Genomic DNA, 144179 nt, shown 5'->3' with positions numbered 1-144179 from the left:
ACGAAGCCGACTAGAAACCATGAGGTTGCGGGTTCGATCCCTGGCCTTGCTGTAGGTCCAATTAGACCCCTAGCCTGGGAACTTCCATATGCTGCTGGTGTGGCCCTAGAAAAGACAGAAAGACAAAAAAAAAAAAAAAGAATCTATCAGGTGACTTTTATAAAAACCAGTTATCAGTGATTGATGTCATTTCAAAATAATATAACTTCTCCAAGTCTATATGTTATTCATAATAAAGTTATTGGAATAAAGTTATTCATAAAATAAGGAAAACTTATAAAATAAGCACATCGAGCAATACCCTGCAATGTATGCTTGGCCAAATACAGTGCCCTCATAAACTTAACATCTTAAACCAAAACATTACAGTTAAAATTTATATTCATATCCATTAACCAGTCAACAAAGAAACAGTACTTTCATGGTTGGTTTTTTGAATGTTGTATGTTTCATGGAAAGATGAGGGGGGTGTTGGCTCATTTTTTTAACCCAACCAGAGAATCTTTTTTTTAATAATGTTTTTAAAAGTTATGATTCTAAAAATTATTTTTAAAATTTAGTATAGAATATTTGGAAAATAAAATTTATAATAAGCAAACTAAAACTAGCACTCCTAAAATGTCTCCACTCTAATCCCCAGAAACTGAATATGTGACTTATCATGGGAAAAGGCACTTTCACATGTGATGAAGGCTAAGGGCCTTGAGATATGCATAGGCTCCTGAATTATTCAGGTGGGCCCAAATGAGTCTTTTAAAAGCAGAGAATCTGGAGTTCCCGTCGTGGCGCAGTGGTTAACGAATCCCACTAGGAACCATGAGGTTGCGGGTTCCATCCCTGCCCTTGCTCAGTGGGTTAAGGACCTGGCATTGCCGTGAGCTGTGGTGTAGGTTGCAGACGTGGCTCGGATCCCGCGTTGCTGTGGCTCTGGCGTAGGCCGGTGGCTACAGCTCCGATTCGACCCCTAGCCTGGGAACCTCCATATGCCGCGGGAGGGGCCCAAAGAAATAGCAAAAAGACAAAAAAAAAAAAAAGCAGAGAATCTGCTGTAAACACAAACTAAATACTTGTGTCCCCCCCACCAAATGTATATGCTGAAATCCTGACTCCCAAGTTGATGGTATAAGGAGGTGCAGCCTTTAGATGGTGATTGGCTCATGAGCATGGCGCCCTCATGAATGGGATTAGTGTCCTTATAAAAGAAACCCCAGAGGGCTTTCTTGCTCCTTCTTCTGTGTGAGGACACAGCAAAAAGACAAACAACCTTTGAACCAGGAAGCTGACCCTCCCTAGACACCAAGTTTGCTGACACTTGATCTTGGACTTACCAGCCTCCAGAGTTGTGAAAAGTAAATGCCTGTCAGCATTACTATTAGCCACCCTGTCAGTGATGTTTTATTAGAGGAGCCTGAAGGGACTGAGTTTACCGAAACTGTCCTGTGATCAGAGAGACATGAGAAGGCAAAGAACAACCACAGACAAGTGATGTAAAAAGGATGACCACCCCTCCTTTGCTCTGAAGATGAGTAGAGGGGCTGTATTAGATACCTGGAGCTGCTTCACAACCTGGATGGCTTAAAATAATAGAAAGTTATTGTCTCACAGTTCTAGAATCTAGAAGTCTGAAAGCAAAATGTTACTAGAGCCAGGCTTCCTCTGAAGCCTGGAGGGAAAGATCCCTCCTTGCTCCATCCTAGCATCTGGGGGTTTGCCAGACATAGGTGACATCCCTTACCTTGCAGCTGCAGCACTCAGTCTCTGCCTCCATCATCATATGGCATTCTCCCCTCCTGTATCTGTCTCAGTGTCTCTTATCTAAGAGGGAGGGCTAATTAATTTGAAGACTTCAACATATCTTTTAGGGGCAACATATCTTCAACACACAGCACAGCCATAAGCCAAGGAATGTGAGTGGCTTCTAAAATCTGGAAAAGGCAAGGACATGACAGGGTCACTACGCTGTACAGCAGAAACTGACATAGTGCTGTCAATCAACTATAATTTAAACAATAAGAAGAAGGGGAGTTCCCGTCGTGGCGCAGTGGTTAACGAATCCGACTGGGAACCATGAGGTTTCAGGTTCGATCCCTGCCCTTGCTCAGTGGGTTAAGGACCCGGCGTTGCCATGAGCTGTGGTGTAGGTTGCAGACGCGGCTCGGATCCTGCGTTGCTGTGGCTCTGGCTGGCATAGGCCGGCAGCTACAGCTCCGATTAGACCCCTAGCCTGGGAACCTCCATATGCCGTGGGAGTAGCCCTAGAAAAGACAAAAAAATAAATAAATAAAAATTTTAAAAAGTAAAAATAAGAAGCATTAAGATAATAAATCTGTTGCTTAAGCCACTAATTCTATAATAATTTATTATAGCAGCAATAGCAATGCTAAGTGAAACACCCAAACCCCAAACTCTGCTCAGAAGTAAACACTCTCCACACAGACTTTAAGCACAGACCCAGCATTATGTATGCCAGCTGCACTTAAACTTGAGCAGCCAAGTTAATAACCCAAACAATCCCCCATTAAAAGCGTACTGAGGAGAATAGTGGTGAAAATGTATGGAAAAACCACAGCAGGAGCCCTCAAATCAGAAAGACATGAGTCTAAAAATAAAACCACACCTATCAAAATGAAGGATGAGACACAGATAAGAAAGTAACAAGAAACAGATGACGACGATATTTTCCATTGTAGTGTTGCTCTTTTTTCCCCACAAGTTTTCAGTTTTTGTGTCCTGAAAAGATTTTTACATAAGGGCTCCGAACATTTCTCTGTACATTCCACCTGTGCAAAAGAGAGGAGAAATCGCTTTTCAAACTCTGAGAGAAACGTTTGGCTGATGTGTTATGGAACACTCAGCAATCTGACTATACTCCAAGCTCACCCATGAAGGATTCCCCCAAAGGCATGGGAAGGCATTTGGGGGGATGGCCTAGGGGAGGTCCTTCTGTCAGGGCTTGAATAGAGGTCAGCTTTGGAAATTATAATCTTTAAGTAAGATTGTGGAACACCTGCCACAAGACTCCTGAATGGTTTTATCGTTTTCTTTCTTCCCTCAGAGTCAACCATTAAAATATGATGCCCAAAGAGATTAACTTCTTAGCAGCTCTAAGGAGACATCACTGTAAAACTGAAATAAAATATAGCTCCCCTTTAGCCTGTCACGAGATCTAAAAGACTGTTCTCTCCTGATTGGCAGAGGGTTGTAAAATTTATTTTATGTGCCTATCTTAGTCTGTTGGGGAGGCTCTAACAAAAATACCGTAACTGAGTGGTTTATTAACAGCAGAAACTTATTTCTCATAGTTCTGAAGAGCAAGGCACCAGCAGAGGGCCCATATTTTCCAGCCTATAGATGGCTGTCTTGCTGTATCCTCACATGGTGGCAGAAGCAAGGGAGCTCTCTGGGGTCTTTAGAAGGGCATTTATCACCTCCCAAAGGCTCCACTTCCAAATGTCATCACATGCAGGGATTAGTTGGACACAAATATTCAGTCTATAATAGAGCCTCCGGGGAGAGGTAAAATTTCATCATTTCAAGTGTAAAAACTGCTTTTGAAATTGTTTATTTTTAAATGTTTATTTAAATTGGGAGAGTGATTTGGATTTGTCATTTTCATGTGGGTAAATTTGGGGCATGCCAGGGAAAAAGTGAGTTCTACTAAATGTTTTCCATCCTTGAGTGAAGAAGTTGCTATCATCTGGACATGAAAAGACATCTCGTGTCATTTCTGGGCTAACTCCAGGCAGTGTAAGAAAGAACAAAGACAGGGAGTTCCCCCTGTAGCTCAGCGGGTTGTAGACCTGACTAGTATCCATGAGGATGCAGGTTCAGTCCCTAGCCTCACTCAGCTTACTCTGGCATTGCTGTGAGCTGCGGTGTAGGCCAGCAGCTGCAGTTCTGCTTCGACTCCTAGCCTGGGAACTTCCATATGCAGCAGGTGTGGCTGTAAACAAAACAAAACAAAAAAGAAAGAAAGGAAGGGAGGGAGGAAGAGAAAAAAAGAAAGAAAGAAAGAAAGAAAGGGAAAGAAAGAAAGAGAAAGAAAGAAAGAAAGGGAAAGAAAGAAAGAGAAAGAAAGAAAGAAAGAAAGAAAGAAAGAAAGAAAGAAAGAAAGAAAGAAAGAAAGAAAGAAAGAAAAAAGAAAAAAAGAAAGAAAGAAAGAAAGAAAGGAGAAGAAAGACAGTAGGCTGCAGAAATAGATGATGGGTTGAGGTCCTGCCCCGATGTGTGCTGTCTCCATGACCCTGGCAAATTACTTCAGCATCTAAGTAGGGATTACCATTGACCTAGTCCAAATTGCTGTGGGTTAAATGAAGTAGAGCATTGAGAACCCTGAGCAGAGTCAGGCACAGAGAAGGTGCCCAGCATCTGCCCACCTCCATCCCCTGCTCAACACTGGTTTTCCTGCAGGTGACACTCTTCCATGTTTAGGTTACGACACTCAAATGAATGATTGTCCCTCTTACTTCTCTCCCTATGGAGAACGTCTAGTTAGAAGAAGTGGAACAAATTATTTTGATGTGACCTTCAACTATCTTTAGTGTTATGTGTCAAAATTAATTTATCCAATGATTGGGCTGCTTTTTTTCTACACCTCAGTCATTAGATAGCTGCCAAACAGCACTTAATCCCTTCCAACCCAGAAATATCAACTCTTTTTTCTGGTCATACTAGTCCCCCCCTTCCTAAACCTTCTAGAAAAAAGTTAAGTTCTTGGGAATACACCCAGAGTGTACTTTGATCAAAGGAAAGCAAAGTGTAAGTCTTCAGAGCCTGTAGACTTTAACTCTCATCCAGGATGGGTTTGGGCTTTCTTCTCCAAAAGTTCATCTTGGGTAACTCTTCATAATTATTATTTTTCTTCCTGTCATTCTTAATACATGGAGGGAGAAGCTACATGCAATAAAAAGCCCAAATACAATACCTGAGTAGCATAATTGCCTTAGAAAGTGAGGTGTCAGTGAGTGAAGCCAGTCATCTTAACATATGAGCTGGAGTCAGAAAACACTCTTGGTTTAAAAAAAAAAATGAGTAGGGAGAAACCTTGCCTAAGCTAGATTAACTTTTAAAAACAATTTTTGTAAAGACTCTGTGCCTAACTCATTAATATTGAGGACCATAATGATGGTTTTTAAGGGGAGTAGAGGAAGTACATGCTATGGAACTCCAGCAATTAATGGTGGGACAATGTGAGGTTTAAAATTAGGATTTCCTAGCATTTCTGGCATTATCTGACAGTGCCCACAAGTTGGCCCTGCCCATGAGATGCTTGTGTCCCCAGCTGTATATCACATTCTTTGCGGTATGTGGGATGCTGCCCTCTGTGCAAACCAGGGAGACCACCAGGCAAGACTCAGAACACACATTTTTGGTAGCATTAGTAACCCTCCAGCTTTTACCAGACTGTGTTTGGAAGTAAGTGCGCCCAGAGGAAGCCAAGGAAATTCAAGAAATTTTAAGGACTACTCTTTGTTCCTGGGAAAGTTTAATTTGTTGATTAGTGGGATTGGAACAACGCCACCTACAACAGATGCTTTAGTGAAGAGGGACAGTAAAACAAATGATTGCTCTAATGTGTAGCATCTGCAGAGAATCTGGGTAAGAGTTACTGGTGTTTAATGACCTAATCCCAGCAAGGTCAGCCAATAGCCGAGTTGAGAAAGAATCAAATCTCAATTCCTTGGAGCAAAGGAAGCACAATTAAGATGCAGTGTGGTGAGGTCCTGAACATGTTCGTTGTACCTGGGTTGGCATTAATATCTCTAATATTAATGTCCATAGGAGGTGTTTTTAAAATATCTTTTTAAACAGTATAGGTGATTGGTGTTTAGGAAGCTAATTTCACAGCTTTCTTTACGGTGTCTGTCCATGGAGGACAAAAGACCAAATATGCTGCCATCTGAGGCCAGTTGCTGCAACGAGTTTGCCAGGGCCAGAGCAGGTCGGGTGGATAACAAGGCCTCAGAAAGATACAGTCCTAATCAGAGCAGGAATTTGCATTGCTGCCCACCCTCCAGACCATGTAACACCGTCCTTCTTCTCCTTGGCAATGGGCCACATGCCCCTAGGCCACTGCCTACACACATTTAGGCCTGCCCCTTTTAGCACAATTCCCCTCCCAGGAAGACAGTGTCCTCCCTGCTTCCAGGAACTCGGGCCCTGAATGGCTAAGGCATCAGCAATTCTACCCTTTGAAAATCTTTTCCTTCCCCACCCCACTCTTATGTTCCAAATCTCTTTCTTTCCCAGCCTCACCTACCACCAAGTCGAAGTAGGACACTAGAAAGTCTCTTTGTCTCCTTTGTTTTCTTCTGAGGGCATTTGGTAACTGAGGGTTGCACTGTATCCAGCTGGTTGCAGGAGAGAGGGAAGCAGACTTCTTTTTTTTCAATTGCTAGCACACTCATCTATTTCTCTGTGACCCTCCTACCACTTCCCCTGATTCTGCCCAGCTGTATATATAGCACTGTTTTCTTTCAGCTAAAAATTTAGCAAGTTTCTCTATTTTGGGCGGGGACTGTGTGTGGGGCCAAATTACACTGTTTGAAGGAATGGCACTAAAGAATCTAAGTAATTGTTTTGGTACAACTTATAGAAGAGTAAAGTTAACCCCAACATGCACGCTCTGCTTGGTGACCAAGGAAATCACACCCACACCCCCAGCCCACGCTGGCTATGGAAGCCAGCCTAGGACTCAGCTCTGCTTATCACTGTCTCCCAGGGGTGTCTGTCACCAAGACACTGCCATGCCAGATTCAGGGGCCACCATCTTGCACAAGATGGTTACTAGTTCACCCAATTCCTGGATGGATTTCACCGCCCCATTCAAGTCATGAGTCTTGCTGAAGTCACCCAGACGGGGGGAGTGTTGAATTTCCAGAGGGATGCCATCAACAGAATTTATACTCTTTTGCACTGATCCCTTTAAAGCTGTTAGGAATCTCAGTTTTTTGGGGAAATGTGTCAAAGCCGTGCATCATAGAGCAATTATTGGCCTGGAACCAGAGGGAAAGACAGGCTAGTGATGGATGGTGACTAACTCACAGGCCTATGGCTGCCTCTGCTAATGGCTTCCTTTACTCACCTTGCCAGGAACCCCCAAGACTCAAGTGTGTCCAGGACACATTATCTGGAAAGGCCATGGAGATGCCAAATTGAGTGATGACTTAAAAAGTTCACTGCCCAAATCTTCCCTTCCCCCTCCTGCCACCCTCCATACACAATACCCTCTTTCTCCACTGCAGCCAAACTCCTGAGCTGCTCCCTGCGTGATGTGGGTCATCAGCATCCCCATCATGTCTTCATCTGGCCCCCTCTCTGCTCTCATCCCCTCTCCCTTCCAGTCTGAGCATTTTGAGAGCATGTTCCCTACATTTCTCAGCGCTGTGCTCCCGAGCCTTGCAGAGTGCCTGTCCTATAACGGGCTTCTGGGGTGTAGCGGAGCACTGGAAGTCAGAGAAAAGGAAAGTAGAATTCTGCTGTTTCCTTTCAAATCACCCTAAGATGTTTCAGTGTAGAACAGAAAGAGACAGAGACTTACATCTAGCAAACACCAAGGTTTCTAGGACCATTTTAAAGGGATTGGTTCATGTCTGTGTGGCATTTTAATATTTTTATGGAAAGGATAAGCCAGATGTGAGCCTTGCCTTTTTTGGGCTGTAAAGTCTGATTGGAAGAGGCCATGTGTGTGTTCTCTCCATTTCTTCACACAGGGTGGGCTCTAAATATATATTAAATGACAGTGAACTGCCAGAGGGCTAGGCTGGTTTGTTAATCTTGGCACTGGGGTTAACCATGGTCATGTTAATAATGAAATTCCCGTTTTTGAACCCAGCCCCTTTTCATCCACAATATGACATAATGTAGCTTTGAAGTCTCATTTTATGAAGAGGAGAACGAAAAAGAATGCTGGTGTTATAAAGTTCCAATAGTGTTTTTCCCTGAATGCATCTTTCAGCTGCACTTTCACAAAAATGCTTGCTTTTAGAGCAGATAGGGACCTCTCCTGCTCTTCCAAGAAGGAAACAGTGGAGGGGGAAATTGCCAAGTCACTTGTAGCATGTGGAATTGTATAGCAGATTCAGCCTGCATGGGAAGGTTGGACTCTGAATCAAGTTCATGCCACCAGAAGGGAATGGATGAGTCTCAGAGGGAGGGCAGTATCATGGAGAAGAGTACCAGCATCAGGTCTACGATTAGTTGAGTGCATTCTTTCATAAAATGAGAACATATGGATTGAGTTTCAGATTTTTTTTTTTTGTCTTTTGTTGTTGTTATTGTTGTTGCTATTTCTTGGGCCGCTCCCGCGGCATATGGAGGTTCCCAGGCTAGGGGTCGAATCGGAGCTGTAGCCACCGGCCTATGCCAGAGCCACAGCAACGCGGGATCCGAGCCGCGTCTGCAACCTACACCACAGCTCACGGCAACGCCGGATCGCTAACCCGCTGAGCAAGGGCAGGGATCGAACCCACAACCTCATGGTTCCTAGTCGGATTCGTTAACCACTGCGCCACGACGGGAACTCCCTGAGTTTCAGATTTTTTTAATATGGCCCTTCAATTGTACCAATACCATTTGTTGAAACGTATTATTTAATGTGAATGATGGTATCAATAATTAATGTTTCGATTTTACTGGATATATTTAAAGAGTAATGAGTAAGGAAATGCTTTTCTTTTCACATGTCACCATTCATAATACGCTAGGCTAGATTCTTAGCAAATATTTGCAATTATGACAGACACTTTAGAGGGAAGCTTGATAATATGTGGGGGCAGCATAGTTTTCCAAAATTATTTTAGAAAATATTCCAGCAAAAAAAAAAAAAAAAAGATCCGAAGACCACCCTTAAGTATCAGGATAAGAAATAAACAGAAAACATTTTACTGACAAGTATTTCACCTCTGAAGGCTAATTGTTTGGCATTAGCAGAGAGAAGAGTTAGGAAGAAAGAAGAAGAAAATGACAACCTGGTTTCTAACTTTGCGGGATGTTGTTTGCCACCAACCAAGTCCAGAAATACAAGAGGAAAGGCAGACAAGGGTGGGAGAGAGGATAAGAGCGCAGTGTGGATAAATTCTTTGGATAAAAGCATGGAAAGAAGCTGTTATTATTTTATGGGGTTTGAGTTTGTTTTGGTTTGGTTTAGATTGGGTGGATGGAGATTTTTCTTTCTATTTTCCTTTGTGTGTGTGTGCGCTGAAGTGTACACTCATGTACATGCACACAGGTGCACTGAAAAGTTAACTCTATGTTGGACTCTTTCTTCATATACAAATTGACGTTTGATTCAGGCTAGTAGTAGAAAAGTTTGTGTGTGGTGTGATGGAAAAGCAAAGTCGGGATACATGCAGGCATGAAGTGTGAATCCCACCTCTGCTACCACTCGCTGAGTGGCCTTGGACAAGGTACCTTACGTCTCTGAACGTTGCTTTCTTCGTGTGTAAAATAGTAGTAATAAGGACTACCTGAAACAAGATATTAAATGGGATGTTTTTCTCTTGGAATTTTAACCAAGGACAAAGGGCAACACATACCCACACACACAAATTCTAATAAGAGGGGCTAGATAGATCCACCTTAGTTTGCTTGCTTGTTTATGCCAAGTGAGCTATTAGGTATGGCAGAGGGACTCTAGGATGCTGTAATTTTCAAAAAGTTCTAAAGTGAAATGCAAGATTACACACATATAAATATAAGATCACCCACACAAACTCATCCCCCAAACCCTGGCACTGAGGAAGAGAAGACCTAGGCAGTGTCCCCAAGGCCATGGCATGTAGAAAGGAAAAGAGTCCACCTGACTGACTGTCTCATTGATACCTACAGTCCTCCTGTCACTGCCCTTGGCAGCCACCAGCCCTCTACAGGGCCCCATGGGCTTCTGACGACATGACCAGGGACCCCTGGTCTCCATCTGTCAGGTCCATGCAAGTTACTCTGCACCTGCCTTGCGTGACAGCCATGGCCCCCAGGGGGTGTAGGCTCTCTTTCTGTTCTTTTCCATCCCCCCAGTCAGAGAGCCACTGAGACTTTTGGATGCTTTCTCACAGAACTTTGAGGGATGGGGCCGGCCCTGCTGGAGGCTCCATGAAATTCCCCTAGGTCAGCTGACCTCACAGTGGCCATGGTTCTTCCCAAGGCTGAACTCTGGGAATCAAGTCACAAGGTCACTCTGCTCTGGGACCGCCACCAAGCCCTCTAGGGATGTTGTTATTTCCTCCCAGGGTCTGGCCGAGGAAACACGAGGACAGGCTCAGATTCAGAATCCCCCCTCCCTTCAACCACCGCCACACGCCCAGTCAGTTCAAACTTTTGTTTCCTTTCTCTCGTCAACCACCTTTTCCCCCTAGGGTACCGCTATCTAGTGGGGGTGGGAAATGAGGTGCTATTAGTTGTGGCTGATTGTCTCAAGCTCCTGAAGTACCTGAACCCAAGGCTGTTGAAATTAAGAGCTGAGACTTTCCTGTCTTTGTTCTCCAGCTCCCTCCTGACACCCAGCCTGAAGGACAATGTTAGGCTCTGGTCTCAGGCCAGCTGTTGGCAAGCACACTGTGGTGGAAGGAGGTGGGGAACCCGTTAATACTTCATGTCCTCCCACCACATTCATTTGCTGTGACCTACACCTTAGGTGTGATCTGCAATGTTCCAGTTGTCATTAAGACCTGACGGGCCTAGGGTCTGATTGCAGCTGGCCCTGAGTCATCTTCCAGCTGTGGGTCTGCGGTCAAGCTCATCTGAGCACATTAAGGCTAGCATGGGAGACCACAGGCACAGGCCACAAACCCCTGGCCTGGGGCAAGGTGCCTGGCTCCCACTGAGAATCTCAGAAACCCAGGCCTTACTGCACAGCAGGGGATAAGGAGGGGAGAGCGAGACCAAGGGGAGGCTGGTCTCCCATGCCCTGTCTACATGAGGGCAGAAACCTTGCCAGGATCAACAGCCTGGCTCCGGGCAAAGCTCCTGCCAGGCCCCCTCAACACTGTGGTCACCAAAGGCCTGTGTTTTTTCTGACATGTGGATTTCGAAAATGACCTCCTGAGGCCTGGCAAACAACCGAGTCCTTAAGGGAAAGAGAGCAGGGAGGTGATGCCTCACTCCAAGGAGGTTATGAAAGCGGAGTGGGCTGTTACGGTGTGGAAGTGGTGCTACAACAACACAGTGAACATTCAGTGTTCACCTCCATAAAGACGACACTGAAACCCAGGATGTGAAATCAAGTCGTAGAAACATATGCGCCCCCACCCCAATGAGACCACTGGAGATCACTGAATTCAAACTCTGTATTTCACAGAGCAAAAAACCAAAGTAGAGCAGTGTTAAGCATCCAGCCACTGCAATGCCTCCCTTTCTATTCCGCTGTTTCCTGTGTGTTTTGTCTTTTGCTGAGCTTTAAAAGACATCATGGGCCCAAAACAACCAAACCAAACCAAAACAAAACAAAAAAAACCCAAAAAACAAAACAAAACAAATGGACATTCCCGTGTGGCATAGTGGGATAAGGATCCAGCCTTGCCTCAGCTATGGCACAGGTTGCATCTGCGGCGCAGGTTTAATCCCTGGCTGGGGAACTTCTACATGCCTCGAGTGTGGAGAAAAAAAAAAAGACATCATAGGCAAGGTTTGCCTTATTTTAGAAAATCAATAAACCACTGACTTTCCAAACGTACTGACCTCAGATCTGGATCATTCTAGGTTGCCTCACATAGCCAAGCTTGGAAACGGATCTGGGCCCATGAATTAGGTCAGGAGTGAGTCGAAGGCCTATCTCAGCCACAGGTCAAATGTGACTGGCCAGAGTGGATTTGAAATGCTCAGTACCTCGGCTAATAGTCACTACCTGGATCAGGATGCGGCAGGGGCCTGGCAATGTTTTGTGTTCCAATAGCAGGTTTCACAAGGATGAGGACAGTTCAGTCAGAGTCTCTGTTAGAAAGGTTTGCATATGGACCACAGTAAAGAGTATTCATAGAAAGTGATGGAAGAGAGGCTGAGCCCTAAGATTGGAGGTGTTTGTGGAATGGGCACCTGATTAGGAGTAGAACGGGACCAGAAGTGCCTTGGGTCCTGTGATTCAGTTCAGGCCTGAATCACAACCGCATAGCTTCCCGGTGAGGCCTCACTGGGCTTGCTCCAAACGTTCTTCCCCCCATATGTGACAGAGGGACCATAAGCATCTCTGCCCCTCCCAGTTTGAAATAGCGGCATAATTGTAATCCATGTTTCCAGTAACCAAAATGCTAACCCCTGTGAAACTGGGGGTTTTTTCTTTAATGAAAGTCCTTCTAAAAGGTGCACTTACTTTTTAATTTCTAAAATACTGCGCCCACAGTTCTGGGGTCAGTACTCTTCCTCAAACTACTTGGCTCAGCTCTGATCTCCTCTGCTTGAGCCACGCACTATCATTATGTTACCCCACCTTCTGCCTCTGCTGAGAGGCATTCTCTTCACTCTCCTTCCTGCCTTTTTCCCCTGCTCTTGGTCTTCTGTCTCCTCTCATGACCTTCTTTTCTACAGAGAAAGCTAATGTTTACACATACTTCTGACTAATTATGGAGCATCTTACACTCAGTGCATTTAGGACCATGCAAGAGGGCCCCCGCCAGGCCCTGTTCTTTGCGAGCCCTGCCCTGGCTTTCCTCGGCTGTGCTCCGCTCCACGGGGCGAATGGCCTTCAGGGTCCTCAAGCCACACACACAACTCAAACATGGTCCACAAATTTCCCACCTCAGTGGCCCCAGTCAGCTTCTAGAACCCACAGTAGCTTCTTCTCTAGGTCCTTCCTCCAAAGGTCATAATGCCTCAGGGGCAGAAAGCAAGGAGAAGCTATTTATGAGAAAGCCGAACAGAACATGGACATGCAGACTGGGATGTCCATGCAATACACATAAGGTCTCCTAAGCAGCCAGAAGTAGGTTCTCCCTGTCTGTGCTCTAGGGCAGGACCCTGAGGGCTAAGAAAATCCAGACGCCTCCCGGGCCTTAGCAAGGTATACTTGTCATCTTGAATGATAGAACGTATTTTATTCAACAGCTTTTATCTTGATTTATAACATTAAAATAGATCATATCGGAGTTCCCGTCGTGGCGCAGTGGTTAACGAATCCGACTAGGAACCATGAGGTTGCGGGTTCAGTCCCTGCCCTTGCTCAGTAGGTTAACGATCCGGTGTTGCCGTGAGCTGTGGTGTAGGTTGCAGACACGGCTCGGATCCCGCGTTGCTGTGGCTCTGGCATAGGCTGGTGGCTACAGCTCCAATTGGACCCCTAGCCTGGGAACCTCCATATGCCGCGGGAGCGGCCCAAGAAATAGCAACAACAACAACAACAAAGACAAAAGACAAAAAAAAATAGATCATATGGTGCAGGCTTCCATTTGTACTCTTGCCCCCAAACTTACAAACTTGAAGGGTGGGCTTGGACTCTTCTATCAGGTGTGGGGGTCTGTATTCACCCAGATTTGTCTACTTTCCTGTAAAGACTGGTAAACCATCCTCAGGAAAATGAAAGGAAATGTGGAGTGGTTTGATTGGCCTTGACTGTGCTTAAAAAGCATGAGCAAACCCCTACTGGGAACTAGGTTGGTACATTTTTTTCCTGCCTCTCCAATTCTTCCAACCTAAGCCCTCAAAGTCAAGATATTCCAAAGGCCACTTTTAAAGGGCTTTTATTATACTTTGCTCATTGTGCATATCTGAAGTGTAACTAACTTCACAAGTGCATGCTCAAGAAATTCTTTACTATCATGTTGACATTTCAGAAGGATCTGATCGCTTCAAACAAGTTCCTTGACTTCACAGAGGAGGTTCATATATTCTGTACTGTGGAGGCCCTGAATGAGCTTCCTTGTACTGATTGTGGGCTTATCTGTTGTTACCCTTAAGGTGGAAGGGATGCATGCTAAATCCTAATACTAGGTATCATTATGGATTCACGATAAATAGTATTTTGACAACAAGACAAAGTTATTGCCTAGTGTGACTGTTGGAAAAGTGCTTCCTTGACATGAACTTCTTATGTAAGAGTAGAATGGTTGAGAAATATTTTTACTGATTTATGAGATATCAGGTTGTGAGAACTTACTTTTGCACTACATAACTCTTTCGAATTGGCAGTATCATCATTAAAAAATAAGCAAATTTCTCAGTCCAAAAGCCATATACATATACTTACTCATACCTACACCCACACACAAACTTGATCTGATTATTTAGGGTAGGATAGGTTAAGTTCTAACAAGAAAAAAGTATTTTTTCCAACCTCACAGGCCTCTTTATTACCCATTCCTAAAATTTATATATTTACATATCTCATAGGCAGCTTTTTTATATAATGATTTTTATTTTTTTCCATTATAGCTCATTTATGGTGTTCTGTCAATATATAACATTATAAAGTTCATTCTGAAAATAGAAATCTTGCCTTTATCTTGGCTGGCTTTAAAAGTGTGAGATAAATTCTTTTTAAAGTTCAAGGGAGCTAGTAAAAAGTCAGACAAGCTTAAAATTGAATTCTGACCAATCCAGTGACTGTCTGTAAAACCTTGGGAAAAATCCTTTAACTTTCTGAAAGCCTCATCTGTAAAGTGGGAGTAATGATACCTTCCTTACAGATTTTTCTGAGAATTACATAATAGCAGACATGTAAAATTCTTAACAGACTGCCTGACTCATAGCAAACACTCCAAAAATGGTGGATATATTTGTGAATAATATGATAGCCATTGCTTTTTTAAAATAGTTCCCAAAATTTGCTGTTGGAGAGTGTATCAACTCTACAATTTGTCTACTATTCCTTCCAAACAAATATCTGGAGTACTTTTTTCAAAACTGGTGATTTGATAGATTTTTGTCAGCTGCTGACTGCTTGCTTTGATGAGTCTATTAAGAGGTCAGAGCAAATGGCCTGGGGTTAGTGTAAATTCCTTTCCTACCTACTACTATAGCCATACTTGGAATATAAAAGCACAAGTTCAATAGAGCTATAAAAAGCTCATTAAAAAGTTGAGAGAAACTCTCTAGCTTCTAATGGGTACAAAGGGTGCTTTTCTAACACAACAGAAACATTTTAACCTCAGATTTTAAATGTATTTGTCTTAGTTCGTCAGCCCCTACCAAGCAGCTATTTCCCCCCAAAATAAGGGCAACATCGCCATCTACTGTTTCTATTTCCCAGTCACCAAAGAGAAGTTGCTCTTAACAATATAAAGCTGGGAAAACTTTTCTACCTTATAAAAGCTATAATGCAGTTTCTTTTTCAGCTTCCAGAATAAACTCTGTTTTACAGAGTTTCACTGTTAAAAATCTCTTGTCAGGGCCTGAAAGTGTCTCTATATTGAGAATGAATCTTGGCGAAATTTAAATTTCTTCTTCTGCCCCAATCTATACTGTTTTTATCTGTCTTCCAGCCTTCATCCTCAACTTTGTTAAACTTAAAACCGACTAATGAGTGGCAAATTGTGTGTGGTTTGGTATCTCTGCCTTGAAAATTGGACAGAAAGGTGGGAGGAGCCTGAGAAATACTGAGAAGCCAATCTTGTGGTTATTGCTCAAAAAGTAGTTATCCTGGCTTGACAGAGCCTCCTCAGACCCCAGAAGACTGGAGTCAGCTATTGCCATCAGCTCTGCGGTGCCTCAGCACCAGATCTTCAACTTGCTTCATCCCACAGACACTTGACAGCCGTATCGTCTCCAGGATGTAATTTTTTCCTCTGCTTCCACCATGATTTATTACAGCATATGAACAAATGGCTAATACAGAGCTTTTTATTAACTGTAAAATGGTTTTGGACACAGTTGGTATGAAAGGCACTTTGCAAAATCAAGCCTGAGTACTGCATGAAGCTGGAGAAGAGGTGCCCTTTCTACATTTATGTACATACTTGTCTGGCGTTTTATTTTTCCATCACTTCACTTGGCCCCAGGAAACATCTTTCATCTTGGAATGGCTCTCTTCCACACTTTGGTGTTAGTTCAGTCGCTGGTGAACTGTTTCTGCCCCTGGGTGTGTTCCTCAGACACCAAGGCTATAAGATTCTTGTGTAATAATCTGGGAGGTGACAGTTCATTTTCCACAGACAACAAAATAATATAAAGTGCTTTTACCTTCTACTAGAATATACTGCACACCCCTCACAGAGAACAAGGACCCTTGTTCACATCCTGGGCAGGAAGCAAAATGATTTAGATCAAGTGGGTTTTTTCACGTCTTTGGAAGTGTGTCTGTCTCCACTGGACTGGATGCCAGCCCTTAGATTCCAGCTCTTTTGGGGGGTTTTTTCCTTCCTGGAACCAGGATCAAAGTGGACAGAGCCTATGGCCTGGCCAGGGTACACTCCTGAGGGAGGCAGCTTGGTTTACTTTAAAGCAGACAAGGGGCTTTCCAAAACTAAAGTTATTTCGAAAAGCAGGAGGGAGAACATTTGGAAAAAATGCTGTTAACACCTGATCCACACTTCTCCCCCGCCTCCCCTCTGGGCCCCTTCTGCTCATAATCACTCACAGACTCTCCATGTTTAGGAACAGATTAGGTAACCTCAACGTCTGTAGTCCCGCAAGACGCAAAGCCACAGAAACCTCACCTCGGCTCCTTTGTTTCTGGTTCAACTGTTACCGTAAATATTAATTAGGTGTTTGGGCTTTTTTCCTACCTTTTGACTCCCTTCATCCATTTCTCCCACCCCACACCCCTCCTCTCACTTTGACCAACCACTAATAATCTGTAGATATGAGCTTGGTTTTTTTGTTCTGTTTGAGTTTTTTGTTTGTTTGTTTTTTGGGTTTTTTTTTTTTTTTAGATTCTACATATTACATTCCTGGGATAATTATAAATTAGGCTCATAAATCGTACTTTTATTTTTTTCACAGCCACACCTGCAGCATATGGAAGTTCCTGGGCTAGGGGTCAAATCAGAGCTGCAGCTGCAGGCTTACACCACAGCCATGGCAACACCAGATCCGAGCCACCTCTGTGACCTACACAGCAGCTTGCAGCAACGCTGGATCCTTAACCCACTGAGCAAGACCTGGGACTGAACCCACATCCTTGCAGAGACATAATGGGAACTCCTAGATAGAGTTTTTTGGACATATTGCAATTTGGGTTGCGAATCCTGGTTATAGGCTGTTTGTTTTCTGTCAGTCTACTGAAGCACTTGTCCTCATAGGCCCATTGAGTCAGGAGTTGGGACAGATCACCTTCCATATCACCTTTACTTGACAGTGTGAACCTCTCCAAGGTTCCCTGCATTTTCTAAGGATCTTCTCCTAGACCCCTACCTGGAGTGTGCCATAAACTTGTCTGCTGTCCCATGTGCCTCTTGAGGTCCTAGAACTGAAACTCATGTTGAGCAGATATGGAAAAATGCCTTCTGGGGGCACTGTGGTTTCGAACTTTTTTGGTCCCCACCTTTACTTAGATATGGGTCCAATAATTCCTTTTTATTCAGCATTTTGCTGCTTTTTCTTTTAAAAATTACTTTTTAATATTTTAGCATATATTTTTCACTTTTTTTTCCATTGGGAAAGTGGATGCAAATACCTAGCCCACCTTATTATTTGAAATAGGCACCATTTCAGTTTGAATCAATAGTTGTCATAGTAAACATGAATTTTATAGTGTAACTTTATTTGCTTAACAATATATGTAAACATTTCATTTGTTTTTACTAGCAGGAAAAATAAATTTTTTTTTGTCTTTTTGCCTTTTATTTTTTAGGGCCACTCACACGGCATGTGGAGGTTCCCAGGCTAGGGGTCTAATTGGAGCTGTAGTCGCCAGCCTATGCCAGAGCCACAGCAACAAGGGATCCGAGCCGAGTCTGCAACCTACACCACAGCTCACGGCAACACTGGATCCTTAACCCACTGAGCAAGGGCAGGGATCAAACCCGCAACCTCATGGTTCCTAGTCGGATTCGTTAACCACTTTGCCACGATGGGAACTCCGGAAAAATAAATTATTAATGTGATGTATTCATTGCCACTCCCCTTCCTCTACTAGTTAAGAATTCCTTCTTTGCCAGTTCAGTTCCAGGATCTTTAATAAGCAGAATTGAGATAATGAATGAGGAGGAAGAATGAAAGGCTTTGGAACATGCTTGTGCAGATTATATTGGAAGGGGCTCAGAGTTACTGGCAACAGGAAAAAAAAATTAGGGAGTTCTCTTGTGACTCAGTGGATTAAGGATCTGGCAGTGTCCCTGCAGTGGCTCGGGTCATTGCTGTGGTGTGGGTTCAATCCCTGGCCCGGGAACTTCCACATATTGCAGGTGGAGCCTATATATATATATATTCAGAATCTGAGAAAGCAGGGGTGTAAAGAGAATCTGTGGGTCTGGTCTTGGAGTCATGTTTACCATGTGGAGGATGTGGAAGAGAGGCTTCCCAGGTGGTTAAGCAGCCTCTGAGACAGTAAGAAGAAGATTTACAGAAAGACAACTTGAAGAGCTTTTACTGTGCTTTACTAGATTGATTCTCTTAGATTTCAGAGTGGCATTTCTTTGAATGACTCACTCCATGGAGGCTTTGTTTACAAAACTGCTCAGCTTTATTCTGATTACACTGTATGCCTTACAAATGTTCATTTCTTTCATTTATTGCTTTTTTTTTTTTTGCTTTTTAGAGCTGCACCCGTGCATATGGAGGTTCCCAGGCTAGGCGTCAAATCGTGCTGACCTACACCACAGCAACTCAGGATCCAAGCCACTTCTGCGACCTGCACACAGCTCACAGCAACATCAGATCCTCAACCCACTGAGCGAGGCCAGGGATGGAATCCTAGTCAGATTTGTTTCTGGTGTGCCACGATGGGAACTCCACAAATGTTCATTTCTAATGACCAAATAATATTGTATAAAATTTAAATGGCATGATTTAGCTAATAATTCTAAAATTTATTGAGTATTTAGAATGTTTCTAATTGTCATTAAATACTAGAGCAAATATCTTTTTATCGTATTTCTAGCATGCATGTTCTTTTGTCAAATCTTAACAGTTTTTTGACATACTTTTGCAGATCTGTTTTAAGAAAAAGAAAATTTAAACATATGGAAGGAAGAGTTTCCATTGTGGCTCAGTGCAAAGGAATCCTACTAGTATCCATGAGGATGCAGGCTTGATCCCTGGCCTTGCTCTGTGGGTCGGGATCAGGTGTTGCCGTGAGCTGTGGTGTAGGTGGCAGACATGGCTGGATCTGGCGTTGCTGTGGCTGTGGTGTAGGCCAGCAGCTGTAGCTCCGATTGGACCCCTAGCCTGGGAACCTCCATATGCTGCAGGTGTGGCCCTAAAAAAAAAGCAAAACAAAAAAAAAACATATAGTAGGAGGCCCATTCTTGATAAAATACTCACAGATCCTCCAAGAGGAATCAATAATGTAAATTTGGTATTATTCCTGGACTGAATTTATACTTTTAAAAATAGATATATGAATCAAAAATCAATATGCAATATTACTTAGCATTTCATTTTTTTCCTAAATGTCATCTTACTAAATGTCATATAAAACTTTTTTGTTATCATATTTTTGAAATTTAGTCATGTTGATACATGTAACTAATTTATTTTACTTACATGTATTATATTTTACCTATTCAAGATGTTTATAGTGGGAGGATTTTCAGGTCAGGTAACCAAATCTCTAATACTACCAGCACTAGAAATTCTTAATATCTTTACATACAATTTTTAATTTCTTTCCCATTATGCTTTCAGGAAAAAAAAACAGGAGCAAAGATTACAACATACACATTTTTGTATTCAGGGCCACCATGTCCATTGTGGAATTGTGCTAAGATCCTATTGGTAGACAATGGTTATTGTCCTACTGCTTCCCAAGACAGCTGTAAAAACAAATCTGATTCGCTACAAACACCTTAGCATATTTGATCTTCATGTTCAGGTATTTCCTAATTTAGTAGTTGTAAATGATACCTTAAATTCGCTTTAATTTGTCTTTCTTTGAATTTGCACTAGAGAGAATATTTTTCTCAGATAAATATTTGCATTTACTTTTTTATATAAACTGGCATTGAAAATTTTTTCAGAGATCTTTATTTTGGCTCAGCTTTTGTGAACTTTCAAGAAAACAGCCACTACTGCTTGAGCTGAACATTTCTCGGTGGCCAAACACTTAATTCACACTCAAGATCTCAGTTAGAGCAGGCAAGAAATAACTTCTTCCTGATCATCAAAAGCAAAAACAGAGAGGTAGACACTCATTGGAAAAAAACTACCACAAAACCAACTTACATCATCACTACTGTTGGGGTAATGTAAACAGAGCCACAAGCACAGTAAAATGGGTTGCAGACTCAGTTCATTTTAACAAAATCCATCGAGAATGAATTCTGTGCAGGAATGGTCTGCCCTAAGACAAGGGGGGGGATAAGAAGCTTAAACTCTTCGTTTTATGGCATGAGAAAGAGGAGAATGACCTAAGTAAAATAAAGACAGATGCTTCTTTCTTTCCAGCCCTGTAAAATAGAAAGATGACAGAAAAGGAAAGGGAGAAGACCACCTATTGCTCTGGGAAGATTGGCTGCCTCCCCTCGGACTGCTGAAAGAGGGAATTCCTGATCGGTGGCAGGTAGCTGGGCCTCAGGACGGACACTCAGAAGTAGGGCCGTCCTCCTCCTAACTCTCTGATGACAGCAAGCTGCAAAAGTACTCCAGTGTGGAGGACTTCTTGGAAGCTTTTTTCACCTGATCAGTTGGCTGTCACTCTGACATAGGATAGTGATGGTAAGGATTATGTACTATATTTGCCGTCTGTGGACTGAGCATGGGCTATCTTTTTTCCTTCAACTTTCTGCTGTGAACTTGACCTCTCACTTAGTAGGTGGTCCCTCTGAATGCCAGCGGGGCCTTCAACTTGGGTTTAACATTTTTATCTCTCCCTTCTCTGCCATCATCATAAATGGTTTATAGATGAATATATATGTGCACATATTTCTAAGTAATACAAAAAAAATTTCTTCTTCATAATCTTCATATGCAATAATGATTATAACACAAAATAATTATGTTTATAATCATAAATGGGATCTTTAGTTCTCATATGGACATGAGTCATTAGAAAATGTTTTTGGTTGTAATAGGGAAGGATTCTAAGGAATGAGGAATTTCCTAACCCCTCCCTCCCACAAATTATTATAAAATAGATTACAGCCCTCCACCTCCATCACTACCTCTCCTCCTTTGGATAAGCCACAAGGAGACTGGCCTTCCAGTTGGAACCATGCTCTTAACAGGAGATTTTTAAGACCAAAACAGAGCACTATTAGCACTGCCTACTCACTCTCCATCACAATCCACCATGAGCATATAAATAAGAATGAGAAGAAAATGCTTAATCTTTTTTAAGTGGAGCTATTGGAGTTGGCTCAAGAGTAAGATGGAGAATTTTGTAGCCATTCTTCCTTTTATTCTGACATTATTAGTGCGTACAATTATATTTGTCATAGCCCGCCTGAAGTGTGAAAACGTGTTTGAAACAGTTTTTAAAGACAAAAATAATGACCTACAGTGGAGAGCAATTACAAAGAACGTTTTCAACATTCAAGCCAAGTAAGGGACCTTCCTCACTGGTCCTAACTCAGTGTTTAGATACAAGCCAAGCACAGCACACACACTACTTAATTTCCTTTGCCTCAACTTTCATTATAATTATGTTTATTTTAAAAATGCAATGCCAAATCGGCCTCCTTCACTGTTGGCCTTGCAGTTGAAAAAGTTCATATAGTTCCTAAGACAGTGTAAATTATCTACCACAGATAATCCAAACCATTTGGGGGGGGGTGAGGTTTTATTTTCCATACTCTTCAGAATTATGACTTTTAAAAAAAAAAGTTTCTGTGGTTGACAAGTAATCATTTTTCCTTAGGGTGGGCACTAGATTTTAATCTCTTGAGTTTTTAATTCAGTTATGACTCATTCTCTGAGACCCTGCTTCTATGTCATTCTTTAGGGCAGTGTTTCCCTGCCCTGCATATGCTTCCTGCTAGCACATCAAGATAGCACATCTGTCAAGCCTGGTAGACTTCTCAGGATGACATTACATGAAGGGTTTTTGGACTAGGAATCAGAAGATCTAGGTTCTGGTCCCAGATATGCCCTTTAATAAGTTGAGGCCTGGGTTGGTCTCTCAACCCTCAGTTTCCTCTTCCTTAAAATGCAAAATTATTATTATTTAACCACAGAAAGAAATGATACATGCCACAATATGAATTAACCTTGAAAACTTTATGCAAAGTGAGAAGACAGAAAATACCATATATTATATGATTCCCTTTATTTGAAATAACCAGGATAGGCAATTCTGTATAGAGATAGAAAGAGGAGTCATGGTTGCTTAGACCTGGTGGGGAAGGGAGAAGGGGGAGATATAACTAAAGGTGATGGGGTTTCTTTCTGAGGTAATGAAAATACTCTAAAATCGACTCTGGTGATGGTTGCCCACATCTGTCAGTGGACTACAATCCATTGAATTAGACACTTTAAGTAGATGAATTGTATGGTATCTGAATTATGTCTCAACGTAGCTGTTTAAACAAAGATAGTGGCTCACATACTGAACACTCTAGGGTGCAGACCAATCTCTTATTCACAGCTCTTCCTTTCTCTGTTGGCTTTCTCTCTTGGTGGCAGAGGTGATGACCAGTGGCTTCTTCCAGCTGGTCTTTTACCAATCTCTTACCCACTTTAGGCTGCCATAGCAAAACGCCATAGGTTGGGTGGCTTAAACAAAAGAAATTTAGGTCTCATGGTTATGTCGCTTGGGAAGTCAAAGAGATAAACTTCAGCAGGGTCCAGTTATAGGAAAGGACTCTCTCCCTGGCTCGCAGATGGTCACTCTCTCTCCGTGTCTTCCCACGGTCTTTTCTTGGTGTGTGCATGTGTTGGGAGGTGTGGGGAAGAACACATTCTGATGTCGTTTCCTCTTCTCATAAGGACCCTAATCCTATAGAATTTGGGGTCCACCTTTAACTTTAGTAACTTCCCTAAAGGCCCTATCTTCAAATGCACTGGGAGTCTGAGCTTCACCGTATGAATTTTGGGGGAGGCACAAACTTTCTCTCCATAACCACCCCCTTTGCAAACCCAGGTGGAAAACACTTTTCTCCCAAAGGGGCAAGCAAAATCTACAGCTGTCTGCTCTTGGCCCAGTTTGACCATGAGCTGTTTTGTAAGTCACCCTGACTAGACAAACCAGAGTCATGTGTTCACCTCCAAAGCCAGGGGTGGGTTAGTAGCAAGAAAAGAAGAGAAGGAAATTATAAGCTCTCATCAAAGAAAAAGGGCAGGATGAAGCCAAATGCTAATACCTATCCCACAGTGCAAGGCTGCAAGTAAGGAAGTCTGGATGCCAGGCTTGGCAGGATCAGAGACTTCCTGTGTGACCAAGGGCAAGTGAAAAAACATATCTGTGGCCTGGTCCTCCCCAGACAGAGCATTGAAGACAGTGGGGGAGACAAGATATGAAAGCCCTTAAGAATCAGAACTTACAGAACTGGAAGGGAACCTTAGGGACTTTCATTTGACAATTTTTAAAAAAACTTATAAAAGCAGATGTAAGACAGCCTTGTATGAGAATGAAAAAGCTTCCAGGGAGTTCCCGTCGTGGCGCAGTGGTTAACGAATCCGACTAGGAACCATGAGGTTGCAGGTTCGATCCCTGCCCTTGCTCAGTGGGTTAACGATCCGGCCTTGCCATGAGCTGTTGTGTAGGTCGCAGATGCGGCTCGGATCCCGCGTTGCTGTGGCTCTGGCGTAGGCTGGCAGCTACAGCTTCGATTCGATCCCTAGCCAGGGAACCTCCCATATGCCGCAGGAGCAGCCCAAGAAATGGCAAAAAGACAAAAAAAAAAAAAAAAAAGCTTCCACATGACTAGACTTGAGAAAGAAATCCATTTGCTAACTGTAATAACCAGAAGCATGTCATTTCATCTCCCTTGACCTCACTCTATGAATTAATTCTCATAATAATAATGAATCCCTTAATGCTTATCAAATCATCATGATGTACACTGGAGATATCTTGCAATTTTAGTTGTCAATTATACATTAGAAAAACTGGAAAATTTTTTAAATCACATAAGAAATTTCTCTAGAATATGTGACACCTCTAGAGAGAGGAAATCCAGCAAGAAACACTGCCTTCTTGTATCATTAGTGAAAAGCTCTAGACTGAGGTCACAATTTGAACCTCTACTACATCATTTTGAGACTTCAGGCCTCTTAGAACCTCAGTTTCCTCTTCTGCAAAATGGGGGTGATAGTGTTCACTTTGGCAGCAGATATACTAAAATGAGACAGAGGTACAGAGAAGATTAGCATGGCCCCTGCTCAAAAATGACACGAAAACTCTACATTTTTAAAGTATAAAATAGTTAAGCAACAAGGATAAATTGTGTAGCAACAGGGAATATTAGCCATTCCTTTGTAACAACTTTTAATGGAGTATAATCTCTAAAAATACCAAATTATAAGACTGGACACCTGAAATTAATATTATAAATCAACAATATTTCAATTTTTAAAAATAGGAATGACAATCCCTACTTACATTGAGGTATTCTGAGATTAAATAATGACTTAAAACACTTGGCACCTAGCGGGTAATTAATTGCGGTCTTAATCGCTACTTTCCCTTATCTGCGGGACCAGAGCAGCCTTTGGGGTACCTGCCATAATTCCACCCCAAATTGGTTCCTAGGCAGGAGCGTCACTGAATTCCTCCACCAGCGTCCGTTTTAGTCTGGGAAAAGCTAGAAACTTTTTCTACTCCGAAGAAAAAATGTGCTTAAAACCAAAACCAAAAAAATAAATAAAGAGCAAGTCCTCCGTCTGCTCCTACAGGCAAAACGCTGGCCTTTTTTCATTCTCAAGAGAGAATCCAAGACACAGACTTCACTGCCCGCAAGAACCACACGGGGGAGCCCTTGTCAGGGTAAACCCGGATCCTGCAGCCCGACGCTTGTCACGTCTGGGCGAGATCTCCACGTGCGGACAAAGCCCGCGCAGCCCTGTGGGGCGGGGTCTCCACGCCCGGGCGAAGCGCGCGCAGCCCCGGGGGGCGGGGCCTCCACGCCCGGGCGAAGCGCGCGCAGCCCCGGGGGGCGGGGCCTCCACGCCCGGGCGAAGCGCGCCCGACTCTGTGGGGCGAGAGCGACGTTGCCTGCCAGCTAAAAGCCAGAGAGCTGACAGGGTCCCGGGCATCTAGTCCTCCCTCCGCTTGTTGGAGTTTAATAAAACTGAAGTCAACATGAAGAAGACTTTTAAAACCAGAAAATATGTTTAAGTCGTGTCTTTTCAAGGCACTCCTCCTCCAAAGACGTAAATAAAGAGTGAAACTTGAGGCAACGTCAAACAGAAGACAAAAGAGAAGTGACAATAACAGCTGAACTAACTGCTCGGGAGGAGACACGAGGAAGGAGGGCCGGAGGGTGGGTGGGTGGGTGGAATCCTTAAAGTTTCCTGGGTGGGGCTTCACCTGAGTTGGGCGGGACCTGGTGAAAACCCGGAGATACGCCGCTGCGTGTAGGACCCGAGATTGCGGCAACCCTCAGTCCCTCAGAAAAGGACGTCTCAAAAGACCAGAGGTTTAACAACAAATGAGGATTTGCCTCCATTTGTTTTTCCGACACAGTTTTCTCAAAACAGTGAGTACCTGTGAGACCGACCTGTTCAATAGTCTTCAAAGAAAAGCCGCCGAAAAGCGTTTAAAGGGCAGTTAAGATAACAGGCGGCGCCTGGACTCAGCCAAGCGGGTGACCAAACCTCTCAAGCAGATGCCTTGACGCCTCACTAAACACTCGCTCCTTTTTCTCCTCCGCTTGAACGTTTCGCCGCCAGCGCTACTGCGCTCGGTGAGGGTGGGTTGGAGCCTCAGGGCTGCTGCTGCTGCTGCTGCGCAGCCCCCTGCCCCCGAATTCCTTTCGCAGGCCCGTGTGCGGGTCACGTCACCCCAGAGAAGCTGGAAGATGCTTCAAAGGAGGGTGCCCTCTCCCAGCTCCTCAGTTCTTCCTCACTTCCTCCCCTCACAGAAGTCTACTCATTTACTTCCTCATTATTTACTGAGGACCTGCTTTGTGCCAGGCACTGTGTTAAGTAATAGGGATACAGCCACCAATAAGTGATCACTGAATCAATAACCGCTTATTAAAAGATATCTTTAAATAATGGTATGTTAGTGATTAGCATAAAGGAAACAATAAATTCATGAAATAGTTATTGCAGCGGAAGTCTCAGGAATTCAAGCACAGAGGAAATATATTTTAACATGCTTCTCATTGGTGTGTAATTCTTGCCATTAGAGCACTAAACCAAATCACCCATTTCAGAAAGCTCCGGTCCTAATAAGCCTCTGTGCCTATATTCATTCCATTCATCCATTCCCCTCTCATCATCAGCTTTCCCCTTTGTGTAATTAATTTTTTCATTAATTCATTCATTCGAAAATCCTGTATTGAAAGCACCTAGCTGCTCGCCACTAAAATAAGCCAGTGGAGATATGAAAATGATTACATCAGTTAATCTAACTGGGAAATCAAATATATAACAATGTAACAGGCATGAAAAAGGGTGGGAAGGCTGCAGAAGGAGTTTGGCAACAGGATGTCAGAAGTTTCATAGAGAAGGTGACTTTTGAGGTATGTTTTAAAGAGAGAGCAGGGTTTTTGTCTGTTGGAAAAAGTCATGAATAATATTTATAGAACATTTTGCCATAAATAAAGTATGTATAAGAGTGTAGTTGGGGGGGCACTTGGTCCTCAATAATCAAGACAAGGCAATGATGGCAGATGTTTTTCACAATGATGGAATAAATTCGTTTATCTTTTAAATTCTTCAACGCTTGGTCAATTTAAAAAAATTCACGACCTATAAGAGTTAAGTTTTATCTGGGGCAAGATGAGGATTTAAGCCTGGGAGTAAGTAACCCGAGAAAACTTCTCTGAGGAGATGGCAGGTGGTGGAGGGAGGTCAGTATTTACAGGAGTTTTTTGAAACAAAGGGCTGGTAGTAGGAACAAAAGATTACAGAAAACCAGATATTTGAAGTTAAAGAACCTAGCGCTTTTCTATGGGAAGATGCAAAGGTCTGGGCTCCCTGAAATCATTTGTTTGATATGCAGCTCAGCTGTCTGGGGCTAGTATCCTTTGTTTTCACAGCCTGAGTTTCCTCAGGGCTTGCTATAAGGAGTGGCTGAAGTCTGATGACTGCTGGATGGCAGGTATTCTTTGTTTTCTTCCGGAGTTCTCTCAGAGCTCACCAACTCTACCCTTAGAGGTGGGTGCACTTGCTGATGACTGACATCTTTTTGTTTTTGTTTTTGTTTTTTTTTTTTAAAAAAAATAGCCTGGGCAGCAGTATTTCAGATAACTAGGAAATACAGCCCCAAAGAGACAGGGGGAAATAATATCAGTGTATATGTGATAAAGGTGAAGGAGGAGGTGCATGCAGCCATGAGCACATTTCACAGAAGTTTGCTGCTAGTCTCATGAAGGTTATTACTAGTCACAGGGAGTAGACATCAGATGAAATACCATGAAGGATTTCAGTGTTTTTCTGGATACAAGGAGATGCAAGAAGTGGGTTCATAAAATCTTTTCCTAAAACTATCTGAAGACCTGTTCTGCCAGTTTTCCCAGAGCACAGAGTGCCTCACTCTAGATTTCTGCCTTGAGCTCTGCTCAGGGGGTGTTTCGGGTTGACAGCTGAAGTGACTCAGGATTCAGTCGGTGTAGAGGTAGATGGCAAGTGATGGCAAGTGCCAAGCTCCACTTCACAACTCTCATTTAGTTCCCAAAATGTACTGATGCTATGATATCAGTGAAGAAGTCAGAGTGAAGTGGGAAAGAGAAAGCCAGGGATTGCCCTAATGCTTTGAATGTCTGCCGTATATTCCTAATAGTTCTTCACTTATTAGTCAAGGTTAAATGGGAAACACAATAAACTAGTGACTATAGTATTCATAAGATTTAAAAAAAAATGCATTGAATGAATGTTCGCTCATTCACTTCATTTATTTACACATTCAGCAACATTAAGTGCCCACTATGTTGTAAGCCCTGCCTGAGGTCCCTGCCCCTAGGGTGCTCCCAGATGGGGTAAAACATAGAACAGAGCAAGTAACTCCAATGTGCGTGGTGAAGCCATGGCAGGGACAAATGGGTGAGCACAGAGGGGCACAGTAGAGAGGGACTCCTAATGCAGCCTGGTGGCATCAGAGAAAACTTCCCATAGCAGTTAATTCAGAGCTTCCTCTTGAGGAGGGTAGTTCAAGGATAGACCAGCCAGCAAAACTGAGGTGTTCAATTGCTTGGAAGCAACAGCCTGTGCAGATTGTCTGGCTGGAATAGAGAGCTGAAGACAAGGGACAGTGGGAGCTAGAAATGAACCTCTCTCTAGGTTCATTTTCAGAATGATGTGATACGGGAGGAAAAGAGACAAATGAGAAACTTTTTTGTAATGATGTAAACTATGCAATCATTCTGGCCAATCTGCAAAGTCCAGGTCTGAGAGGACTAGAGAGAATAAAGATTTGGACTAAGTTTGAGTGGTCTCTGCTTGGGTTTGCTGAAGGACTAGCAAGGAAACAGTGCAAAGGATAAAAACTGGTGGATGTAGCTCTAAAGTGGGCCCCCTAGTTCCTCAGGAATGCACCCACCATACCATGTTCAGGAGACATGGAGGGAGAGAGCTTTCAGGAGAGAGGAGCCCAAAAGCTTGGTGCACATCAGTACCCAAGTAAGGGTCTACCTCCACCAGGTACAAGGAATCACTCCTTTGCCTTAACTTTATAATCACAGACTCTTTCTTATCATCATATTAGGACAAGAGCAGGCCAAGCCTGTCATGATCAGTCTCACAGTGTTGGAAATCAGAACTGATGTCATAGCTAAACTAATGTTTGGAGAGAGGTAGAGATTTGAGTTGTTTAGGAGGAAAATATCAATAAGATCAGGTGGTGGATTGTCCTGGGGTGGAGTAGTGAGCAAGATGATGGAGTCATGGTGCTCGGAATGGTTGAGTATCATCTTCTAATTCAGGAGAGATGAGGGAGAAAGTGTTGGCATCAGTTGAACACTTTCCATATGCCACCTGTTTAAATATTCTAACTTACTTAAATCTCACAGCCCCTCTCTGAAGTGGATAGTATTATCTGTCCTTTTAGTAGAGTTGAGCAAGGCTTAGAGGGGCTGTTATCACAGCATAGTCAGCTTCTCTGGAAGGCCATGTCTACGTTTCTGTTTCCTCACACAAGAGGACCTGCCAGTATACTCAGCTTCTCTGAAAAAACGTGGTCTCCTGTAATGAGCAGAAAATACTCCTTTCACTGTACTGTACTGGTGACTTTCTTCATCATTTTTTTTTTTTAAGTTTAAGAGATAGCTCTTATTTATCAGCTATTCCAGTACAATAAGTTCATCCAGCAGAGCATGTCAGCTCTCTGTGCATCCTGAGCTCATGTGTAGCTTTCTGCCAAGGAGCTAATTTTATGCCATGGTCTTAGAAATAGAAGAGTATCTTTGATGTTTTGAAATAGTTAAGCCTGTTAGAGATAGGAGCATGACTTTTCCTTTATTTACATTTGCAAAATAGTGATACCTTTTGGAAACTAATGAATATTTCTATAGATATATATCTTATAGTGTGTTTTTCTGGGATTAACTGGAAGAAAAAAACATTCCATATGATTTAGGAAGGAAAGAATTAAAATGTAGAGCATGCTTCTTTTTCTTTCTTCAGCCATGATACCTAAGAAAATTAATGGAAGTGATAAGTAAATTCAAACGTGTTTATTCTAAGGATCAGAAATAAATCCAATACAGAAATAAGAGAAAAAATGTAAAAAAGGAAATGAATATATCAAGTTTATAAATTTTGAAATTATAAAAGCATGTTGTAACTGCTAAAAAAGTTTAAGGCATAGGAATTCACATTTAATGAAAGATTATTAAAATTGACACAGCAAGAAGCAGAAAACCTAAGTAAACAGTAACCATGAAACAAAATCAACATAATTTAAGCATTGCTTCCAAAGAAGGCTCCAGTCACAATTTTATCCATAAATTATTTCAGTAGCTCAATACCTACTTGTCATTTTGGGTTCCAGACCCTGTGCCTTTTTTTTTTTTTTTTTAGAACTCATGGAGAAAGCTTTTTATTTTTTATTTTTTATTTTTATTTTTATTTTCCCACTGTACAGCAAGGGGGTCAGGTTATCCTTACATGTATACATTACAATTACATTTTTCCCCCAGCCTTTCTTCTGTTGCAACATGAGTATCTAGACAAAGTTCTCAATGCTATTCAGCAGGATCTCCTTGTAAATCTATTCTAAGTTGTGTCTGATAAGCCCAAGCTCCTGATCCCTCCCACTCCCTCCCCCTCCCATCAGGCAGCAACAAGTCTCTTCTTTAAGTCCATGATTTTCTTTTCTGTGGAGATGTTCATTTGTGCTGGATATTAGATTCCAGTTATGAGTGATATCATATGGTATTTGTCTTTGTCTTTCTGGCTCATTTCACTCAGTATGAGATTCTCTAGCTCCATCCATGTTGCTGCAAATGGCATTATGTCATTCTCTTTTATGGCTGAGTAGTATTCCATTGTGTATATAGACCACCTCTTCCGAATCCAATCCTCTGTCGATGGACATTTGGGTTGTTTCCATGTCCTGGCTATTGTGAATAGTGCTGCAATGAACATGCGGGTGCATGTGTCTCTTTTAAGTAGAGTTTTGTCTGGATAGATGCCCAAGAGTGGGATTGCGGGGTCATATGGAAGTTCTATGTACAGATTTCTAAGGTATCTCCAAACTGTTCTCCATAGTGGCTGTACCAGTTGACATTCCCACCAACAGTGCAGGAGGGTTCCCTTTTCTCCACAGCCCCTCCAGCACTTGTTCTTTGTGGATTTATTAATGATGGCCATTCTGACTGGTGTGAGGTGATATCTCATGGTAGTTTTGATTTGCATTTCTCTTATAACCAGTGAGGTTGAGCATTTTTTCATGTGTTTGTTGGCCATCTGTATATCTTCTTTGGAGAAATGTCTATTCAGGTCTTTTGCCCATTTTTCCATTGATTGATTGGCTTTTTTGCTGTTGGGTTGTATAAGTTGCTTATATATTCTAGAGATTAAGCCCTTGTCGGTTGCATCATTTGAAACTGTTTTCTCCCATTCTGTAAGTTGTCTTTTTGTTTTCTTTTGGGTTTCCTTTGCTGTGCAAAAGCTTTTCAGTTTGATGAGGTCCCATGGGTTTATTTTTGCTCTTATTTCGATTGCTTTGGGAGACTGACCTGAGAAAATACTCATGATGTTGATGTCAGAGAGTGTTTTGCCAATGTTTTCTTCTAGGAGTTTGATGGTGTCCTGTCGTATATCTAAGTCTTTCAGCCATTTGGAGTTTATTTTTGTGCATGGTGTGAGGGTGTGTTCTAGTTTCATTGCTTTGCATGCAGCTGTCCAGGTTTCCCAGCAATGCTTGCTGAATAGACTTTCTTTTTCCCATTTGATGTTCTTGCCTCCCTTGTCAAAGATTAATTGACCATAGGTGTCCGGGTTTATTTCCGGATTCTCTCTTCTGTTCCATTGGTCTGTCTGTCTGTTTTGATCCCAGTCCCACACTGTTTTGATGACTGTGGCTTTGTAGTATTTCTTGAAGTCTGGGAGAGTTATGCCTCCTGCTTGGTTTTTGTTTCTCAGGATTGCTTTGGCGATTCTGGGTCTTTTGTGGTCCCATATAAATGTTTGGATTGTTTGTTCTAGTTCTGTGAAAAATGTCATGGGTCATTTGATAGGGATTGCATTGAATCTGTAGATTGCTTTGGGAGACCCTGTGCCTTTAACTCATGTTCTAAATAGCTCCTTTGTCATCCTCCTCCCCCTCCCTACATCTTTCCCCAAACCTGCTTGGCTTTTTGTTATCAGTTTCAGCATCCACTCGTGGTCAAGGCAGAAACCTTGACCTCTTCCTCATCTCATTCCCTAGTCTCTCCTCCTATTCACACTATATCCTATTGCCTTTAAAATTCTTTCTCAGTATGTTTTCTGAATTTAAACTTCCCTTTCCATTTTTTTCTGCTACTCACTTGGTTCTTTCCCTCCATTCTTCTGACATCTCTCTCCTGAACACTTGTAAGGAGCTTCTATGAAGTGTTCCTGCCACCGGTGCCCCGTGGCTCCCCCTACTGTAGTCTGGGGGTAGTGAATGTCTTCCCATAGCGAAGTTAATCCTGTACTATATACTGTTTAAAGCTTTTGCGGGGGTTACCATTCATTGCCTGGACATGGTTCAAGGGTAACACGGTGAGCTGTTGAGACTATATGCTGCCTATTTATTGCCATTCTAAATGCATTTCTAAATGGCTATTGCATGTCTAGGTACTGTAGAGAAAGCCTACTCTTCTGTGACCTAGAGCCTACTAACTGAAATTTTCTTCATTTTTCCCATGGGCCATGAAGACCCACTGTCAGGGAAAGGGAAAGGGGGAAAAAAGGTTGATTCTTGTTCTTTGGGGATGGAGGGTAAGCTGCCCCCTGGAGTGGGTGGGAAGTGGTGTGGGAAGGAGCTCAGGAGAGATACTAAGGAGAAAGGACAAGGGGAAGGAGGTGGACAAATGGAGTTGCTGCAGACTAGGGAGTCAGGAATCCTCTGCCAAATGCCGTGAACAGGGTTGACTGTGGGACTTTCGGCTTGGGTGGAAAATGGGAAGGGGAGTGGATATTAAGCATACTGTTGCAGAGCTTGGAACCTAGTAAAAGGTGTTGGTGGCTTGGGTTTGTCCTGCAGAGCTACTCACTTTTGAATCAACCTCTGGAACCTGGGAGCCCAGCCCTTGGAAAAGCAGCCAGCCATTGGCGGACCAAAGAGCTAAAGATCTTCCCCAATTTCCTGGACTACATAGACCCCAGACTCCAGGGCAAACCCAAGGAGAGGGCATGGCTCCTGGAAAATAATGTTATGCTGTCAGCATACCACCTTTTTATTACAGTTGTTCTTGTTCAACTACTGGGATTGAGTTGGTTTTTTCAGAAGCCATCAAGCACACTGTGGCAACTGTCTTTTTCTGTTAACCTGCTTTGGGTTCTAGTCCTGCCACTTAAGATCTAATATAAAAAGGAAAACACTGAGGAATGTGGAAAGGAGGTCATCATCCACCTTCACAGCTGAGGGAAGATGGAAATATGTGTACCTTGTAGAAGAAACTCAATGGATAGGGCATGGATAAAGGACAAAGGCAACCATAAGAGAGGGGGATACTAAGAAGCAGAGTTTGTCAGGGGAGTAATTTCACTTAGAACAAATTTTTGGCAGGAGCAAAGTATGGTTTAACAAGCTCTCCAGGTGATTCTGACGCACACTGAAGTTTGAAAACCGCTGTTCTAGTCTGTGTTTCAAAACATAATACACCTGTGCTTCCCCACCGTCAATTTAAAGGAAAAAATTAAGTATAAAACTTATGTCAACAGTGTTAAGCTCACAGGTGCATACAGGAAACAAAAGGATTATCTTCATTGATGGATGAGCCATAAGGAGACTACCGGAAAGATGTAGATCATACCTCTGAATTTAGTAGTACCATGTATCTAATAGGAGATGCTGATTAAAAATTTTTAAAAATCCGTACTAATTTCCATTCTTCACAATTCACTGATTCCCAGAAGGAAGAATGACTGAAAAAACCTTTATCCATAAAGAGGCAAATCTTTCGGTCAGTCCATGAACCTTCTTTCTTGGAGTCTAACTCTCCATCCTAATACCCTCCCACCCCAGTTCCCAATTGGTCCTTGTCATCTTTTAAATGTCTTACCTAATAACACTTTTAAGACACTCTAATTAGTTTTCATGGCTTAAATTGAAAATGTTGTGGGCTTAAAATAAAAGTAACCTATGTCTTATTGGTCATTCAGAGAAATCCCTAAAGCTTGCTCCTTTTCAAATTGTGACAACCTCCTTTAAAAATAGCTTACTTGGGAGTTCCCGTCGTGGCGCAGTGGTTAGCGAATCCGACTAGGAACCATGAGGTTGCGGGTTCGATCCCTGCCCTTGCTCAGCATTGCTGTGAGCTGTGGTGTAGGTTGCAGACGCGGCTCAGATCCTGCGTTGCTGTGGCTCTGGCGTAGGCCGGCGGCTACAGCTCCCATTAGACCCCTAGCCTGGGAACCTCCATATGCTGTGGGAGCGGCCCAAGAAATGGCAAAAAGACCAAAAATAAATAAATAAAATTAAAAAAAAATAGCTTACTTGGGGCTTAATATTTATTGAGAATGTAAAGAAGCAAATTCAATCATACCTTACAGTAGTAGTTGTTACATGCCTTATGTGTAGCTATGTAAATCAAAAACACACTCCTGGAGTTCCCGTTGTGGCGCAGTGGTTAACGAATCCAACTAGGAACCATGAGGTTGCGGGTTCCATCCCTGACCTTGCCCAGTGGGTTAACGATCCGGCGTTGCCATGAGCTGTGGTGTAGGTTACAGACACGGCTCGGATCCTGAGTTGCTGTGGCTCTGGCGTAGGCCGGTGGCTACAGCTCCGATTCGACCCCTAGCCTGGGAACCTCCATATGCCGTGGGAGCGGCCCAATAAATAGCAAAAAGACAAAAAACAAAAAAAAAAAAACACCACACTCCTTACTTTTGAAACTTTGTTGTTAGAGATATGAACTGGATCTGAAATTATCCTGTAAACTGCTTTCCTTCTTTAACACTTCCAGGATAAAATCTCCACCCCCAAAGTTATTTAGCAGTATTCTAAGGAAATTCCGACAAGTACTGAGTCTGGGGCATCTGGTTTTGATTCAGTTATCCATGAACGCATCCCTGATCCTATTCTGTGGATCAAAAAAGTAAATTTCATTTGGAGCTGTGGGCAGAATATCTTGCTAATTTCCATTTATACCCTAAAAGAGTGGGACAAAAGTGCTGTGTCGACAGGACATTATCATCTTTGGGAATGAGTGATCCATGAGGACAGCAGCCACAAGTAAAGTTGCACAATAGGAGGGGAAAAATTCAGGTCTTTACGTTTTCCTCTAAACAGTAGTTTCTAACTCTTGTCTAACACAAAACTCAGTGGTAGATCCAAGGGGAAAAAATGAGCTGAAGTTCTTAATGTTACCATTTAATACCCTATCTGAAACTCCTATCCTACATGTTTAGACATTGCCTCAAGATTCAATAAAAAACAAAACTGAATCTTCAGGAATTTTAGTGGTCTACAAAAGAAAAAAAGAAAGATGTCAAATTGGTTTATCCACCAACACCTTTTGCGTATCTACTATCTGAACTAGCTCAAGAGTACTTTTTGATGAGTATATCCTAGAACTTTAATAGTTAAACATTAGACTACTATCTATTTCCCATGATCATACAAATATCCTGTTAATACAAAGGTAGAAGTGCATCAAAAGCATTTATCTTTTATTACCAGTGAATAAACCGAAAAACCTTTCTGACTCAAAGATTAATTACATTTCCTGTTTTGAAAAGTGTTTGTTAGTAACTCCGGTATTTGTAAATACCATATGCATAGCTGCCTAACTGCCTTTGAATCCCCCAAAATGTGAGTAAAGTGGCCTGAATAGCAGCCACTAGGAGAATAAACAAAAAGCAAATGTCATACAATGGATACTTAGATACTTAAATTTGTTTCAGATCTATTAGGGCACCTGTAACTAATCTATACTTGTAGCTATAATTTGCAATACCTGAGCACACACTTGCTGGGCAGATAAGTATGAGTAGTTTGGAAATGACTGATCCTGGCCATTAAGTTATGGAGTAGGCAGCCTTGAGTGCATCATGGTGGTATCCCTGAAGGTGAAAAATCAGTGATCAAGGCCAACATCCTTTGCTGATTTATCACATGACCTTGAGAAACTCACTACAATGCACCAAGCTACGTTATCAATAGTAGAAGAGAAATAGCTGTTCTCCACATACAATGCAAGGTTCAAATAAAGTGAAAATGCTTTGTAAAATTATAAATTAGCTTTGCCAAAAATCTTAGGAAGAAAAGAATCAGATTATACTCAGGGATGATGAATCGATTTTAATCTTCAAGTTTCCTCTTTCATAAACACATGATTTAAGCCAAAGATAAATAAAGCAGAATAAGAAAAGCTAAGTCATTTACAAAATATCAAAATGAGCTGCATCTGACATGGCTCAATCACACTGTCAATATAAATAGTGATTATACGAAAGCCTTAAGAATAGTGAACAATTTCCAACAACTTTTCCAGGCCTGAATATTATGCTAAAAGCCATTTAAAAAACCCAGACAACCATGAAATAAATGTATAAATAAGACTAAATCACAAAGTTGACAGATTTATGAAACAGATAAAACATAAGAGTAGACTTTAAATAGGTTTAATGAATCCACTTCCTTTATTGCAGTAACCTCTGTACAAAGCAGCAACTGCAATACTCAACGTTAAAACATTAGAAAAGCATTTGTGTGACAGTTTTAGTACAATATTATCAAAATATTACATTTTCAAACTTAGTAGATAAACATCCACCAGACCTCAAATCTTTAAATTATTTTTCCATACTCTTTAAAAATATGTAATGTCAGAAAGCATAAAAAAAGAATGTAAAAGGAAATTTGAAATACAAACAAAATAATGTAACAAATAAATATTTGATTTGTTAATAATCAGCTAATAACACCATTCTCTAAACCCAGTGAATTTTTACCTAGAGATAATGAACTGTCAGCTGTCATTGCATAATTATTTATTTCCAAGTTATCACCAGTGATTATAACTAAAAAAAATTTTTGGCATTAAAATAATCAAATTCAGCATAAATAGAGTAGAACAGCTTCAACACTAGCTAGCATGTCTAAGAATCAACTGTTGGAATTTATTAGAGTACTACAACAACCTTGAAAATTTTGACCTGGTGTCTAATGTTAAGTGAAAGTAATGCATTTTTTCTTTAAAGTGAAAAGCTTCTTACATTATTTCACAGACAATATTACCCTCCCCCCATTATGCATATTTAGATATATTTTATGTACTTTATACACATATGTATGATGCATGACATTTGGTTCCTGTAGTATAGATCACAACAATGTTTTCCTGAATGGGAAAAACTTAAAAAAAAATTAAGTGTACCTGTGCACATTTCAAGATAGCAGCACTCAGTTATGCCCTATTATCCATTAAAAAAGTTCAAACATGATATTGTCTATTGAATAATATGACATTTCTACTGTCTTCCCCCCCAAACACTACAAAACCGCCAATAAATGGTACAATGCTGTGAGTTATAGGAAAAAGTTTTTAGAAAAACAATTACCTCATTCCCTTAGTTATTCTGAATTGTAAATTATCAGATGTTTTCATATTAACTTAGTTCATACTCAGCAGCAAAAATACTGCACTACTGAACAGTTTTTTTAAATAGATTTCTATCAAGATTCATGAAAACCTGCAAAAATCCTTCACCAGTGAAACTTATACCAATGAACACATTGAAATAAATGTACCCCATTTTCAAACTGAATGTTAACTGTGTGAAGTTACATGCCCTTCAAATAATCACCTTTGGAAAGGTGAAATGAAACCTGTATCTTTCAATCCGTGAACTTATGTTTACTGAAACAAAAAAAAATTAATCTGATGAATCTTGATCACTTTAAAATGCGAAAGACCAGCAACACATTATAAATACATACATGCATCTGTGTATGCATATATATACACACACACACATACAGATATGTAGACATATTATCCCTTGAAATGTTTCTAGGAAATCCTTCCTTGAATAAAAAATGAAAACTTCACATTAATAATTGCATATAAAGCTTTTAGTAACAGTACATATGTACTGTCAAAATTGTACTAGTAGACTATGATGTCAAAACAGACATTCCAAAAGCACAAACTGGCAGTTTTTCTTAACACAAAAGTTTTAAAGTATTAATGGATTAAATTTAAATGTTCAGAATAATCTGTTCAAACCTGAGTATATTAATTAAGACTAAGTGTACTTGACAACTGAATTAAGCCTAAAAACATTTCACTAAGAAACCAGTGGTCCATTTAACCATTTGATGAAACATTAAGTATTTTAATGATTTTTTTAAAAAGGATAGTACAGTGAAATACCACGTAGTGTTTACTGAAATATTCCATTAAATGACAATGCTTTGTCTAATTTTCCTCCAGTAAAATCTTGTAGCATTTTGTAGAAGTCCCTCAGATTTGAGGAAAACTAAATCAGGACAGATCTTTCTTATAATAAATACAAATGATCTTGAAGCTTTTTGTCTAAAGAATGACAATATGTGATTTTTCAGCATGGTATATAGAAGTACTGGATAAATCTTCAACCTTCCCTAAGGTTTCAAGAAATAATAGTCAAGTAAGATATAAATAACAGCCAATTAGAGGTTTTAAAAAAACAACAACAGAAAGTTTATTGGGCCTTTTTTCCCCTAGATCTACATTTATACATACTCATGCAAACCTAACCTTGGAGTCACTTTTTGGTTCCCATTTTTTTTTCTTGCATTTTCATTAACTTGCCCTAATTCTCACCTTTAATATCTAAACAGACACTTTTACAAAAGAAATAGAAAACATATATATAGTACTTAACACTAATTGGTCAATGGAAAAAGAAAAGCGGTGTCAATTTTAAGGTGAAAGACCCTAGAAATAAAAACAGTTGAAGGCAAAGTCTGACATTGTACAAATTTATAAAAGAGGATATATGGATGGAATTTGGTTAATTTCAGAAGGCACCTCAAGGCTAAAGGCTTTTTGTACTCCTTTCATCAATCAAAAAATAACATACTTTTATTGCTATTCAAGTAGCAAAGAAAAACTAACTCTCATGAGCTTCAGTCCAAAAACATCATTAAGACTGAGATATAGAATTGACTAAAACTGAAGTCTCCATACACATATCAATGGAGCAACTTCCCTGTGTGCTTTCAAATTAATGAAATAGTGAAAAAAGTCCCAGTTCGCCGTTGTGATGTTAATGTGTCATTGAAGATTTCAGTGTTATCAGTTACTTCACTAGGCACTGAAGTACCATCTGGAGGACTGTCCACTGTGCAGATAGAACATTTAAGAATAGAAAGTAAGGACGCTCTGATGATTTCCACGGACTAGGAGAATTGGTGGTAGGTCCTTGGACAGAGCTTCTAACCATGCCATGTAGAGAGCACTAGACACAGCACCTTTTCTTGCAACTGGGAGACTCCTAGTATTGAAAAAAGAAAGGAAATTAAGCAATGCACTTAAATTGAGAAGAATAAAATGTAATAAAAGTTATAAATTGAATCATAGTAACTAATACTTACTACAGTTACCGATTATTTTTGAATGTAAGGAAATTCTGCATATAGTGTAGCCACTACTATGCTTACATATCACTATATCTTTTTTTCTAAGTTTGAACAAAAGATTTCTTAAATATTTCATAAAAAGAGCAAATAAATATTTCTATAGACCATAACACAGTTGTTACCATTAAATCTAAAATTTTCCCTTAGAATTCTTCTAGGAGAAAGGGATGTTTCTATCTGAATTTAAATAGTGGTAACTATACATGGACAAATGAAATTCAAACATAGTTAATTCCACATATTAATGTTCAATTTCTCTTATCTCTCTGGGCTCTCATTTCCATTTGAGACAGTGGTAGTATATTCCAGCTGCTCCCAGAGTGTTTCCTCTCTAGATTTCTATGTTTTAGTGTCTTTCATTAGATATTATCATCAGCAAAATCTGAAATTTTCTGGTGTATTAACTGTTTGTTGTTAATCAAAATAACAGTCCATTGGTATTACTTTATTTCATCATTTCGCATGTTTGCAGAGGTCTAAGCCTTTCTTGCCTATTTAAGGACACAGGCTCTAGGACTGAGAAAATATGGGTTCAAGAAAGACCTAGCTAATTTTGTTCAGTGGAAGAAAAGCCAGGGTGAGCATAAACATCTATATTCAATGCAAGGACAATGTATCTATATGTAAACTTTGTGTGTGGGCACTTGGACGTGGAAATTCAGACAGGAACCACTTTTTAAATTTAATCCTCCACGTAACCTGATGGAGTTGTTTCTTCGAGGAAGCTGCTTAGGGTCCAGAATACACTATTACGATAAATCTAATTGCTTAGATTCAATATAAGCTTTTTGTTTTTCTTTCCTATCCTGAATGATTCCTTCATGTGCTTTAAGCAAAGTGTATTAAAAAATTCTTGAGAAAAGATTTATGGTCGCCAAGGGGGAGAATGGAGGGAGTGTGGGGTCAATAGATGCAAACTATTACATTTAGAATAAGTAAGCAATGAGGTCCTACTGTGTAGCTCAGGGAACTATATCCAATCTCTTAGAATAGACCATGATGGAAGATAACATAAGGAAAGGAATGTATGTATACATATGACTGGGCTACTTTGCTGTACAGCAGAAACTGGCACAATGTAAATCAACTGTACTTTAATAAAAAAATGAAAACAATTATTTTCTTCATAACCACTAAGTATACAGATATGTTCTTGGTAAGGGAAATGAACCTTAATTCCATTACCATAAAATGGATACCCAAGAACATCTTAGTATCAGTATTACTTACATGACAATGATATTAGCTGTGTTTGAATGTTCCTTTAATAATTCATTTAACCTGATCTGCCGGTATGTCTGAAATGAAACAGAACAAAGTCATCCTTAGACCTTGTGAAAACTGGAATTTACCCTGCTTCATACAACTACAAGTAGATGAAAAGAAACCAAAACCAATTTTGGTATAATAAAAATATCTGTTCCCTAATTTAAGAAAAAGTTAATGATTTGCACTATCCATATATAATTATGACTTAAAGTAGATGTAGTTTACACAGTTGGTACCTTTCTTAACCAGTTACTGTTCTTGATACTTGTATCTTAGATACTTTTTGAAAATCACATGCAAGATAAATGAAAAGGAAGCAGGAGAGAAAGAATACCTTGGTCTTATAAAGTTCAAGCTCATTATCTGTTATTCGCCATGGTTCATCTTCTTTCATTTTATCTGCAATATCTTGTTCTTTATCATCTTCATGAAGTCTATACGGCTCAATCATTTCATCAAAAGCTACAATACTTAAAAAAATAGAGAATAAAGATAATTAACTTTATTTTGAATTACTTAACAGTAAGATCTTAAACATTAAAGTTAACTTGAAAAGTTAGTGTAATTATAACTTCAGAAGTTAGTGTTTTCCAGTACTATGCTCCCTTCCATACCCTACCTGTAACCATAACTCTGGCAGTTTATTTTGAAAATAACAATCACTAGTTTCTCTTAACTGAATAGAAACTAGAACCATATTCATAATAAAGGAATTGCCATATCAACTGCTAATGCAGATCTCCCTGTAACTGCCCCTGCTCCTAGCCCATGCTCCTCAACCTAAATAAATTTTATCACATAGCTAAAATAGCCTTTTGAGTAGGAGGTAAAATTGTTACTCCTTTACTTGAAACACTCAATAACTTTCCTGGTTTAAGTACCAATGAATAGAAGTACTGTTAAGAAAAGGTACTAAGAACATTTCGTATGGAGGAAAGTACAGATCTTAAACATTTGAGAAGATGCAAAATTAAGCTCTAGATCCAAAGGTACCCAAGTAAGACAAAAGATAGAAAAAGCTTTATTAATAGCATTCTAATCCCCTATAAACATGGAAAACGTATTTTTCAGTATCAAGTCTCATAGAAAGCTCCTGGTGTATATATATTGTTCTATTAAAAACAAATGTCTCCGGAGTTCCCATGGTGATGCAGTGGTTAACGAATCCGACTAGGAACCATGAGGTTGCGGGTTCGATCCCTGCCCTTGCTCAGTGGGTTAAGGATCCGGTGTTGCTGTGAGCGGTGGTGTAGGTTGCAGATGCAGCTAGGATCCCGCATTGCTGTGGCTCTGGCGTAGGCCGGTGGCTACAGCTCCCATTAGACCCCTAGCCTGGGAACCTCCATATGCCGTGGGAGCGGCCCAAGAAATGGCAAAAAAGACAAAAAAATAAAAAAATAAAAATAAATAAATAAAAACAAATGTCTCCCTAATTACAACCTCAAAGGTATAGCTGTTTTCTACTTAAAGTGAATTCTTTATACCAGCTTCATCATATAGCTAACATATATCTGGAAGTAATTAAAATTATGTATAATAATATAAATATGTACAGTTGTAACAACTTCCATATACCATTTTAAGGTAGAATAGTCCACAAGTCTACTTTTTTTTGACTCTCTGAGATTTCTGAATGTGATTACTATAGGCAAATTCTTAGATTTTTCCCCCTTATTTTGGTAATAAAATATTGAAAAGTAATACATATGCGGAATAGGGATTAAGTGGTCATAATGAACAATGGGGTGAAAAATGGAAATTTAAAAACCATGTGGAATTTCTGTGGCACTAATGAGTTTCAGAAATTACTTGCAAAGTAGTAATAAAATTCATCTCTAAATATTGAAAACTCTTTGGGCTTACTTCAGTACCTGCAATAGGAATGCCATCTGCTATATATTAAAAACAGGTTGACTTCACATGTAACAGTAATTAAGTGATCTGTTAGAGTCTCTGAGTAGGTCAATTAGAAATTTGTATAAAGTAATTTATCCAATAACTTACTTTTCTTTCTTTGGTTTAGTATTAATATCTCCTAAGACCATGATATCAGAGAAGTCTATCCGGAACTTGCTAAGCAAAGTAGCCATCCTAGAACAAAAGTGAACAGTATTGTGATACGTGAAGGCTATATATAGTAGTATTTTTATTCTACTTAGGGCTGAATCCACACATCTGAAAAGCATGATTTATAGGAAAAGTCCATCAGGTGCTAAACAAAGTCGTCCTGAATTACTTCAAGTGATACATTCATAAAGCAGACACCTACATTCTCTGAGTAGAAACTTGTTTTGAATTCTGTTGATATCTCTGAATCTCTCCTTAGTATTGAAAAAAAAAAATGAATGGAAGAACGAGACATTAATAATGAAATCTGAATGGCAGCTAGTTTTTTAAAAGTTAAATTTTATTCAAATTATATTGGTAAGTATAGGGAATTAAGTCTGAAATCCTCTATATGTTTAGGGCAGGTGCAGAAATGTAAACTGAGGTATAATAAGGCTTACTTGGGGAAACAGGAAATAAAGACAGAAAGGAAACAGGTGGACAGATCTTAAGGGAAGGGCCTGACTGTCACACAGACTTTCTATGGTATGTAACAGAGAAGTTAAAAATATTCGGGGCAGAGGCATGACATGGTGAAAGCTCCACTTTCCAGATGTGAAACTGGGAGCAGTGTGCACAGTATATTATTAAATGGTCAGAGACAAGACACAGAGGACTTCAAGAAGTGAAACCAGCACTAGCAGTGTGATAGGAGAGATAGAAATAAGAGAATGGACAATGCTATTCCGTATTTCTGTTGTCTAGAAGTCTACAAAATATAACATATGAACGCCACTTTTGTGCACTTTCTATTTTTAAAAAATGTGCTTAATACTTCAAAGCCACAAGTATTTAAAGTTCTTCTAAAATGTCATTGTATTAAAAATATTACATATAAGTAAAATGAAGTATCTATAACAAACATGAAAACAAGAGAGAATGAGGTTTTATTCATTTGACTAGAATTTTCAGCTTCACCATAGAACAGAGCAAATGACATTTTCTGGATTGTCTAATTTTATACTATCAAATCTATATTGAAATAACGAAGTGCTACTAGATAAATGTTCATCAATTTAAAACAGACTTACGCTCTCCGATCATGGTCTATTCTGTTTATTTTTCCACCAATGAATACTCTGATCTTACAATCCTTCCACTTTTTCTTGGTAGTCAGAAGATATGGTATCAATAAGGTCAAACCTGAATCATAAAAACATAACAGATCATTACCTAAACACTAATTTCTCTATCAAGAACTTTTAATTCAAGTTAGTTGCTATTTTCTCCAACTCAACATGAAACAAAATCTTTCTGTCTTTCCTAAATAATTCAGACAAAAAGCCACTTGGCTTTGCCTGGAAAAGCAAGGATGCCCAGTGGAGCCAGAGCCATGCAAGAAAGGCAGAGAAGTGGACTAATGGCCTGGCAAGGTCAGGAGACTAGTTACATCAGGACTGAAGAAATGAGAATATTCATTGAAGCTAATGTGAGCCATGTTTCTCACTGAAATGAGAAACATAAAAAAAAGCTGGCATGAACTCTGCAGTGTTGGACTGGAAGTGGTTTCATCTATACCTGTATATATACAAGAAAACATACATATGTGTATTTCCTTGATCTGTCCACTGACAGAGCCTGGGAACAGTGACACCCTAGGAGCAATAGACATACCTAAATCCCTGACCTTTGTTTGTAAATACCACTCTCTACTAAAAGGAATCAGGCTCTTTGGATAAAGGGTGATTCAAGGGCCGGTGTAGATAAAGTACAAAACTGAGCCTGGAACATCTTGCAGAAAATAAATGACATGACAAATGGACACAGGAGTCAGCCTAGAAAGGATACTGCTGGCCAAATCTGGGTTATCATCAAAACAAATAATAAGCATGAAAAATCTTACCCAATAAACAAAATAGGAATCTGTAAGTACACATAGATAGAAATAAAGAGGAAACTCTTCTTTATAGTAAAACACCAGGCAATAAATGAGGAAGAAATGACAGGATTGGAAAAATCATTTGGCAACCACAGACACATCACAATGATAATAACAGGGAGAATAAATTCAGGTAGAAATATCAATGGATGCTAAACGTGGTGGCAGCAGTCACAGTAACAATGGTATATTTATATAGTCTCAAAGTAACTCCCCATCCCGCAAATACCTGTAAGTATAAAAAGGGTTAACAATAACTTTTCAGTATATGAAAACCACCTTCCTCAATGGTCAAAGCTACTTTCATCAGTTATGAACAAATCAACATGGTATGTCACCTGGTGAGAAACGGGCAGAAGAGCACAGCATCACTTCCGTGATATTTCTACCCAAAATACGTAACTTGAAACTGATTATGATGAATCATCAAACAGCACTCCAAACTGAGTGACATTCTACAAAATGGTCCATAATATTTTTTTTAAATGTTGAAGTCATGAAGCTCAAGGAAAGACTGAGCAACTTTCAAACTGAAGGACAATGAAGACATATGACAACTAAGTGTGAAGCCTGATTCTGGAAGTAATCCTGTTGCTTTTAGGAATATTGGCCTAATGGGAACTGGGTCTATGGGTGAAGAGTACATGCCATTGCCTAGTACTAGCCCCACAACTTCAGAAAATTTAAACTTGTTAAAAAATGTTAGCAACCTTACCTCCATCATCAAAAAGCCACCAGACATCAATTGTATTCTTTCCCTGTTTTTTCTGAAACTGTGTACTAGCTTCAAGAAGCTTTTGGTCAGCTACATTTAAAGGAGCAGCAGGGCCTTTGGATTCTAAAGAATTAAGCAGAAAAATAAAGATATAAGGGAGGTAAATATTAAAGTATCTTTAGCTAAATTCCTATAGTTCCCTAACTTTTGTATATTCAAATGTTTATAACATACATAGTTGTATACATGGCATCCATCATAAAGTTTCAGTTGTCTACAATTTAAACATACTTTCAGAATGGTTATGATAAATCTATCTCTTTAATACCTAAATTCATCCAAATTACCTTGCCTAGTTTCTAATATTTTGTCTTTTTTTTGGGGGGGGGGTCTTTTCTAGGGCCGAATCTGTGACAAGTGGAGGTTCCCAGGCTAGGGGTCCAATCAGAGCTGTGGCCGCCGCTCCAGAGCCACAGCAATGCCAGATCCGAGCCATGTCTGTGTCTGAGACCTACACCACAGCTCACAGCAACGCCAGATCCTTAACCCACTGAGCGAGGCCAGGGATCGAACCTGCAACCTCATGGTTCCTAGTCGGATTCGTTAACCACTGAGCCAGGACAGGAACTCCGAGTTTCTAATATTTTGAAACATTCTGAATGAAAGAGAATCATAAAAATCAGTCAAGAAAATTATAACTTGCTGTTATATTTTTATTTCTGAAAAGCTGTTTTAGGCTTATTGGGCAAATTTAAGTTTATGCCTGTTCCCTAAACATATTTCTTTTATAATCTGGTTTCACAATAATTTAAAGCTCAAAAAATTTTAAGTACAATATTCTCATCTGTAATATAAAAGGCAGAAGGGAGTGGAGACATTTCAGTACAATCTTGTAGTCATCACAGTGAAACCTCTCAGTCTAAGGAAGAACTCCCTCATCTTTACCTAACTTTCGTCTCCTCAATAGGTGAGGCCCAATTCTAAACCTGTATAACCACATCTTTCTCTGAACCACAGAAAGATGGTGGGAAATTCCCAGGAAGAGCACCCATCTGCTATAGGTCTAAAAAACAGTTTCTCAAGGGAGTTCCCATTTACATCCCCAGAAAAGAAAAAAAGAGTTGGAACTGGCTCTGTGAGCAAGCAAATGACTATAATGAAATCCCTACATAAAATTTTAAAAGCATAAATCCACAGAATCACTTTTGTAGAATGTCTTTCATTCACTTTTCATGCTGCCATGATGTACGCAAACATGACGAATGATTGTGCATGATGAAATAATATGGCTACCAAACCACACTGCTCCATAACTCTCACCTCTATCTCCTTCTCATAAAATTCATGTACGTTGACATGACTGTGTATCTCCCAAACGCAGCAGGACTGTGAGAAATATTGTAATTTTTGAAATGAGAAATATATTAGTATCAAAATTAAGGACTTGGCTGGGTACAACTGATGGTAAAGAATGCAAGTGACACTGTCAATAAACCTATTTCAGTGTCTCTACTTATCATCTAAACCATGCAGTTTAAATTAAAAAATTAATACTGACTTTCAGGATTTGAATATTTCAGAAATGCCATGATGATTTAAAAGAATTGTCTTTGATATATCACCTTTTCCTGGGATGATTAAATGCTTTACTTGGGCTAACTATAACTTTTCTAATCTGCATTTAATAAATAACTGTAACATCACCTCACCATGGAAATAAAAACTAAGGTAAAGAAGAAAATAATAAGACTGGAGTTAAAGAATTAACAGTATGAGAAAAAGGATTAAAATAAAATGATGAAAAATGCCTGCCTTTTTTCAACAGTGGTTGAGTTGGAGTCTTGCCATCCTCTTCCTCATCTAGATTATGTTTAAAAAACACAAAATATAAGTTAATTGTCTTTATATTAATAAAATAATGAAAATGTAAATAGAACACATTTATAAACAAAACATAGTATGAAGAAACTGTGAGAAATAATTAAGATTGAAGATACTCTCTGCACTGAGTGAGTGTTCACGATTTTAGAAAGCCAGCCTGTATCAGGGCTACTGAGTAACAACCATCCCTATTTCACTCCTATAAAAGTGACAAAAACCTTTGAATTTTTTGAAATTTAAACCATACTTGAAATCAGTTGAAAAGTTGTTGAACAATGGCTTGTAGAGTAAAAATATATTGAGAAACTGGTGTTGTGGGTAATACATACATTTCAGACATGCCACTGCATCACTGTGCAAGTGACTAACAAGTAATTTTAGAAACACGTAATAGATATTTGGTACTTTAAAAAATTAATTACCACTTGAAATATTAAGGAATTTGATCAGAGACAAGAGTCTTTTGACTTATATAAAATGCCAGGTTACATAAGAGTGATTTCTCAAATACCTAAATTTATGTGTGTGTGTGATGTATATACATATATGTGTGCATATTTGGTCTATTTCTATTTATGTATCTATAAATATTTTCTGGGTTTAGTAGGTTTTCTAATCTTAATTTCTTTTCTTATTATAAGCTGTATAATTTGTTTAAGTTCATAGACTCCCAACTTGGACAGGAAAGAGTATATCGCAGTCCGCTCTTGAGTCAGACTCCCAGCATTCCAGGATTAACCCTTTTTCTCGCTGTGTAACTTTGAGGTAGTTACTCAACTCCTCACTTCCCTCGTTTGTTAAAAGGGTGAACAATACCTGCCTCTTAAGACTGTTATACTACAAGCATTAATTCACTTTGCTCAGTGCCTAACACAAAACACATACTCAAAGGGTACTCTTTTTGTTCCTTTGAATGCTGTATGCCTCAAGACAGACATACCAAATATAACTATACCAGAATACTTATAATTCTAAAGACTTAAAATTGTATAAACTTTTCTTTATTTTCTCTAACTTTGACAATTATTGGCTAAATAGAAAATAAACACAAAATAAAATGCTATTTTTGAGTGGTAATCTTTTATGCCTGTTATAGAACAAGAAACACTTCAATTATTACAGATATTGTACTGTAGTAAATACTGTTCTTATAAGAAGATACTTTTTATTATCTTTAATGATAAAAACACTTACAAATGTAACTTTGGACATTCTACACTCACTTCACTGCTCAGAAATGTCAAGGAAATCTTGACACTTAAAAATCATTTAAATTGGGTTAAAGGCATTTACATTTTTGTAATAAAAAGATGAGTAGAAATGTACTGACTCAGTTACCTACTCTATAATAAGTAATGACTTCATATACTGTACACATTAATGAGCTACTCTATGAATAACATCTACTACAATGGGAGAGGAATAGTTCTTTTGATAAATATTACTTCTTTACCTCCCATCATAGCTTTATCTATTAATTCCCATCAGAGTCCATAAAGGATCTGTTTTAGACAAGAGAAAAGGACGACAACAACAAAAAAGAGAAAATAAAATAATATATACCATAAACTGAAAGTAAATACAGGAACATAAGAAGAGTTATCAGAACCAGTTTATAGAATTTTGAGGTGAAACAAAAAAATTATAATCAAGCCAGCAAAGAACTGAAATGGAAAATGGGTCTCAGTTAAACTCTCAACTACCACTACTCTAAGCAAACGGTAAATAAAGAGGAAAGAAAAAGCAACATTAATGCTTCTATATCATCTGGGAGAGATTTCAGAGATAGGATTTGTCCAAGGTTATCAATTTTAGAATAAGAATAGTAGTTAGTTTACAAGAATCAAAAAGCATGATTATATACAGTTTGATAATTTATAGTACATATTTTTTTCTTACTGCAGTGTCAACTGGGAGCAGGACAGATGGAGATATTCAACTGAACAGAGGTAGGAGAGTGAGGGTGGGACAGTAAGATTTGGAAGTCATCCCTCTTTTTTCCTCATAAACATGACAGAGATTTGTGGATGAAACTATTTCAAATTCTTAGGAGATTGGAAATCTTTTTGAGACTTAAACCACATCAGCCGCTAGGGTTATTTATGTCTATAATTATGGCCTAAAAGTTCAGCAACCAAATATAAATAGCTCATTTTTTTCATAGGACCATAATTGTGGAATAAAATTACACTTAATTTTTATTACACTATTTTACCTGAACAATACCAGGTACAGTAGATGAAAAAATATTCTGAGTAACTCAGCACATAAACAAAACTCCTGGTATTGAAATATCTTCATTTACCAAAAAACTGTGTAAGTTAATTTTATAAACCTCATTCTTTTTGGGGTTATCATATGCTATACACAAATTACTCCCAAACTACCGTGCTTCTTTCCAAGCTCAGATTTAACCTATGCTTCAAATTAAAATTAACTGTAAATAAAAACATACAAAAGTATAGATAAAAAGCATATTAGCATATAATTAATTGGCATGGTTTCTATTCCATGACCTACTCTAATGCCTTAAAAATTATCAATCATTTGTAGCCATTTTTTGAAAGGCATAAAATTTGAGCAACTAGAGATGAACAGTACAAGTTTCAGAACTGTACTTTGTTACTTTGTAAGACACAGCATATAATAAAAACTATTTCTTTCAAAGTTACCATTTATTAAATTTAGTCAAATTTAGTCAACCATTTAGTCAAATTACCAATTTATTACCAATAAAATTTCTTGTTTGAATAAAAATTACCTTTATGTGTAATGGATTTTTCACTAGATGGTTTAGAAGTATCTAAATCTGATTTTTTACTATACTCCATACTTAGTACCACATCCTTGACACCAGGCGATTTCTCTTGTGATGACAGTAATTCTTCTGTAGACAGAAAAGTATTCCAAATGTTATCTACATCATATTTTAACCAAAGAGGGCATCATGGTATAATATCAATTAAATGACAGCTCTAAGAAAAAATTTATTATGAATAATGGTAAAAATTTATTATGAGTAATAGTAAGTTTACAATAAAGGATTTATTATATAAACAAATATGAATTGACTATTCACTTAATTATCTTCAGCCATAACTAAAGTCAGACCTCTGAATTAGGTGTTGGATTTATAGAACATAAGAATCTGGTAGACAAAAGAATGATATATCAAATGTTAACCTATTCTCAAAATCTTCCACACATACAAAAAATGTAGAATGTGACAAATTTTCATATACATGTAAGATGACAAACAGTGAAAAATGATATCCATGACAATAGAGCCAAATCTAGGTGACAGAGTCCTGTCCTAATAAGTTCATGGTGCACGTGCTATCTATTTTTAAAGCACTTTCCTCATTTTCTGGGGTTTTTTTTTGGGGGGGGAGTTAGTAAACATTTAGTGTCCACCATAGAAACATCTGTCATAAAGACAAACTTTTTTTTTTTGTCTTTTGTCTTTTTAGGGCTGCAAACAGATAAGAAACTGGCCATCTATCCATAATCCTCATCACCGATACATGTGTACTAAGTAACAACAGAAACTATGTGAGCCTAGGACCCAGCACTATACCAAGAGCTGTATATCCTATTTTATCTTCACAGTAACCCTATGAAGTAAAGATGAGGAAACTAAGCCTTGTAAGTCAACAGATATGCCCAGGCTACAAAAAATACTATGAAGAGAAAAACCTGGAATTTTTAAAGCATATCTGACTCCACAGTCTAAGCCCTTAAGCCTTGTGCTAAACTAAATTCCTTTTCCAAACCTTAATGATGAATAATGAGGCTTTTGAAACAATTTTTATAATGATTATAAACACATGAAAATATATTCTTCAAGTTTCAATCACATTCAAATCCCAGCAAATTTTAGAACTCTATAATTTATTAACTGCTATTTTTGAGTGAAAGGGAACACTAGTAATAATTACGCAGAGTTAACAGGTATCCTAACCCTAAATTAACTGTTAGAGCAAGAGAGAATGGAAAGAGTATTTTGCAAGGCCTACTCCAGAGTAAGAAAATGCATTTTCAGCAGGCCATACTTTTGTGTAACATGGATAAAGACCTCTAAGCATTCCTTTCAGAACTGCACAATACCTTTAAAATGCAGGGGGGAGTAGGAGGATTAAAACAGTTTAAATACATAAACAGATGACAAAGGTTCATTATAAGCCTCAGCTATTGAGGGTTAGCTAATTTTGATGACCAGGTTAATTAATTGATGAGAGTAAAATATTAGGTATGCAAATTTTCTTAAGCTTATAGTATTTTTTAAACTACCAGAAAATCATGAGCCGGTATGGAATTTTGCATAGTTTTTATAAAGGTGGCAAAAGCAATAAGCATACCTTAATAGGTTTTAAACTTAATTTAAAAAATGTTTTTAAGTGCCTAAAAAATTACACAGTTGAAGAGAAGATTAGTGGGAAGTGGGTTAGAGAAGAGGGGAAGAGTATGATGGAGGCTATAAACAAGTAGCACAAGGGAGATCTTTGTGGCGATGGAATAGTTCTGTATCTTGATTGCGGTGCTGGTTACATGAATCAACATATGTGACAAGTGGCACAGAGCTACACACGTGCACGCATGTACACACAACTATACATAAAACTGATGACATCTGGGTAAGGTAAACAGTCCCGATGAAAATTTCCTGGTTTGATACAGAACTACAGATGTGCAAGATGTTACCAGTGGAGGAAAGTGGATGAAGGGTACACAGGACTCTTCTATACTATTTTTTGCAACTTTCTGTAAATCAACAGTTATTTCAAAGTGAGAAAATTAAAAAAGAATAATTTATAGGGTCTTTTCTGAAGAAAGAGTAAATGATATAACCAAGTTTATTTTTTCATTATTAATACCTCCATGTAAAAGCATGACTTTCATAGACATGAAAATGTCTAAAAATGTTTTCCTCTGGTAATTTTACCTATCCTCTATTTTTACAAATTTGACCAAACTACAATCATAGCTGTTTGTTTCTCTTAAACTTATGATTTCAATTGAATTTTATTTTATTAATAATTACTAGCCATCATCCAGGTTGGTACAAAGAGAAAATACAAAACTTTGGTAAAGCCAAACAAATCCAATCTTAAAATACCATACAGTAAGTACAGTCACAGAATGGATGGTAAATAATAAAATTATCAAAAAATTTGTAGAACTACATATAATTTTCTAACAAAGTACTTTGTATTTTTAAAAGAAAAAATGTAGCAAACAATATTTACCTTGTCCTTGAAGATGAGATATATCCAGACCCTCTTGTAGGCGGATAACAACTACTCCGTATTGTATATCAAAGGCATCACTATAACAGACAAAAAAAACAAAACAAAACATTATTTTAATCACAAAAATTTCTCCGTCTCCTCTCTAAAATGAAGGCAATAGTAGATGATTTCTAACAAGACTCTCTGCTTTAAATGTCTTATTTTTAAAATACGCTTTGAAAGTTATTGTGATATCTGTATAATGTTACTTTCAAATGCTATACCATTTCCTTTCCCCTCTTCTATAATATCTCTAAAACTACTTAAGTATAGACCTTACATGTTCAGGTCAAAATATGTCAGTAAAAGGTCTTTTGTTGTTGTTGTTTTAAATCACAAAGAGAGAGTTTTGGCCTCATTCCTCTGCTGAATTAACTAAAGTCAAAAGATATTTACTGGGGAAAAAAAAAAAAAAACCAGACACGCTAACCTTCCTCAGCTGTATTGTGAAAGACCTAATTAATTATTAGAGAAGAATAACTACAAGTATTTTTTAAAATAGTTAATAAATCAATTGAATCAAAATCAATTTCCTTAAGGAAAAGCCAAGAAATGTAAGAGCTCTTAGTTTACTGAAGATTAAAACGGCTAAATGTTTTTGCTATAAGCTATAGAAATACTTAGAGTAATACTTGACTTTCAGAGCAAGTATTTATTTCTGTTCCTACAAGGTCAGAGTCAGAAAGATTCCTTTCTTTCAGTGCTCCCATTATGACAAATACAACTAATAATGAATGATCTGCAAATCATTCTTTTTCTCTATCCTAGGATAATTACTCCATCTCACTGGTCTTGCATCCTGAGAGAGAAAAAGCACAGGCCCACATGATACAGTCTTGCTTCACAATGTCCTTTCTCTAATCCCCATATATACAGAGTACAGACGACAGAATTAGAAAGGTAAAGTGAAATGTTGCTGACAAAAAAAGTAATAAATCCAAAGAGCACTCACAACCTATGACAAACCAGCAGAGCTTGAATTTTACTAAAGCCATTTAACAATTACTTGGGAAATCTCAGTTATCATGTATTTTACTAGTCAATACAAGAGATTCTTTAAAAAGTAAAGGTCTGGTTACTTCCACAAAGACATTTTAAGGTAGCTAAGAAAATAAAACTATTATATGGGATACGGGCAAATAATTACACGGTTCTATCTGAACTACAACAGGAGTTCTGGGAAGGGAAATAACTCCAGTGAGTTAAGGGTGAACAGGTAAATTTACAAAGATATGGAATTTGAATCTAATCTTAAGAGTTATTTTGCCAAATACAATTTTCTAAAAAAACGATAATTGTACATAAAGAAATACTTTATAAAGAGTGAACAGTTCTATTTCATCAGCAGGTATGACAAGAAAGACTACTCTTCAATCAAGTACGATGCAGTGATACTTCTATCTTCTATAAAACAGTGTGAATGAGGTAAAGAGAATCTTGAAAAGCACTTTCTTTTCATAGTATTCCTAGTATTCAAAAAATTTAGCAGAAATAACGTTTTATTTTTTTATTAAATGTTTCAAAAAGCATTTGTAATAAACAGATATATATGTAAAAATTAATAACATGGGTAGAGTAAAATTAGAAAGATAAAAGAAAAACAAAGAGTCCACTCGAGAACCTATATGAGGGAAGTTGATGTAAATCAACACTAAGTTCTCTGATTAACGTCACTGGAAACACAACCAAAAAGTGAATAGTAAACTCAGAACTTAATACTTCAAAGTGGTGGAAAAGCAAACCTTTAAGTGCACTTTTTAATTTTTATTATTATTTATTTTTTTGCTTTTGGGGCCACACCCACAGCATATGGAGGTTCCCAGGCTAAGGGGTCTAATCGGAGCTGTAGCTGCTGGCCTACACCACAAGCCACCGCAACGCCGGACTGTCAACCCACTGAGCGAGGCCAGGCATCAAACCCGCAACCTCATGGTTCCTCATCAGACTGATTTCTGCTTCTGGTTTTAAGTGCACTTAAAAAAAAAAAAAAGTAAATAACTTAATAGATGAAATTTCAAATGATTAATTGCAAATTTAGTTCAAGAAGAAGGGAAATCTAAACCTCTGAGGTTGGTATCAGATTCATATCTGATAATGACATTACTTAGAAGGTGACGGGTCTGACATTTGGCAAATATGCTTAGCAACAGCTGTAGGGATATGCAAAAGCTTATTAACTTAAATGAGAAGCAGCAAGTGGGGGGTGGAGGAGGTGGGGAGGGAGGGAAGGAAGGGGAGGAGGGAGAGAAGGAAGGGAGAATATTCCTGCATATAAAGAAACTTAGATTTTTTTTTTGTTATTAGGTCATCAATTTAAAACCCAAATAATTCTGTGTGATTATTTTCATTCTTATGCTTCTACTTGAAGAGATTATATTAGAAACAGACTTCAAAAGTTCAGAATATTTTCTTAATTAAGTTATTGAATTAAAATGATACTTACTGAAATAAGTTTATATACAAATCCACATCCCTCATATCTGCTTGCAACCAATCTTTCTTAAATCCAAGGACAAGAGTGTTTGGCTTCATACGTCCAAGACCAGCAGCCTAAAAAAGAAATTCACAACTTTAACGATAACGCTGTTCACAAAATGTTTTCTAAATGATGAAATCCTCCAAATGGTTAGCTTCTAAACATTATATGTACCTTTATCAGCAAAAATTCTTGCACATCCAATACATGGGTATTTATTAATTACATATACTATATTAATCATATTATTTATAATTAAACATATACAAAAATAGAAGATAAAATCAAACACTTAAGAATGGAAAGTCTCGGGATAGCCACACTTTCAAAGTTCCCAGGCATGCCAGGTTGCTGTTCCAAGTGACTGTTCAATATACAGTTCAGATTTCCAAACGCTCTGCACTCCTTCTAAAACTTGGTATTGGCAGACCCCATCCTGGTCACTCTGACAAATACAGAACAAAGCTGTACTGTGGTTTTAATCCTTATTTCTGTCATTAAGGTTTCTTCTCCTTTTCATGTCTTTTGCTCTTTGTTTTCTCTTACTGATTTACAGTATTTCTTTATGTATTACGGACCATATTCTTTTGCTGGTAACATGTGATCTTCTTTTGGTCTGCAGCTTCAATTTTTGCTTTCATGCTTTCTTTAGAAGTATAGTTTTGATATGTTAACTAAAAAATAATTTATCTTTTCTTCATAGTTCAACTTTTTGTGCCTCATTCCCTAGTCCAAGGACCTAATAGTCTCTATTTTCTTCTAAGAACTTTTAAAAAAATTGCCTTTCATATTTAGATCTTTAATCCATCTGTAAATGGTTTTTCTGTCTTTGTAAACATCTGTTATGTTTTTTCACATAAATCAATTATCCCAGCTCTTCCTTTCAGTGTCACCTCTGTCCTGTGTTAAATTTCCTATATGAGTGGCTCTATTTCTTCTGTTTCTTGCTATTAATTGAACTGTCTGTCCCTACTTCAATACTACAGTGTCTTAATCACTACTGTTTTAATGATAAGCCTTTTATCTGCCAAAGCAAGCCCACTCCAATCCTTTATTATTTCTGAGGATTGCCTAGGCTATTCTTAACCATGTGCTTGTCAAGTTTTAAAAAACAAAACAGAAAGGGTCCAGTGAGTGACAGTACTCTGAGCCTCCCACCTCAGAGCAGCTCCACAATTACTACTAGTGAATGGGCTTTTGTTTAAGGTTTTTTCTTTTTCTTCAAACATTTTTTAAAAGTTTTATTTAAATATAGCTGATTTACCATGTTGTAATAATTTCTGCTGTACAACAATGTGATTCATTTACACAGGTACACACATCCATTCTTTTTGAGATTCTTTTCCCACATGGACTATCACAGAATATTGGGTATAGTTCCTTGTGCTATACAGCCAATCATTCCATACCATTTAAGCTCTCTTTTGAAGAAAGAGGTGCCTATAAGATTAAGTCGGCAAAACACTGTCTTCCTATATAACCTTTAAGGGTTGAAGAGACTGAGTTTCAGAGAAGTGAAGTAACTTGCTTGGTCCCAAATCCATAATAAGCAAGTGGCAGTGCTAGCATTTAAACTTAGTACTGATGCCAAATTCCACATTCTGGTTATTTTGCCACACACAAAACTGAAAGAAAGTCTAAGATTAGTACTAATAAAAAATAGAAATATATAAGGAGCTGGAATTTTTCCTTTTGCCTTTTTAGGGCTGTACCTATGGCATATGGAAGTTCCCAGGCTAGGAACTTGGAGCCGTAGCTGGCAGCCTACACTACAAACACAGCCACAGCAACGCTGGTTCCAAGCCACATCTGTGACCCATGCCTCAGCTCACTTACAGCAATGTCTGATCCTTAACCCACTGAGCCAGGACTGGGATCAAACCCACATCCTCACAGATACTATGTCAGGTTCTTAACCTGCTGAGCCACTATAAGATCTCCCTAGAATTAAAAAAAAAAAAAAAATTAAATACAGACTGCTATCACTTAACACTCATCAAAAAACCCAGTGAGGTACAGCAGGGAGTGAATGAGAAATATCTCAGAAAAGGACAGGAATAGGCTAGGATAATTCACAAATAGGTTCCTTGGTGTTAGCCAACAGCACAGTGTTTCCATAATCCTTCTAACTCTCAAATTACGCAAATTTTAGTAGTCTAATAGATATTTTAAAAGACTTCTCATTTTTATTAAAATGAAGACTGAAACCTGGAATAAACACGTTTTCGAAAGCTCACGCAAAACTAAAATATTGTCATTGGAAAGGCATAACAAATTTACCTGCATCAAATACTGTGCGCCCTCTCTCAGATCATCTGCATGTACTGGAGCATAAAAAGCCTTCATTTTGTTCTTAATGAGCCATCGCTGATACTTGGCTTGATCAATGGACATCTCCTTCATAGCTTGTCTTCGAGGGCCCTTTAAGGTAACAATATTAACACTGTCTTTAATTGAAAGGTAATCTATTCCACCTTTATAAAAATATTCCTGTCATCCTGGCTTAAACAAGGTTACCTAAATATGGTTGGAGGGGAGAGAAGTATAATGACAGCATTCCATTTTAACATCAGTGAATTCCTTCTCATACTTAAAATTGCAACAAGATAGAGCTGATGCAATAGTTAAGACCCACAGGGTGCCAGAAAAAGGGAGAAGAGAAGAAGAAACACAGACTTTGAAAAATAATTATGATACTAAATAAATCACAGAAGTTAGAAATTATTGAAAATAGAGAGATTACACAGAAAAAAATAAAAGCCTTCTGTTTCTGTATAGAAAGTTTCCCATCTTGCTGTGTTTGTCCCACATGTGAGTTACTACTTCTGGGAAACCTAGAAATATTCAAATCAACATGAGCTATACAAATACAGTTTTTTTCATATTCCTGTTAAATGGTGCAATAAATAAGCTTTTTTTTCAATTTTTTCATTATTTTTTTAAAAATAGTTATTTCCCCAATATAATTTTTCTTCTACTGTACAGCATGGTGACCCAGTTACACATACATGTACACATTCTATTTTCACACATTATCATGCTCCATCATAAGTGACTAGATATAGTTCCCAGTGTAACACAGCGGGATCTCATTGCTAATCCATTCCAAAGGCAATAGTTTTTAAACCTGAACTTCTATTTCGATCCTTGGAAGCAACATATAAATTGTATTGTATGTTTAACCTACAATTTAATTTTGAAAAATCTAAAAATAAGATTAAAAGCATACCCTAATTATACATTAATAAGGCAATGAAAAAATATAATTTATCTTGCCCTATTTATTTGTAAAATATTATGCTCAAAACCCAACATGGAGACAAACTATCAAACTCAAAACTATCAAAACCCACAGGTCCTAAGGGGTATCAGTATCTCAACATATTCTTCCATTACTGCGAACAGACACACGGCTCCAACTTTGCTGCTATACAAGAAGCTAACTCTGGCAGGGTCAGGGACACACATTTCTGGTACCAAAACAAGATGAACAATTGAGCCTGAGGGATAAATTAACCTGGCAAATAAATACTCCAATTTCTTATGCAGAAAAGGTGATCCATCAACTAGTGACTGTTTCCATAGCCAAGATGCCAAGAAAACTACTTTTGGATGAAAGTTTAGTCCTATTTTTAATAATTTCCTTGCTCATGAATACAAGGGAGTGAGCAATTAACATATTTGCAGCATTCACTCCGCTCTTCTTGACTACCAGTTACTAGATAATTACCCTGATTTATCCACCTCCTCTAGTCCCTTTTATTCCTGGTAAGTAAATGTTCTCAGTATTCTCAAGATCTTAAGGGAAACATCAGTAAGAAAAAAAACTCATATTCCGTTTAGACTATTTCTCTTAGCCAAAGCAATAGTTTGCTAAAACCTACTCAACTTATTTCAGATCTGGAAAGCTATACGAATTACAAATAATATACACAGAATGAAAAATGTGTTAATAAAAAAGTAAAACTCATACTTACCATATGTACATGGCCACAGATCATCAAACCAACATTTTTTGTGAAATCATGAACAAGATGAAGTAAAGCTGGGCGTGAGTTTGGAGCACCTGTCATAACAAGACACTGTGGCCTAATATAAGATTGAAAAGAAAACCAAAATTGGAGAAGTTTAGGGTTTTGGTAACATGGACATAATTTTAAGTTGCTCCCTAAGAATATACTGTTACACTACACTCTTCTTACACAACTGTCCTCAAGACATACTCCACAAGATTCTCACAGATGATGACTTAACCGGGGCTCCTTGGTACCTGAGAAACAAAACCTGCTTTGAACACACACCATGGCAAATGTCCTAAATTAACAAATAAAACTATATACTAAGATTATGGTAGGTACTACAGAAAGAAATGACTATGCTAGATAAAAATATGTACCAACTCTTCATCTTCTAAAAGTAATAAATATTTCAGTTCTTTCACAAGAGCTCACAAAACTCTCTGAGAGCATGGCCTGGCCTTCGTGTAAAAAACAGGTCACCTTCCTTCTTAAGCTTGATCACATCATAATTACTTCTACTTCGTAATATCAGCTCTCCCTAATCTAGTTTAATCTTAATGACTGTTGTCACATGAGTGAAACCACCTGTGGTGAAGAAAAGGTTTCTATTTAAACTAAAAGTTTTAATTCTAATTAATCATGATGAAAGCCAAAGCTGCAGTCACTTGCCATTGCAAACACAAGACAGTGGCAAGACTTCCATGTATTTTTAACTCTTGATTTTCATTGACTAGAAATAAAAAATCAGTCTTGAGGAAAAAATATTCAGATATGTATCCCTTTTAGAAATTCAAACCGATTCACAAAAATTATTCAAAACAACAGCATATATATACATATATATATATATATATAGTTAAACTTTAACAAAAAGCTAACAGAATAAAAATTCTGACTTAACAACTAAATTAATTGTTAGGATAGTTCCTAACTCTAGTCATAAAATAAACATGAAAACCCAAGTGGAGACTTGAAAAAATACTATCATGCAGAATTTTAGCAAGCTATCTGAAAAACCAATTCTGTCTAGGGGAACTGCTTTGGGGCAAACACAAAATCATTATCTAAGACCCAGATTGCTACTTAGTCCAGTCTCTCCATTTGGGCTGTAGCAGGTTCCATGGCTCCCCAGATAAACATTACATTTCCTAGCCATCCTAATGGCTACAAGTGGCCCTAGGACCGATTTACAGCCTGCACAATGTTCCTATTTCCATGCTCTTTAAAAAGGAAGCTGACCATCATGCACACTTTCTATTGCTTTCCTGTGAGCTATACTATGGAGGTGGTGATGTCTCTGACCACATGGATATAAAAACTTGCCCTAGCGAATGACAGACTGACAAGTTAAAGGAATGGGGGCTGCACGGTCAAGCACAGCCACTTTGCACACCAGCCATCAGCCTCTGGACAATCACGTAACACTGATACCTACCTCGTTTGGCCACTGTATTTTTTCACCTTTTCGTTGTGGTATTTTAACCTACACTCTAATATAACCTATTTCTGTGGGAAATAAACTTGTAAGTTCTTAGTTTTACTAAACAGTAAACAAATATTACAAAGGCAATATTTGGTATAATTTTTAACATGTCAAAAAAGGGATAGTACAAATTATATTGGGGATGACTTCTAGTAACAAGGACAGAGCATAAATATCCACCCTCATTTTTACTCCTTCCCTTAAAAATCTCCACGATATAACGGGATCCTTTAAGGTACCAAAAATACAGAGAACAGGATAGAAACCAAGAGCAATGAAATATTAAAAGCCAGAAAGTATATGAAAGAACAATAAAGGATTTGGCAAATCAGGAAAAGACTAAATTCTAAATGAGGATAAGAGAAAACTGAAGCCACCTGATCTGACACCTAAGAATCATCAAAACACCTAGGACTCTAGGCATCTACTTCTGGAGGTGGTGGATGCCTCTAGAAGTGGCAGGAGCGATGGGTTAAAAAAAACAAAAACTAAAATGAGGAGTGGTTTAAAGTTTGTATTAAGAATTAGCACCTACATGAACACTAATCATTTCTATCACTACGATGGGCAACTGTCCCTGTCCCTCTCCGATCCTACGAGGCTGAGGCTTATTCACCAGAGAGGGCCTCTGGTCTGGGAGTAAAAGCCGAGGGCAGAGCAACTACTTTAAGAGGGAATTAGGAGAACATTTACTGGATGCTGAATCCTGAGATCTCAGAGCTGCCTCCCATCTGGCTCTCAGAATTTGGGTAGCCAGATCTTTATCAATAAGCAGAAGATTAAAAGACCCTTTTCTGGGAAACCTAATCAGATAAAAAAAAGAAAGCCTTTAAGATGACTTAAGTTTCTCAAAGCAGCAGCAAAGCCACATTAATCTACATTAAGGGCTTCACTGACAACCCCACCCACCAATGCAGAACTTCTCTGGCCTCTGTTCACAGATACTTCAGACAAGGTGAAATCTAAGAACCCAAATTAAAGAAACAGGAAATGGTGAGAAAGACACTCCAAGGAAACAGCAACTACAAAGTGAAGAAAACAAACTCTTTCAGCAAGTTTGGTGAAGGCTGAGATAGTGATAAGTAGAAATTTAAACAAAAGAGAAAGAAAAAATAATTGGCAACATAGAAAACAAAAAGGCTGTACAGGGCAAAAAAAAGCAATCATGAGCTCCCATCGTGGCACAGTGGAAACAAATCCAACTAGGAACCATGAGGTGCGGGTTCCATCCCTGGCCTCCCTCAGTGGGTTAAGGCATTGCTGTGAGCTGTGGTGTAGGTCACAGATGCGGCTCGGATCTGGTGTTTCTCTGGCTGTGCTGTAGGCTAGCAGTTGTAGCTCTGATTCGACCCCTAGCCTGGGAACCTCTGCAGGCCGTGGTGCGGCCCTAAAAAACAAAACAAAACAAAACAAAAACAAAACAACAACAACAAAAAAACCCAAAAAAACGCAATCATAATTTATTACATATTTGAAGTCGGAAACATGTTTAAGAGTCATAAAATGTACACATCAAGTATAATATAATCAAAATAATGAAAAAAATACACTGGGAGGATGGGGTAAAGTGAAGAATGCATGTGTGTGGTGGGCATACATGGATAAAAGACATCCATAGATAATGTCTAAAATAGGTGTATCAAATGACATACCAAAACAAACGTGCTGTTTTTGTTTGGGAATATAAAGTAAACACTACATGATTCAACTAAGAGTTGAAAATAGAAAAGAAGTAAGGATATGAAAAGTGGGGCAACTACTAGTTTTCATGACAAACCTTTAAGTTTTTCCTCTTTAAACTATGTTTAGGAATAACTCTGATAAAAATCTAAAAGCTCCTATTAGAATAAAAAATTTTAAAAATCTTCTCATGACTATAATAAGCCAAAGCCACAGTGTCTGATTAATGGCACGTTAACTCTGACTCCTGATCATACTCTCAGTTCTGAGACACAACCTTTTGGCATTAACTATTCAAAATGCTCAAAATGTGCTAAAATTAAAGTTTTCCTCCCAGGGCTCTCATTTTCTTTTTCTTTTTCCAATTTTTCTCTACTACAAAGCTGAAGATCTGTGGTCTCTAGGAACCTTTCAGGCTAGAGAAAAGTAGTGGGGGACAGGTGGGGGGGAAATCCAAAAACAAAAAGAATATACAAATATATTTCTTACTGGAGAAATTTATTAGAGCACTTCTTTTCTGGTGCTTATCCACCCTTCAAAGGTTTTTTTTAAAAAAGATTCTGACATTTGGTTTACTAACAAATAAGAAACTATTTCTGTGACTACTGTGCAGAAGCCAATGAGAAGTGATCACTCATGACTATGGAAAGTCACCTGTTCACAGCCAGGCTTACCTGAACAGTATGAGAATGACAGCCTAATGAGCTATTTTTTCTAAAATGACAAGCCAAGTTTTAGCTCAGTATAAATAATAATCTGTAATTTGTAAGAATCTATATAATTAAATAGTATTTCTGGATTTATAGTAGTGGTTTGGTAACTGAATCTCAATTACTAGAACTGTGTTAAATTAAGGAATGTTTTTAAATTGATGACTGATGAAATAAACTACTATAAGATAAAATATAAAATAATTTATTGAAGAAAGTAGTAAGAAATGCCCTTTACTCTAAGGCCTTGATCCTTTAATACTAAAACTGGTGGTCAGTTCAATGTTGAATAATAAGAAACTAACATGAAAACATTTACTGTGTTAGTAAAATTATAAGCGAGGATGTAAAAACTGTTTATAAATTTCAAACTCAGTAGTTACACAGTAGTTATATAACTGGAATGACCACGGAGAGGGAAAAAATGTTCACTTTATGATACTTATTATTTAAAAGTCTTAAAATGAGAGACCTCCAAAATGTCCATAACATTTTTGTAAGGTAGATGATAATGTAGCTCTCAGTAAAATTTTGATAACTAAGAAACCTCAGCCTTGCTTATCAACTGCTCAAATCAAACCAAAACAAACAAAAACAATATTCTAGGCTTTTAGAGACCATTTCATGAAGTATCAGCATATAAAAATATTACTACACAATAAATGAAGAACTGATTGCTACCTAAGACAAAATGCTTCTGAGTTACCTTATTGCTTACCTGAAGTTTTTCACATGGTCCTCCACTCCAGAAAGGCGGATCGAATGCTGCAGTGCATTCAAGTAAGTCAGGGCTTGTGTGGAGGATCCCCAGTTCACATCTGTGGGAGGTCAGTGTTCATGCAGTGTTAAGACCAGTAGGAACAACCCATCAATAACCATGCGAGACACACAGAGAAGTCAACGATGCTTTCACATTTAAAAGGCCAACTGCTAAAATGAACTACTATACTGGGGGACTTTCAACAGTTTGGGTCCAGGGCATGATGTTAAGGTGATGCTAATCCGAAATAACTACATTTAAAGAAAAAGTACAATTTAGAAAAGACAGAGATGATGGGACCGCAGACATGCTGCACATATGATTCAAAAGCGTCTTTTACAATTAAAGAAAACATTTAAAAATTATTGCTTATAGAGCCAAAGGTCTACAAGGAAAGAGGCCATTCTCTGATTGTTATAAAGTACTGTTTATAGTATTTAACCGTTGGCGTTATTTGAACAGGCAAATTTTAGTCCTTGTTGAATAAACAGCCTAGATGCAAATAATGATTTTAGACATTTGTTACTTTGGAGACTTAACAGGCATATTAGAGAAATAATTGCTTCTAAGATGGTTTAAAACAACATCTTCTTTGTCCACCTCATTTATAAAGCCACCACTCTAACCCAACACCTCACTGTCTCATACTTGTATTACAAAATGTTTCCTGGGTGTTTAAAACAACTACACTGCAACTACTCTTGTAGTCACTTCCTAATGTATTCTACTGGGCCAAAACTTCTCAAACTTTTCTCATTGGATTTTCTTGTTATAGGTTACTGTATGAAATACTGGACTAATCCTAGTATATATCCTGGCATCATCTTCTTATGTGGAGATATACCTATGTAGCCATTGTTAGCATTCCACATTATAGGTGACCTTTATTTCCCAGTTAAAGTATTTTTGTCCAGTTTTCCCTGCTACACAGTACACTAGTAGGAAGACGCTATGCCTTCTAGTATTGTGTGAACTGCATGACACAAATTACAGTAGGTACTAAGACCAGAGTAGGTAATATGTATGCTTACTAGATGAATAGCTACCACAGCACTGCATATATAATCCCTTCAAAGTTTAATTTTAAGATACAGTGAATGCAACAGAGTAATTACATGAATTTTTTATTTTTCTATAAATAAGACTGGTTAAATTTAACTTGCAGGTAAGAATGGAATTCTATAGAATAGGAAGCCTTAGAGTAGTTATTTCATTGAGGCTACATATATTTGGAAATAAAGAGTTTTAGGTTTTATATAGCATGCCTTTCAAATACACAAAAGATGATGCTTAGATAGGAAAAGTTATAAATAACTTCTAGACATTTTCTAGCTTGAAATACTAAACAGAAAAGGTTACTAACCTGGTTTTTTGTAGGTAACATAAATGTAAAGTCCAAGAACTATCACATATGTTAGCAGTGCAGCCCACCAGTTAATGACAAACATCACTATGCAGCAAAGAATTGCGCCAAGAAGTGATATCCACATGTTGTAGTATTTGAATGCAGGACGCCATCCTAACAATAACAAATAAAATAGGTAAATAAAAATCACTCAGATACCTTAGATGCTTTCGACAATGATACAGATGTAGGCACAAAATAAATTTCTTTGTAGCTGCTACAGTGAGAGGGCTTTAATTATTAAATATATGGCTAACAAATAATAGTAATAAAGTCATAGCCATTTATAGATCAGTAATTTCAGGATTTTTGATGGTCATGAAGCGGTCACATTACATAGATTCACATTATTTTATCGTACTAGTTCTGTATTCAGAAAAGAAAAGTATAAAACAACCTACCCCAGTGAATGCTAAAATCTAGAGAAGATTAAAAAATTAGGTTTCAAATCAAGTCCTTAATAGTGTGGCTTGATTTTCTGGTTTTTAGACCAAGGCACATCTATATTCTAATGAATATGTAAAACAATTTTAACAATTTGTCTTTAGAATTGTTAAAAATTCATCCACTTGCTGGAAAAACTAGTAAGAATTGACTATAGAAACATATCTTCCCATTTGGTGAAATATTTATGCATTCAGCTCACTCTAAAAAATAGTGAAATCCATTTTAAAATGTTCATTCATTGGTAGTTCCAGAGCCAAAAATACTATCTTTATTATTTTGTTTTTTAAAAATTAAAACCTTTAATTTTGAGGTAATTGTAGATTCACACAAAGTTGTAAAAAATAATACTGAGAGATTCCAGGGACTCTTTACCTAGTTTTTCCCACTGATAACATCTTTCAAAATGATACCACAATATCACAATTAAAATACGGATATAACAGAGTCAAGATAAAGAAGAATCCAACATAAGGATCCCTTGTAGAATTCCCTGGAGGCCCAGCAGTTAAGGATCTGGCATCATCACTGCTGTGGCGTGGGTTCGATCCTTGGCCTGGGAACTTCCGCATGCTGCGGGCACGGCCAAAACAACAGCAACAACACCAACAGGGATCCCTTGTGTTGTCCTTTTTAACCACGTCTGTAATTTATATTCTTAAAGTAAAAATTGAAGCTGTTTGTGTGTTAAGTTCCCACACCTTATCTATCCTGTTCTGAGAGATGTTTAGACATTTATAAGGAACAGTGCTTTTGTTCCTTCATTTTCTTCTCTGATGTCCAACCCTTGTCACAGTTTCTAACAAAATGCCCATGAAGAAAGTTCATGGGGTACTTTTTCAATTGATAAAGACCCCTCATATTAGAACTACACAGACCTTACTGTATTAAGAATATTTCCAGGAGTTCCCGTCGTGGCTCAGTGGTTACCAAATCTGACTAGGAACCATGAGGTTGCGGGTTCGGTCCCTGCCCTTGCTCAGCGGGTTAACAATCTGGCGTTGCTGTGAGCTGTAGTATAGGTTGCAGACGCGGCTTGGATCCCGCGTTGCTGTGTCTCTGGCGTAGGCTTGGCAGGTAGAGCTCCTATTAGACCCCTAGCCTTGGAACCTCCGTATGCCACAGGGGCGGCCCAAGAAATGGCAAAAAGACAAAAACAATTTAAAAAATAAAAAATAAATAAATAAAAAATAAAAATATTTCCAGACAGGTTAACTATATCATAATAATGTTCTTAGAACTGAAATAGCAATCAGCTAAATAGACAACAAGGGAAAAAAGAAAAGTAATTTTTTTTACTGTATTAATCAGAATTTGAGATTAATACTATTTTAAACTTTTGAAGACAGGATACAAAATATCAGTAAATTTCATAATGAAGAGATCTTTGAACTCACTTTGACTCAACTGTAAAGGCAGAGCGAAGCATTAAGGAGCTAACCCTACACATGCTATCTTCTAAAATGTGTTAAGATTTTACTTGAAAATCAAAGACATTAACTACATTTATAGAACTTTAAAAAAATGTAATCACCTGGAGATTTTGCAAGTGATGCATGGAATACTGAAAAGTTGATCAATGCATATGATGCAAGGAAGAAGTTAGAGATAATTGGAGCAATAACATTCAGTTCAGCTGCAAAAACAAACATGAAGCATAGTTAACTGACATACTAGAAAACTTTTCAAAACTATGAATTATTTCAAACCTTTAGATAATGACATAACGCATACCCTATGTCCACCAACCAGATTTAATGAATTTTCTCACATACACTTTATGATACCTTACTTTTCATAAATCATACTTTACTCAATAGTATGAGGTATAAGGGTATACCCCCCTTATACCTCATACTCCCAGAGTTGGAATATTTTTTCCAACAACATTATGTAGTTTTACTACATACATATATGGTCCATAAGCATTACACAGCACTGTTTTCAGTGTATCAAAAGTTATAAAAATTTTACCATACCATATTGTCATTCTGAAATTTGATTTTTTACATATATTTGAGATTCACTCATATTAATATATGGAAACCAAGTTTATTCACTCTTTCACTGTTAAATATTATTTTGCATTTTCATTCTTCTGTTGGTAGGAACTCAGGTTGCTTCCATTTTTCACTGTTATAATCAATAACACTAAAAATAACTGAATATGCAATTTTCTGTAGACTAAAAATCCTGAACAGTTGGATCGTGGGAAACTTTACTAAGTGTTGCCAACCTGGTCTGAAAAAGTAGCTTATACTAAACACATTCCTACAATCACATGTGAGTTGTTTCCAGACCTGTGGTTTAGTCAGACTTTTTACTGCTCCCCTTGTGAGCAGAGGCCAAAGTACATCAGTGGAGGTTCTACCTTCATGGAAGGCAGTGCCATCTTTTTTCTTATGTCATTATCATATTTGTTTTAGGGACAATAACCTAGGCTAGGAGTTCTTCCTAGCCCTAATGAGAACTTAGTGATAATAACAATTTTAGCAAATATTTAACCAGTGCTATTATTTACATTATTTTATACACATTTTTCCTTTGATAAAAAAGAAACTTAGCATAGTAGCCAAAGTAACATTGTTTATAATAACTCAATATTCACAGCTAAAACTATAAATGCACCAAAATCTACATCAGCACACCATTTACAGACTAACCAATTAAGATGAATCCAAGTGCAATTAAGAATGTTAAAATGTAGCCACGAAGAGGTTCATTGTTTTTCCCATAACCTTTAGCAAACATCTGGAAAGCTGGGTAAATGTTGTCCTTACATAGAGCCTAATGAGGAAATGTAAACATTAAAATGAAATATATCAAAACAGGACACACAGATCTGCTTACAGATACAACAGGTTAATCAGGAATAGAACCCAAGTTTCTAATTCTTGGTCCTCTTTCTTTTCCCTGACACTGCTTCACCTACAAACTGTAAACGAGATTCGAACACTTCAAGCATCAGAATGGTAGGAGGTTTATAATACCACTGAAGTTCTTATCCATCTTACCCCACAGCAGACTGAAATTTTTATATGAATAAGGAGTCAAAGAAGCAGGCACACACATAGAAGAAGTTTAGAAGCTTGAGAAGTATGACAGAGGTATGGCCTACTTTAAGTAAACCAAGTCCAAATCATCAACTTAATGCAGATAAAAATCCAAATTATATCATTTAATCACTTTTCTTAAAACAATACTGAAAATAACTTTAGGAAATATTTTACACCTCTACTGTATTAAATAGCTATAGCAAAAATTAAGAATATACAAATAAAAAGAACAAAGAAAATCACGAACAAAACTGCAGAATCAGTATTTCATTTGTTTTAGTAATAAAAAGTATTTTCAATTCAGTATCAGCTGTTTATTTAATGTTCATTAAAGGAAGACATCCTGTTTATCTTAATCATTATATCTTGAGTACCTAAAACAATGTATGTCACATTAGATATGCAAACATTTATAAAATGGAACATTTATGTTGGCATACTGCTAACAGAAACAAGATAACTCTAATCATTTTGATTTATGGTCTTGAACTATACTTTTTATTCTTGGTAAGACATCATGAAAATTTATGCTAGCAGAGTACGTCAAAAAAGCAAAAATTCATCACCATTTCCAGAAAGGAACTCAAACTATACTCTGATGGTAGTTAAATACATGAGTGCTTATATAAATATACACATTCATATTTATATGCCTGAAATTCAATAGGCCAGCCTTGATATATGTGTCTGTATATAGCATATAAATACATGGGATTGGCAGAAGTAAACAGTTTTAAAAATATTAAATATCCCAAAGTGAAATTTATTACCTTAACTCCCTCTTTAATAAAATTTGTAATGTGAAAGTACTTACCTGAAATATTTTGGGTGCACTCACAAGGGATGCTAATGCAGAAGAAAGAGTGGCTGAAAAGATCCCTGCAGAAATTAATGGTGCAAAGCCTGACACCATGCTCATCACCTTAAAAAAGTGAAAAAAAAATGGAGAAATAAGTCTTAGATAAAGTTAAAAAAAAAAAAACCTACAATACTCTACGTCTTTATTATCCCAAGGACGTACACTGGTACTGGGGAAAATCTGATAACAATAACCAATAGTAAACAGTGGTTATGCGTCTTATAAACTTCTGAAACTGATTTACCACTAACCCTTAATGTAAAAAAAAAACTTTTCTTATGTAAAATATCAAAGGCACACACAAAGGCAGAAAGAAGAAGACACAGAACCATCAAGTATCCATCACCCAGTTTTAACTAGGCCAATCTCTGCATTATTGTAAACCAAACCTTAAATATCATTTCATGCATAAATGTTTCAATGTGTCCATCCAATAGGTAAGAACTTTTAAAAACTTTAACTACAAAGTCATTGTCACAGCTTAAAAACTATGTAATTCCTTAACAGCATCAAATACCTAATCTCGTTCAAACTCCCAAATTATCCCTTTTTTCTTGCTTTATGAAATAGTTAAAATCAGGATCTGGAAAAGGATTACATTTTACATTTTACACTTGGTTGTCTTTTTCAATCCTTAGGTTCACCTATTCCTCTACATTTTATTAGTTTTATGTCATTCCTCCTACAGAAACCCTACACTCTGGATTTTGCTTACAATCTCCATGCTTCTGTTTCTTAACCGGCTCTCCTCACCTCTATTTCTAGTCAACTGTGAGGAAGATCTAGACAGTTAATCAGACTGAGGTACAAGCTTTCTGGCAAGAATATTTCAAGGTGGTATAATATACTTCAGTTAGGAAGGCTGTTTCCTTTTTGATGTTAAGACAACAGATTGACATTATGGTTATGTTTTTTGTTCGTTTGTTTTTAAAGAGTCCTTAATTTTTAGTACTAAAAGGAGAGAGATTTCCAGCCAGCCAAAAGGATCTAAGTCTAGGATTTGTCTTTAAGTAATCTGGGAAGTGGGGAGTGGTTAGATAAAACAAAAGTAGCCATGCAGTGATAGCTGATGAAGTTGGTATAAATGCGTAAGTTAGGTACATTATATTGCTTTCTTTATAAAGTTAAAAAAATGAGTTGGTCATTTCAGTGATGAGAAGGCAATCAAATAAATCCAAACTGAGAAGCACAATGCAAAATAACCTGCCCGGACCCTTCAAAATGCCAACATCCTGACAGATTAAAACAGGCAGGCTGGGAACTCCTCTAGACTAAGGAGTTATAAAATTACGTAACTAAATGCCAGGTGTGGATCCTGGATATGGGAAAAACTGATCTGGGACATTACTGGTGAGCCAGTATGAATGTGGAGTACATATCGAGACAGCAGTATTTCATCAATGTTGAATCACTTGGGTGGGATAACTGTACTGTGCTTATATAGAATATTTTAAATACTTCGATCTGAGTATCACGTTGTGATTATAATTTATTCTATGTCTGATGAGAGAGATACTATAAATATGTGCAAAGATAAAGCAAATGGAGCTAGTAAATAAACAACTAGTAAATCCAAATGAAGGATGGACACACAGGTTTTCATTGCACTGTTCCGCGCATACCTTTGAAATGTGTCAAAATATAAAACTAATTTGGAAAAGTTGTTGAATGGATTCAGAACTTGAATCATCCATTATAGATTTTATCAGTAGTGAATGATGGTCATCACCCAGATTCATTAACTCATTAGCGGAGATTTACTTTTCACTTTCATTGAACAAGAACATGCCAACTGAGATCAAGGAGATAAGGAAATCAGGTTTTAGGCCTTTTATTATACACCTGCCTGTAACTTAATCCTTGGAGCGAGATGTAAAGCTAGCTATGGGCACAATACCTGCCCATAATACAAAAGTCTGGTTTCATGTGTACATAAACCACTTTGGTGCACTTAAAATACCTCTCCCTGAATCTTTCAGGAGATTTAGGCATAAAAATGAAGAATGTACTTAAAGAGTTGTAAGAAACATTAGCACTGACTTCTCTAAGAATCTCAGAGAGAAAAAACTTACTGAGAAAAGATGATTTTTCTATGAAGCCCCTTAAGATCAATTTAGTATTATAAACACACCTTACGTTTTTCTTAATCGCTATTTTTATACATCTATTAATTAATGCTAGCATTATCTAGCATTGCAAAATATGTCTTTAGGCAAGGAGGTTATAATGGACAGATGAGGTAGAGCAAGATAAAAACATGCCAACTTGATGTCTGCTATATATACTTATCAGATAATATAAATTCCGCATCTGTCTGTAAAGCCTTGAAAGTTTAAGTACAAAGGAGGAAGTACATGAGGAGAACAAGAGGAGAAAAGAGAATATGATACATTGATGGATTAAAGCAAAAGACACCAGCAACATTACACAGAACCATAACAGTTCGACTTCCATGCTGTGAGGAAAAAACGATTTTCTCTTCTTCCATCACCTCTGAATTAAGATAAATAATTCTCCAAGCTTAGCATCTGGTAACTATGCTTCTACGATTTGCCAAGTGTCCTGTTTTCTCGTTATGTATTTATCCAATTACCTTTATGTTTCCCACCATTTTACAGTAAAATGTGAGCAGCAAGTAAATGAAAATGAATGCAAATAATGGTAATATCAGTATTGTCCAAAATATAAAATGCAGACAAAGACGCTAAATCAACAAACAAAAAATGATCTGGTCTTTAACAAGGAGGTTATAAAGGACGCAAGTCTAATATAAGTTAAAAGAAAACTGGCAAGTAAAATGAATGGTGAAATTTTGCCTGGGAGATGTATGTGTGTTGATGATTCAGGGTTCGAAAAAAGTCTTCGTGGAACTGGGTCTCCTTGAAGAGCAGACAGATTTGGACATTTAAAAAAAAAATCGGTGCATTCCCAAGTACAGTGAAGCACCAAATGAAGGAACAGAGTAGGGTAAACGTGTGCTTACTCCAGTGATAAGAGTTCCATCTGGACAGAGGCAGTGGGACTTAAGTTTGGGTATGGAGGGCTTTGACAGAGCAAAGAAGGTCACATTTTGTTCATTAAGCAATGGTGAGTCAAAGGTTTCAGAGAACATTAAAATGTAGAACTATATGAAACATAAAACTGAATAAAACTAAAATTTTAAGATTAAAAAGGCGGCCCATTTATATATGGATATATTTATCAGTTCTATGCCAAACAGTATTACATTGAGTGCCTTTGTATAGGTTCATGATAGTGTCCACGTACATGCTCCTCAGTTATGTTCTGTTCACCATTCCTCATTCTCCAAGTGACAAGCAAGTGACAGTTTTACAGCAGTTTCTTTCTGTACCATTTCAAAGTAGTGTTTTAAAATTTTACTTAGGGAGTTCCCGTTGTGGCGCAGTGGTTAACGAATCCGACTAGGAACCATGAGGTTGCGGGTTCGATCCCTGCCCTTGCTCAATAGGTTAATGATCCGGTGTTGCCGTGAGCTGTGGTGTAGGTCGCAGACATGGCTCGGATCCTGAGTTGCTGTGGCTCTGGCGTAGGCCGACAGCTACAGCTCCAATTAGACCCCTAGCCTGGGAACCTCCATATGCCACGGGATCGGCCCTAGAAAAGGCAAAAAAAAGACCACAAAAATTAAAAAAATAAATAAATAAAATTTTACTTAAATGAGAAAAGCAGCTTTACATATATCAAATTCCTATACAGTGCTTGAATAAGTCCATACTTAGACTTGACAAAGACAACACACTTTTGTATTTTAAGGCAACAGCACAGAAATCTGATTGGCATTTCAATCACTGGGCAGAGACCAACATTTGTGCCTTTCATACAAAATATCAATGTCAGAACTGGCCTGAATAATTAGCTGGACATGAATACTTTCTTTCTTTCCTAAGATTTTGCCTAGTCTTGTGACTAGAAAAAACAAACTTCTATTACATAATTGAGTTCATTATTTTTAACCATTGAATGCGCAGTTAATTACTTCAGACCATACAATACAAAGTACAAATGCCATTAAAACTTGAGTTACTACCTGTTCTATAAATTTACCTCCAGCTATCTTATTTGAATCTCCTAAGTCTATAGCTTTATGTTCTTTTCTTTCTAGCATCCTGAGACTTACCAAGCAACTCTCATAATATCCTTCAAATTTTAGTAATTTTCCCCGTATAAATCTTACCTAAATCCTGTAATTTTACAAAAATTTCCTTTTGCTTTCAGTACCCTATAAAGGTAATAATAAAAAGCAGCAGAACTGATATTCTCCAAACACGTGAGCAGTAATACTAATCTTTACAAAGTTCACATGTTCAATATTCACAAACTGTTAAGCATGCCTTAATAATTCTGTTTTTAGTTGGTGGTTTAACATGGCATCACTATATAAGCCACATGAAATCAAATAAGATACTGGTCAATACTTTTTTTTAAAGGATATTTATATATAAAGCAATTATGGAAAAACCTCAAATTAGAAAGCTGAACTCATTTCAATTAGTATGGCTATGAATTGCTCAAAATAAAAATGAAGTACTTAGGCGTAAACTGAACAAAATATGTATAAGACTTATATTCTGATGATGATCTAAATAAATGGAGAAACATAACGTGTTCATGGACTGGAACACCCAACATAGTAAATCTATCAATTCTCCCCAAACTGATGTATGAGCTTAAAGCAGTTCCTATCAAAATTCCAGTAAGTCTTTCTTGTAAATAAATATAAGATTATTCTAACATTTATCTGAAAAAGCAAAGGAACTAAAACAGCTAAAACAATTTTGAAAAAGAATAGTGGGAAAAATCAATCTACCTGACTTCAAAACTTACAACCTAACTACAGTTATCAAGAAAGTGTGGTACTGGGAAGGAACAGACACAAAGATCAATGTAACACAACAGAGAATCCAGAAATAAACCCGGCACATATGACCACATGTGAGATAGTTCCTTGCTTTCAAAAACAATACACACACATATATATAATAATAAATGCATGTGCACACACACACACTATGTATTACACCCTATTATAAAATTGTTACCATTTGGGGCCCGTTTACCCCTGAATGGCTTCACATTTTACCCTTTCATGTTTTCTTTTTGCCCAATTATTCATGTATAATCTTTATTGATACCTGGGTACAAAGACACAATAGTTAATTTTAAGTTATTGCTATACTCTGAATGGTAAGAGACGATAGCAATCCGACCTGTAGATGAACAAAGAATGTTATATAAAATAATGTAATATTGATGCTCACCTGGAAGTTGTTCATTAGGCCATAGGAACAAGGATTGCTTTGACAGGATGAAAAGTCAAAGTTTAATTTGCAGGCTGCAGAAGTACAGTTTGTTAGCTCTGTTATAATAGTGTCATTAACGTTCCCAGTGGCATCCCGAACAACACAAGAACCTGAAGCAGAAGTGACAATGAGAGCAAATAATCAAGCTAACATTTACATTCATTTCAAAATTATATATACTGATAAAGAAATTTCGGTACTGACTGCACTTGCTTCTAATAGCATACTCTGCATTTATAGTTAAGATAGCTTTACCTGGAACAGAATGTGGACAAGATGGTCCCCAGTATTTACACAGTGAAATGGAACTTTATAGAGACTAACATAGCATGTACATGTGTACACTTAAAAACCTTGTAAACATCATTGTGAAAATGTTGTATTAGCAAAATCATTTCCTGCACTGTTTGGTTAAGATGCCCTTAAACAAATATAGAAACACTGTGTTTAAAGAGTTCAAATGGCAGAAATGTTCCCTATACTCCAAATATTTCACATTTAAAATGTGCCAAAGATCAGACTTGAGGCGATATCAATCTTTTACGAGGGAATTATAATTATATTTAACATGAATGAATTATAATTCTGTTTAAACCTTTGTATCAAAAAAATCTGCCTTGATAATAAGAAAACATATGGTATCATAGATTTGCTTTAAAATAGTCCATGGGGGCTAAGTGAATGGGTATAAAGGAAGTAAGATTAACCGTGTACTGATAATTCTACCTAGCTTTTTGAAGCTGGATGATGTTTACATTGGGCTCACTAGAAAGTACTTCTGTGCAAATATGAAACTTCCATAATAAAATATTAAAAAAATTTTTTTTGGAAACTCACTTATTTGGCATAACATGCTGTACAACTAACAGTAATTACCTTATTTCATATACTTTTACTTTTGAAGCACTTTAGCATTGCTGTCTTATCATGTGTGAGGTAAAAATCATAGGCATTAGAGCGAAAACTGAACAATATAAGAGACAATTAAGTTTTGAAAGGAAGAATATTTTAATGACTAAATAAACTTCTTTATTAATATTTCTTCTTCAGACTTTCAGAGCAGTGCTTGCAAAACCATCTTTTCTTAAAGGTACTCCTGAAACCACCAGATGGCGAGGGGAGAACAGAGAGCGCCCTAATCCCAAAGCAGCTATATTTTATATTCTGATGTCCTAAAACACAACTGTCTGGGAGGAAATGATTCCACTGTTTGAACTAGTTACACAATCGCTGGTGTAGAGGTGATCTTTGCTGGTGCAGCTGCTGAGTATCAGGCTACTCTTATTGTTCTAGTGTAGACAGAATGAAAGGAGTATGAAGGCAAGCAGTGTTGGAGGGTGAGATAAAAACAGGAATGTTATCCTGTAGTAGGAAATTATTTTCCATGAAACATAATCAGTTATGTCATTCTTTAAAATAAAGTTAAATTTTCCTTAGCAAATCTATGCATAACGTATACATGTATGATAGAAACTTTTAGGGGAGTAAAAAAATATTTGGCTAAGCTTATAAATCTAATGATTCGTTTTTTCAAAATGAATTTCAGGGATGTATGTATGGATTGAAAGGTTAAATATAATCCAATTATTTTTTTTAAATGTTAATTCAGACTACTATAATGCTATTAGTATTTCTAACTCTTGTTTAGTAAAATTTCAAAATTGCATTTACACAAATTAGCAGCAGTTTGTAAAAACAGTTTTGTCATTATTTCCCAACAAATGAGTGAATATATGGCAAAAATAAAAATTTTCTTACTCAGGAGTTCCCGTCGTGGCTCAGTGGTTAATGAATCTGACAAGGAACCATGAGGTTGCAGGTTCGAACCCTGGCCTTGATCAGTGGGTTAAGGATCTGGCATTGCCCATGAGCTGTGGTGTAGGTCGCAGGCATGGCTTGGATCCCAAGTTGCTGGGACTACAGCTCAGATTAGACCCCTAGCCTGGGAACCTCCATATGCCGTGGGTGTGGCCCTACAAAACACAAAAAGACAAAAAAAAACTTTTCCTTACTCAAATACTGTGGACTATTTATATCTGTAGTCTATAAATTTGGAGTTTGTGGTTTTTTGATTAGTACTAAGATTTATTCTTATTGTATGCTTAAAAAAATCAAATGTAAAACCTGAATTTTAGAATTTAGACTTTCAATGATACTGCTTATATATATATATATATATATATATATATATATATATATATATATATATTTTGTCTTTTTGCCATTTCTTGGGCCGCTCCTGTGGCATATGGAGGTTCCCAGGCTAGGGGTCTAATCAGAGCTGCAGCCACCAGCCCACGCCAGAGCCACAGTAATGCAGGATCCGAGCCGAGTCTGCAACCTACACCAAAGCTCATGGCAACACTGGATCGTCAACCCACTGAGCAAGGGCAGGGACCGAACCCGCAACCTCATGGTTCCTAGTTGGATTTGTTAACCACTGCGCCACGACGGGAACTCCAATACTGCTTATATTTTAAGAACATATGTTTTCTAGGTAATGTATATAGTTTCATGAAAGTGGAATACACTCAACACAGGACTGCATCTATAGTCACTGCATGCAAATTATATAAATATGAGTAGTTAAATTTTTTTTCCTGGATAAGAATGTTTCAGTTAAAGAAACTACTTGCCTTTTAAATTATTTACTCATTTATTTACTAAATAAATAAAATACCAGAATACTCTTTGCCGTAAAAACTATTTTTTAAAGCCAGTGGCATTATCTTATTTTGGGGAGCAAAATCTCTGACCTTTGATTTCCTCATCTATAAACGATTTAGAGATGAGGTGACCAATTAAGTCCTTTCTTCAAGTTCTAAAATGTTATCATGCCATTAATGTATTAAGATTGCCTAAAACCATTTTCATTCAATTTAGTAACATTCAGTGTACTATGTCCTGCTCATTGAAATCAGGTTTTATAGTAAAAAAAATACAGGTATTGCTTAATAGCCATGAAATAATCTTCATACAAGAATAAATATATAAAACAACCATAACAAAAATATTCCAATATTTGTAAAGATCAGAAAGTAAAATGCATTTATTTCTAAATATGAATTATATTTTCCATAAATATATCTCAGTGAAGTTTAAGAATCTGCAGATTAAGATTTTACATGACTTTCTATATAATTAGTTTACTGTATAATTAATAAAAAAACCCTAGAGGAGAAACAGCAGACCATTTGATGGCTTAGAAAATGTCTATAAAATCAATACCAATACCAGTTTACTTAAGTGTCTTTCAAAGAAAATATACAAAACCCCATGTCTTTTTATTGAAATATTTTTTTTCTTTCCTTTTTTTTTTCTTTTTTTTGCCTTTTCTAGGACTGCTCCCGTGGCATACAGAGGTTCCCAGGCTAGGGGCTGAATTGGAGCTATAGCCTCCAGCCTACGCCAGAGCCACAGCAACGCCGGATCTGAGCCGCATCTGCAACCTACACCATAGCTCATGGCAACAAAAGGAACTCCTTGAAATATTTCTTAATTTAAAAGTTAAAAATATAATGTCATGAAAATTAATGTGTATAGTATGTACATCATAAAATTTCAAAACACATAAAGAAATGTAAGGCTATTTACCTACAGATACTGCAATTCCTATGTAAACCAGCGTAGTGATTAAAATGGCTAGGAGTGTTCCTTTCGGTATAGCTGACTGAGGATCCTAGAAGACAAGATTTTTTTTAAGTCTGTCTTTTAAATGAACATATGTATATCATTTTTATATAAAATCAATACAACACTTTATAATACTTACTGCAAGATCACCTGAGATATTTGCTCCGGCTAAAATACCAGTTGCAGCAGGGAAAAAGATGGCAAATACGGAAAAGAAGGTCTCTTCCTCTCGAAAATCTGGCCCAAAGTTCTCATTAAATATTTCAGCTGTAGAGAACAAAATATTTTTGGCAATTAATGCACAGCAAATTAGACCATGATAATTTAGGTTAAGAGTAAATGCTTATCCGTGATCCTGGACTTTTCTTCACTTCAAGTAACTGGTAAATCCTTGAATATTTTCTAATTTAAGTATTGCTGTTCCTCTTCGCTCGCATGACAGAAAAGTTTACAGCCAAAGTGATGACTGGACCTGGTTCAGGCCCTACTATTTTGTATAACTTAATAATTATGTTTCAAGCACCTTTTGAAGGTTAACTTGATTATTTTATCCAGGAGGTCAAAGAAACAAAAGAGGAGGTAGGAAAACAAAAAGGACATCATACTAACCTGGAACCTTTTTTTTTTTTTTTCTTACATCCAACTTATATTCTATCTGTACAGCCTTCTCTGTTTCCTAGTGGTGATCAGTTTGGTTTTTGAAGCTATTCCTCAGGTGTCCAGATAACTTAGCTAAGACAAACTAAGGTAAAGCTCCTTTGCATTTCAACAATAATGACAAGCTTCAACTAATCCTATGGTTTCCATCTATTCTGACAGGCCCTGACCCTGAAACAACCAATTTATTGTCATTTATCCATCCATCCATCCATCATCTGAATATACGCCATGTGCCAGGGTAGTGTACAAGAGCCATCTAGCATCTCGAGGTACTGAGAGATACAAGAACCAACAAGCTACCTCTGTGGAAATTAAGAGTATCCATGGTGAGCTACAAAATAAGTAAAGAAAAAGGTCACTGCCAATAGCAGAAAATGTACTGATGGAAACGGGGTGTTGTGAGAAAAGAATGTAAGAGAAAGAATCTAATTCATTGTGGTTACAGAAGGCTAGAGATATAACCAAGAAGCTAACTCTTAAACAGTTTATTGAACCAGAATCAGCCATGTGAGGATCCAGGGGAAAGAGTACACCAGGATTAACTGACAACATGTAGAAAGGTCCTGAGTCAGGAAAAACGTTTAATTCTTTTGAAGAACTAAAAGGATGCAAAATTCTCACAGTCAGGGGGAGATGAAATAAGAATGAAGGGATCAGACAGCGTGAAATTACACAAAATTTTATAGGAGTTCAGATTTTATCCTCAATATAATGGAAAGCCAGCGTGGGCTTAGAATCATGCAAATAATGTGATTAATGCTTGTGTAGATGCTGTGTGGACAATGGACTGAAGGCATCAACATCTAAAGCAGGGAGAACCAATGAGGAGGTTAATGCAGTAGTGCAGTCTAGTCACGGAGAACAGCGTACTGATCTAGAGGAACAGCAAGTAAGAGGACAAGTAGAAAAACAGAGACCCTGGTTTCTTTCACTTATTAGGATGTTAAAGTCTGAGAAGGATTAGGTAGGAGGGACCCCAAATAAGCAGGTGGACGTACACCTATGTCGGGAGTTTAAAGGAGAGATCCAGGAATAGAAACAAGTCAGTCTCTTGAGAGTACTTTGAGCCATGAGAATAGACATGACCAAAGAACCAGGCCCACACTCTATGCAACTTTAACATTTAGAGGATGAGAAGCAGAAAAGGCTGAGTAATAGACATGGTGGCCAGTGAATCAGGTCATACTTCATACTAAGTTAGTCAGACAGTGAAAGACAAAGATCATATGATTTCACCTATATGTGGAATCTTTAAAAAAAAAAACAAAACAGATACAAATGAATTTATTTGCAGAACAGAAACAGACTCACAGACTTTGAACAACTTATGGTTACTAAAGGGGACAGGTTGGTGGGTGGGAGGGATGGACTGGAGGTTTGGGATTGGCATGTGCACAACCAGGTATATGGAATGATTGGCCAACAGGGACCTGCGCTTTATAGCACAGAGAACTCTACCCAGTATTCTGTGATAGTTTGTGTGGGAAAAGAACCTGATAGAGGATGGATATGTGTATATGTATGCCTGGGTCACTTTGTTGTGCCGCAGAAATTATCGCAGCCTTGTAAATTAACTATACTTCAATAAAACTTAAAAAAAAAAAAAGCAAACAGGCAAAAAGCAGGGGGAAAAAGGATAAAAACTTAAAAGAGATAAAGAGGGAGGAGTTTCCTGGTGGCTCAGTGGGTTAAGGATCCGGCATAGTCACTGCTGTGGCACAGGTTGCTGTTGTGGTAAAGGTTCAGTCTTGATCCCTGGCCCAGTAACTTCCACATTCCACCACCAAAAAAAAAAAAAAAAAAAAATCCCAAAACCTCATCAGGACACAACCTCTGAAACCGAATAAAACAAGGAAAGTATTTGATTTGGAGGAGAATGGGACAACTAAATACAATGTTGCTGAGTCATAAGACCAAAAAAACTACTTGCTGTATCTAGGACCACGTGATCGTGACCTTGACAGATATAAAAGGGATTGGGAATGAGTAAAATAAAACCATCTGGTTAAAGTATGATGGGGAATATGTTACTCACAGTCTCAAATCATTTCTCCACAGATTACTTATGATTTACAAAGAACAAAGTAGCAACCGCACAATAGAGAAACCTCTCTGGTACTACTTTGACCAAGTCATCAAATTTAAAACCGTAAGTGCTGGGAAAAATTGACATCACATGAGTCTCCTGATGTGATGCTCTGAGGTACTGTTCTTGGTTTTACAAAAAAAAAAAAAAAAGTTAACTGAATCTATGGAATTAAACTCAAAAGGAGGGAACTTCGAAAAAAAAACAAACAAACAAACAAAAAAAAAACCAAAAAAACAAAACAGGTGGCCTAAATTCTTGAAGAATGTCAATGTAAGGAAGGGGGGGGCGGGGAGGCTAAGGCACTAATTCAGATTAAGGGGCACTGAAGATTAAGTCAAGAATTGTTTTAAAAAAGAGCCTGAAGAGACTCTTGGTAAGTGAATATAACATATGACCATAGAGTGGATCCTGGAACAGGAAAAAAAGTCTCTATAAAATCTTTTATAGGAACAATTAGAAAAATTTATACATAAAAAACGTTAGATATAACACTGTGCCAAAGTTAAACTTTCCTGAACTGTCCTCTTCCTTAGTAGATACATACTCGGGTATTTACAGGTAAGAAGTAATGATTTCTGCAAATTCTCTGAAAAGGCTTAACATAAGTTCCCACTGTGGCTGAGTAGTAATGAACCTGACTAGGATCCATGAGGATGCGGGTTCAATCCCTGGCCTTGCTCAGTGGGTTAAAGATCCAGTGTTGCCATGAGCTGTGATGCAGGTCACAGACGCAGCTCAGATCTGGCATTGCTGTGGCTGTGGCATACCTCTAGCTCTAATGTGACCCCCTAGCCTGGGAACTTCTATGTGCTGTGGGTGCGGCCCTAAAAAGACCAGGAAAAAAAAAAAAAAGTTTAACAATCATAGTAATAATAATTAGACATATATGGAGTGATAAGACAAATGTAGCAAAAAGGAATATAAAAATGTGAATTTTTTTTGTGAAACTAGATGAGGGTGTAAGACATTTATTGTATTATCTTCAAATCTTCTGTAAGTTTGAAATGACTCTCAAATAACAAGGAATAAATGGGAAGTAAGGAATTAAGAAATTGTCTATGAAAGGAACCTGGAAAATAAGGTGGTAACTAAGGAGAATAAAAGACAAAACGTGGAGTTCCCGTCGTGGCGCAGTGGTTAACGAATCCAACTAGGAACCATGAGGTTGCGGGTTCGGTCCCTGCCCTTGCTCAGTGGGTTAAGGATCCGGCGTTGCCGTGAGCTGTGGTGTAGGTTGCAGACGCGGCTCGGATCCCACGTTGCTGTGGCTCTGGTGTAGGCTGGCAGCTACAGCTCCTATTAGACCCCTAGCCAGGGAACCTCCATATGCCACGGGAAAGACAAGACGTAGTATCTTCAAAAATTACTATAGCAATTATGGAAGTTCATACAGAGGTGATAGTTTTGATGCAGGGAAGCAAGGAAATTATCACAGGATAAATGCCTTTGAGTGAATAAAATAAACTGTATCTAGATCACAGCAGAAGCAGTGATATTTAGTAAAAGGGAGATACTTATATCAAAAAGTAATAGGGAGAAAATGAATACCCCTATTAGGTAATCATTTGAACTGACAAGTTTATCAACATAACTTGCTTACTGCAGACACTACCTTAGTAATAATGAGTGAGAAGGGCCAAGCAGCATCAACTGCCAAAAAGGAAGTCATGTTCCAAAGTGTATTTAAACGTATTTACCTCAGACTAGATGAGCCCAGATGTGCTACTTGAATATAAATGAGGCCTATACTAGACAACTATGTCATACTTTCATAAACTGTCACAGATCTGAAAAAAATATGGAAAATGAAAAATAGGGCACAGTAGATACTTACAGATCTTTTTAAATCAGTTAAAGTCATAAACAGAAAATACAAGAGTATTAGGATTATTTTTAGAAGTAATCATCTACTATAATTTAAAAATAAAATTGACAAAAACAAACATTCAGAAAATGCATAAGGTGGGAGTTTGGGGTTAATAGATGCAGACTATTGCCTCTGGAATGGATTAGCAATGAGATCCTGCTGTGTAGCACTGGGAACTATGGTCACTTATGATGGAGCATGATAATGTGAGAAAGTAGAATGTATACATGTATGTGCAACTGGGTCACCGTGCTATACAGTAGGAAAAAAAAAACTGTATTGGGGAAATGACAAAAAAACTTTAAAAAAAACCCAAAATTCACCCCCCCAAAAAATGCATAGTGTTAAAAAAAATCATTCATAATTAGAAGAAATGTCACAAATACAATTTATGAGAGCATGACATACAGACAATTGTTTAACTAATGCTGCTTTCACTTCTGGCATGCCTAAAAGACACCTCCTTCCCTAACCCAGGAAATTAGGGTTAGAAGTTTAGTGCTTGGTTTTCGAAGTAGGGATAAGCACTAGAACAGACATCACACTATCAACCCATGATGCGTAGGGACAAGGCAGGTGTCCTTGGTTAAGGTAAGAACCTTGAAACAATGTATACCAAAAACTGCCCAGCCAAGTCAGTGTCTGAAACAGGCCAGACCAGTGCTACACACATGTGATCCAACGATGGTGTGTTGTTACCAGTCGGCAACAAGATTAAGGAAGGAGCTTACGTCAAAATGTAAATCAGCGAGGTCTCTAGGCTCCACAATTGAGTTCAACTATCTTCCAGTAAGACTTTCTGAAGGAAGAAGTGCAGTGATTTACATTCTGCATCTTTTCACAAATCTGTAAGAGTAGTCCCAGACTAAATAACTCAGCAGAATTGAAACTAGGCTTTTTCTTCTAGGCCTTCAAAACGAGGAGTTTTCTCAACTTAAGGCAGACAGACCTATTAACTCTAAGTGACAAGCATCTCTAATGCTACTGCAACTATTCCTTTTAGCTTCCATTCCGCCCCTGCAGAGATAAGCTGGGGAATGGGGAGAGGAGTAGATACAGAAAGACACTGTAGGAAATAATAAAGGACAAGCAAATTCCACCTGTAGTGAAAATAAGATGCAGAATGAAAAGAGTTATGGAAGATGAAAACTGGAAAATTTGCACACAATTAATAACGTAAACTGTAGAAAAACATGTTGCAATTACACCAAGACACTATTTCCAGTTGCTCTCATAGTCTAAGGCACATTTAAATTGCTGTGTTTTAAGGCACATTTAAATTGCTGTGTTTAAATACAACTAAAAGAATGAAAAAGTGATGTTAGAACAAACGTTACAATTTCAGTAACAAATTCCCCAAATGACTAGAGAAAAAAAGCACTTTTCCTCAGTAGTACTGATTCCTCTACATTCTATCACATTTTGTTGCTAATGATGAAAAAGAAAGACATTAAAAAAAGTGATTTTTGTTTTACTCTAATTATACAATAAACATAGAGAACTAAACAAAACAACTGTCATTTGGTGTTGGTCACTACCCCAAACTCAATTACATTACAAACTATTTAAAATGTATACAATTTATTTAACACTAGAATGCTATAATATGCACCTTCAAAAGATATTATCTTTCTTACTTACATTTATAACCAAAGAAACCTTTGGGCTTCTTGCTCTCCAAGGGGATAAATGTTCCTATGACGAAATCAGCAATAGCAAGTAGAAGAATCACCAAAAGAACAATCTGAGCCTGAAATTTTAAACGTTAAAAATCAGAATCAAATATATTTGTGTTTATACAATAATTCAGTTCCACTAGAATATAACTTCCACAGGGAAATGATTTGTCTTGTTTTCCCAGGGCCTAAAGCAGTACCAAGCACAAAACAGGTACTCAATTATTTTGTTAGAAACAACATTTCACCTCTAATCCTAGGAAGTTACTTTACAACAAACTATCTGTAAAGAACTACCTTTAAATGTTAAATACACTGGAAGAAAATGGATAGCAAAAGTAGGATCATGTCATAAATATTTCTGCAATAAATTCAAGATGTGCAATACCATGCTAACAAATACCATGAACTTTAAAAATACAGATAAAGGAGTTCCCATCATAGCTCAGTGGTTAACCAATCGACTAGGAACCATGAGGTTGTGGGTTTGATCCCCGGCCTTGCTCAGTGGGTTAAGGATCTGGTGTTGCCGTGAGCTGCGGTGCAGGTCACAGACGAGGCTCGGATCCCGAGGTGCTGCAGCTCTGGCGTAGGCTGGTGGCTACAGCTCCGATTAGACCCCTAAGCCTGGGAACCTCCATGTGCTGTGGGTGCGGCTCTGAAAAGACAAAAAAAAAAAAACAGATAAAAAAATTACAGTACTCATTTTTACGGACTCTGACATACCCTAAAATTATTTTTCCTTACATACTCTTTGATTACGTATTAAAATTACTGTTATCTCCAAATATTCTCCACCCTGCCAAGTAGAAAATAACCTTATACATAAATGTCTTTGAAAATGGCCACTTAGGAACGTTCAAAATCTAAAAGTATTACCATACCTTAGAACAGCCCTAAAATGTAAGCTCTAAAAGCACGTATTCAGCATTTGCAGATGGTCCAATATCATCACTTACTTTCGCCTCCCACTCCATTCCAGCGACTGAGATACCTAAAAGGATCACCACCGTAATGGCTCCAATAATTCGGATATCATTGATTTCATCTATCATAAGTATGGAATGTTCCTAGAATAGAAAATAACAGAATGAACAATATTAGTTACTTCAGATAAATTCTTCAATTCTTTTTGAAACATATTACCAATACCACACTGCCTCACATGTAGAAGTTAAATAAATGCTATTTAAGGAATGACAAGGAGACCCAGGGAAAAGGAATGAATTATTGTTTACTATTAAGGGTCCTTCAAGGATACTGTTAAGTCTCCTTTAGATAAAATTATTAATGCTGCCGTATTTAATACAGGTTTAAATCAAAGAAGGAATTACTAACAAGCAAATATAAAATCATAATATGACTAAGTAGTACTAATAGGATTTTTTTAGTTAAAAGCAGAAATGTATTTGTATCCATTGTGGTTAGTAAATTCAAGCTTTTAATGGTCTCTTATGCTGCATATGTAAAAGAGATGGACATACTTTCATGCAACTGTCCAAAAACACACACAGTTTGATACTGTAAGCAAAATTATCTGTGGCCAAGTATCAATGACATTATAAACATATATTAAATTAAGCATCAAAGGAATGAACTCTTAATGATAATGTTGCTTGCTTACTTCCTTTTCTTCATGCCTTTGGCCTATGTGAGTAAGGTCAATCCAAGTGCGTCATTTTCAATTTTACAGTTCCTGATGTAACCCATGCTGCAGTCGGGCAGGTACACCCAACATAAACAACAATAGATGTCACTCAAGGTACCTCTCATTTAATAATACTGAATCCTACTTCAGTTGGACTATTTCAACTTTACATATATACTCATTACTCTTTTTTTTCTTCTTCTTCTTTTTACAGCCACACCCATGGCATGTGGAAGTTCCTGGCTAGGGGTCAAATCGGATCAGCAGCTGCTGGCCTATGCCAAAGCCACAACACAGGATCCTTAACACACTGGGCATGGCTAGAGATCAAATCCGCCTCCTCACTGAGACAATGTCAGGTCCTTAACCCACTGAGCCACAATAGGAACTCCCCTAATTACTCTTTTCCAACAAGTTCTCTTCTCAACTCCAGAGCAACATCATCGGTCACTTTCTGGCCAGCTCTACTGAGAAATGCCAAATTAGACAACCAAAACGAAAGGGTTCTGCGTTCTTTCTCAGTAAATGGTATTACTGCCCTTCTAACTCCTCCTTTCTCTTTCTTCAGTTTCCCATTAGTCAAGTCCACTTACTTTCCTTTTAGAAAATCTCTCAAATTCAGACACATCTCTCCAACCCCACTGGTCACTGGTCTCCTTTCCCAGAAGAGCAACGACAACCTTTTACGTGGCTTCCATCTCGAGGAATGAACCTCAAATCCCTTCTCTAAATTTCTTTAGGCCCCACATCTGCCTGTTAGGGATCCCAACTCCAGTTAAGATAGGGTCCAAGTTTAATAACAAAAAAGACCCTTTCTGACAGGATCTTTCTTTCTTTCTCTCTCTCATCTTAAATCTCTTGCCACTTTATGCTCCAGCCATAATGAAATAGTTCCAGGTTTGTTTTTTTTTTTTAATATACACTATCCTTTGTTCCCTTTTATTTCCTATTCCCCTCATACCACACTCCACCTCTCCTATCTGCCTAACTTCCAATCTTCCTTCCTTGGAAAACCTTGCTTTGATACTCCTCTGCCAACCCCATTCCTAGAAGATAACTAAGCAACCCCATTTCTAACATTCTATAATGAATTTTTTTGGTCTATCTCCCATACTAAATTTCTCCAAGGGCGAGTTTTGTTGTTTCTTGCCGCTTTCCTAGCATCCTATATGATGACTGACACATAAACTCCCAATAAATGTTTGGGAAACAAACAGCTAAAAGAAAAAGTGAATTACCTTAAGCAACTCCACCACAGTTTCTGCAAATCCAACCACGTACATAGCAACTGCAACAGCATTGGCAAAAGCAAAGATCAGGCCAATTGCACCACCAAATTCTGGCCCTAGACTTCTGGATATTAAATAATATGCTCCTCCTAAAGAAAAGGAAAAAAAAAAGTGCTCATGTTAGGATTTTAAATGTCAAACAATTACTGTAATTACACAAGAGTTCATAAAGCACATCCCTCCAGTGAACACAGCAGTTAAACTAACAGGCAAGTGGGTGGGCGTATTTTCAGGAAGAAACACCCAGAAAGAATTCTTCACACCTCACTTTATTCATTAACAGTTCTCAACATCCAGAGAATCCTCCTCATGAAAAATATAGAGCCATCCTGCTATTTAAATCCCCACTTTCTGATCTAAAGCTTAGATTGAAATGGGTAACAGCCTCCTCCTCATATTCAGAGACACCAAGATCATTTCCCAGTGATTTTCTCAGTAATATTTTAAATCTCAAAGCAACATTTATTTTTTTTATTTTTTATTTTTTTTTTTGCCATTTCTTTGGGCCACTTCTGCGGCATATGGAGGTTCCCAGGTTAGGGGTCGAATCAGAGCTGTAGCCGCCGGCCTACGCCAGAGCCACAGCAGCAACGCGGGATCCGAGCCGCATCTGCAACCTACACCACAGCTCACGGCAATGCCGGATCCTTAACCCACTGAGCAAGGGCAGGGATCGAACCCACAACCTCATGGTTCCTAGTCGGATTCGTTAACTACTGCACCACGACGGGAACTCCTTCAAAGCAACATTTAAAGTCACAATGGAGTTCCCATTGTGCTCAGTGGTTAACGAATCTGACTAGGAACCATGAGGTTGTGTGTTCGATCCCTGGCCTCGCTCAGTATGTTAAGGATCCAGAGTTGCCGTGAGCTGTGGTGTAGGTAACAGATGTGGCTCGGATCCCACGTTGCTGTGGTTCCGGCGAAGGCCAGCGGCTACAGCTCCAATTAGACCCCTAGCCTGGGAACCTCCATATACCGCGGGTGCGGCCTTAGAAAAGACAAAAAAAAATAAAAATGAAGTCACAATGACATGATTTCAATTACTTTAATTAGTGTGGTAATTGGCTGGTAATGTAAATATTAAGGCCAAAAAAAAAAAAAGTATCACAAGAAACTTAAAAAACAGCATATACTGGCATCCTAAAGAGACATTGTTTTTGTATTCTAATAAATTCTGCTTAAATGGCCAAGTAAACAAAGACGTTAAATGAGCTATCATGAAGTATTTTTCTAACTTAAAAAGTAAATCAATATTATGATTTTGAGTTAACCTCACATTTAGCTGGAGTCTCTAAGCGTTCTCTTAAAATTAAAATTCGAACTTATTTTTGGCCTCTAGATCATTTTAAAAAAACTAATTTTCATAATAATGGAATTACATGACATTATATACATTTTTCTAGACACTGATGAAATATTTCATTTGTAAGTCCATATAATGAAGTGTACTGTCCTCAGTATAATAAAGACAAATTCAATTAGAAATATAGTTTGGAGTTCCTGTCGTGGCTCAGTGGTTAGTGAATTCGACTAGGAACCATCAGGTTGCGGGTTTGATCCCCGGATTTGCTCTGTGGGTTAAGGATCCGGTGTTGCCGTGGGCTGTGGTGTAGGTCGCAGATGCGGCTCGGATCCCATGTTGCTGTGGCTCTGGAGTAGGTTGGCGGCTACAGCTCCAATTGGACCCCTAGCCTGGGAACTTCTATATGCCACGGGTGCAGCCCTAAAAAGACAAAAAACACAAAAAAAACCCCAAAAAAACCTATAGTTTAATAAAGTACTAAATATGCAAACTGTATTTCATCATTTCTCAACATAGTCTATACTTTAAATCTATCCATCAAAAAATCTTCAGTTATTCCCTTTACCAAATAATACTTTTTATCATCTTATATTTATAAGGAAAAAAATGCAACCTGACCATTTTGAATGGTCTTTTTTAATCAGATTACTTTAAAATTTCCCCAAAATATTTTTGAACACTAAAAAGTCTAACTGACTTATATAATGACAATATTATTTACCCCGATTTTGTTTTATTTTTTATTTTTGCCTGCACCCACAGCATGCATAAGTTCCTGGGCATGGAATTGAACCTGTGCCACAGTAGTGACAACACTGGATCCTTTATAGGCCACCAGGGAACACCTATACTGATTTTATAGATAAAAAAACTGTCACAATAAAAGGCTTACTGAATGACGTAAGTCAACCACTCCTGTGTTTCAGTAGTTGACAATATAAACTTTAGAACAACAAATATCACCAACATAACCTATAAAAGCAAGGAATTCATTTGTTATGTGTTCAAAGTTTTGATTTTATGAAATTTCAAGCCTTTCTAGAAGAAAATAAAATATATCTTAAGATGCATTTGGGGGGTTCCCATCGTGACTCAGCGATAAGGAACCCACCCAACTAGTATCCATGAGGACATGGGTTCAATCCCTGGCCTTGCTCAGTGGGTTGAGGATCCAGCATTGCTGTGAGCTGTGGTGTCGGTCGCAGACATGTCTTGGAGCCCTCATTGCTGTGGCTGTGGTGTAGGTTGGCAGCTGTAGTTCCAATTTGACCACTAGCCTGGAAACTTCCATATGCCACACCTGCAGCCCTAAAAAGGGGGGGAAAAAAAAAAAAAGACACATTTGACATGGGGGAAGATAATGGGAGGGGAATGATAAATATCTGACATCTCAGGACTATTTCAAAATCTTCTATCAATTGGGATTCCAAAGTTTAAAATATAGAACCCAGTTTTACTACTTTTTAAAAGATTTTTTTAAAGAGAATAAGGAGTCACACATGAAGAATATAAAAGCATCTGCTCATCTTCCTCATCTTTGAATTCCTAATGAAAAACAAAGTGCTCTGCTCTGTTTCTTCTCACTTACATTCCTGAGTCCCAGAGGAAACCAGTTTTAAGAGCAGCTTTATCCCCCCCCCCTTTTTTTCTCCTTAGCATCAAAATAGGTAGTATAAAAGGTCTACTACTCTGAAAGACTGGTATAGTTACTAGACAGCATAAAGTGAAATATATCTTAAATTCTTGATTCTCTTAAAAATTACACATTTAACTTAATTCTAGCAAGTACCACTGACCCTTGAATAACATGGGTTTGAACTGCAAAGATCCACTGATACATGGATTTTTTCAATAAATATATTGAAAAACTTTTAGGAGACGTAACAATTTGAAAAAACTCACAGACAAATCGCATAGCCTAGAAATAATGAAAAACAAGAATGAGTTAGGTATGCCATGAATGTATAAAATGTTGATACTAGTCTATCCTTACATAGGTATGAAGTGAATGAAATTTAATATAAAATTAATGTGTTTTCTTAGTGTTTTATAAGAATTACTGTATAATATGTGCCTCTTTCACATAATTAGGGAAATGGCTTATCTACACATATAAGTAGTTTTCTAAAAAATATAACAATGTTTCTAATACTGTATCATGAATATGCCTATAATACTGTATGCCACAACAACTGTATGAGGATTCATTCATTACTGTATAGGCTAGGGTACAATGAAGCAATCATATCCATTATACCGGGCTACAAGAAAGCAATCATATTACTACCTCTTTGCTATTAATGCATGAATTGTTATACCTGTAAATAAATACAAATCTCTTTTTTTACATAATCTTTGCATTTTTTACCTCTAGTGTTAATAGAATGTATAACATATACAGTGTTTTGTATCATATAAGACAACACTAATGTGAGTACTGACAGAAGATTCACCTTGTAAAAGGATGATGCAACTTATAGTATCAGTACATCGTGCTACTGTAAATGTATTTTCTTTCCTAAAATTTTCCTAGTAACATTTTCGTTTCTTTAGCTTACTTTGCTATAAGAATACAGTATAGCTCAACATCACTGATTATAAGAGAAATGCAAATCAAAACTACCATGAGATATCACCTCACACCAGTCAGAATGGCCATCATTAATAAATCCACAAAGAACAAGTGCTGGAGGGGCTGTGGAGAAAAGGGAACCCTCCTGCACTGTTGGTGGGAATGTCAACTGGTACAGCCACTATGGAGAACAGTTTGGAGATACCTTAGAAATCTATACATAGAACTTCCATATGACCCCGCAATCCCACTCTCCCACTCTTGGGCATCTATCTGGACAAAACTCTACTTAAAAGAGACACGTGCACCCACATGTTCATTGCAGCACTATTCACAATAGCCAAGACATGGAAACAACCCAAATGTCCATCGACAGAGGATTGGATTCGGAAGAAGTGGTCTATATACACAATGGAATACTACTCAGCCATAAAAGAGAATGACATAATGCCATTTGCAGCAACATGGATGGAACTAGAGAATCTCATACTGAGTGAAATGAGCCAGAAAGACAAAGACAAATACCATATGATATCACTTATAACTGGAATCTAATATCCAGCACAAATGAACCTTTCCTCAGAAAAGAAAATCATGGACTTAAAGAAGAGACTTGTGGCTGCCTGATGGGAGGGGGAGGGGGAGGGAGTGGGAGGGATCGGGAGCTTGGGCTTATCAGACACAACTTAGAATAGATTTACAAGGAGATCCTGCTGAATAGCATTGAGAACTTTGTCTAGATACTCATGTTGCAACAGAAGAAAGGGTGGGGGAAAAAATGTAACTGTAATGTATACATGTAAGGATAACCTGACCCCCTTGCTGTACAGTGGGAAAAAAAAAAAAAGAAAAAAAAATACAGTATAACATACATATAACATACAAAATATGCGTTAATCAACAGTTTATGTTATCTGCAAGGCTTCTGGTCAACATCAGGCTGAGTTAAGTTTTTCGGGACTCAAGTTACATGTATTTTTTTGACTGCACCGGGGTCAGCACCCCAGCCTCTGCATTGTTCAAGGGTCAACTGTACTACTACCATTCCCATTTTCATATGTGAAAATTAGGTCAGGCAAGTACTAAGAGAAGAACTAGGCTTAAACTCAGGTCTCTCTGACTTAAGGCCTTACTCAGTACAGTCTGTATGATTAAATCAGCCTTTATTTATCACTAAAAGAGCTGAAGAGTATGATAAAAATTTATGATCAATTAAAAGTTTACACCAGAAAAAAAGAAAACTATTTTCTATAAGAGAAAAAAAATCTACTGCTCAGGTAAACACCACGGAAGAAATATCCTTGTAGAATCTCAGAATTCGGCCATAAAATTCCATACCTCCTGAGTGTAGGAGACATAAATAAGTCAGACACCAGCAATGCTAAGTAAAACCAATACTACATACACTGGGTTCCACTACTATTACACATCTATTTGGGGATATATGTCCCTGTAGCTCTCATTAGATTTCAAATCACTAACCAAAATCCTGACTAGGTTAATCAAGAGCCATGATTATTGACCATAAAATAAATCTCTATAAATTTCAAAGAACTGAAATGAAACACTGAGTAGCACTGACCACAGCAGTGTTAAATTAAATATATGGACTTCCCCGAAGCATTTATAAATTATACAACACACTGGCAAAAGAATAAACCACAAGGGACACTAAAAAAGTATTCTGAGGCATTCCCCAGTGGCCTAGTGGTTAAGGATTTGGCATTGTCACTGCTGTGGCTCAGGTCTGATCCCAGGCCTGGGAACTTCCACATGCTCTAGCAGTAGCCAAAAAAAAAAAAAAAAAGTGTTTTGAATTGAATGATAATGAAAACAGAACATATCAACATTAGTGGGATATATCTAAAGCAGGAATTACAAGGAAATTCAGTTTTAAATGCTTACATTAAAAAATAACGAAATCAATTATTTTAAGCTTCTTTCTTAAAAAAAGTAGAAAAAAGTAAGATCTAGAGTAGAAAAAATTAAGAGTAAAAATGACTGATTCAGAATACACTAAGGAAAAATCAACATGGCCAAAAGTTGTTTTTAAAAACACTAATAAAACTGATAAACAGTGAGCTAGACAAGAATAAAACAGAAAAAGAAAGAAAATACAAATTAACCAAATTAGGAATAAAAGGAGGGATACATCACTATAAATCCCAGTCATTAAAAGGTTAAAAAAGTAATATATTAAATAATTTTGCAACTTAGAAGAAATGGACAGACTCCTTGAAAAACCTGACAGAACTATGACAAGAATAGGAAACTGAAATAACCCCATAGATGTGAAACAAATTAAACTTGTAATACACACACACACACAAAACCATAGGCCCAGAGAGCTTCACTAATGAGGAAGGAAAAAGATTAGTTTTACACAAGTTATTTCAGAAAACTGAAGAAAAAGGAATACTGGCCAAGACCCCTTATGAGCTGAGCAAAAACTCTAAGACCAAAACCTGACAAAGATTATTATTTAAAAAAAAAAAAAGGAGTTCCCATCATGGCTCAGCAGTTAATGAACCTGACTAGCATTTATGAGGATGTGGGTTAGATCCCTGGCCTCACTCAATGGGTTAAGGATCCGGCGTTGCCGTGAGCTGTGGTGTAGGTTGCAGACACAGCTCAGATCCTTTATTGCTGTGGCTCTGACGTAGGCCAGCGGCTACAGCTCCAATTGGACCCCTCACCTGGGAACCTCCATATGCCACAGGTGCAGCCCTAGAAAGACAAAAAAAAAAAAAAAGAAAAAAAGAAAAAGAAAAGCACCATATACACACACACAAAAGAAAATTTCAGACAAATATTCCTAGTGATCATAGACTCAAAAATCCTTACCAAAAGGCTGGTAAGTAAACAGTAGCAGAAAGTATAATAATATCTTCGGCCAAATATATCTCTGATATTTGTAGGGTTCATGCTACAAATGCTAGGTTACGATTCAAAATACCATATAACGTGTGCTAATAACAAAACAAGAGGAGAAACCCATATACCCATTTCAACAGATTAAAAAAGCTTGACAAAATTCAACATCCATTCATGATATTCTCAGCCATTAAGAAAAAGAATCTGACAGATGCCATCTTTCAAAACTATTAACATCTTAATAGCGATATATTGAACTCATTCTCCCTAAAATGGGGAACAAGGCAAGGATGTTTATTCTCATTGATTCTATTCTCCAGGGCACTGGACATCCTAGCTAATTCAAGGGATTGGAAAAAGAGAGGACGAGGGAGAGAAAGTCAGGGAGAGGAAAATCCTTACAACTAGAAAGGAAGAGTGTAAACCATCTCTATTCATAGATGACATGACTGTTTATGTTTAGCAAGGTCACAGAATAGCGAGCCAAGACATATATCGTATTTCTATACACAATCAACAACAGAAAATGAAATTTACAAATTCCATTTACAAGAAGAAAACATGACTTAGGAGTAAATTTAGGAGTTCCCGTCGTGGCTTGGTGGTTAACGAATCCCACTAGGAACCATGAGGTTGTGGGTTCGGTCCCTGGCCTTGCTCAGTGGGTTAAGGATTGCCATGAGCTGTGGTGTAGGTTGCAGACGCCGCTCGGATCCCATGTTGCTGTGGCTCTGGCGTGGGCTGGCGGCTACAGCTCCGATTGGACCTCTAGCCTGGGAACCTATATATGCCTCGGGTGAGGCCCTAGAAAAGACAAAAAGACAAAAATGAAATAAAATAAAATAAAAAATAAAAAGTAAATTTAAAAAAGGAATAAATGTAACAAAACATGCAAGACCTCTATAACAGAATATATACAACACTACTGAGAGAAACAAAAGACCTAAATAAATGAAGAGACATACCATGTTTACAGACCAAAAGATTCAATATTGTTAACATGACCACTCTTCCCAAAAAGATACTTTAAGTGTGAAATCCCAAAGCCCCAGCAAGGATTTTTGTTTTATTTTGTTTTTGTAGAAATTGATATTGTATATTCAAAAACTTATATGGACATACAAAAAAAAAAAAAAACTTATATGGAAATACAAAGAACCTAGAAGAGCCAAAACAATTCTGAGAAAGAAAAAAGTTGAAAGACTTAGGACTTAGAAAGCTAAGCAATCAAAATAGGACAGTGTTAGAATAATTGGTATAAGAGAATAAACAAACAATGCAACAGCATATAATGCAGGTAATTCATGGAAAACTGGCTTTTCAACTATGTTACCAAAAATAATCCAACATGGAACAGATAGCTGGAACAAGTAACTACCTACAAGGGGACGGTGGGGGGGGATAAAGGTAGTCCTCATGGGTACTAGTTGGGTTCGTTACCGCTGAGCCACAAGGGAACTAGTTCTTTATATTAAAAACTATGTATTCAAGGGCTCTTCAGACTTAAATTATTAAAAAGAACAACCACAACCTTTCAGCAATGTTTTGGGTGAAATATTTCCCTATTAATTAACTCCCTTAGTAATCAACTTCCTGGCCACAGAAATTAAGATGGTTCTCCAAACATTACTATTCCCTTAGTATCCCTCCATTTCTCCTATGGAAGCTTTTGCACCCTGATCCTCTGGATAGTTTTAGCTCTATTGCTCTTCCCGTACGTAGCTTGATTTTTCAAGGAAGGAAGTCAAATCAAGTTGGTTGGCTGGAGGGCATCCAGTCCGAGCACCCTTGGTCTCATATCAGTAAGAGAGCAAAAGATGTATTAAGAACAGCAAATAAATGCCATCTGTATGTTGAGTCTCTTAAAGTTCATTTTAAACTATAACTCCCTGTGGTTTTGCTCCTGGAAAATTTTATTGAACAAGGATTCCTTGTTCCAGAGAGATTCCCATTCTGATATTTGCTGCTGTCATCCTATGGTGGCATTTAGTAAGTTCCTCTCTCCCCTACATATTCTATGCTTCCTACCTGGAGCTCTAGGCATAATGTAATTCAGATTCAATTGGCTGGCAAATAAAACTTCACAGGTACTCTCATTAGGTAAAGGGTTAAAAAAGTTGTAATATTCTAAGTCTCTTCTCTTCTTCACCTATTTTGTAGAATAATTACCTAAATGATAACTCTCCTAGCAATTTCTTGGTTACACTGAGTTCAGGTGAGGAAATTCTCATTCAGAAAACTTGATACACACTAGATTCTTCACCTGTATTTATCAAATTTTGAAATAAGTTAATTCTCTAGCATTCTTCAAGGGTGAAAACGAAGACTTTTTTGTGTGACATCTGTGAACCTAGGGATTTTATTGTGTATCTTGTTTTCATTTAAATTAGTTATTATTAGTAACAGTACAGCTGTTCAAACTATCCAAACTTAAGTCAGTATTAGCTTCTTCAAGTTGGCTCCTGGATCATTTTGACATGAAACAAGTATCCTTTGTTACCTTTTTTATTTTCTAATGTGAAAAGATGTCTAGGTTTCTCTTATACATTTCCTGCCCAGATCTGGAATGAGTAACTTTTCCAAGATTCTCTGGTTCCTTTGAATGGAAATACACAATGTGGCTGCTAGGAGAGCTCACTGATACTGGGTTGATCATTTGTTCAGGTGATTTTTTGTGGACAGAACTAAGAAATATATACTTTGGGGATAAAATGTGTATGGGTCATAGTGATACTTTTCATTTAAAATCATGAATACAGAATAAAGCGCGATCCCACTGGTTTTACACCTATATCTATTTTCTCCCATGTGGAAACACTGTTTGTACAAGAAGCCAAGATTCTAACCTAAATCCAAAAAAACCTAAATCCTGTTAGGGCTCTCCAAGTCCACAAATCAGACATACAGCCAACAGAAGGGGTTACATTCATTGAAAGACTCTCTAGGAAATTTCATTTCAGAAGATACAGTTCATTTACATTCTATGAAGGATCAGCCAGGCTTCTAATATCACCACCTGATATAGGTGAAAAATGAATGCCTTCTAACAAAGCTTCAAAGTATTTGGTCCTTTCTTTAATTTAATGGCTTCCTCCTTTTCTATAGGTTTCACAATTTCAGCAGACATATTTACTTTCTCATTTATGAATATGTAGTAATAGAAGAATTCCAAATTGTACAATCCAGTGGTTCTTTCCTTATAGGTTCTTACTTTGTGAACTACCATCCTGAGGGAACTTAGGCAAAACTGCAACATATGGTACTTTGCAGGGACACATCTTCACATGTTCTACATTCTCTTACTTCCTTGGTATCCCAGGACAGAAGACAACATACAAGTCTCCAAGTATTTGTTAATATATGTGTAAATTACTGCTAGTACTGAAACGCAATAGCCACAATGCAGGAACAACTATACGTCCTGTAAGTTTCAATTCGCATGGAGAACAGACTGTGGTTTGTGCTGACAGTGGGTTCCTGCCCCACTCCCCTTGAGGTTCTCAACCTAGATTCAAGGAGCTGAAGATAAGGAGAAATTCTATGATGATCTGCTGATTCTCTCAAATACTTAACACCCCATTCCATTTCTCCTTTCATTTCCATCCCCCAATAGTAGAAGAATGAAATGAAGCATGGGGCACCCAGTGCACAGGAAACCAAGAACCTCTCGGAATTGACTGATTAACTGTTGGACATATCCACATCTTAGGCTGCAATCTGCTCAATCCAGATTCAAGCACACACAAAGCTTCTGCCAACAGTGATGCACGTGCAGCAAAGTCATAACTGTACTAATGTGAGCTATCAGCTTCCCTTAGGACCATAGGGATCTGAATCCTCTGGTATAGGAGAAATACAAAGACAAATGGGGAAAAGTGAAAAGCTCAATCTGGTTCTCTCCTTCTCCAAATACTAAAGCAGAAAAAGCAGAAATTGTACATATATAGTGTAAAATACAGTTTGCAAAATAGTAGGGGCAGATGAAACAGCCTGATTCTTTTCTCAGTTGTTCTCCTACGATGAATTTACAGGAGGTGGGATATATTTTCTCTTTCTCTCGGGATCTCCCCCTCACTCCAGCTGAATGATGGGTTTGGGTTTAGAAAATGGATTTGTTTTCTTCTTGTTCTCAGGGTTCCCAAGGCTTTTCTCCTAGCATCCTGGGTATTCTCCGTGGGAAGAGTAAAGTCTCACAAGACAGATCTTGTGGATTCCAATAAAAGAGGCCTCAGGGCACCCATATGAGAGCAAGAGCTGAGAGTAAGGATTCAGAGTCCCTGCTGTAACGCACACCAGCAATCAGTCACGAAGAAAAAAGTCTGCCTAGGTTTCCCTCAGTGGGAAAGATGAGGCTGTAACAATACAACGCTGACCAAATGCAGGATGAACACCACATTTCCAAGGGCTGACACCACCCAGGAGGAGGTAACAAGGGGCAGCTCGGGGGAGAAGAAACCCAGCCGGGAGCCTATTCTCACTACATGTTTGTGTATAGATCAGTACAAAATTTTACATCCAAAAAAGTGCTCAACAGCAATTTTCTTGCCTATGTAGACCTGATACGTTGCGTTATAAAGGTAGAAAATAATTAAGAGATTTAAATCTCAGTTTATTTAGTATCAGTAACACAGTGACGATGACGTAAAAAGACTTAACTTACCTCCTCGTACAAATCCATTTGTAGCTATTGCTGAAGTAGACAATCCTGTGATAGTTGTCACAACAGTGGCCATTATTATTACAAGGACTGACAGACCTTTAGGGAAAAAAGAAAAAAGACTTGAGAACATTTACACTCTCATTTCAACCTGTCACATCTAGAATGGGGAGCTGAAGTATAATGAATTTACAGTATAACTTATAAATTATCTTCTTTTTACCCCCACTTTAGATCAAATCAGAATTATGAAAAGAGCGACATTAAGACAACAGTTTGATACAAAGGAGAAGACAGCTTAGAGTGATTCCAATTGCTCGAATTTTATGAGGTTCAGAGCCTACTCATGCACACAGCTACTCTGTCTATTCATTCTGTTGAATTAAGCAGTATATAACTTCACTTACCTATTCCTGCTTGACCCACAATCCATGACAATCTAATAAAAAGCATCACTCCCCAAATGTTTAACATACAACGTACCTAGGAAAGAAAGAGGCCAAGTCACAGCTGAAAAGTAACTAAACACAATATACAATAAATGTTAAACTACCCAATAGTAGGATAACTATGAAAAATTGTTTCAAATTTAACTCTTATCCCACCCTTTAGCAGTTTTTAAGAGCTTGATGAGAGCTTAAATGTGAGCTAATTTAGGTATAACCTAGTATGTGACTGTGTGTGTATATACTTTATCTACACACACGGCCCCATTCACAATTATCTGAAGCAGCAAAAGTAAACGAACAAGAATATTTTATGACTTCAGCTCTAAAAAAAAAGTACTTTATGGCCCCCTTATCAATGCAAGTAAGCTTAATTTTTACTTATTCTTTTATTTATGATTTCTGGAAATGTAATTATAGAATATCTGTCAACAAACATGCCATTTGCTCACACATCTTTCAAAAAGCTACAGCTCTTTGTAAGACATTATCTCCAATTTGTTTTTACTTTTATTTATTAGGTTCATACACAGAATACAAGTCTGCTAAAATACTAAAATCTGAAAAGAGACACACAATACAACACAGAGCTTAAAAAGCACTCTATTGATTAGGAAATAAAAATACTAATAGACCTGGGATTTTCCCTCTACTTCTCCCCTAAATGTCAATACATCTCTAATTTTTAGTGCTTCCAAAGTCTCAGTGTCTGCTCTAGTCGGAGCCTTAGTGCGTATTTAAACACAGAAGAAAGTAAATCTCCACCTTAATCACCTAAACCTGTCTACTGAGGCAATCTCAACACTTTAAATATTTCTCCTTTATTCTGTTGCTTGTTCACTTGTATACAGTTCTTGTTAAGATAATAAGGCGGCAGGAAAGGAAGCAGGCATATTTCAGCTTTAGCACAAGCCCAGCTTTCTTGATTTTGTTTACCCCATCAATTTAAAAGCTTCATACTTAATTACTGAAATGTGACCATATGTAAGATTCAGAAGTTATAAAATACAATTTAGAGTAATCAAGTATAATTCAATTCAATTAATAAATAAATCATATTTATTTTCCTGAATGTACTATCTAAAAGGAAAGGAGGTACAAGTTATTAATTTGTTCCTCCATAATAGATAAAACAGTTTAAAAAAGAAGAGGCATTCATGGGAGTTTCCATTGTGGCTCAGTGGAAACGAATCCAACTAGGAACCACGAGGTTGTGGGTTCAATCCCTGGCCTCGCTCAGTTGGTTAAGGATCCAGCATTGCTGTGAGCTGTGGTGTAGATCACAGATGCAGCTCGGATCCTGCATTGCTCTGGCTGTGGTGTAGGCCAGCAGCTATAGATCTGATTAGACCCCTAGCCTGAAAACTTCCATATTCCGTAAGTGTGGCCCTAAAAAGACAAAAAAAATAAAAATTAAAAAAAAGAGGAGGCATTCTCTTGAAAATTGAGACTATTGGGAAGATATGATAATAAATAGAAATGCATAATTCTAAAATTAAGTCTATAGATACATACTAGTACGCCCTTGATCCAGCCAAATTTCACAACTCCTTTACTTTCCGCAGTGTATGTGACCACTGCCTCTCGGGTTGGTGTACTTTCTTCTCCATTTGCAAAGCCATCTTCGAAAGGTTCCTGGTTGTAAAAGAAAATGTAAATTATGCCTGAGAATTACTTAAAATTTAAAATCACCTGACCAAAACAAACATCAAATAAATACACTTAACGATGACACTTCAGGACACTGAACTGATTTCTAGGAATCAAGCATTTCTGAATATCTCTGAATATTTCACCTGAGGAAAATGCAAAGCAATAAAGTGGAAGAAAACTTTAATTGCTGAGAGTTTTAAAAATTAAAATTTTATCATGAGAGCAAACTCATTTTAATTATTTCAAATTCTGATGACACTTTGGTGGTCTCTGAAGAACGCAAAGGATATACACTTGCTAAGTACAGGCTAGCCAGGCTGGGCAACGCAGACCCTGTCGCTCCAGGCACAACTGCATATTGCCTGCTTGGCACCCTTCCCACGTCTCAAATCTCAGTGTTAACAACGGAAAACACCTCTGCACCACCCATGAAGTTCCCCCTTTATAGACACTGAAAGCAGGACTCCCAAAGATCTCTAAGATTCACTCCTAACTCTGTTTCGCTCTTTCTCTGCATTCAGTTATGCAGCATCTTCATTCTTTCCTTTCTCATTTTTCTCAGATTCAGACATGAACTGGGTGACACAATGTATTTTCACAACTAGTGTTTGTTTCTAAGGCTTTTATGTCTCACATCTGATTCAGGGTTTTTTTCTTTACATTCTTTCCTTCCCTCTCTCTATGGTTCTTAACTTTTGTTCAATCCCAACATGTTCAAGGGACACCACAACTTTTCAAGCCAGTTGTAGTGCATTAAACAGGTCATGAAGGCTAGAGGGGTGTTGGGAGACAGAAAACATTCTAGATCTAGAATCTTACCCATTAACTTGTTAGAAATATGCAGGAATCAGAAAAATGCAGTCAGGGGCCCAGGTAGCTCAGCACCTCACCTTGGTTTTACCTCCACTGACAATAGGACATCAGTGATGAGGCCCCCAACCTTGCCCTGAAAAAAGACTCCTCGTGGGAATTGATGATTCAACTATTCAGTTATTCATATAAAGCCAGAACAAAAATGTGTACCTATTAATTCAATTAACTTTAAAACAGGAGTTCCTTGGTTTTCATTCTAGGCTATTTGGTGCTCTTCAGTTCATTTATAAAATACTTTAAAGTTATTATATAACCTCCAAGTAGTATAAGAAAATGCTTGTAGTAATACACAAGAGAAAGAAAACTAAAGATGTGTGTACTTAACAGGCCACTTTCTCTAAGACTAAGTATTGATGTGGGTGTCTTTTTAATAATTCAGAAGCACGCAGGCATCTTAAAATTTTTGCTGTGGGTGTCCATCAGAATTCCACCTCAAAGTTCAGGATCTAGCAGTAATTATGCTAGTTTCCACTAAACTATGAACAACTTTATTCAAAAAACAAAGATCCTTCACCAACTCCCTGATGGGCCGCTTTGATGTTTAACCCTTAGCACCAAGATTCTCTCCTTGTGAATCAGAATGATAGATAATCTGCTCTGGGGTCTATTTCCAAAAATTAAATTAAACGATCCTCTTTAAAAAACAAAAACAAAAGCCACCAAAGATTTCCTTGCATGTATGAAGTAGTATTTAAAATAAAGATGGATCCAAACAAAAGTTTAACTTACCATGTTCTGATAGCTCTATTTTTAAGTGTTACTAACCTCTAAAATACAACTCAAGAAGTAAAATCAAATGAGTATTTATTATATTTCAATCCATAGATTAAAGTATAATGAAATTTGATTTATAATTAATTTCCTAAAATAACAGGAAGCCAAAGTAGAGTACACATTTTGGTTTTACAAGTACTTTAGTTTCGGAAAAATAAGGAAATTGTTGAGCACAGCATTTTGTCTACACACACACACACACAAAAACTGTATAAAAATCTTATCATCAGGAAAATTTCACATATACAATCATGAACTATAAATTACGCTAATAGAAAGGTACATAAATAAAATCTTCAATCTACCCTTTTCACAGAAATGATGGGTTTGGGAGGAATTATGGGAGGGAAGAAGTGAGGAAAGAAAGAAGAAAGAAATTTTATGGCTAACACTACACTGAGGTGGACCAAACTGATTTAGGTTTAGGGAAATACTTTTCCAAAAAGTAGCAATTCGAATCTGAGTCTACAAAGCAGGGACTTATGGAGGCTGGGAGTGAGGACACAGTGGGGAGGAGAGGAAGAGACAGAGGAAACAATGGAAGACCCAGGAAGTAACTGGAAACATCTCTTAGTGAAAGAAAAAGATACTAGTAAACTGTGTCAGTCCGAAAAGGAAAATGATTGCATCAGGTGGACATGCTGAATGTGGGAGCCATGAGAAAAAATAAAGAGTTCTATCACACAGTTAAAAAAAAAATCACGATTGGTACTCAGGAGAGGGGCCAGGGATAAAGAGCTAGTGGGTGAAGCTACAGAAAAAGAATGAAAAGAGAAACTTGGAGAGAGAAAGCATGAGGAGTTGAACATTTTCCTGAGAGTAACAGAAAATACAAGAAAGAAAGGCAACTCCAGTCCCCACAGTCATTACTTCTTTGCAGGGTATAGAGAAAAGGAGAACGTTTACATTGTGGATACTCTCCCTTGCATGTTCAAATTTTTACCCTAACTTGATCATTCTTTCTCCTCTAACCATGGTTATCTTTCTACTGCACACCACACACCCCCACTCCAAACTTGCTAAAATACTACGCACGTTCCTCAATGCACGCCAACCTGCCTTCACCATGCCACAACACCTGAAAGAGTTTTATTAAGACATCCAAAGATGTCTCTGCTACCAAACCTAAGGTATGTTAAGTCCCCCTCTCAGTGGACTTTTTGGAACAGCTTATGATGCTGTTGACCACTCCCTCTTTCTTGAAACTTTCTTTGAAATATCACACTCTCCTTAGCCTCTTCTACTCCACAATTAAGTTGAAAGTCCCTTCAACACTTGGTCTGAGACCATCTCTTTTTCTCACTCTTTATTTTCTTGCTATGGTCATCTCACCAGACCTATACAGCTTTAAACACCATCTATATGTGAAAAAAACCTAAGTGATGACTCACATTCATGTTCATATCAAACCTCCCCTCTGAATTTCAACCCTCTGTAAAGCTATTGATATTGTCACTCGGATATTTTATTATATTTACTCTTCCAGTTCCTACCAAATAAGAAAAAGGAACTGTCAATGTACTACCAACAACTATTTCCCTTTAAATGAAAAGAAGAGGGAAATAATTTCTCCTTTTTAGATTAGTTTTTAATTCCTGAAGTCTTCAGTGAACACTTAAATATCAAAAAAGTTAAAAGACAGTAAACTCCTAATGATTAAAAACCTCTAAAATGTAAATGTATTTTAATCTTCAATGCACATCCTAAAAATTTACAAAGTTTGTAGTTTCCAAAATCCAAAAATTAGTCTTTTAATTGCTGATTAAGTTATCTTTTACATATCAAAGTCAAACTTCATATTCCACTTGACCTACAGGAAAATGCTACCGAAATACACTGATCTGGCTTAATGGGGTTTTTTTTCCCAGTAAAAAAATTCCTATAAAATGAAGCTACTGTTTCTTCTCTAACACCAGAATTTCCTTCAGTATTTTAGAGACAACCTAGGATGAAACCAGATTTCCTTTAAAAATAATAGACAAAAATAAAGCTTTTGGGACTTCCCTTGCAGCCTAGTGGTTAGGACTCAGTCTTTCACCACTGCTACCCAGGGTTCAATCCCTAGTCTGAGAACTGAGATCCCACATCAAGCCATTGCATGCTGCAGCCAAAAAAATAAAGAAAAAGAAAAAAGTAAAAGAAAGGAAAGAAAAAGAAAGAAAAAAAATATATATAAAAAACTTAAAGCTTTAGGAAAAAATACTTAACCTATTTTTTTCTAATTGCAATTAAAAACCTTAACTCTGCTTTCACTAGCTCTGTAACCTAGGATATAGGATTGTCTTCTGGATACATTCTCATCACCTGCACAGCAATGCATTTCTCACTGGTGATTGCTTTCAATACACATTACATTAAAATGTCATAATAATTCTCTTTCTTCAGATATCTCAGGTACTAAATCCACAACATATTCACCTCAATTAGCACAGATGGTCTTTGTAACATCACTAGACAAGGATGTTAATACCCATGAAAGATGATCATGCAGTGATCAGAATGATTTTCGATCACACTTTTTCTCCAAAGTTGAATAAAGCTCCTTATCATTGTGCAAAGAAAAATCAAGACTGTCTAGACAGTTCAACTTCTCAATACAGTTAAAATTACTAAGTAAAACATATGCCTGGCAAAGTCTACTACCAATCTATTCATTTTTATACAAATGTATTGTTTTTACAGTTAAACCAGTAAAAGCTTCATAAAAAGTATCTTTACTCAGCAATTTCAGGCCATCACAGGCAAAAAGACAGTAACCCACACACTTGATTTTAAAATTTAGGAGGAGGGGAAAATGTTTGGGTTTTTATTTTGTTTCACTGATACTTTAAAGAACAACTGTGAGAAGCTGTACCAAAGGATTTCTTTAGGTCCACGGCTGCCACAATATTGTTTCCAGATAGACTTAAGGATGCTCAAACATGGACACCCTTTGAAGAGGGGAATGTTCCCATCCCTTAAAAATAACTTCTACTATTCTTCTGCAATTGAGAAAATCAGTTTCTGGCATAAGCCACAATCACATCCTTCTACTCATTTATTAAACAAATATTTATTAATTCTATCCAACACGACACTAGGTACTCTCTAGCCCCCCTACCCCCCGCAGATTTGATATTTTTATAAGAGAAGCTAGAGATTAAAGCTAAGTCTTTTATCTTAAATCTGGGGCATTTTCCGCTAAAGTAGCCTCCACTAAATTCAATGTGTAATCCAATCAAAAAAGATGTTGGGGAGCTCCCGTCGTGGCGCAGTGGTTAACGAATCCGACTAGGAACCATGAGGTTACGGGTTTGATCCCTGGCCTCGCTCGGTGGGTTAAGGATCCTGCATTGCCGTGAGCTGTGGTGTAGGTCGCAGATGCGGCTCGGATCCCGCCTTGCTGTGGCTCTGGCATAGGCTGGCAGCTACAGCGCTGATTAGACCCCTAGCCTGGAAACCTCCATATGCCATAGGAGTGGCCCTAGAAAAGGCAAAAAGACAAAAAAAAAAAAAAAAGTTGGATGCTTTTAAACAATACCCTTCTTTTCAAGTCACAGCCTCTCTGGGACAATCAGTTTCCTAACTGTAAAATGGAAATAACAATCCCCGCCCACCAGTACCATCCCCTTGGAGTCTCAAGGCCCAGTAAATAAAGATCAATTTGTAATAAAGCAGCCACAGAAAGCAGTTGAGGCTTCTAGCGCCTGACTCTCAGGCCTGCTGATACAACTTGATTGTAATTATTTAACTGCAATTTAAGTTTCAGTGCCATGTTAGAAATACGAGAGTGTGACTCACGGTTAAACATTTCAAAGGGATTAGTAGGGAACTTATTCTTAGGTGGCCTGGCTTTTCAATGCCTGGCCACTTTTCAACAAGAACAAGATTACACACTGAGTTGACCCTAAAACAACAAAGGCAGCAGTCTCCCTGGGGCTGCACATGCTCTCAGTGCGCAGTCAACGCTGCCCTGTGGCACCTGTCGGGAAGCTCAAACCCACCACAGCACACAGAGGACCAAAGCCAGCTGGCATCCTATAACTCCTCCTGGAGTGAGGGGTCTTCCTCTTGGCCCCACACAGCATCACTGATATATATATACAGCACTGAATCCTGATCATGTTTTAGGGACCCACTGTGAACCTATGGTTCAGTGTAAAGGTTCATTTATCAGGAGGAATGAAATTTTCTATTAGCATCACCTCTGCAACTAGAAAGTGGTTATAAAACTGATACGCTAACTTACACAGTTAGAGTGGGGATTGTGTAAGATAAGGTATTTGTTTACGTAAAAAACCAAAGCTAAGATTATTTATTGAAGAGGAAGAAAGCTGAAAAGGAAGAAAGGTAGGACAAAGTAAGACAGTTACATGCACCGCCTAATCATTTTCTTGCTGCCAATCTTTCATCCCGCCAAACGAAGACTAGGGAATTACACTGCATCCCAGCATTGTGAGGTATGAAATAAAATTTGGATCCCAATCACAACTGATATTACTTTTTACACAGTAAATCAACCTTACCAAATAATCCTAAGTGATAGAAAAAAAACCCAATATGAACAGGGTAAGAATTGGGTGGGGGGAATATACAGCTATAAAAGTTTTAATGCATTTAATGACTACTTAATTAGAAGATGCTATGTACAGAGTAGTAGCTATGGTAGGTAACAGGGAAAATTTTAAATATATGAAAATGTTGACCTTCATTTAAATTATCCAATTTCAAATTATTCCGGCAGACCACATCATCTAAATGCTAGAAAATTCTGGCAACTACAACTACCAAAAAGGTCACAAGTCCAACATTAAAGGTCACCACACATAAATACAACTGAAACAATAATGCCTTCCAGAAGTTCCAAATTCTTCCATTAACACTAAATGAAAAACAAGACGAAAAAAGGCCTATTTAGCAGTGTAACAAGATGCCTGAGCCGTTAAATATACTTGATTTCCATCTGTTTCTGAGCAATTCTCTTACTGTTTCCTATAACTAGACTCACTCACACTTGGAAAATTTAACAGGGGAAAAGGATAAAATTTTTTCCCATGACTTTTTTTTTTTTTCTTTTTTGGCCACCTCGTGGCATGTGGAGTTCCCAGGCCAGGGATCAGATCTGGGACCCAGTTGCAGCAAAGCCAGATCCTTAACCCACTGTGCCAGGCCAGGGGTCCTACCTGTGTCCCAGTGCTCCAGAGACGCCACTGATCCCCTTGCACCAGAGGAGGAACTCTTCCCATGACTTGTTTTTAATTGAAGTATAGTTGTTTTATCATGCTGTGTTAGTTCCAGGTGTGCAGCAAAGTAATTCCAGTCTATATACACACACATATATATATATTTTTTTTTTCCATATTCTTTTCCCTTAAAGGTTATTACAAAAGGTTGAGTATAGCTCCCTATACAGAACTGACTTGTAGTTTAGGCAGTAATTTGGTATTGCCTACTTGGGGTAAAGTGAACCCTGGCATAGAATCCAAACCAATTCAAGTTTATCAAGATATTCACTGGATTTTTTGTGCTAAGTAATATTACAAGATACATCAAAATAGTTTTTCTACCATTAAAAAATGAGTTTCTTACAAACTACAGTTGTACATAATCTAGGTTTGGCTACCCATTACTCATGTCTGGCTTCCTTGAGTAACGACAAACATTTACTGAAAGCCTACTATATGTGAGACATTTCTCTAAATGTTTTCATATCCTATTTCTCTGAACTGGCACATCTTTGAGAGGTGGGTATTATAATCCCCATGTAACAAAGGTGGAAACAGTCTTTTACCAGGTTAACTTACCCAAAATCATAGGGCTATTAGTGTGGCAATGCAGAGAATCTTCTAAATGGCAGAATTCCACACACTACAGTGAGCCGCAGTGAATTATTTTAAGTATCTATTTGGGCAAGGGACAACAGACAAACGGCCCAACTTAAGAAAATGTCCTGCTCAAATGTCCCAATTCCCCAGCCATTTTCACGCTGCCTTGCTTCATTCTTCCTTCCTTCCTTGGCTTTCAATTCTACAGATGCTAAGGGTTTCTGACAGTCTTCATAAAAACAACAGCAGGTTATATGCTGTATGACACCAGAGGGGATTTTAAAAAAAAAATCTCTTTGTGCTTTGTAGGAATTCCCCTGGGGTCTACAGTGTGCATGAACCTCTGGGCCCTACAGGAGTGTTACAGACAGCTGCACCAGACGATGTATGGAAGAGAAGGAATTTTTAGTGTACAGACAATCCACCTGGGAAGGCAGCTAACACGTTTAAATATGAAATTGTATCCTAGATAAAGTTATGCCAGTTATTTCACTTTGGAAGCTTATTTAGAGGCTATGGTGGTAGAGTGGGAAGGCATAACAGGCCAGTTATTCAGCTTCTGTGTTACCTAGGATTTCTTTTTCCAATTAAAAACCTGCTTTAACTGCCCAAGCAAGCTGGCAACTCCTCTTAATCAACCGCTCCAGGTGGCTAGGTTCCTTCTTCCCTTAGATGCTTTACCACTGCAACTCCTAACCCCTGGGTCTATCTGCATATCCATGCCCTTTCAGGAAGCCTTGAAAAATAGAATGATCCACACAGAATTCTTGAGATGTGTCATCAACGTTTTCCAACCACACATCATAAGGTTTGAAATGATTAAAGAAAAGGTACATATGAGTCTTTTTAGAAGTGTAGTCTCTTTTTCCTATCATAGACCACTTTCCTTTTTCTATTTTCCTTGAAGTTTCTTATAGGCCCTCAAAATCCCATCCTTTAAATTAGAAAACTACTGAAAGAGAGCTAACTAAAATATTTAATTTGCTATGATACAGCTTTATCGCTGAAATATTGGTTTTTAAAGTACTTTCTCCTGGGGAATTTTCTTGATATTCCCTCTGCCTTTAATGCACTTTAAGGATGGCTGGCTCCTTCTCTTCCCTTAGGTCTTAGCCTCCTTCCCAGACTACTTGACATAGAGTTTCTTCTCATCAGTGCCCCTTTTATTTTTCTTCAGAACAGATATAACACTCAAAAATTATTTTTTCATATACTCAGTTTTGTAATCCATGCACCCACCTCCATTCCTTCAACATGTATTAAAATGAAAGGTCCACAAGGGCACAGACCCCTCCTTCATTTTTATTCAAGACATGGTAAATGAAGATTGAGATTACATGGGCAAGCTCTTTTTTCCAAATAATGTCCTGAAATAGTAACAAGTAAAATCTTAAGGTCTGTTCCTCGGTCAGATTCAAGTTCAAAATCTAGCTCTGGGGAGTTCCCGTTGTGGCTCAGCAGAAACGAATCTGACCAGCATCCATGAGGACGCAGGTTTGATCCCTGGCCTCGCTCAGTGGGTTAAGTAAGGATCCAGTGTTGCCGTGAGCTGTGGTGTAGGTCCCAGACACGGCTGGGATCCCGTGTTGTTGTGGCTGTGGTGTAGGCCAGCGGCTACAGCTCCAGTTTGACCCCTAGCCTGGGAACCTCTATATGCTGTGGGTGAGGTCCTAAAAAGACAAAAGACAAAAAAAAAAATCTAGCTCTGCGATTCACCAGCTGTGTAAACTCTGGGGAGTTGTTTTCTGGCCCTCAATTTCCACATCTATAAAATGGGGACAATACCTATCCCATACTGTTTGAGAAGAAAATGAGAAAATAATATGATTGCATAGAACACAATACATCTCATAAACTGGTACACAACTTTGGGAAGAAAGTTTGGACATTAACTTCTCAAGTTCAAAATATGTATGCCTTTTAATCCAGAAATTCTATTCCTAGATAGAGCCTTATAGATAAACAATACTTAAATGAAGTAGGACACTTATATAAAAATGATCTTATCAGCATTGTTAGAAATTGCCAAGAATGAGAAACAATTCCAAACATCCAAAACTGCAGAATAAATTGTAGCATTTCATACAATTGAAGATAACTAGCAATACAAACGAATATATTATAAATACACAAACATGAGAGCAAAAGATGACAGATAAACATACTGTATGACTCCATATAAAGTTTTAAAGCAGGCAACAGTAGACTAGGAGTCTTCAGGAGGACACAAAGGTGACAAAAGCCATTTTAAGAAAAAGACCAAGACCAAGACCCAAAGAAAGAAGTCAGGACAGTAGCTACTTTTGGTGCAGAGGATTTACACAGAGGGTTTCTGGAGCACCAGCAATGTTGTATTCCTTGATCTGGGTAGTGATAACTGATTAAGTTATACATTTAGGCTTTATGTTTTTTCCTCTGCTATAACCCATAACTTTAAAAAGGCTTTTAAAAGATCAAATAAGAAAATGTAGGAGTTCCCATTGTGGCTCAGAAGAAACGAACCCAACCAGTCAGTATACATGAGGACTCAGGTTTGATCCCTGGCCTCAATCCGTGAGTTAAGGATCCATCATTGCCATGAAGGGTAGGTTGCATACGTGGCCCAGATCCCCCGTTGCTCTGACTGTGGCACAGCCCTGCAGCTGTAGCTCCAATTCAACTCCTAGCCTGAGAACTTCCATATGCCTCAGGTAGAGCCCTAAAAAAGACCAAAAAAAAAAGGAAAGAAAGTGTATGAAGTGCTTGGAACACTGACATGAACTAGTTAAGTGCTTGATAAATTTTGGCTATTATTATAAACAATAAAGAAATGATCTATTATTGCAATTGCTCACAAGGTGAATTTAAATAAGTGGATGTTGAATAAATACCGCAAAACATTAATTTTTAATCCATATTCTACTACATCACTTCTTATAGTTTGATACTGGCAGAGTTTAAGGTTACTTCTGAAAAAAATAAACAAATATAGTGACCTATACATACAAATACCACATCTCAGTTCTGAAGGGCGGTAAACAGGCTACAGAGCGAAGACCCTGGTGTGGAGGACCAGTTATCTCACTATGTGAAGTGTTATGCAACTCCTCTCACACTAAAAACGTACTCAACAAATGAGAGCTTCCTCTCTTTGCTGTTTGCTTTAGTGGCAACTGATAAGCACTTTACAGCAAGGCTAGCGAGGGTTACTGTTAGACTGCCCAGTAGAGGAAGAGAAGCAAAATTTCTGGGCCCAGGTTCACTAAGCAAATTAAGTCACTGTTACTGACAGCCAGAGGCATGGGGAATCTTTACTTCAGGGCACAGTTAATATCAAAGAACTCACTGCTTTGTTTAAAAGCAGCTTATTATTGATTTAAAAAAACAAAAATTACACTTCAAAAAAGTTAAAATTCACCCCAAAATGCTATTTAAATCCTAAAAACAAGCTTCTGAATGAAAGTATTCATAAAGATATCTTATACATAAAATTTTATCATACAGTTTAATAGCATTTCTTTAATACTAAACTAAAATGTTAAATTAATATTATAAAATGTAGCCAATTCAGTAACTAAAAATGGATCCATACATATGCAAATCTAGATGCCGAAGTGGCAGGGTTTATTCTAACCATTTTTTCCATCAAGCACTAGCCAATTATATCATCCCAAAGCTACCAACATTTCCTATCCGTGCTGTCGGTGATTGGTGTATTCAGTGTAATGCTGCCCATACAGACTACTCTCTCAAAACAAAGTATTGTTTTACAGGAATCCAATCTGCTCTGGTTAACAATGGTCTATTAATATCCAGTGGCATTAATGCAAAGCTCAAAACTCAAGTGCCACAGATAAAAGTGGATGGTGTGACCATGTGACTTTACAATGAACCAAGTCAGAACTGCTGATTGCAAACAAAGAATTCAGTCCTCTACCTAGCCTATCATGTTCTTTACTAACCATTCAAGACTGAGTTACAACAAAATGCATTAAGAATAATATAACTTAATGCATCACTTCAAATCCCACACAACTTGCTAATGTCAACAAACAGCTTAAAACATTTTAATTCAAGTTACCAGAAAGCTTATACCTTCCAATATCACTTAATAATACAACAGTGTCATCTACACTTCAAACTGTTTTTTTTAAACTGTTATTTTTAAAATAAGAACCAAAAGTTGTCAAGAGTATAAATATATGACTTAGTGACAACATAAATGGATAAAGTATTACAATAGCAATATACACGATGAACTATTTGATAACAAAAACTGCATTTAGTGCATGGCATGCGCTTGGCATTTCATGTATTTCTCACATGAATATGTGCTATTTCTCAATCAGAATTAACATCTTTACCATTTTCTACAGAAGGAAACAGGATCTGAGGTGGCAAATCCTTTTTCTAAAGGTTACATAATTATTAAGTGGAAAGACCAAGAATTAAATCCTTCACACCTAAACTACCTATGTATGGAAGAAAACTAAGACCAAAAGAAAAAAGCAAAATCAGAAAGGAAATGCTTTTGACAGATGGAGCTGCACTCAGTTTGCTGTCTTTTTAAACTGAGAACTTAAAGCTTAAAGTGAAGCCTTCCTAGTTTGAACTATCAGAGAACAGAGCTCAAGAGCCAGAAGAGGAAGTGGAAACTAGGTGGGAATCTCTAGAAAAAAATAGAATGGTATCAAGGGTAAGCCCTAAATCTTAGGTGACCACATTACATAGGTATATGGGTGGATCCCCAACACCCACCCATACACACCCAACAAGAGAGGCTTACAAAGTAGCAGCTGAAAAGCACAGAACTCAGAGGTATCAGCTACTGCAGTGGGGAGAGAACACCCAGTGTGCAGCCTGAATCTAGACAAGTACCAGTTAGAACAAAAAATAACGCTTAGAAGAATATTTTTAAAAACAACAACTATCCACAGTTACCATAATGTATGATCCCTATGCTCAGTCTTTAACCTAAAATATTACTAGATAGGAGAGTATAATACATAATCAAGAAAAAAAAAACAAAACACAATCATTAGAAATTAACTCCAAGTGGGTCCAGATGTTAGTTTTCAGAGACAAGGATTGCAAACAGCTAGAATAAATATGTTCAAAAGTTAAAAGTAAATAAGTATCAGTGAGTAAGAGAGGGATCTCAGCAGAGAAATGGAAGCTACAATTGAAAAACTAGAAATTCTTGGAGTTCCCACTGTGGTGCAGTGGGTTAAGGACTCGGCATTGCCACAACCATGGCATAGGTAGCAGTTGAGGCTTGGATTCATTCCCTCACTTGGGAACTTCGTATGCCATAAGCACAGCTGAAAAAGGGGGAAAAAGAAACCAAACCTAGAAATTCTTGACCTGAAAAATCACAGTAATTGAAATAAAAGTTTCATTAGATGGATTCAACAGCAGAATGGAAATGGCAGAGGGAAGAAGCAGTGAAATGCATTAAATTATAGACACACTAAAGCTTAAACCCAAAAAGGATGCACACAAAGAAAAACACCCTAAGAACAGTCAAATTTATAAAAGCCAAAGGTAAAGAAAAAAATCTTGAAAACCACTGGAGAAATACAATGCGTCATATACAGATGAGCAGTAATATGATTAACGGCTGTCTTATTGGAAACACTAGTGGTCAGAAGACATTGCAAGTACATACTCAAAGCACTGAAAGAAAACCTTGTCAACCAAGAAATCAACATCCAGCAAAACTATCCTTCCAAAGTGAAGCAAAGGTATCTTCAGATAACAAAAACTCAAAGAATTTTGTTGCCAAATGACCTTCCGTACAAGAAGTACTCAAAGAAACACTACCAGATGGTAACACGGATCTACAAGAAATGCAAAATAAAAATGGAAATGTTACATATTTTTTTACTCTTCTACTACAGTATTATTGGGTTTATAACTTACATGATGACCAGAGCACTAATAAAAGAAAAGGTCATCTGTTTTAAGGTCCCTATATTTTAGCTGAGGAAATTCAGTATTCTCTGTAAATGGAGCAACCACTGAAATAAAAATGCAAAGAGACATATAACACGTAAAGAGAATTAAAATGGATATTAAAAAAAAATATGATTAGCACAAAAGATGGCAGGAAAAGAGAAGTAGAGAAACAAGAAAGTAGAAAAACAAGAAGTAGAGAAACAAGAAAACAGAAACGGGAGTTCCCTTCATGGCTTAGTTATTAAAGAACCCAACTAGGATCCATGAGGATGCAGGTTTGATCCCTGGCCCCACTCAGTGGGTTAAGGCTCAGGCACTGCCATGAGCTGTGGTATAAGTCACAGATGAGGCTCACATCTCGTGTTGCCATGGCTGTGGCCGTAGGCCAGCAGCTACAGCTGATTCGACCCCTAGCCTGGGAGCCTCCATGTGCCGCAGGTGCAGCCCTAAAAAGACCAAAAAAAAAAAAAGTTGCTGTGACCAGACTACAGACAAATACGGCAGTCGATGAATAGTTGTTAACTTAATGTACAGTGTACAGTTATCTAAAAGTTAAAGCCAGCTCTTTGATAGCAGTTTCTTATATTAGGATGTTTCAGAAGTGACAATCAGCATATAAAAAGAAACAAACAGGAGCTCCCATTGTGGCCTAGCAGTAATGAACCCAACTAGTATCCAAGAGGACATGGGTTTGATCCCTGCCCCACTCAGTGGGTTAAGGATCCTGAGTTGCTGTGGCTATGGAATAGGCCGGCAGCTGCAGCCGCAATTCGACCCCTAACCTGGGAACTGCCATATGCCATAAGCGTGCCCTAAAAAGACCCCCCCAAAAAATAGAAAGAAAGAAAACAAACAAACAAACCCACAACTATGTACTACTGTGGTTTAGGACACTGGTTCTCAAACCTGGTTCTCTGGGAATCACCAGGAGAGCTTTTCAAAAATGCTATATATGGTCTTTGGGAGAGAGGTGTGTGCAGTTTTTCTCTAGATGATTCTTTTAGAAATTTGAGAATCACTGGTACAGAAAAAAAGGAAAGGGAGACAGAGAGTTAGTTTCAAACATATACACCCTTACCAAGTATTAGTTAAGTGCTTAGGCAAACCACAACATTGCAAAATACACTTGGTACTCTTTTTTTTTTTTTTTGCCATCTCTTGGGCCGCTCCCACGGCATATGGAGGTTCCCAGGCTAGGGGTCGAATCGGAGCTGTAGCTGTCGGCCTAGGCCAGAGCCACAGCAACGCGGCATCTGAGCTACGTCTGCAACCTACACCACAGCTCACAGCAACGCCAGATCGTTAACCCACTGAGCAAGGGCAGGGATCGAACCCGCAACCTCATGGTTCCTAGTCGGATTTGTTAACCACTGCACCACGACGGGAACTCTGACACTTGGTACTCTTAAGACCTTCTGACAAACCACCTGCTCCAAAGACAGACTGGAAAACCAAATGCAGACAGGTGAGTTAAGAGTGCTTTGGAAACTTAACACTTTATACAGTATTAAGAAATTGTTGGAGTTCCCTTGTGGCACAGCAGGCTAAGGATCTGGCATTGTCACTGCAGCAGCTCTGGTCACTGCTGTGATGTGGGTTCAGTCCATCGTCCAGGAACTTTCACATGCTGCAGACACAGCCAAAATAAATAAATAAAATAAAAAAGGAAAGAAAGAAATTCTTCACAGCCTTTCCAAATGAAGACCCAGACTCAGATCTCCATTCTAAGAGATAAGACACTACTAATGGAAAAAAAATTTCATTGAAGGCCTACCTACTATGTCCTAGACACCTCTATTTAAGGAAGAATCCCATGCAAAATGAGAGAAAATCTGACTGTTTAATTATTTTTCTAGTACACTGTTGGTGGGATTATAAATTGGTGCAACCACTGTGGAAAACAGTCTGGAGAGTCCTCAGAAAACTAAACATAGAACTACCATTTGATCCAGCAATCCCACTCCTGGGCATCTATCCAGAAAAAACCACGACTCGCAAAGACACATGTACTCTAATGTTCATTGCAGCACTATTTACAATAGCCAAAACATGGAAACAACCTAAATGTCCATCGACAGAGGAGTGGATCAAGAAGATCTGGTACATATACACAATGGAATATTACTCAGCCATTAAAAGGAACAAAATACCAGCATTTTTTGCAACATGGATGGACCTAGAAACTATCATGCTAAGTGAAGTCAGCCATACAATGAGACACCAACATCAAATGCTTTCACTGACATGTGGAATCTGAAAAAAGGACAGACTGAACTTCTTTGCAGAACAGATGCTGACTCACAGACATTGAAAAACTTATGGTGTCTGGAGGAGACAGTTTGGGGGGTGGGGGGATGTGCTTGGGCGGTGGGATGGAAATCCTGTGAAATCAGATTGTTATGATCATTATACAACTACAGATGTGATAAAATAAATAAATAATAAAAAATTAATTTTAAACTAGTGGTGACTATTTAACATGGACGAAAAGGAAGGAAGAAATGCAAGCAATGAGGAATGAAGGTAGGAAAAAGGTTCCTTTAAATATCACTTCCCCTGACAGCACTGGCTAACAGATTCCTCTGTGATGGAAAGGTTCTCTATCTTCACTGCCCAGCATGGTAGCCACTAGACACATGTGGGTGCTGAGCACTTAAAATGTAGCTCAACTAAATAAATTTTAAACTTTAAATTAAACTTATTTAACAGCCACATGTGACTAGTAGTTACAACTGAAAAACACAACCCTAGAAACATTTAAAAGTTTACATCACACTTTTGGGAGAATCACATAGGCAAAGGCAGAAGAAATAGGAAAAAAATACTTACTACATTTCCGTTTTTTACAAACTTTCTTACTCTTATTTATTTTTCAGTGCTTCACCCAAAGCATATGGAAGTTCCCAAGCTAGGAGTCCAATGGGAGCTGTAGTTGCCACCCTACGCCACAGCCATAGCAAAGCAGGATCCAAGTCGCGTCTAGAACCTACACCACAGCCCATGGCAACATCAGATCCTTAACCCACTGAGCAAGGCCAGGGATCGAACCCGTGTCCGCAATGGATACTAGCCAGGTTAGTTACTGTTGAGCCACTACAGGAACGCTATACTTTAAATTTTTTTTTTTTAATTTTTCTATTGGGAAAAGATATATCAACAATGAAACTGTGGAGTCCTAATATTTTCTCCTTTATCTTTAATGAACTAAACAAACAAAAAACTGCCATGGGTATTTTATTTTATTTGGTCTTTTATCTTTTTAGGGCTGTACCCACGGCATATGGAGGGTCCCAGGCCAGGGGTCGAATCAGAGCTATAGACGCCAGCCTATACCACAGCCACAGCAACAACAAAGCCAGATCCAAGCAGGGTCTGGACCTACACCACAGCTCACGGCAACGCCGGATCCTTAACCCACTGAGCAAGGCCAGAGATCGAACCCGAGTCCTCATGTATACTAGTCGGATTCATTAACCACTGAGCCACGACAGGAACTCCTGTCACGGGTATTTTAAAAAGGGGAACAACAACAAAAAAAAACACCAAAATAGTGAGAACTTATACAGTATTCAACTCTAGGACATTTTATTAACTGGGAGGCAAAATGTTTTTGCTTGGCTCTGTCAGTTATAAGTCCTATGATTTTGAATAGGTTACTTAAGCTTTTTTCTGTCTTAAACTCTAAATGTGCAAATTGGGGCAATTTGCCTGTCAAATGTCCTTTAGAGAATCTAAATAACACTATAAGGTACGTAAAAGAGCTTTAAGATCCTCCTGTATTATAATAATTTATCAAGAATAGTTCTATTATTTAACATGTATTGACTGAGGGTCCACAGACAGAGGCTGCTTCTTATGGAGCTTTTAGTCAACTCGAGTTGACGCAAATATCCATGTTAAAAATCTGACTGAAACAAGGGGGCTAAGGGAAAGGGGTCTGTCCTAGACTGGTGGATAAAGGCTTCCTCTCTGAGGAAATAAATCTTAAGACTGAAAAGTCACCAGTGTGGTATGGGGCAGAAGGGAGGAAGAGTTCATGGATAGTGTTATATAAAAAGGCTCTATGGGGAGTTCCCGTCGTGGCGCAGTGGTTAACGAATCCGACTAGGAACCATGAGGTTGCAGGTTCGGTCCCTGCCCTTGCTCAGTGGGCTAACGATCCGGCGTTGCCGTGAGCTGTGGTGTAGGTTGCAGACGCGGCTCGGATCCCGCGTTGCTGTGGCTCTGGCCTAGGCCGACAGCTACAGCTCCGATTCGACCCCTAGCCTGGGAACCTCCATATGCCGCGGGAGCAGCCCAAGAAATAGCAACGAGAACAACAACAACAAAAAGAAAAAAAAAAAAAAAGGCTCTATGGCCAAAGGAAAGACTGTGCCGTTAGGTAACCGAAACACTGAAAAAAAGGGAGGCTAGAGCTGAACAATGCAGGGCCAGTTTTAAGCCCAGGAGAGCATGATCAGTTTTGTTCTAAAAAGATCACTGGGCACAAGAGTCATAGGATAGGAAGGCACGGTGATTAAGGGGAAACCAATCACAAGGCTGCTGATGTGGGACATGCCGCAGTGTCGCCTAGGATGGGAGTAGGGAGGGAGAAAATAATGTTGAGGAAATAAAGGTGATACAGAGAACTCAGAACCGGATGTAAAGGGATGAGGAAAAGTAGGAAGGATGATTCCGTTTTCTCACTTGCGCAATATGACGAATGGTGGTACCTTTCAGAGACACAGGACACGCTGGAAGAGGGCCTGGCTGGTTTTCTTTTTGAAGAGGGATGAAGACAATCCTAAGTTTGTGAGTTTGGGGTGTCCTGAGATATGAAGCAACGATGTCCAGCATCTCTGGATGCCCGGAACTCAGAAAAGGGGTGTTGGTAGGAGACAAAATTTGGGGAATGATTAGCCTATAGGTGATACAGACAGGTGTATACAGAGAGTGAAGATGACAGAAGAAGAAAAGCCAGAATCAAGCCTAGAGGATGGCCAGTTTAGAGACAAAGGAGACTGCAGACAATGGGCTGAAAGGACCAGAGAGGGAGAAGGAAAAGAGAGAGAGTGGCCTTACAGAAGCCAAGAAAGCCAATCAATAAGATTTCAAAAGAAGATCAAATACTGCTGGAAGGTTCACCACCGCTGGGAAAAAAAGGTTTCCTGGAATTGGTGACAAGGATGGAGGACACTGGTGACTTTTAACAAAAACCGTTTTGGTGAAATGATGGGGTTAGAAGCCATACTACAGCACAGGCTGTCAGGATCCTCACAGGTCCTAGAAGTCTTCCTCTTCTGGAGGAATCAAGTTTGCCCTACCAGGCCACCTACCCTCATCAAAGCCCCAAAATGACTCAAAAAATGAACTCTGTTAACTACATCACTGAAGGAACTAATTCACGCGAACCCACCAAACAACCATCTAGAGGTTACTAGATGAACAGCGCATTTCTCAATGTTCAGGAACAGCACAGTGAAAATTTAAAGCAGAGAAATTTCTGAGCCCGAGGGTATTACGAATACACCAGCCACAATCAGCTTCTGCAGAAAGACAAGATGCCACTAAGCCATGCGTGCTTTTCAGACTTTCCCCTTCTTCGAATAGAAATCCCCAAGTCCTCCATGGGCTGCCAGTTATTCAAAATAGCTTTAAGAAAGCACCATTACGAGTCCTAGTGAAAAATGGAAGAATAATAGCCAGTGGAAAATGACAGCTTTCACATTACACTGGAAGACCACTGCAATGTTCTGAACTTCAGTATTTTAAGTAGTTCTCCTTGTCCCTTCCTCACGCCCTCACTTGTGGGAGGCAACCACTAGTTCCCCCTGCCTTTATACTCTTATTTGAAACACTACTGGTTCTCATGGTTTTTATGCTACAAATCAAAATCTGTTTTTCTTAGGGTCTATTATTTCACAAACCCGTTGCTGCAATTTTCGAAGTCTCTGCCCCATTATAGAACTAATTTACAAAACGAAAACCAACTCCCGAGTCCACCTCCCAAACGGGCTGTTCTCAGTCTCCCAGCAACAATTCCATAAATAACAACTCCATTCTTAACAGTCTCACCAAACCGTCACCACATCTCAGCAACTCTACCTTTTAAACGTACCCAGCATCTAAACACCTGTCACTGTATCAGACACTGTCACTTTCATCATCCTCTTACCTGAAACACTGCAACAGGCTTCCAACTGCTTTCCTGGCTTCCACTCTTACCGCCTTACAGCCTGCTCTCCACACAGCAATCAGAGGGGTGTTTTAAAAATGTAAATCAGGGAGTTCCCACCGTGGCACAGTGATTAATGAATCCGACTAGGAACCACAAGGTTGCGGGTTTGGTCCTGAGCCTTGCTCAGTGGGTTAAGGATCCGGCGTTGCCGTGAGCTGTGGTGTAGGTTACAGACGTGGCCCGGAACCCGCGTTGCTGTGGCTCTGGCGTAGGCCGGTGGCTACAGCTCCGATTAGACCCCCAGCCTGGGAACCTCCATATGCCGCAGGAGTGGCCCTAGAAATGGCAAAATGACCAAAAATAAATAAATAAACAAACAAACAACTAAATAAAATGTAAATCAGATCATGTGAAGTCCAAGCTCAATACTCTCCAGGACTCCCCACCTCGCTCAGGGTAAAATCCTAAGTCTCTGCCCGGATCTACCAGGCTCTACACTGCTTGCTCCTCACAACTCCTTTTCTAACCCCTCTCCTGTCACCCTCCTGCATGGCCCGTCTTGCTGGCCTCTTGCTTCTCTATCATGCCAAGCACACGCCAGCACACTCCCATCTCAAGGTCTGCCTAGAGGGTTCTCCTCCAGGTGTTTAGGAGGGCGGGTCTTTCACTCCTGTCTAGTGTCTGCTCACACGTCAGCGAGGGCTTCGCTAACTCCCCTAAAAGCGTCCACCCCAGTTATCACCATCTAGCCACCTGAAATTTTCTTCACAGCAGCTACGTCTGACCTACTTGTCTACTGCCTTCTACCATTAGAATGAAAGTCCACAGCTCCGCTGTGGTATTTCCAGCACTCAGGACAGGGCTATTGCTGGTGCTCAATTAAGATTTGCTGAATACAACTAAATTCATATACATTTCACTTCAGCATGGAACCAATTTCTTCACTACTATACACTTTACAAACACCTATGAAACATGTCATTAAAAATTAGTAAAAACAGGACTTCCTGTCGTGGCTCTGTGGTTAATGAATCCGACTAGGAACCATGAGGTTGCGGGTTCGATCCCTGGCCTCGTTCAGTGGGTTAAGGATCTGGTGTTGCCGTGAGCTGTGGTATAGGTCGTAGATGCAGCTTGGATCCCGAGTTGCTGTGGCTGTGGCTGTGGCTGTGGTGTAGCCCAGCAGCTCTAGTTCAGATTGGACCCCTAGCCTCGGAACCTCCATATGCCGTGAGAGTGACCCTCAACACATAAAAACCAGGAAACACTCTTCTGGTCCTTTAAACTCTGGTCTGACAGGACTGGGAATACAAGAGGAAACACAAAACACACCTGGGAGATACTGATTACAATAGCAGGGTACAGGGGTTTTTTTGCCATCTTTTAAATCCTCAAGTTTATCTTTCCTTATCTTTCTACAAAGTCAGTTAGTATATACTTGGAGAATGTACACAGTCTTACAGGTCAATCAGACTTCAGCTCCTATGACCTACATTGAGAGCATAGGGCCCTTGGCAAAATTGTCAAACAGTCCAAGTTTGTGCCACACACGGATATTTCTGATCAAGATCCCTCCTTGACTCCTTCCTGGACCTCCTCTGCTGCTTATCCCCAGGGATGTGACCCACTCCTCTTACTCCAGAGTTATCTCCAAGGACTCAAGCTCTGAACTGATGTGATTCGTACTGTGTGAAATTTCTTGTCCAAGAGTCAACACAGCCCACTCAGAGCAGCAGCTACAGTTGTTTAGTGTTGTACTTCAAGTCCTTGTTAAGTGGGAGAAACTGTTCACCCTGACAGACGCCATAAACAAATCTTTAAGAATCTATGCTCTGCACAGAGATGAATGAGATGCTGGTGAGAGAGACAGTCATGTTAATCAGTAATTACAGCATCACCAGAATTCCTCCTCTTTTCTCTCAGTTACAGAACCTTTCAACTCTCAGGCGGTCAAGGTCGAAAAGAGCTGATGGCAACCCCCAGCATGTCCCCCTCAACGTCCCGGCCACCTCAGAGCAGTCCCAGGGGAGAAGGAGGAAGAAGAGACAAGACGAGCTACTATGCCCTGGCATTCCTCAGCAAAACCTGAGCATGAATTCCCGCTGTACCACTTTCTATGAGAGTGGCGGCATGTGACTTCTTCAGGTTCTGTGAGCCCATTTTTATCATGAGTAACATGTGCTTAAGGCTTATTTCTTAGGAATTAAATGAAAACACCAACAAGCTAAGGGAAACATAAAAAACACTTGATAAATACATAGCTGCTTCCTTAGCCTTTCCCTTTTCATTACTGAGAGAAGGGAAAATAGACAGGCCATGTACAAAAACTAAACACACCACTAGCAAAAGCCTCCCAAGCCTTGGCCTAAGGACAAGTGTGCAAAGGTATTGCAATCTTTTTTTTTTGGTCTTTTTAGGGCCGCACCCGAAGCATATGGAGGTTTCCAGGATAGGGGTCGAATGGGAGCTGCAGCTGCCAGCCTACACCACAGCCACAGCAACGCCAGATCCAAGCATGTTGGTTCTTTTGTCTTTTTCTAGAGCCGCACCTGCGTGGCATATGGAGGTTCCCGGGCTAGGGGTTGAATGGGAACTACCGCCACAAGCCTACACCACAGCCACAGCCACGGGGGATCTGAGCCACGTCTGCAACCTACATCACAGGTCACTGCCACGCTGTATCCCACTGAGCGAGGCCAGGGATCGATCCCCCAACCTCATGGTTCCTAGTCAGATTCCTTAACCACTGAGCCACGAGGGGAACTCCGAAACCGCATTTTTAACCTACACCACAGCTTGTGGCAATGCTGGATCCTTAACCCACTGAGCAAGGCCAGTGATTGAACCCAAAGCCTCACAGATACTAGCTGGGTTCATTAACCACTGAGCCATGACAGGTACTCCCACAACCTTTAAAAACTAATTTAATAATGCTTCAAATCCAGTAGAAACTATAATGGATTCTCCACCACATATTTTTCTCCATTTGATAATACGTTTTCCATCACACAGGCTGAAGCTGTCTCTCAATTCCTTACTTCTTGGTTTACCTTCCACTTTTCAATTTCTTCTTGCAGGGACAGGAATCGCTACATGGCTTTTATTCTTTGAAGCACTTAAAAAATCAGGTTGGGGCATCAGGCTTGAAGAACTTCTGCCTCCTAGCGTCCCTGATACTCCTCTTCTGGCTATTTCTCACCAGCAGAACAGCTCCTTCTTAATTTCCTCTGCTAGTGTCTCCTCAGTTTTCAATAGACCTGTAGACATTCCCCAGGCCCAATGCTGTATCCTGTTTCTGTTCTCCCATCTATCCACTCTCCTCAAGTAATTACGTACATGACTTTAGGCTATAAATATGTATCTATATGCACACGTACATAAGTATACCTGTATATACACATAAATTTATATACACATAAAATATATCTGTCCCTCCTCCCTCAAAATGACTCTTGGACTAAGATGTCTTGCAGGCTACTCAAAAATAATTCCTTCTTTCCTCCTCAAATCTATTCCTTCTCCAGTCTTTCCCATCTTTGGCAAAATTACCCTCTATTCAGCTACGTGAGTCCAAAAACCTAGGGATCAGCTTCTCTTTCACTCCCCCATCCAGTCCACGGACATCCAACTCATCCTGCCACCAACCCTTAGTGTCTGCTGTGGGCCACAGTAAAAATTTGAGCAGCCCTGCTTCAATGCTTGCCGCTGACAATCCCTTCTCTATCTGGCACTCAAAAGATGGTAAGGCAAAACAGATCATGTTGCTACCTCATACACAACTCATCCCTTCCTGCTACCTTCATAATAAAATCTATACCAGTATCCATATAGTTCTTTGGATACACCACTCTCCCACAGATCTTCACAGATTTGGTCCCTTTGACCTGAAATGTTGTTCTGCCCTATCGTCAACTTTGCCTTCAGGTTTCGGCTTCAATGTCACACTTTGTGAAAAAGGCCTCCCCACACTCCATTAAAATTAGGTCCTATTACATACTTCCTAGCATTCTACACTTTTCTCTCCTAGCACTGGGGCGGGAGGGTGGGTGGGGGGGAAGAGTTCGTACCTGTGTTATTTGTGCAACCATTTGGTTGATGTATGCCTAGACAGAGTTAGTGTTTTGCTAATCACTGCCTCATCCCAAAGTGCCACAGTCATCTGGCCAACACACCTGAGAACTTTTCTCCCTAATGAGTATTTGATAAATGCAGAAATCATGAGTCCTGGGCCTAGAATGGTCGCATAATATAGCAAGATGCACCAGTTACTTAACTATTCCCCTTCAGTGGGAGTTGAGGCAAAATACTTTAAAAAGTCAAAGTGTGGGCATGCCCCCCTCCCCAAAAAAGGTCACCTTGCTGGACAAAGGAATCCAAGTAGAAAAAGACAATCAACGGAGTTCCCTGGTGGCGTAGCGGTTAAGGATCTGGCATTGTCACTGCTGTGGCTTGTGTTCTATCCCTGGCCTGGTAATTTCTGCAGGCCGCAGGTACCGCCCACCCCCCCCCCACTCCAAAAAAACCCTAACTAAATAAATAAATGAAAAGAAAAAGACAATATAATCCTTTCCCCTAATAAGTTTCTGGAGTGCTTTTCTTTTACTTCTTTTGTTCTTCCATAGTTCCTAGCACGGGGTTAGATCCATGGTAGATACGAAAGCATTTAGTGACCGAAGGAGACATCATGACAGCCAATCCAGAACTAAGATTAAATGTTATAGAAATCTAAAATTAGGATTTCACTAGGACCACAAGCACAGAAAAAGTTTTAAGGAGTAAGAGTCAATCTAGACAAAGTGAAGAACAAGTTTCGGGAATCTAACAAACCTATACTATCAGCCCTCTCCTGCCCTCCTTCGACAGCGGTTTATCTGTAGCCAGATTTGTACTCCCTAACATGACATGTCTCTTAAGCCATCTGCTAAATTCTAAACAGAATTACCTTCAAGATGAGGTTCTATGCTCACTTAACCTAATAAACCTTTTTTGATGCTTGAATAGTAAAAGGTAAGAAAACGACAAAGAATTCATTATACTACCTGCTGCATAAATGAAGCGTTGAACAACACATTTTAGATACTATATTCATCTAATAATGTAGAAATTGAAGAATCTAAAACTAAAATCCTAAATTTACGTACTTTTGAAGGGCCAATGTAAGATTGAAATAATAACTACAAAGCCATTAGTTTGCACTGAGCAGGGGCCTTTTCCCCCAGTCTTCGAAATAACCCTGAAAGGTAAGGAGGTAATAAGGTAAACTGAGGCTGAGAGGCTGGGTGACTTCATTAACCATCTACCTAAACAATACAAGTGTTCTTTTTTAGACACTGAACTAACCAAAAACACCAAACAAGAAAAAACCTGAAGTTCTGGAGAACTACAAGTGCTTTGGTATTGAGATAATTTAAAATAACAAAAACTTTCTTAGGAAGTGCACCCCATCCAGGTATATAGAATTCTCCAATGAAAAAAGCCTTTAAGACTTATAGGTAAATAGAGACCATTTTACTACCAAACTACAGTGCTTTAGTGGTATAAATCTGAAAATATCTATATAATATTTTCAATAATAAAAATGCTCTAAGAAAGAGTATATAATCTACTTTAAAAGCATTCTAATCTATAAGATCTTATAAGGATTTTGAGTTTTAAAAGGAAAAATAATGGATGAAACTACAGAAATATGAATAAATGTTTTAAAAATAGTTTTTCTTCTGAAATGACAAAATACCACATCAGAATAAAAGGAGTAGTATTATTCAAAGCTAAATGATGTCAGGCTTTTAAACAATCAATAAGCTGTAAGGGTTGGGACCTCAGTAATTATTTCAACCATATGAATGCTACATTATCAAACACTGGGACAAGTACAGTCTTGTGTGAAATGACTACTGGAGATCAAATAAGCATATACGAAATAAATAACATACTTTCTGTTTTTAAACTTTTTAACACTACAATCATGTCAACCTATGTGGTACTAATTCTTAGCACACACACTTCCATCAGTGTAGCCATTATACACTTGTAAAGGCAGACTTCAAGTAATCCCAACTCATAAAAAAAAAGTTAAACATTAATCACATCTCAAAAGCATCAATGTTATCTCAAAATAACGATTTTGTTCCCTGAAGAAACTGGGCCATACAGAAATCAATAGAGTTTATAGGGATGGCTTTCTGTTCACCAGGTATAACTACTTATAAAAGACCCCAGAAGGTCTTTCTGGACATCCTCCACAGAAAAAAATAATTCTATTTATCTCTCTCTCTCTCTTTTAGACTCTGCCCCCCCCCCCTTAACGCTCTTCCAAAAGGTTTAGGTTATAAAAAAGTGAATTTAGGCCGTAATCAGAAACAGCTTGCCCCAAAACCTAAGATTTCTATGATCTTTGCATAGTCAAGATTGCAGGAATTGAGACTTAATAATTCATAGACCACAAACACACCCTGGTAAGATTTTTCCCTTTAAACACTTATATCCCCACTCTTGGGAACCCTAATGGGTGTACATAAGCCATATAATACAACCTTTTAAAAAGGACACCGACGGTAGGTGGATGATCTCCACGCTCTCCAGAGGGAAGTCCTCGCCTAAACCTCCTGCACATTCCCTTCTGGGGCTTTAAAGCACAACTGTCATTCAGAAGAATGGTAATTGTTTAAGCGTGGGTGAGGAGGGAAAAAAAAACCGTACACAAGATATATAACTGGATGGGAAAGGTTGTTAAATGCAGTCTCTCCGGTATCACGTAACTAGCCCAACCCGCTGCAAACTTTTAAGAGATTAAGTTACATTCTTCTGCAATTCCACCCTTGACAGCTGAATCCAGAGATGCCAGCGAGTCATGCACGTCCATTCCCACCGCTTCACCCGCGGGTGCGCGACTATAACCCACGGTCAGCGCGGGCTAGTGGCTGGGGGAAGCAGGCAGGGCTGCAGAGAGAGGGCCAGGGGAGCTCACCTTTTCCAGCTCATCATGAAGCTCTGCCAGGCTGGGCCGGAGCAGCTTCTCACCCAGCTGCGCCGCTGTGTGCCGGTAGTGGTCGATCCTGGGCACGGCGTCCATAGTGTTGTGGCCGAAGGTGCGCAGGTAGTAGGTGTTGGTGTGGGTGTCATAGTAGTAGTGCTGGTGGTGCCCACTGCCGCCACCGCCGCCCGAGTGCAGGCTGCTCCCCTCGCTCAGCACTGTGTCCCCGCCGTTCTGGAAGCTCACGTTGGGCCCTTCGCCGCCGATCCCCGCCGCATCCGACATGCTCTCATCCGCCGACGAAGAGGCAGCCGGGTCCACGAAGTTCACACGGAAACGGCCCTTGGCTTCCTCGCTGCCTTTGGCTAGACCGCTTTCGCCGTTGGCTTTCCCGTCTGCCGGGGTCTCCTTGCCGCCCGCGCCAGCGCTAGCAGCCGCCGCCGCCCGCCCGGCATTCTCCGAAACCAGATCCACCTGGAAGCGGCTCTGGCTCGGGGTGGGCCCCAAGGGTCTGCCCAGTCCGTCCCCGGCCGCCGCGGCACCCTCCCCGCGCACCCCGCCGCCACCCCGGCTCGCAGCCGCAGCATCCTCAGGCACTGAGGGCACCGCCGTGCCGGGCAGGTCCACCCCGGCGGCAGCCAGCGCGGCGGCTGGAGGCGTCTCCCCACCCGCCGCCAACCTCGGGGCGCCGGGGGAGGGCGCCTTGGGCCCCGGCTCCATCTCCGCCCGACCCCCGGCGGACCGAGAGAGCCTGGCGGACCTCGCGGACTGCACGCCCTCCGCACCCCTGGCCGGCGATGGTTGCGGCCGCAACGCCAGGTAAGGGAGTCGCTCTCCCAGTCGCGCTCGCGGCCGCTAGCCCGGGCCGGCACGAACGCCTCCGACAGGCGAGTCTGCGCGCGAGTGCAGCAGCCGCGGGGCGGTCCCCGCTGTTTAAAGCCTCGGCGGGGCCGCGGTGGTGGCGGCTCCGGCTGCTGCACGCGGGAGGCGGGGCCCGCGGCTCCTCCGCCTCTCAGCCCGCCCACCCGCGATCCCGCAGTGGCGCGCAGCGGAGACTCTCTCCGTGCCAGGCTCCAGCGCGATCCAACGCAGGAATCGCGTCCGGCCAGTCCAGGCCGGGCCTCGGGCAGCACGAGCAGCACAGTCCGGGAGCGGTCGGGCGCCGCCTCGTTGTCGTCTCCGGGAAGATCTCCGCGTCGCTTCCTCCTCTTCCGTCGTCCTCCTCCAACCCCTCCACCTCCCTCCCCCGCCCCGCTCTGCGGCGGAGAGGAACGGGCCCCCCGGCCGCCTCCTCTCTCCCCGCCCCTGGGACCGCGCGTCAGTGGGCCGGCAGCCCAGGCCACGGCAACTCGGGCTGCGGACGGTGCCCGGCCGGGCCGGCGAAGGGGAGCGCTGCCCCTGCCTCGGCACACGCTTATTGCTGATGTTCCAGCGACAGCTGCCACCACGGTGGTGGCCCCGGAGAGTATCGCCTGCTCCTTTTTTTAGGTTTTTTTTTTTTTTTTTTTTACGTTTCTGAGCTCTCAGTATTGGACCCAGCCGGCGAGATCTCGCGAGATGCTGCAGGACTACCCGGCCGCTTCCCCTGCGGCGCGTGGTACCCGAGGCGATGCCGGAGCCGCTAACCGCCCTGCTCTCCTGCGGGTGATGTCTGGGGCTTTCTTCTTGGGCCCGCAGGTGCTTCCGGAGTTGGGGGCAAGGTGCACCCTCCAGCAAGGCCTGGCCTTGCTAGGAGCTCTGGACCGCCGCGAATCCCCTCACCCACTCCAGGCCTGAGCCTAAAGGGAGGCAGGATTTCCTCTGGGCTGCCTTTGAGGCGTTTACCCGCCAGACAGCGTTAGATTTGCATAACCAGATACGAATTCCAGTGGAGATGCAGTGGGTGTGTCTGCATTTCCGATTACACCATCATTTTAAAAGCTGTGATGTTTGAAGGTGAGAAAGGAGCCTTTTTAACTTGTAGCATTTCCCCCCCAAAAGTAGGAAACAGCATATAAATGAATACACTGAAAGCAATAACTAACCATGGACTACTAACTAGGAAGTTTTGACGCGCTTGGGGTATGAAGAATTGGGCTATTTCAAGTAAAATATAAAGGTACTCCTTTCCTGTGCAGGCCTACTTGTAAAATGTAGGGGAATATAATTACTTGAACTTTTTTAGCAGTAGAATATATTTTTAACCTAAATGCAACCCACAGCCCTGCATAAAGTCATATAACCATGAAGGGCTTCTTCCATCCATTTGTCTTTTATTTTTGTATTGATATTTATGTAGTTTTAAATTTTATTTTGGGGATAATTTCCTTTGCTGAATCCTGGAAGCATGATCAAGTAGACACAAGTTTGCAGAGTTGTTTGGAATTACCAAAAAAAAAAAAAAAAAGAGCTGCAACCAGGCAATCTTAAAAAAATTATTCTAAAGATGATTTTATTTGACATTCACAACTTTTCATCTCAGTTTATTATTTCTGTTGTAAATATGAGAAGAGAAAGGAACCGCTTTTGGGTCATGTGGCTACTGTTTTAAAAGCCCCTCATGAACTTTAGCAGCAGAGAAAACCTAGACGAGGCCAGTGCAATCAGGTGGTCCTGGAAGCGCTATAGCTTCCACTACAGGATTGCTGCCTTAGTAGCTGATCAGTGTGGTACCTTTCAGCTCCAGAGCTGAGCTAATTTCACTGCTGTGGGAACTCAACATTCGTGGATCTAAACAAATGCAGAGCACCTACTAGGAGGTGCTCTGTGTTAGGGGGATACAGTGATAGGCAAAAACAGACAATCCTTTCTCTCCTGGAGCTCATAGTCTAGTGAGAGAGAGGCAGTAAACAAGATAAATAGGTAAAATATGTAGTAGGCTTGAGAAAGGGGCATGGGATGTGTGTGTACAATGGAGGTAGTAAAATTGTTCACAGGAGATCCCCCGTGAGAAGATGGCATTGGAGTGTGGAAATGAGTGATGAAAGTGTTTTGGAAGTATTTTGGGGAAAGAGTGTTTAAGCAGAGGAAATGCCAAGGCTCAAAGGGGAGAGTGTGCCTGAAATGTTCATGGAATTACATGTAAGCCAGTGTGACTGATGCTGCAAGGATGGAGAGAATCAAAGGCCATTAGGTCTGAGAGTTTGGGGGTTGGGGACATGACAGACTAGAATATGTAGCTCCTCTTTGGCTCTTGGAAGGTCTTTGGCTTTTACTGAGTGGGATGGTGTATCAGCTTGGGCTGCCTTCTCACTTTGTCCTCATATGGTAGAAAGAGAACTCTGATGTCTCTTCTTTTGGGTACCAGTTCTGTCTGATCAGGGCTCCATCCTTGTGACCTCCTTTAATCTTCATCACCTCTGTAAAGGCAGTCACATGGATTAGCACTTCAACGTAAGGATTTGGGGGAGACACAATTCAGTCTCTAGCAGACGGTCAGTTATTGGAGGGTCTGAGTAGAGATAAAATGATGTGATGATATTCAAAGGATCAGTCTAGCTGCCTTGTTGTAAATACACAAGAGGGTAAGCGGTGGTGATAAAGATGCAAGAAGATGTATTAAGAGGTATTGCTACCATCCCGGAAATGATGGTGTGGCTTTGACCCCTGTGTGTATGGAAATGGAAGCAAAGTGGTCAAACTCTGGGGAGGCTGTAGAATTTGCTGATGAATGTGGAGTAGTGAAGAGAACCCAAGCAGTTTGCTGTGAGCAACTGGAAGAATAGTATAGCTATTTTCTGAGATGGGGATAGTGAGTGGAACAGGCTAGGGCTGGAGGAATATTGGGAGCCCAGTCTGATATGTCTGTTGGAGGAAATGAATGTATAGTAACAATAAATAGCAGCCACTCATAAATGTGTGATTGCAAACCAAGAGTTCTAGGACAGAGAAGACTATGGTACAATGAGAATGTGAAATAGAGGGACCAGACTTAGAGAGGAAATGACTTGTCAGCTGAGGTCCAAAGGGTGATTAGAATTAAACTAGAACTGGGGGTGGGGGGCGGTTTCAGAAAAGAGAAGTATTGTGAGCAGTAGCCCTCTTAGAGTGAACGCAGCCTGTCTCGGGGGTTTGAAGCCAGTTTGATTAAAGCAGAGGGATTAGAGGACAAGAGTGACAAAAGATAAGTCTATTTATTCTAAAAGCCCCGTAAAACCATTAATGGGTTTCCAGGGAGATGGGGGTGGGGGTGGGGGCACATAATTAGATATACATTTATTAAAAGTCTCTAGTTATATTGTGGGCAGAAGATTGGTGAGCATCAAGAGTAAGTATGGAAAGACAGGATACAATTTCAGTAATTTAGGCATCAGATAATAGCAATAATAGTAACTAACATTTGGAGTTCCCATTGTGGCTCAGTGGTTAACAAACTGGACTAGCATCCATGAGGACGCAAGTTCAATCCCTGGCTTTATTCAGCAGGTTAGAGACCCAGCATTGCTGTGAACTGTGGTGTAGGTGACAAATGTGTCTTGGATCTCTTGGTGGCTTTGGCTGTGGTGTAGGCTGGCAGCTATAGCTCTGATTCGACCCCTAGCCTGGGAACCTCTGTATGCCACGGGTGTGGCCCTAAAAAGACAAAAAAAAAAAATAGTAGCTAACATTTATAGGGAATTTATGTCCTGTATACTGTTAAGCTGTATATTCATAATCTTATTTAATTCTTACAACACTATGGATAAAATCATAGTTTTGTACCTATTTCCTGGGTAAAGAAAAAAGTTTAAGAAACTTGTCTGAGGTGGAGTTCCTGTTGTGGGCTTAGCGGGTTAAGAACCAGACATAGTGTCCATGAGGATGCAGGTTCAATCCATGTCCTCGCTCGGTGGGTTAAGGATCTGGTGTTGCCACAAGCTGTGGCGTAGGTCGCAGATGCGGCTCAGATCTGTTGTGGCTGTGGTGTAGGCTGGCAGTTGCAGCTTTGCTTCGACCCCTAGCCTGGGAACTTCCATATGCCACAGGTGCAGCAGTAAAAAGAGAAGAAAGAAAGAAACTCATCTCAGGTCACTCAGCCAAAACCAAGATTTGAATCCAGGAAAATTTCTCCCCTAATCCAAGCTATAGGAGTTTGAATTATGGGGGATGCAGGGATGTAAAGAAAGGGAAAAATAGATATGGGTGCTTAAGCGATAACTCAGAGGACTTGGAAATGGATTGAAGCAATGAGGGAAAGCAAAGGATAACCCGAGTTCTCTAACTCGTTCACCTAGAGTGAGATGTAGTGACATTCGTGAGAAAGAGAGCATTCTAAAGTTAGGTTTGGAGATGACTGTAAGAAATTTGGTCTTGGGCATTTGGGGCCTGAGCTACCTTTGAGACATCCAAGTGAAAGTTAAAGTGTTAGAATGGAGTTCCCTGGTGGTTGAGCAGGTTAAGGATCTGGCATCACTGCTATGGTTTGTTCACTGCTGTGGTTACAGGTTTGATTCCCAGCCCTGGAACTTTTGTATGCCACGGGCGCAGCCAAAAAAAAAAAAAAATCATTTGGCTACATGGGTCTCGTGCTCAAAACACAAGTTTGTAAGAGAGGAGAGTACAAATGCAAGGGTCTTCTGCAAGGAAAGAATTACTGACAGCACGGTCATGTCTACAGTCCCCCAGGAAGATGCTCTCAAGCAGAGTGTTGGAAGTGTTCTGTATTATTATGGCCCAATACAAGAGCCATAGGTTTTGAGCCCTTCAAATTCCTATTGCAACTGAGGAACTGAATTTTGTTGTTTGTTTGTTTTAAGTTTTTTAAATAGCTCCATGGGCTAGTGGCTAAACAGAGTTAAAAAGGCCTAGGGCCCAGCTTTGTGTGATTCTAGCGTTCAATGACTAGACTAAAGCAGAAGTGGCGTGGGAGATGAAAACCAGATGAAGGTATTTTCACAGTAGGGTCAGCTGTGTTAACCTGGGCTGAGAGGTGGAGAAAGATGGGAGGTGAATATATATTAAATTTAGTAACATGTATTAGCTAACATTATGAGAGGATAATGGGAGAAGGTACAAGGGTTCTAGGAAAGAGAATCAAAGTATGCATATGAAACTTCTAGAAACACTGTCAGGAGAGGTCTCCTGTCATTCACTATTAGCAAACACCAGACTTAGAGGCTAACTTGGAGAACAGACTTGTTGCAAGGGCCATAATGGAGGAATAGCCCGGTCATTTTGCTCATATTCCCCTTTCGCCAAGAAGTCAGCCATAGAACATGTATGTATCAATGTTCTCAGAACAATATGTTAAGTGTATTTAGAATTTTAGGGCTGGAAAGGATATAGGATGTTGTTCCAAGCCTGTCATCTCACAGATGCTAAAATGTCCTAAAAGGAAATGAAAATTTTTAGACTTGAAACTTTGTATTTTGCAGCTTTAAAACATGCGAGGTACAAAACCATTTAGAGCCTTTAGCATCACCTTTTTTTGTTTAAAATTACAGTGAGTTATAGTTCAATATGCTTGCTGTGCTCACGTGCTGCTGGGTTTTGTTTTCCTTTTTTACTAGCTAGAAGCAGAGTATAGATTAAGTATTGGTATTTCCCTTGAGGAATTAAGTTGTTATTTTATCATGAAAAAAAAATTACCCTAGAGCAGCTAGTGTGTGCCGTAAATGTTATAATTTTGTTTTCTTATCTAAGTCCAATCACATTCTTCTTAAATTAAAAGTATTATAAATATTTAAGTCAGTCGTAGAATTAAACATTAATCCAAATCTATGCTTTTTATCTAAATACTAAATAAATTAGTATTTGTAAATTATGTCTTTCAAAAAAGATGGCCAAAGATTTTGTTGAATTTAAATCTTTTGTTTTGCTTATGCAAGCAGTAAATTCATGACAAATATATTTAAAATAATCACATTATGTCTTTTCTTGTACCCTGCTTCTACCTTTACATGTGTTTGTCAAAAAGCAAATCAAGGGGAGTTCCCATCGTGGTGCAGTGGTTAACGAATCTGACTAGGAACCATGAGGTTGCAGGTTCGGTCCCTGCCCTTGCTCAGTGGGTTAATGATCCGGCGTTGCCGTGAGCTGTGGTGTAGGTTGCAGATGCGGCTCGGATCCCGCGTTGCTGTGGCTCTGGCGTAGGCCAGTGACTACAGCTCCGATTCGACCCCTAGCCTGGGAACCTCCATGTGCCGCAGGAGGGGCCCAAAGAAATAGCAAAAAGACAAAAAAAAAAGCAAATCAAGGAAATTACATTCACCCAAATTTTGTATTGGAAAAGTTCTTTTCCGTCTGTACTAATTTACTTCTAATTCTGCAGGCTTTCAACATTTGCAAACTTTAAAGTTCAAAATTGTTATCAAATATGAATGTGTTGGAGTTCCCGTCATGGCTCAGCGGTTAGCGAATCTGACTAGCATCCATGAGGACACCGGTTCTATCCCTGGCCTCATTCAGTGGGTTAAGGATCTGGCGTTGCGGTGAGCTGTGGTGTCTGAACGCTGCTCAGATCCCAAGTTGCTGTGGCCTTGGTGTAGGCCAGCAGCTGTAGCTCCGATTGGACTCCTAGCCTGGGAACCTCCATATACCTTTGGTGCAGCCCTAAAAGACAAACAGACCAAAAAAAAAAAAAAAAGAAATTAATAATGTCAAGTAAATATTTTTACAAGATAGCTAAGTGGTCTCCATAACTAGAGTGCCCGGATTTGAATCTCAGCTTCACCAGTCACTAGTCATATGACCTGGGGCTAGTGTGAACTCTGTGCCTCAGTTTCCTCATCTGTAAAATAGAGATAATAATGGTAGCTTAACTCCTAGAGTTATGAGGTGTACATAAATTACTCTCTCTGAGGTGCTCAGGGTACATGGTAAGCCCTAAAATACAAATGGTAAATAATTGTTCACAGCATTTAGTGTCATAGTGAAATTAAAAAATGGTGCTAAGTCAAAACTTTTAAATTGTATCTTTTTTTTGGTGCGTGTGTCCCTTTTTAACACGTTATGGTAGTATAGTTGAATTGCAATGTTGTGTTGGTTTCAAGTGTATGGCAAAGTGAATCAGTCGTACATGCCCTTTCATCCATTCTTTTTCAGATTCACTTAAGTTTTTAAATTGTGCTTTTTTGGAGCAGTTACTATCTGCTACTCAGGTTTCCACTACAGATGCAAGAAGAAGGCATCCTCATGCTTTCTGTCTGTCTGATTGTGGCAGCCCGGATTGAATGGAGGAATACAGGGGGAAAAAATTAAAAATAAATAAATAAATAAATTGTGCTTTCGTTTTGATTTTAAGAAGCTTTTGCATGATTTTTGAGTAGCATGTAAAAACTATTTTTTTTCTGTTGCAGATTTGGAGTTTTAAAAGCAGTTTTTACTGTCATTATTTTGCTGTGTCTGAATTTGGAAGATGGAACAACAGCCCAGAGTGAGGTGAATAATCCTAAATTCTTTTTCTCCTACTATGCCTTATAAAACTAATTGTGACTAAGACCATTATGTATGAAATGGATGTTACATACTAAAGTATGCTATAGGAATAGTTTGCCTGTATTTCACTACACTTTCCCCCAAATGAAGGTTTAAAACACATCAACACTTAACAAAACACACACACCTTTACGAAGTCAAATATTATAATGTATCCCATAACTAAATTACATACCTACATTTTCTTCACTCTTAATGAAAAAATCTAATTTTTTATCCTCCATTATATCCCTTAATGATTACTCCATTTTCGATTTTCAAAGAGCCACAAGTGTAATCAAGATATGTTTTTGTAATTGTTTAAGATGCCTGAAATTCAATAAGCATAAATATGGAAGAGATCTTATAGGATTATATAGTAATACCCTAGTTTGAGGAATAGACTAATTGTTCTACCTTGGACACCTGAAAAAAACAAACTTTTTTTTCATTAGTAACCATATTCTTATGGTTAGAAATCCTTACAGCCATATTATTAGGCATGTGATAAATGTCTCAGCCAGACTGTGAGCACATGACCAATACTTATTAAGAACAGTATATTCTTTCTAACGGCTAAATTGAATTATTTTTCTAACAATTCGAATTTTTTGCTTCATGACCTATTCTTCAGAGGTTGTGGTAACTCATAAAAATGTAGGGTTATTTTTGGTTTTATTTTCTAAATGATTTCCTTTTGCGTGTCATTATAGAGCGAAATTTCTAAGTACGTAATTATTTTTATTGCTTTCCTCTGGGCTCTTTCCAAGTAATTTAATCTTCCTTATATGTGGGCCAAAACTATTAAGTTCAGTATTCCACTTTAAAAAAAAAACAAACAAACAGCATTTCCTGTCGTGGCTCAGCAGTAATGAAGGCAACTTGTATCCATGAGGATGCGGGTTCAATCTCCGGCCTCACTCAGTGGATTAGGATCTGGCGTTGCTGTGAGCTGTGGTATAGTCATAGATTCGGCTTAGATTCCACATTTCTGTGGCTGTGGTGTAGGCTGGGAGCTGCAGCTCTGATTGGACTCCTAGGCTGAGAACTTGCATATGCCGAGGGTATGGCCCTAAAACAAACAAACAAACAAACAAAAAAAACCCAACTGATGCTTATAAAGGAAAAGACAGATTTTTACAGTTTAAGTAATTGTTTTTGCTTAAAGCTGGGTCATCACATCGGAAGTCATATATTGACCTGAGTAGCAACTCTTCTGATTAGTCAAAATGTTTTTCAGAGTTCCCTTTATGGCCCAGGGGAAACGAATCTGACGAGTATCCATGAGGAAGAAGGTTCGATCCCTAGCCTCGTTCAGTGGGTTAAGGATCCAGCATTACCATGAACTGTGGTGTAGGTTGCAGATGAGGCTCGGATCCTGCATTGCTGTGACTGCGATATAGGCCGGCAGCTACAGGTCCAATTTGACCGTTAGCCTAGGAACTTCCCATGTGCCTTGAGTGCGGCCCTAAAAAGACAAAAGTTTTTTGTTTTTTAAGATTTCGAACTGAATGTCCACCTCTATTTCAACCAGTTTCTAAAGACATAAAATTCTAGAATATATATAAATTTAAAAATCCACATTTAGGAGGTCAATTAGATATTTATGATATTTTCCTAATTATAAAGGTTTCATGTAGAAGTCATAGGAACAATCAAAGGTAAATAGTACTTATAATGCTATCATCCTAAAATAGCATTTACCTTTCGGTTTTTGATGTTACAAAAAGATTGTATGTTTTGTAATTTTTAAAACTTAACAGTGACACCAACATCTTTCTCTATATAATTATCTTGGAGCTGAATGTGTCCTAATGGATTCATAATATTGCATCGTTTGGACTTTCTGTAATTCACTGCATGTCACCTATTTTTTAATGCTTAGTTCATTTCCTTCATAAATATAGCAAGTAATACTGCATTGAATATCTTTTGCGTGTAACTTAATTTATAATTGATCATTTCCTTTTTTTTTTTTGTCTTTTTAGGGCCACACCTGCAATATATGGAGGTTCCCAGGCTAGGGATCAAGTCAGAGCTGTAGCTGCCGGCCTACACCACAGCCACAGCAACACAGGATTCAAGCCTTGTCTATGACCTACACCACAGCTCACAGCAATGCTGGATCCTTAACCCATTGAGCAAGGCCAGGGGTCGAACCCACATCCTCATGCATACTAGCCAGGTTCTTTACCACTGAGCCACCACAAGCAATTCCAGAAGGACAGAATATTAAAGGACCTTACTGTCTCAACCATATTATGAGCATATGACCAAATGTGCCAGTCTGTTTCTCCTAAGAGCTTTGAATATTGAATGGTGTGATGCAAAGTCAGAAACTAAGTCCAGGAGTTCCCATCGTGGCACAGAGGAAATTAATCTAACTAGGAACCATGAGGTTGTAGGTTCAATCCCTGGCTTCGCTCAGTGGGTTAAGAATCCAGCGTTGCTGTGAGCTGTGGTATGGGTCGCAGACATGACTCGGATCTGGCATTGCTGTGGCTGTGGCGTAGGCCAGCAGCTATAGCTCTGATTTGACCCCTAGCCTGGGAACCTCCCTATGCTGTGGCTGCGGCCCTAAAAAGGCAGTAAATAAATAAAAGAAAGTCAGTCCAGTTACTAAGACTATTAGCTGCTGGTACTTCACTGCCTCTCTCACTAGAGAACTGCTTTGCTGTGGGCAGCCGGCAGAGGACTGGCCTAAGGCACAACACAAAGTCCTTTGCCTCTGCCTGGGACTACTCTCCTGAGCACCCTGTGGGATTGGCTGAGGCTTCAGCTGCATTATGAATGAGTCTGCTTCTCCCCGTGCCCAAGCTCACCTTCCTCATTTCCTCCCTGATGTATCTCCTGGAAGCACTCAACCAGCAAACATTTCCTCATCTTCCATCTCAATCCACCCCCCTTTTTCTTTTGTCTTTTTAGGTCTGGCACTGAGGCATATGGAGGTTCCCAGGCTAGGGATAAATCAGAGCTGTAGCCGCTGGCCTACGCCACAGCCACAACAACGCAGGATCTGAGCCCAGGTCTGCAGCCTACACCACAGCTCACAGCAACACCAGATCCTTAAACCGCTGAGCAAGGCCAGGGCTCGAACCTGCATGCCCATAGGTGTTGATCAGATTTGTTTCCCTTAGCCACAATGGGAACTCCCTCCACCCTCTCTTAGTCCAGGGGTGGCATTCAGACAAAACTGTATTGTCGTCCTTTCTGCATCCAATTCTCTTTGCTTTTGCTTTCCCATGTTCTCCCAGTAACTCACCCTAAGTTAACCAGAGTTGGTTCTCGTGGCTTGCAACCAGAAACCAGTGTTAATACAATGTTCCTTGCCATTTTTCCAGTGTCTTTTACCTTCCGATTTTAGGAGTTTTTAGGTATCACAGATATAAACCTTAAACTAAATTGCTTCTCTTCAGTTTGTTAGTTGCATTGTAGTTTTGTTCATTATAGTGTTGATACTCATATTTTAAAAATGAATTGCTATCAAGTATCTCAGTCTTTTCTTCTGTGATTTATACCTGTGACATAATGCTTAGAGAATACCTTTGCATCATAAGACCATGTACATGAAATTAATATGTGAATATGTTTCAGCTTATGGTTTTATGTTTAATCCCCTATTTCATTTAACATTGGCTTTGGTATAAAGCAATGATTTCATAATTTTCTACAAATAATTTGCATAACTCAGCTTTTATATTAAAATCTGCTTTATCGATAGCCTCAAATTTGAATGTGGAAATAAGAGAAACATCCATCTTTCACTTAAGACAACAGTCTAGATGTGTGTCTCAGGCTGGCCAGATAGCTCTGCTATTCTTCTCAGGAGCTCTCACCTCTGGGTCAGATGCATTTGCTTCTTTTCTTTCTTTTTTCTAGTCACTGGGAATGGGGAAATAGTGGAAAACAAGCAGCTTCCTTAACAACACACACACAAACACACACACACACACACATTCACACGCTTACATCTATTGCCCCAGATTCAGGCTCTTGGCTCTGCAGAGCAGGTTGGGAAATGTCACCTTTTGCTGAGCAGTCGCGTGGCAGCCAAAACCCATGGAGTTGGAATTCCCTATGATGAGGAGTCCTGGCAGTGGGTAGAAATAGGCATTTGGAGGGTTTATAAAACCTTCCAATACAAGTATTAGAATAGTAATTATGTTGAACATGAAACTGAAAATGTACCTACAGATATTAAGTGAGAATTAACACATAGCTAACAATTTGGAAGGGTGTTTCCCCATCCAAAACTGTGTGTGTGCGTGTGTGTGTGCATGTGTGCGTGTGTACCACAGCAGTGAAAGCTTCTCTTCTTCCTCCTTTACCATCACCACCACCATGTATTTGGATGTGGAGCATGAGTTGAGGATAGGTTTTTTTTTTTTTTTAATCTAGATGATTTTAAGCCTCCTGGCATGCTTCATATACATCTTTTGTTCAGCTCTCAGTCTTTTTTTTTTTTTTAATTTTTAATTGTAGTGGATTTAAAGTGTTTTGTCAATTTCTGTTGTACACCAAAGTGAGCTCTCAGATTCTTTTTTTTGCAGGTTAGGTAAATATGAGCAATAAAAATAGGAAGACTCTATGAGTATGATTATTTAAGAGAATTTGTCATTTATGTAATACATTCATCAAGAAATACTATATTCTTGAAAAGGAATGGCCCATATCTGATTTAGGAATAATTATTAAAGATCAAATAATGAAGAATAACCTGACATTCTATCTTCTCATCTATTCTAAATGTATTCAATACTAGGACTGATTTTTTATTGTGATGCTTTGGACACAGTTTTTTTTTTTTTAATTTTTTATTGGGCACAGTTTTATTCAATTTCTCTGTACTTTATTTTGGTGTTACGAATGCTCAAACCTTAGAATTCATCGCACAAATCCAAAGATGACTCCTTGGAAACTATGACGTAAAGCATACATACAGGAAAGTGTTTAAACAACATATCAACATTTTGATGAACGTTACAAAGCAGATATCTGTGTAAGTCATATTCTAAGTCACCAGACATAACATTGCCAGGTCTCCAGAAGCCCCCAAATGTGCCCCTTCCACCTTACAACGTTTTTGTCCCACTCCAGAAAGTTTGTGATAGTCTTTTTCTGTCTGTCCTTATACCCCTACACATGAAATAAGTGGATTCTTATTGCATATTTCTTTGCTCTCTTGCCTATTTTCAGCATATGTTTCTGCAGTTGATCCATCCCGATGTATTGTAGTGCATTTCTTTTCACGTTGTAGCTTTAACTTGTACAGCTGTATCACAACTGATGTAGCCCTTCCACTGTGAAAGAATATTCTGATGGTTAGTTTTTGCTTGTGATATTGGGTTCGTTTTGTTGTGAACATTTTAGTACCTGTGTCATGGTGAATAATTGTGTAAGTTTCCATCCAGTCGATATTTAGGAAGGTACTACTGGTTCATAGGGTATGTTATTCACCTTCAGTAGATGGTCACAAACCAGCTATAGAGAGTGACAAACCATAGATGGCAAACTGGTTTTTTTTTTGTTGTTTTTTTGCTATTTCTTGGGCCGCTCCCGCGGCACATGGAGGTTCCTAGGCTAGGGGTCTAATCGGAGCTGTAGCCACCCGCCTACGCCAGAGCCACAGCAACGCGGGATCCGAGCCGCGTCTGCAACCTACACCACAGCTCACAGCAACGCCGGATTCGTTAACCACTGCGCCACGACGGGAACTCCTTGATCACTTTTCTGATTAGTATCTGCCCTTTGGTACTCAGGGAAGGTCTAGGAGCCTGAAGCCTTTTTCCTACAAACAGGAAAAGGGGAACGTGCATCGAGGAGAGCTTCACAGTCTCGTTCTCAGTTTCATTAGTGATTTGAAAACTTATTATAAATTTTATAAATTAAATTTTTGACTATTATGTACTGCATATATTTTCCTATTTTGTCGTTAATTTCTACACTTTGTTTATAACTTATTTGTACATAGGTTTTCGTCTTTTTTATGATTCTTGGGTTGTACATAACTTTCATTGCTTAGAATTGCTTAGAAACCTATTATTGCATGTGCTGCAATTTGTTTTGTAAATTTAAAAAGACAGCTTAAATTCAGTCCATATACAGCTCAGCCTTTTCTTTTTTCTTTCTTTTTTTGCAAAGAATTCTAGAAGGAACTACTGTAGATCGGTGAATAAATGACTCTAATGAGTTTTGGTTGTCAAACAAAAATGCATTTAGCATTTAAATGACTACTCTGTCCTTCTTCCTATAGCCGTCCTAAAAGTCAATGGGTAGGACAGTGTTACTAGTAAAGAGCCTTGTCTTACCAGACAGAAAGTGTGCTAGGAAGGTAAAGAATGCCATACCTTCTCTCCAACCTTCCTTCAAACTGCAGGTCCTGACTTCACCTGGAACAAAACTGGCAAGAACTCCAGTATCTCTTACAGTTTATCCATGTTTAAACTTCCGCTTGTAACGAATGAAATGAAATTGATTTATACGGACTTTTTCTATATTCTGTATTTGTTTTATAAAACTTGTAATAGATATTTTTATAGAACAGTTCAAATATGACAGATATACGAAGATTGTCAAAGCTCTTAAGCACGTCTAAGTGAGTTAATATTTGAATATATAAAAATAGTCCATGTGAACTAGCTTATGCTTATTAGTTCTCAGCTAAAACGTCTTCTCGTGAAACCCAGATTAAAAGAAGAGACTGAAACATGTCTAAATATTAATACAAGTAGTGGAGAGCAACCAATCATACAAGACTTTTTAAGTTTATAAGTTTTAAGGATGTTTAAAAATTCCTCAGTAAGGAGTTCCAATTGGGGCTCAACGGTAATTAGTAGCCATGAGGATTAGTATCCATGAGGATGCAAGTTCGATTCCTAGCCCTGCTCAGCTGCAGTGTAGGTTGCAGATACAGCTCGGATCCCCGGTTGCTGTGGCTGTGGCATAGGCTGGCAGCTGTAGCTCCAATTTGACCCCTAGCCTGAGAACTTCCATGTGCCACACACAGGTGCAGCCCTAAAAAGAAAGAAAGAAACAGAGAGAAGGAAAGAAAGAAAGATTACTGAGTAAAATTAACTAATGTAACATCAGATTTTATCTGTGGCTTTTGTTCAGTAAGCTAGGACCTCAGAACCACCAGATAGCGCCTCTTTGGAACATGGGCTTCCATGTTGTCCCCAAACTAATCCTACTCTCTTCAGAGTCCTTGCGCTCAGGCCTGTGACAGCAGCATCCAGCCAGATCGGACTGGACCTCATACTTCGGGTTTGGGGGCTTGAGAAAGCTTCATACTGGACTAAGGGAATTCTAGTAGCAATTCCATATCTGATGTTTCAAGATGGTTCAGATTTTCTAAAAGATCCTCAATTTCATTATTGTTTTCAATAATACAGTTTGTTAAATATTTAACTAGTTTTTTGGGGGGTTTTTTTTGTTTTTTGTTTTTTTGTCTTTTTGTCATTTTAGGGCCACACCCGTGGCATATGGAGGTTCCCAGGCTAGGGAGTAAATCGGAGCTCTAGCTGCTGGCCTACACCACAGCCACAGCCACACCAGATCCAAGCCGCATCTGTGACCTACACCACAGCTCATAACAATGCCAGATCCTTAACCCACTGAGCAAGGCCGGGGATAGAACCTGAGTCCTCATGGATACTAGTCAGGTTCTTTAACCACTGAGCCACAACGGGAACTCCCCTAATTAAATGTTATTTAGTTTATAGCCTTGGAAGACTTTATCTTACAAAAGAGTTTTGGTTTTTTTTGTAAAAAAAAAAAAAACTACATCTCCATGTTTACTTAAATACTGTTCCATTTATAATGTTGTGAGAAAACCGCTTAGCTGGCTCTACTTCTAGAAATTAAATAAAATTAATACTAGTTAGACCATACATTTAAAACGTTTAAATCACTTCTCTAAAATGTTCCTTTCTCATTAAATGTTAGGATAACTTAAAAACATTTTGGACTATGGTAGTGAAATCTGAGTTGAACAAGATACAATGTTGTGCCTCCACTAAAGAAAATGTGGAATCGAATTAAGAAGTTAGAAGGTAAAATTTGGAATATGTTATCAGTTACCTGGACACTATGAGCACTAAACCCTTCTGAATATCAGAAAATTCGGAACAGCTGAAAAGCAGTTTTTGTTTTTGTTTTTTGTCTTTCTAAGGCTGCACCCACA

The 144179-nt window shown here is 38.8% G+C and overlaps 1 protein-coding gene, 1 long non-coding RNA gene, 1 other non-coding gene and 1 pseudogene across 3 annotated transcripts; 3 read left to right on the top strand and 1 right to left on the bottom strand.

Annotated features, from left to right (window-relative positions):
- The first annotated feature begins 24271 nt into the window (after positions 1–24271).
- LOC125126563 (uncharacterized) lies at positions 24272–24369 on the top strand (annotated as a pseudogene).
- Positions 24370–36376: 12007 nt separating this feature from the next.
- SLC12A2 (solute carrier family 12 member 2) lies at positions 36377–128494 on the bottom strand. Its single transcript, XM_047778545.1, has 27 exons — positions 127619–128494; positions 100969–101088; positions 99415–99490; positions 99011–99106; positions 87548–87687; positions 85621–85731; positions 84627–84735; positions 78509–78636; positions 78331–78415; positions 74695–74846; positions 69371–69478; positions 68164–68287; positions 67035–67136; positions 65015–65170; positions 63610–63709; positions 58977–59088; positions 57280–57420; positions 54967–55073; positions 52482–52561; positions 49997–50122; positions 47167–47214; positions 45355–45477; positions 43792–43903; positions 42659–42745; positions 40989–41124; positions 40616–40683; positions 36377–39240 (listed from the first exon to the last, which is right to left on the bottom strand). The coding sequence occupies exons 1-27, from the start codon at positions 128342–128344 to the stop codon at positions 39105–39107; spliced, it is 3609 nt and encodes a 1202-aa protein (XP_047634501.1). The 5' UTR covers positions 128345–128494; the 3' UTR covers positions 36377–39104.
- LOC125126292 (uncharacterized) lies at positions 53875–81271 on the top strand. Its single transcript, XR_007134585.1, has 3 exons — positions 53875–53948; positions 79189–79355; positions 81088–81271. It is a non-coding gene; the product is annotated as an uncharacterized LOC125126292 (long non-coding RNA).
- A 7152-nt stretch (positions 128495–135646) lies between the features above and the next one.
- On the top strand, positions 135647–135769 carry LOC125126590 (small nucleolar RNA SNORA31). The gene has a single exon (XR_007134695.1). It is a non-coding gene; the product is annotated as a small nucleolar RNA SNORA31 (small nucleolar RNA).
- Positions 135770–144179: the final 8410 nt, after the last annotated feature.

The sequence above is a fragment of the Phacochoerus africanus genome, chromosome 4 (assembly GCF_016906955.1).
Source record: "Phacochoerus africanus isolate WHEZ1 chromosome 4, ROS_Pafr_v1, whole genome shotgun sequence".
Lineage (NCBI taxonomy): Eukaryota > Metazoa > Chordata > Mammalia > Artiodactyla > Suidae > Phacochoerus > Phacochoerus africanus.
The sequence above is the reverse complement of the archived record's forward strand: the minus strand, read 5'-3'. Positions and strand labels throughout refer to the sequence as shown.

Excerpts from the sequence above, each read along its gene's own strand:
- SLC12A2 (XM_047778545.1), bottom strand. The coding sequence starts at position 128,344 with ATGGAGCCGGGGCCCAAGGCGCCCTCCCCCGGCGCCCCGAGGTTGGCG. Across the intron at positions 74,847-78,330 it reads AGGAATTGCAGTATCTGTAG|GTTCTTGTGTTGTTCGGGAT; the intron begins GTAAATAGCCTT and ends CTTCTGCTTCAG. Across the intron at positions 69,479-74,694 it reads GCCTAATGAACAACTTCCAG|GTGATGAGCATGGTGTCAGG; the intron begins GTGAGCATCAAT and ends CACTTTTTTAAG.